The sequence below is a fragment of the Pelodiscus sinensis genome, chromosome 29 (genome assembly GCF_049634645.1).
Source record: "Pelodiscus sinensis isolate JC-2024 chromosome 29, ASM4963464v1, whole genome shotgun sequence".
Classification (NCBI taxonomy): domain Eukaryota; kingdom Metazoa; phylum Chordata; order Testudines; family Trionychidae; genus Pelodiscus; species Pelodiscus sinensis.
The window spans coordinates 9920910-10046538 of record NC_134739.1 but is presented as its reverse complement, the minus strand read 5'-3'; the positions used below and the strand labels follow the sequence as shown (position 1 = coordinate 10046538).

Genomic DNA, 125629 nt, shown 5'->3' with positions numbered 1-125629 from the left:
CTACTTCAGCAAGCAGCTCTCTAGTTGCTGTTCAAATTCTGGGCCTTGTGTGCCTTGTGCTAGGTCAAGCTAATTAAAGTCCAGGTGGTTTCCTTTGTTGCATCAGCTCCCATAGTACTTAACAGCCTTCCTGCCAGTTGTATGGGAGCTGATTCAACAAAGCAAACCACCAGGACTTTAGTTTGACTGGTGTAAGATACACATGGCCCGGCCCCAAATCTGAACAGGGAGCAACAGAGACTGATTCTGTGGGAGGGAGTGCTATGAGGTGGTATTGCCTGGCTTCTGGTCACCTTGTAGTAGTCCCAAGATGCTTTGTTGCAAAAACATTTAAGTGCAAAAGCTTTTCACCTGTAAAAGTTGGTTAGTCAGAAATTCTTGCCTGTTATGTCTTACTGGGCCTACCAAAACTGCAGCGAACAGTAAGGATCTTGCTCTATCAACCCTCAGGCAGGAAGTGGTGTTGCATGTGGTTTTGGAGGGAAAGACCTCCCCTGAAGCCCCCATTACAGGGAGCTGCAGTATATGAGCATTGCCTTCCTGTTGCTCTAGGAATGTTGATACACAAAAGTATTGATGCAGCACAAAGCCATAGTTTCCTCTTTGTCACCAGTAAGCTGGTAACAGTTAAGACCACTTCCTTATCAGAATAGCAAATAACCCACTGCTAAAAAATGGGGCAAAGAGATCTCACCCTGCACAAAGTGTCCTATAGGCAGGCATGGGGACTTCATCCCATTCTTGCTTTAATGAGCATTTTCAGGAATATGGCTACATTAGTCCCCCTGGAACCTCTTTCTAGATATGGATCTACCCTGATACCATTTGCTGAAGGGGTTTTGTTTTCCTAGCCTTCGCCCTGCTGTAGACACGGCTTCAGCCTATGCAGCCCTGAGTCCCAGTTTCATTACCTCACAATACTATAGCTGAAAGTTGTCACCTTCCTAGGTAAAAATGGCAGCTGTTTGTAGTGTTGGATGGGTAGCAGGTAAACAATACCTTGCTTTGTCATAGCCAGTGCTTGGTGGCTTGTGGATGTCTAAATACAGACTCGCTCAGGAATGCAGCTTAAAGCTTGGCTGGAGCATAGTGAGCTTCTAGGGTAATGCCCTTTGTTCAAGGAGCGAAGGGTTCTGGGGTTGGACATACACCAGAGTGCAAAAGCTACAAAGGATTTACCATACTGGATCAGAGCAAGGCTTCTGGCAGTTGCCTTGCCCTGCTAAAGAGGGGTGTAACCATAAAGGGTGTGTGAAAGTTGGAAGCTGTTTGAGGTGCAGGGTGGCAGCATCTGCTTCAAATGCATGGAATAGATCCTATCTAAGACACAGCAGGAGGTTCGGGGTGGAACTGTCTTTGCTTTTTTGCTGACGTTCTTGTTTGTTAAATTACACCCAGACCTGTTTTCTAGTGGCGTGTTTTCCAGTTTACAAGCCTCTCATTTACTCTCGAGAGATGGGACTACAATTACACAAAGCAGCAGAGAATCTTTTACAAATGCCATGAGAGAGAACAATGACTTTCTGTTCCTAGGAATGAATGTAACCACTGTGTGCTTGGGCCAATATGGAAACCTGCACAGGTGATAGGGCTCATCACTCATTTGGTTGAAGGCTTGGGAAAGTATTCACTCCTCCACTGTGCTTGTGCACAAAACCTGTGAGCTACCTTAGCCACCTCTGTGCCCGGTGCTTTAATTGATGGGACAGATGGAAAATCTCAGGCTAAAGTAAAGAGTCTGTAGGGGCTCTAGTACACCCCAAACTAGTATGCAAATCACCTTTCAGGGTGTAAATTACTTGTTTCTAGGGAAGTGGTCTCCAACCTTTTTGTGGCCAGTAGCACATTCATGTTTTCAGAAGTGTGTGGTGGGCGCCAACAATTTTTCAAGGCTTATTTTGTATTTGTAACACATTTAATATTACATAATATCTGAATCCATAAGATGAAAGTAATTTTACATGTAAAAGGTATTAATTAAATTATTCACCACCCCCCTCTTTGGGGGGGAAAAAATAGAAAAAAGTTGTTGAATGTGCAAACTGAAGGCTATTTTCATATTAAATGTGAATTGGGTAAATTTGATAGAAACTTAACTTAGTTGGATAATTTTTATTTCAACTATATTGTAATTAATTTTTAAACAACATTCTACATAATAAAAGAGGGAGCTGTCCAAATGTTGAGCCAAAAAAGCACTCTTCCCCCCCCAAAAAAAAAATCAAGACCCCTTTAAATCTCTCACTCCCCATCCCCACCGTGTCCTTACTATCTGCTGCCATATTTCCTTCCCTTGCTCCATCAGCTCCCCTGGTGCCTGCTGTCCCCCAACCTCTTAACCTCCTCTGCTGTCCTGACTCCTGTTCTTCTCTCCCCCCTGTGCCACCCCTCCAGTAGCCCCACTCTGATCATGGGAGCTACTTCCTCCTAACATGTCCCTCTACACACCTGCCCTGCCTCTCCTCTGGTGCTGGTCCCTCCCCTGCAGCTGTGTGCACCTTCCCTTACCCCTGCACCCTTCTGGTGCCTCGCCCCTGCCCCCTTTGCCCTCTTTTTCCCTGATGCCCACCCCCTCATGTTCCTGTGCCCTCACACATGATTTGCTCCATCCCCACCTTCCTCATGCCCACCCCTTCTTTCAAGCCTTCTCCCAGCACCTCCCCCTCTAGCCCCCAATGCCCTTACTCTCTCCTCTCCCAGCATTACCCTGTCCCCCCTCCCACTGACACCTCCCCTCCTGCCCGTTTCCTCATTGACTCCACTTAGCCCCCTGGTATTTGTCTCTCCTCCACATTGTCCCTTGGTGCCTTCCCCTTTCTTGTCCTGACCTGCCCCCCCTCCCCTCAGCACAAGCCCCTTCCTCTCCCACCCCTTCCCCCTATTTTTCCTGCACCCCCACCCCCACCTTGTGCCTTCCAGTTTGAATCTGTGATCGGGCCCGGCCCCAGCTGCTTCCGTGACCCCAGACCATGTGCCAGGCCTGGAGCTGGGCCATGCTGTTTTAAAATTTAAAGTCCCGGGCCATGATGTCACGACCCACAGGATGTCTCCCCTCTCAGCTGTTGCGTGGGCCTTTGAACACACCGTGCATGCGCTCCCTCGGATGTCTTGCGAACCTGGCACTTCTTCCCCTCAGCTGTTGGGCGGAGGGGGTGCACGAGATGATCGGAGGAAACGCATGCCGCCGCGCAACAGCTGAGAGGGGAGACGCTGGTTCGCAAGACATCAGAGGGAGTGCATGTGTGGTGAACATGCCGCACATGCGCTCCCTTGGATGTCTTGCAAACCAGCGTTTCCCCCCTCAGCTGTTGCGTGGCGGCATGCGCTCCCGCCGATAGTCTCGTGCACCCCCCTTTGGAGACCACTGTTTTAAAACACTGGTGTGGGCGCACATAAATGCCCTGCCGGGCACCATCAGCAGGCACGGCGTTGGGGACCCCTGTTCTAGAGCATCCCTAAATATGTGATTGAGAGCAGCGGCTGATGACGCCTTGCTGCTTTACTTGGCCTGCCTCATGAGCGCTCTGCAAGACAGAGCACGTAGTAGGCACTGAAGCCCTAGCAGCCTGCTTTGAGTCTGGAATAAAGACCCTTAGGCATGTGTAAGTAACATGTATGTATTGAAATAGGGCTGGTGCCATCACTAATGTTAAACAGCAGCTGGGAGTGTGGTGGGAAAATGAACCTAGCCCTGGTCCTCTGCCACTCTGAGCTCAGTCTGTCCCATGGAAGAGCTCAGTGTCAAGCTGGTTTGATAAATATGACCTTCCCCCATCTTGCTGCTCTCATCCTGGACTCATGTGGCTCCCACAGTGCCCAAGTTGTTCCTTAGCAATCCTGCCCGGGGCAGAAGGAGGATGAGAGACCGTCCCCGTGGGGCAGTATGGCACTATATGCACTGGGGCCCTGCTCAAATACAAACGGGGGAAGTGATTTTCCTGAGATTGGTAGTGAGATCCTGAGTGAGAAATCAGGTGTCTCAGGCTATGTCTACACTCGTGGCTTCTTGGCTAGAAATATGCAAATGAGGCTACGTGTGGAATATTGCCGAGCATCATGTGCATACCTAATGAGATGCCACTTTGTAGAAGAGGCTCTTGCACCAGAAGGAGCTGTCTACACTGTCCCTTCTTGCGCAAGAAAACCCCTCTTGCACAATGCCGTTACGCCAATTATTTTCAGGAATAATGGCCTTGCGCAAGAGGGGTTTTCTTGCGCAAGAAGGGGCAGTGTAGACAGCTCCTTCTGGCACAAGAGCCTCTTCTGCAAAAATGGGAGCTCATTAGGTATGCAAATGAGGCTTGGCGATATTCCATGCTTAGCCTCATTTGCATAATTCTAGCGCAAGAAGACGTGAGTGTAGACATAGCCTCAGAGACGCCCCAACCAGAATACAAGGTTTTCATTTGAGTGTAACATATGGCTGCCCTACATGATGACAGGTAAAGGAATTACTGAGTACCTCTTCAAAGGAAAATATCATTGGGTGAGACAGCCTTGTTAACACTGCTTCCTGAGCTGCAAAGCAAACATGGAAGGTCGTCCATAAGGTAGAGCGAAGTGATTTTGAGATGCAGTGTGTAAAACTCAGGCTCAGATCCTGGTCTAGTGTAAGTCAGCTGGCATTTTGCTGACAAAATAAACAGAACACAAGCGAGAGCTCTTCCAGGCCTTCTGCGGGTCATAAATATACCAAATGGGCATTGGCTCAATCTTAATTATTTAAAAACAAACACCTCTGCAGCACTGGCTGTGCTGGCCAAAACTGACTTTTTTCTCCAGAAGTCTCTCAGTGTTCCTAGATGTAGCTGTGCTGCCCCAGCCCGGATACATTCTGGCAATGTTGGTGGAACCTGCTACCTGAGTTTGCATCTGCCGACAGTGGCCAGCACCAGGTACCCCAGAGAGGGTGGACCGAAGATAATGCTCAAGCAATTTGTCTCCTGCCATCCCTCTCCAGCCTCTGACAAACAGAGGCCAGGGACACCATTTCTATCCCCTGGCTAATAGCCTTTTATGGACCTAACCTCCATGAAACCTCCATGAAATTATCTAGCTTCTCTGGCAGACGGGCTACAGGGCTAGATGGACCTTTGGTCTGACCCAGTATGGACGTTTTTATGTTCTTATGGTAGCATCCTGTCACCAGAGCAAAGCATTGTGGGGAAGCATCTGACAGGGCAGTGTTGTGAGAAGGCAGAGCTGATCCCTGCGCTTTTTGGGATTATCTCGTAGCTCTGTGAACTCTCCATGGTGAGGAATGTCAAAGCCACCCAGCCGTCTCTCTAACCCTCCCCCTGCAGCAGCAGTTGGCCTGCCCCTGTGTTCCTAGCAGGGCAGAACAGGAGCATTCCAATGATTTGTTCTTTGTTCTCCAATCAAAGCAGCTCACTCACCTGACAGATACTTCCGAGAACTTTGAAAGGGGAGGGGGCGCATGCCTGCAGGGCAGCAGAGATCACAAAACACTGAGCCCAGCCATCAGGGCAGGCATGGTGGGAAACTGGCAGAAGTCAATTCTCTCACAAAACAAACAGCAGAGTCCATACTGGCTCCTTGTGACAAACAAGGGAGGGGAAAAGACAAAAGTCTCTTGCAGGGGTTGGGGTTTTTTTGGTCACCAAAACTGGGTGTTTTTCCCGACAGAAGTCGCAATGCAGTGCAACCACTCTCACTGTTTTGTCACCAAAAGGCAGTTTTTGGCGACAAAACCTGCCAGTGTAGACAATAAGAGGAGCTTTTTTTTTAAGGGGGGTGAGTTTGAATCCCTGCCCAAGTGAGATTAACATTCTCAAGGCCTTCCTGGCCAGGCAGATCCTGTTTTCCAGGCTGCAGTACCACAGTTTGAACACAAGAGTGAGCCACTTGCATGAGAGAAGATTAACTGTGGGACTTGATTTTCATGTCCATTCTGACCCCAACCTCAGCCTGTGCTCTAGCAACCAGTCTGGGGGACCCAGCTGGCTGCTTCTGACACCCAGAGGCTCCGGGTACTCACCAAATGGGATTAGCGTAGATAGCAAATATTTACTTACCTCCTGACGAACAAAGGGGAAATACGCGGCAGACGAGCCACGGATGTATCCAGTTCCCCATGGACTTTCCAGCGACAATTGACAAAGTGGGTGACAGCAGCATTTGACACGGATCACCAGAAAGGCTTGTTTAGCCCCGACTGGTGGCATTAGGGGCCTGTAATTGCAGAACAATTTGTTTGTGTTGCCTGTAGGGAGTGCTCCTGCGAGGAAGCCATCGATCGGAGGGGGAGCGGTAGCATTTGAGAGCCTGTTTGTCTTGGTGGCCAAGCTGGAAGGAGTTTTGTGTAAAGAATGAGCTGTTCAGAGCCCAGCATGCAGCTAAGCGGTAGCCTTGTCCATTACCAGTGACCCCCGAGTTAGCTTAGCACATCGGAGGACCCGAGCTCTGGATCAGCTCGTGTCTTAAAGCCCAGACTTCGCGCATCGCCCCTGTAGCTTAGCCTGGCCGCTTTCCGCAGCACCTGGCTTTGGCTGGACCCAGCTCTGTTTCCAACCCAGCAGCCAGATCTGTCTCTAGGCTTTAGTTTAAATGAGTTCCAAAGGACGGCTGAAAAGGGTTCAGGGGATGCGAGCTAGCGTTTCATTTAATAAGTGTGTAACCGCACCAAATCGTAGCGGTTACACGATTATTCGCTGGTCCCCAGGGGCAGGGCCGGCAGGCAGTGCACTCCAGCCCCACTCCCAGGGAGCCCCCTGCCATCCTGTGCTGCTGCCTCTTTTAAGCCGGCTCCTCCCCCCAAGCACCTGCTCCCTCCTGCCCCTCAAAAGGCTCCACGCACTCTCCACCTTGCTGTATCACCGCCACCCACACACACAGCCCTCGCTGCTGCCTCTCTATTAGAGATAGCAGCGCAGAAGTGGAAGGGGGCAGGCGACTCCGCAGGATCGGGTGCTTGTGGGGAGCCTGCTTAATAGCTGGTTCTTCACAGGCGCTGGCTCCTGCCTCCCCACCCGCTTGCTGCCTCTGTACAGCAAGGTAGGACGTGTGTGTAGCCTTTTGGATTAACCGATAAACCCGGGCTTAGCCGTTAATTGTTTACATGACTGTACGCCAAGCCAGGGCGGCCCTAGACTAGCTGCCAGCAACTAGTGCCCTAGGCGAACCATGCAACCAGCACCCCACCTCCAAACCCCTCAATGATATTGTGCCACCATTTGGTTCCCCATTTAACTTGGCGCTCTAGGCGACCGCCTAGTTCGCCGAGACAGACGGGCCGCCCCTGAGTCGCCAACATCCCTAGTGAAAACCCTGCTGTTCCCTCCCGCACCAGCTTCAAAGAGGCATCTCCAGCCGTGGCCTCCCCGTCGCTGCTCTACCTTGGCGGGCTCCATGTCTCGTGCCACCCACCGTGCCCACTCCAAAGGAGCAGCAGGACCAGCTGATGGAGGGAATCTTTGCCTGGGCCTGGGCCTGGCCCAGGAAATCAGCGAGCATGTCATGCCAGGGTGGCCCCAAGGTCTGCACCATGGTGGATGTGGCCATGCCGGGAGCTAGCGATCAGCCGGCAAGAGGGGTTTTTCTTGCGCAAGAAGGGGCAGAGTAGATGCTCTGTCTTGCGCAAGAGCCTCTTCTGAAAAAAATGGCGGCTCATTAGTTATGCAAATGAGGCTCGCTGATATTCAACGCTTGGCCTCATTTGCATATTACTCGCGCAAGAAGACGCGCGTGTAGACATAGCCCTGGTGAGTGGCCAATGTGTAACATTGGGGACGCCATTCACCAGCCCCCGTGTTCCTGGCACCCTCAGCAGAGAGGCTGCGGCGTGATGCAGGCCTGGAGACAGTTCTCCCCACAGCAGTAGGGAGGCAGGGTGCTGGAGAAACTGTCAGCATCCTGTGCAGCTGCCTGCCGTCCAAACTCCCTGTATCTCCCCGCCCCTCCAAAAGCTGCTTCAGGGTGATTAAGTGCATGGGCGGCGGGGGACGCAGCGACCGGTGGGGGCTCCGTGCTTCGTGGGTTCCTAGCACCCACCTGAGAACAGCTCCACAGCTTTCCACATCGATTCTCTAAACCGTTTCACCCCATCGATTGCCAGAGTCAACAGGCGTCTGGTCCTGAAAAACTGCCTTTTGAAAAGGTCGCTTGGGAATTAAAAGCCCAGCTAGGGCCAAGCCCCCTTGCAGGAGAAGCAGCCCCCCCCTTCCCCAATCAATCCCCAAAGGATGCGCTGTTGCCCAGGGAGGTGCGACAGGGAGCCAAGCCCGGCTCGGCAGATCACCAGGGGCAGCTGGATTTGTCACGCTAGAATGCACTTTCCAATTGGCAAGGCCCAGTGCTGGTGGGGGGGGGGGTGAGGGGGTGCATGGCTCCCTACAGCACACGTGCTGTGCACGCCGGGGGGACCCATTGCTGGCACCCCCAGACAGCGAGCCTACAGGGGGGTGGCAGTAACGAGCCTGATTTGTGGCTTACGGGCAGCAAAATGGCCAGGCCCAGGCGGGGGAGGGGGCAGTTGAGTCCAGCTGCCGCCCACTTTCCCGTGCTCGAGGGTCCCTTCCTTGCCAGCCCAAAAAACGAGGCGACGAGCGAGTGTCAATGCCCCCCCAAAGTCCCCCCCTCCGTTTGTGAGCAGGGGGCACTTAGCGCAGCCCCTGGCTGGGGGGGTCTGGCAGGGAAAGTGCCCAGCCCCCACGGCCCGAAGTGCTCCTGATGCAGGGGCAAGCTTGCCCTCGCAACGGTAACGCCCCACCGACACAGCCTCCAGCCGCCGCTCGGCCTCCTGCGCCCAGCCCTGCGCCTCCGTGGGCCCGAGCCAGGCCGAGCAGCCCTGGCGCAGCCAAGAGGCGTTTGCCTTCAGGAACCCGCCCCGGTCCCCACCCGCTCAGGGCACGTTCTTCCAGCCTCGGCATTGCTCGCTGCAGGGCTGGGTCGGCTGGCCAAACAGGCCCGCTGGGGAGAGACGGGGGCTGCACAAGGGCTTGGTCGCGATGCCTCAGCCCCTCTCTGTGCAGGGCACCGACGCTCCCTTGGCGCCTTCCCCTCGGCTCCCCACAGGGCCAGGGGCATGGGTTGGAAGAGACCCATGTGGACAAGGATGGAGGGAAACACATGCAGGGAGGGCTCCAAGGAGCCGCTGTTTAGCCTTTAACCTGTGTCCGTGCTGCTGACACGCATGGGACGGGGGGGCTCACAGACACAGCCGTGGCACCCACTGACTGGTCTCCTGCCCAAGAGCCGCAGCCAGCAGCAGCAACCTGCATTATTTGGATGGGGGGGGGGCGGAGAACCCACCACACCAGCTTGGGCGCAACCTTTTGCCTTCGCTGTCCGAGCTCCGGCCACCGAGGGGCCCGTCTGGCTCCGTCCCTGGCGGCTCGGTGGCCTGTGACCACTCCCTGTGCCGCTTTTCCCAGGCGGGGACGGGCTGCTTTGCTTGCTGGTACTGCGGGGGGGGGGGGGCAGGCGCCAGCACAATGGCCCCTCCCCCATCACACAGCGCACACGGGGGACACTTCCCCCCCCCCCCCCCCCCGTCCTGGGCGACCCTTTTTACTACAACCATTCGCGCCCGTGGGAGCCTGGCCATGACGGCCACGTGGCGCTGAATGACTCCCCTGCCCGGCCTCACAGCACATGGCTGGCGGTGCACACAGCCAGCAGGGGCGGGGCTGGGAAGGGTGAGGGCGGGGCTTCTACCCCGGAGGGTGGAGCTTAGCCCTTGCACCACCTTTAAAAGGCAGGGTCTTGGCACCTGGCGAGACAGCTGACGATCTCCCCAGAGGTGACGCCTGATTGCTTCCCTGCACTGACACCACCGGACTCCAGCAGGTGAGACCAAGGGGGGGATGCTGGGGATGGGGGGAATCCCTGGGCGTCTTTGTGCTGTGCCCCAGCTCCAGGGTCTTCTTTAGCTACTGGCTCACAGGTGCGTCCCCTCCCCCTGCCTGCTAATTATGTCCCTGGCTCCACGTCCAGGGTCCCTGGGTCTTTGGCTGGTTCAAGGCAGGCTCAAACTCTTGCTGCTGGGGCAAAGGGGGGTGCTGAGCTCGCCCTCCCCCCCATGCCAGCCTGCCTGGGGCGGGCTGCGTACCTGGCAACGGGCCTGTGCCTTGCAAAGGGTGCCGACAGCACAGGCACGAGAGCCCAGGTGTGCCAGCTCATTCCCTGGGCACCAGGGCAGGCGTGGCCCCTGCAGGACCCTGGTGGCCACTGTGATGTGTCGGGCTCCCAGCTCCTCCCCAGGGCTGGTCACAGCCTGCTGGCCCGGCCTCCAAGTGCCACCTGCGCTCCCCTGGCTCAGCGTGAGCCGTTCAGCCTCGGGCACCAGCCTCCCCCACTGTGCACAGAGCCCCCAGCGCTGCCAACGGCGCCAGGCTCAGCTGGGCTTGGGCTGCCCTGCCTGCGCTGCGGATGGGCTCAGGTGCGATCCAGCCCCCCACGCCCCACTCCAATGGCTTTGTCCCAGCCCCTGGCCAGGATGCCTCCCTCCCCCTTGGGGGTCTGGCTCTGTGCATCACAGGCCCCTTGCTGGGTTGGGCGTGGGGAGGGCATAGGGCCCTGGGGCTGTACGTGTTCTGCCTGGCACTACGGCATTTGTTCTTGCTCAGAAAGTTCCTGGTTGGGGAGGGGGGAGGGTTGCCCTGACCCTGCCCGGCAGTGAGCAGTGGGGGGGGGCTTACACTCCAGACAAACCCTCCCCACTCTGCCTGTCCCCCTCCCGCACCCATCTGCAAGGCCTGCTGTTTGACCTATACGTTGCCTTAGGGTTGCCAGGTGTCCGGTATCCAACCGGCCCGTCCGGTTTTTGGGCCCTGTGTCCAGTAAAAACATTCAGAACATACCGGACATGTGCAATTCCGGTATTTTCTGGTTTTCCGGCTGGGCGCCCGAGGGAAGCCTGGCGGGGGTGGGGGAGTGGCTGGGAGGCAGCGCTGGGACCCTCTGGTTGGGCATGACGCCGTGGGGAGGGGAAGCCCTGTCCGTGCTCCTGAGCGCTGTTCCAGCGCCTTGTGGAGCCGCACCCGGACTCATTCGCGCTTCTCTGGGACCGTGCACGGGCCAGGCAGCGCCCTGGGATCTGCACGGGCCCAAGTCAGTCATGCTCCCCGCCGGCCGATTCGCTCCCCCCAACCCCCTCCTGGCCAGCCAGTTCGCCCCCACTTCTCCTCCCGATCTCCCCCGGCCAGCCCCGCTGCCCCGCCAGCCCCGCTTCCAGCAGCCAGTTCTCCCCTCTTCCTCCTGAGCTCCCCCGGCCAGCCCCACTGCCCCGCCAGCCCCGCTTCCAGCAGCCAGTTCTCCCCTCTTCCTCCCGATCTCCCCCGGCCAGCCCCACTGCCCCGCCAGCCCCGCTTCCAGCAGCCAGTTCTCCCCTCTTCCTCCTGAGCTCCCCCGGCCAGCCCCGCTGCACCCAACCCCCCTGCCTCCCGCCAGCCGGTTGCCCCACCCAATCTCCCCCAGCCAGCCCCACTGCACCCAACCCCCCTGCCTCCCGCCAGCCGGTTGCCCCACCCAATCTCCCCCAGCCAGCCCCACTGCACCCAACCCCCCTGCCTCCCGCCAGCCGGTTGCCCCACCCAATCTTCCCCAGCCAGCCCCGCTGCCCCCCAGACCCGCCAGCCCTGCTTCCCACCAGCTGCCCCCCCCTTCCTTCCAGCCAGCCCCTCCCGCCTCCTGGCCCGTCCCCCGTCCGGTATTTTTTTTTAACTCACCTGGTAACCCTAGTTGCTCTGAGGTGCAATGCACCGGCCCAGGGAGCCTTGTGCTGGGCCCAAAGCTTGGGCCACCTGCCCTGTGTCTTGAGACAAATGCTGAGCATCCCCGACCTGGCAGACTGCCCCCATCCCCCGGCTGGCTGCCTCAATCCAGACCCCCCCAGAGCCATTGGGCGTGGGGGGGAGCTGCTGCACAGCCACCCTGGGAGCAGGGTGCAGCGTCAGCCCCCAGTAACCCCCTCGCGTCCCTGGCAGCCATGCAGGGGGCTCTGTTTCTGTGCCTGCTGCTCGCCGTCCTGGCGCCCGCCTGCCACGCCAGGCCGAACGCCCGCCCACCAGGCAGCCCCGCGGTGATGCCACAGAGAAGCAGCAGGACCCCTGGCCTGGTCCGCAGGGACTTGCTGGGGGCCCTGTCTCAGGACCAGAAGCATCTCATGGCCAAATTCCTGCCCCACATCTATGCAGGTAAGCACCTGGAACCCTGCCGCCCTCTCCCGCCCCCTGCTGGCTCGCACCTGCCATCCCCAATCGGGTGCAGCCAGCTCTGGGGTGGGACGCGGCTGCTGTTCACATGGGATAGCCATGGGGGGAGTGTCACCCATGTGGCTTGGTGCTGGAGATGTGGGGGAGGATGGGTGCTACACCCCAATGCAGCCGGGCTGCAGGTCAGCCCAGAGGGGTCTTGCCCACGCTTGGCCATGCCCTCAATTAGGGCAGGGGGCTAAGCAGCTGACCAGGTGGCCTGTGAGGCTGTGCCCACCCCCTGGGACTGATTATTGTAGGTTGGGGGGAGGGGGTGTTGAAGCCAGGGAACCCGGGGGGCAGGGGATTTAACTGCTGTCTCTGCTCCCCCTCGTGGCAGAGCTGGCAAACCCGGAGGGCTACTGGCGTGAGGACGACGCCGTGCGCCCCCTGCACGACCGCGATTACCCCGGCTGGATGGACTTCGGGCGCAGGAGCCTGGCAGACTCAGACGAGGCCTTGTAGAGCGGCTCCGTCCTGCCGGGGGGGGGGGGGGGGCAGGAGCTGCAGGCTCTGCCCTCTGTGACCCATTTTTAAGCCTGTCACTCTTGACTTTGTCTTCAAAGCCCTTTGCTGTTGCACCCCAATAAAAACGTGCTCAGTGTCACTGCTGGGGTGTCCGGTGTCTCCATTCGCCGCGTCCCTGCACAGCGGGCAGGTCTGGCTCACCACAGGACACCTGGGTCCATGCCGCTGCCCCTCGTGGGGTCCCCCAGGTAACTGAATGGCTTTAGGCCAGAGCTGGCAGCTGCTCTTGCAACATTCTCCCAACGCGCAACCCCCACTGTAGGGTCCTGCCAGAGGCCCTCGGCCCTCAGGGAACGTGACTCCTGAGCCTTCAGCCCCCATGTGAGTACCACGGGGGTTTTGTGCTACCCCCCAGCCGAACACAGCTCACTGCGACCCGGGTGTCTGGAACTGACTCCCACGCCAGGACACCCAGTTTGCTCCCACGAGCGGGCAGAGGGGCTGGCGGTAGCATTCCCTGGGAGCTGCGCACTTGGGCGGCCGCCCAGGGGCGATTCAAGTGCTGCCCCGCTGGTTCACAATGCGCCCCCACCCTGTGATGCTACAGGTGGTGCACAGCCACACATGCCTTGGTGTGCACAACAAAATTTATTCCACACACACAGAACAAATTAGGGGGAACACTGGCTGTGGGGGGAAGCTTTGCTGAGCCCACAGGATCAGAGTGAAGAGAGCAGATAATGTGGGGGCAAGCAGCAGGCATTTGCTGGAGGGTCAGACAGCAACAGACCTTAAAATCCCAGGCAGGTCGGCAGGGGTCCCAGGCCACCTCCCCTCCCTGTGGAGTCCAGCATCCCAACGCCACTGCCCTGACCATGAGGGCATACCCAGTAATATATGCTAATTTATTCATTTGAAGCCAGAGCTCCCCACCGCTCAGCACTTTATTTTTAAAGAAGCTAAACAGAGAATCTCTCCCCCACCCCCAATTAAAATGCCAAGGCCTGTCTGGGGCTTCAGTCCCCTCCATGGCCACAGGGGGGCAGCAAGAGCCCTAGGCCATGCACTGTGCTATGGGGCTGGGTGGAGGGGGGTGAGAATAGGAGGGTCTTGACAAGCTGGGACCAGCCTGATGGGAGAATTGCTCCTTGCAGGGTGACTCCTCCCCTGCCCCACATCACTCCTTGCCCACTGGCCTGGCGTGTTCAGGACCCACTGGCCAAGCCCAGGGCAGGACGAAGCCTCGAGCCGCGCGAGTGGTTATTCCTCGGCCAGTGGGGAGACGGGGTCATTACCTGAAGCCCCCACCCTGCAGGAGCCAGGGCTGAAGGCAAACACGTGCCAGACTCGTAAAAGAACAGACAGCGCCCCCCGCGACCCCCTTGCTGTGGCGGACGGAGGATGCCCCGAGTTCCGGGCTAGGCCAGGCCAGCTCAGAACAGGGGCCAGCTCAGGCCTGGGCCGTTGCAGAGCAGCGGGAAGGGGAAGGCTCATGCTCCCAGGGGCATTGCACCCAATCCCCCAGCAAGCAGGCTCAGTTTTCAGCGTCAGTGACCCAAGGTCCTTGCTCCAGCCCGGAGGGGCCCAGCGAGTGAGGGAGCAGCCAAGGGGCTTAGCCCGGCCGTCGCCCCCACGCAGGCCCAGCCCCCCTCAGCCACTGGCATCAGTGGGAGCCAGCCCCCACCCCGGGAGCAGGCAGACGGGGAAGAGGGTTTTGTCATTGCCACGCCCGACCCGGCCGCCTCTCACCTGCGGAGTTGCTCTGCCCCCACCAGCCCCTGCCCCACACACACCAGGCTGGAGCCACGTCTGAATCAGTCCTTTATTTCACCACAAAGACAGAGCTACGGTGCGTCACTGGCGGGGTGGGGGGTGTAACAAGCTAGTGCAGACTTACCACAGGAGCAGGACTGGGGGAAAGGTGCATGCAACAGCTGCACAGACACACAGGGGTGCTGCAGAGCCACGCCCCCAGCAGCATGCAGGCCCCGCCCCTGCCACAAGGAGGCGGAGCCTCCACTCAGTGTAGTTTATTGATAAGGGACAAACACTTGCTTAAAAATCTCTCTGTTTTAAAAAGACAAGTCGGCCGCTGGCCTGAGCTGCGCCCTAGGGGGAGAAGGGAGAGTCAGACACAGGTTCAAGTACAGGCCGGGCCGGGCCAGCCCTGCCGCCCTGGACTCCAGCAGAGCCCGGGCCAGAATTGCTTTGGCAGGGCTGGGCCGTTTTGCTAGATACAGTCCAACAGCAAGGCCCAGTGGAGAGTCCAGACCATCTTGTGCGGGCCAGGCCCTCTGGCTGTAGTGAATTGCCCCCCACCCAGGGCTGGGGCAACAGCTCATGCCCAAGCCTCCTACTCTCCTTAACGAGGAGCCAGGCTTTACCCTGCCAGCGTTCAACTGAGCATGCAGTGATAGACGCCACCGCTGCCTTCTACATAAGCCACAGAGCTGAGTCCCCCTGCACCGGCCAGCTCCAGCTGAAGGCGAGTTCCGGGCTTGAAGAGGTGGCTGGTTACACTCAGCTTACCTCTGTCGAGCCGGTGCCCCTCAGTTCCTGAGCTTCCAGGCCTAGTTTTGTGGCTCTGCCCCCCCCGCCCTGCGGCTCCCCCCACAGCCCCAGAAGCCAAGGGGCTGCTGTCCAGCCTGGGGAGCAGGGAAAGAGACAGGAGCATGGCACAGATCTGCCTGCCACGCCCCAGGCCAGCAGGGAACCGGGGGCTCCAATGCTAGTGCTGGGCCACCCCCCAGCTTTGAGCACCTACTACCCAACCAAGAGCCAGCCTCTAAGAGCCCGAGTTCCCACTCAGCTGTGTGCCTGGCCTCACCCCTCAGCACGGGGGAGACCTGCTGCACCAGGGCGGGTTGCATCCCCCACTGGCGCCTATTAAATTCTGCAGCAGCTAATGCAGCAGCTGGCCCTGCCCCTCAGTGGCTACACGCTCACCTGGGGACCCGCCGACAGTGGCTGGAAATAAAGACCAAGAGCAGAGCAGCCCGATGAGTCCAGCTCCGGCTGGTGGCCAAGACCCCAGGCGGGCGAGGGGTCAGCCCTGATGCTGGAAAGGAGGGGGCGGCTGGGGAAGCCGCATTGCTCTGGGCGCCGTGCCCAACCCAGGCGGCTCCCGGGCTCCGCTCGCCGGCAGCCTGTGCCCGACTGTCCCAAAACCACTTCATGGCTGTGCAGGGGGAGCTGGCCTCCCGGCAGGGGGTGGGTCCTCCCCTGCACCCCGGAACGGGGCCTCTCCTCTGGCCACCACCGTGTCCAACCCGAGTCTCTTCAGCTTTGCCACCAGGTTCAGACTGAAGATGCTACTCGTGTCCCGGGATCCAGCGGCCCCGCCGTCCTGCAGCCCAGGGTCCCTCAGGAAGGGCCGGGCCGAGCCCCCCAGAGACCTGCCGCGCAGGCTGTCCCACTGCTCCCTCCAGGGGGGCAGCCAGGAGGGGGACTCTGGTGCTCGGAGGCTGCCCCCAGCCTGGCCCGAGGCAGAGATGCCGTGCTCCAGCAGCAGCGTGACGAGTCCGAGAGGCGCCCCGGGGCCTGCCTCCGGCGCCTGGCGAAGGGGGGGCGCGGCGCTCAGCCTCTCAAAGGGCCCACAAGAGGGCACGACTGTATTATAAAGACTGGGGGGAGAGGGAAAGGGGGATGCTGGTCAGTACGAGGTGGCCTAGCCTGGCCTAGGAGAGAAGAGCTCTCACTTGGGGAGGGGGAGGGAGAGGGAGGGAGCTTCCCCCAGTGCCCCCAGGGCAGGGAGCTCCTCTTTCCAGGCACCAGCCCCGTTTGCTTAACGAAGCTTTTCCCGTTGGCCTGCAGCAGCCAGCCCCCTCCCCCATGGCCGAGTCACACCAAGTGCCCAGGGCCCCCAGCGCGCCTGCCCCCCCCCCCTCCGCCGCCAGCTACCTTAGTCAAGCTGAGAGAACAGAGCAGGCTGTTAATGGCACATCCGTGTCCGAGGCAGCTACCTGGTTAGTGGGTTAGTGAGTGCTCCCCAGAGGCAGAGGCTGGACCCAGGCTGCTCCCCCCACAGGCAGAGGGGCACCCTACACACAGGGAGCCTGGCATGCTGGGAATCTCAGCCCAGGGGGGCCTGGCTCCTGATGGCCAGTTGCTCATTTCTGTCAGTCAGCACCAAGTCTCCAACTCCGAACGCAGCGTCCAGGCTGCAGAGAAACCCCTCGGCCTAACGGGAGGGGCCAGCTGCCCAGTCTGGCTCCAGCGCTGGGCCCAGCCGAGCTGGGCCCCTGACTCGTTAGGGAGCAGGGGTTCGTAGCGACGAACCCACACGACGGGGATGGCCGGGTTGGCCAGTGCCTAGCTGTGCTTTGAAACAAGCCAGGCATGAATCCCCATGCAGCCATTGGGGGGCAGCCTGGCCCAGCCTCTGCAGTCCAGTCTAGCGGTAACCCCCTTCCCACCACACCGCCTGCAGGGGGCAGACTTGGGGGGCAGCTTAGTCCTGACCCCCACAGTGGGGGCCAGCTGGCAATAGCCCCCTTTTGTCACCTTCCAGAGGCTGTCCCCCCTGCTCTGTAAGCCCGCTGCAATCCTGCCCTACAGGCAGCAGGGGGCGCTCCATAAGCCTGCTGCGATCCTGCCCTACAGGCAGCAGGGGGCGCTCCATAAGCCTGCTGCGATCCTGCCCTACGGGCAGCAGGGGGCGCTCCATAAGCCTGCTGCGATCCTGCCCTACGGGCAGCAGGGGGCGCTCCATAAGCCTGCTGCGATCCTGCCCTACGGGCAGCAGGGGGCGCTCCATAAGCCTGCTGGAGGGACCCTCCCTGCAGGCGTGTGGGTGTGGCTGCCACGCCGGGCTCTGCCAGCGCGATACAGGGTCTCTTACATTGGCACTGAGCGCTCAGAGCATCAGGGGCTGCAGGGCCCTGGAGTGTCGCTGCCTAGAACCAGGAGCCAGCAGAGCAGCCCAAGGGGGGGAGAAAAGGAGACAGGTTAGAGGGGCGGAGCGGCTGGCAGGGAGGCCGTGGGGATGGGCCCCGGGCGCCTTACCTGGGTGTCACCGTGGTGATCTCCTTGCTGGGGTGTGAGATGCGGCAGGTGGTGATGGTGAATGTGGATGGAGTCTGGGGGAGGTTGTTAATGGAGTGGAACACTGGAATGCACAGGAGACCGGGGTTAATGTGGGGGTGGGGGTGGACAGACACCTGGGCCCAAACGGGAGACAAGATGTGGGGGACCCAGAGCCCTGACCGCAGGTCAGCAGGGGCCCCCACGCCTGCTCCCGGGTCACCAAGGGGCTGGTGAATCGCTGGAGGGAACGGGGGGCGATGGTCTCTCGGGCGGGGCCAGACGCAGGGCGCACACATGACCGAGACAAGACGCATGTGCAGACAGATCCGGGAAGGGGAGGTAGCAGCGGGGGTGGGGGCAGGATGGAAACACCTAGGTGGACCGGCGCAAAGGACACCAGCCCGGTTGTTGCATCCCAGCAGGGCAGAGCATCACGCTAACCCGGCCTCCTGCCGGCTCCCGGTCCGGTCAGGGTGAGCTCCCCTCCCCCCGGGCCAGTCCATCAGCCCCCACTCACCACTGGAGCAGTCCTTGGCTTTGGAAGGCGTGGAGGTAACGAGGGCCCGGAAGGCGCCTGAGTCCACGTCGTCCTCCTCGAGGTCGTTGAGGTTGTAGACCTCCTCCAGGTCCACGTCCAGCTGCCGGAAGTCTTTGGTGAGCACACCGGGCCGGGGGACCAGGATCCCACCCAGGTTGGGCTTGGCCAGCTGCTGCCACTGGTGGAGAGTCACGGAGCCTGGGGACAGAGACGCCAGCCATGCAGAGCTCCGGCTCCGGCCCATGCTGCCGGGCACAGCGCACGGAGCTTCCACCGGAGACGGCACAACGGCAAGAGGCCTCCCCGCGCCGGGACGTCCCGGGTTTGCCACAGGAGACCCAGCACCTCCGAGGCGGCTCCTACCAACCTATGGAGCCAAGCAGTGACAGGGGAGGAGGGGACCCGAATTGGGAGCTCTGGGAAAAGAGGCGAGATTCAGAAAGTGCTGCAGTAACGGAGGGTGCCGGGGACAGCTCCAGAGGCCGACGGCAGACAGCTCCAGGCTGCGGCCAGCTGTGCTTGGCAAGAGGAGCAGCTGGGGGAACCGGAAATGAAGGAGCCAAAAGCAGGGTGCTGGGTATTAGGCCCAACCAGTGGACAAGTGATGGGATGGGCCAGTCCACTCCCCATGTGCTTAAAGACTTCGGGGGGGAGGGGAAGGAAAAACGGAGGGCTCAGAAGCCGGTTTCCCCAGCGGGCCCGGGGGTAGCAGCCCCGCCTCATTCTAATGCAGAGACCCGGAGCAAATAGGCCAAACCACGTCGCTGCCTCCACCACCCCCAACCGGCCGGAAGGACACGGGATTGGACTTCACAGCAGCCACAAGGGAGGTCCCAGCCAGTCTTGCGGACTCCCCCCCCCCCCCCCGCTCAGGGGCCGCCACCCGAGGGGCTTCCGGCTAGAGCCCCCAGCCGACAGGCACAGAAGCTGCTCCACCGCACCCCTGCCTGGCCTTTCCTGGGTTTGCCTGCCTGCCTGTCCGTCCCTTCGCCATGGGCTCCAGCGGCTGAGGTGTTTCCCGGCCCGACGCAGGCCGAGGCCTCCCGACGCCCACCCCAGGCCTTGTTCAAGGCTGGTTTACGCTGCCTGGCTTCCGCTGCACCACCGTCCCCGCTCATCCCACTGCGCGAACACAGCGCTGGCCTCTCCAGGTGGCTCCAGGCTTTCCCCTCAGCCTGGGCGCCCAAACCCGCTCTGCCCTGTCCCTCCCCACCCGCCCCAGGGCTCCTCAGGGCCCTCACTCACCTTCCAGGGGCTTGACGATCTGCAGCTTGTCAGGCAGGTAGAAGGAGCTGAGGGAGAAGCCGGAGCCTCCGGTGTGCTCCGAGCTGCCCGAGTAGTTGGTGCCCGTGGACAGGCTGCTCTCGTCGGGCGTGAGGAACCCGCTGGAGCTCTCCACGTCCCTGGCCAGCTGGCTGAGCTTCTGCTCGCGCTCGGTCTCGAAGAAGGAACGCTCCGAGGCGTGGCTCTCCTGGCGGGCGGACAGACGCTGCAGCGCCGCCTCCAGGTCGTGCCTGCCCGGGGTGCCCGGGGCGCCCCGCTGCTTCTCCTCGCTCCTGCCCCAAGGAAGCGGGAAAGAGTAAGGACCGGCCCCGGGCCCCCCAGCCCAGTGCCAGGGGCGTCGTGCCCCACAGAAGCTAGCACAGAGGACGAGTGCACTGTTGTCTATGGGACGGACCCTTCCTCTCTTCGCCCCTTGCTGGGTTGGGGCCTGGCACCCTGCAGGCCCACCCCAGTTCCCAGCACCCGTACTCCCAGGATCCCCAGCAGGGAGACCCTACGTAAACCTCTGCAAGAGCGAGTCTCTCCAGAGAGCCAGGCAGGGGCGGGGTGCAGGTCTGACCCTGGCAAGGGGAGGGCGGAAGCTCCGGCTAGCCCCATCCCGCCAGTGCCTGGCCCCCGCCCGCTGCAGAATGTGGGGGAGGGGGACTCACAGGGCACTCTCCAGGGTCTCCGGCACCAGGCTGGTGTTGTCGGAGCCGTAGCAGCTGGTGCGGGGGGTGCTGACCCGGCTGCACCCCACCGAGGGGACGCCCGAGGGTGGCTTGGAGCTGGGCAGGTTCTGGGGCGACTCCGCATGCGACTTGGCTTTGGCCACCTGGTTCGCGGCCTTCACCGTCTCGAAGACCCGCATGTAGCTCCTGGAAAGGGGATAGCGCCAGTCAGTGGGCACCCCATCCCGGAGCCAGCCTGCCCGCCCCTCCCCCTGCCAGGCAGTGCAGGGGAGCGGGCACCCCGTCCCGGGGCCAGCCTGCCCGCCCCTCCCCCCGCCAGGCAGTGCAGGGGAGCGGGCACCCCGTCCCGGGGCCAGCCTGCCTGCCCCTCCCCCTGCCAGGCAGTGCCATCCAGTGGGTTCTCCCATGCCAGCTCCCATCCACACCCAGGGGCTACCCCCTTCACCCACACCTCAGCCACATGGGCTCCCGTCCTGGACACTGTAGGTTCCCACGAGTCACAGCGAAGCCTGTGCCCCAGCAGCCGGCCGGTTCCCCTGCCCCACGGCCCAGCCCCACAGTGAGGGGGCACTCACTTGCACTCCGAGGACGTGCCGTCTGCTCCTTTCCTCGTGATCCCTTTGAGCTCCGCAGCCAGCGAGTCCTGAAGGCAAAGAGCACCGGGAGCTCCAGCGGGGCTGGCCAGGGGCCAGGCAGCCCGGAGCCATCAGTGGGCATGAGCGCCCGGTGTGCCACGTGCTCCCACGCCAGGGCAGTGCAACGGGGCCGGGCACCCCACGTGCATGGCACAATGCCCGGCTCGCCCTGAGGCAGCACTGCCGGAGCCACGCACTGGGACAGGGCCTCGCGGGTACTCACCAGGGGCACCAGGCTGGCCAGGCTGTAGCGGCTGACGGTGCTGTTGGGGAGGCTGCGGTTGCGCAGGCTTTTGATTTCCTCCTGGGCCTCGCGCAGCATCCCGCCGCACTCGGCGTATTTCTCCTGCAGGTCCCGCAGCTGCACGGGCACAAGAGAAGGGTCAGGGCGGGACCTGGGGGGTGGCGCCTGGCACCTCCTCTGCACAACAGCCAGGGTGCAGAGCATGGCCTGGGCTTCGGGCACCGGTGGCTGGAGCAGCAGCACGGTGCGGTGCCCGGGGGGGCTGCCCCACCTTCCCCCCCCAGCTCAGGGACTCACCTCAGTCCGTAGCTTGTGCTCAGTCTCCTTCGTGGCGGCCAGATGCTGCTGCAGCTCCTCCACCTCCGCACCTTGCTGGGGGAGACACGGCAGGTCAGGGCTGCGGTCGCTCCTTCCCACAGCATCCCCCTTCCCCGGCTGCTCCAGGCAGCCCCTCTCCAGTGAGGGCCCGGGCTGGCACCAGCAAGGCAGCCCCGGGCGGGGCACTTACCGTGCGGCACTTCTGCTGCAGGGCCACGATCTGGGCCAGGAGCTGGCTGATCTCCTCCTGCTGCCGGGCCGTGTCCTCCGCCTTGCGGGCCAGCTCCTCGGACAGACAGACCACCTGCCGGCTGGCTTCCGCTGGAGGAGGGGGGCAGGGGATTAGCGACCGTACAGGCAGCCAGGCCTGTGGGGGGCTCCCCATCCAGCCCAGCAGAGACCTGGGTTCCAGGACGGAGCCCAGTCTCCGGTGTCTGAGCTGGGGGCAGCATAGAAGGGAGCCCCCCACCCCACCCCCCCGAGCAGGCGAGGGCTGTGGGCAGGGCCCCGAGCCAACATACAGAATTGCTCCACACAGTCCAGCATCAGCTGCTGCTCCTGGTCTTCGTACTGGCAGGTTTCCGTGGCGATGCTGGAGGCCTGGAGGGAGGGAGGAGGAACGTTAACCAGGCAGACACACGGACGGCTCCCAGCTCCGCAGGGCTTCCCATTGGGAACAGCCCCCGGCTCGCCCACCGCACAGGGGCAGGAGCAAAGGGGGCCCCGCGCCCAGCCTGGGGCAGGCAGGAGAGCCGCTGAGACCGACAGCTCCATCTGAGCCAAGCATCACCCCCACCCGGCCCCCTGATGCCAGTTTCCCCAACCCAGAGCCACCCCCCCCAGTCCAACACAGAGCACCCCACCCCCACTGCCCCCCTGATGCCAGTTTCCCCAACCCAGAGCCACCCCCCCAGCCCAACACAGAGCACCCCACCCCCACTGCCCCCCTGATGCCAGTTTCCCCAACCCAGAGCCACCCCCCCAGTCCAACACAGAGCACCCCACCCCCACCGCCCCCCTGATGCCAGTTTCCCCAACCCAGAGCCACCCCCCCAGTCCAACACAGAGCGCCCCACCCCCACCGCCCCCCTGATGCCAGTTTCCCCAACCCAGAGCCACCCCCCCCAGTCCAACACAGAGCACCCCACCCCCACCGCCCGCCTGATGCCAGTTTCCCCAACCCAGAGCCACCCCCCCAGCCCAACACAGAGCGCCCCACCCCCACCTGGCCCCCACCTCCAAGCGCAGTTTCTGGTTCTCCTCCTCCAGCCCTTTGAGCTTCTGCTGCAGCGCGTCGTACTGGATGGATTGCTGCAGGGACAGCGAGGACTCGTTCCGCCGCAGCCTGGGGGCACAGGGGCCGTGAGCAGCCAGGCACCCGGGGTCCCTCCGCCACCGGGCAGGGAGCAGACCCCAGCCCAGCCCCTCCCGCAGCCTCCCCTGGCTGTGCCCATAACCCCAGCCCCCTGGGAGGGTGCGGCTTCCCCCGGGCATCTTCTAGAGCGGGGCCAAGGACCCCAGCACCAGCCAGGCCCCGTGCACCAGGCAGGTGGAAAAGGGAGGCACCAGCCTGCCATGGGGAAGGGGCAGAGCTGCCCCAGTGCAAGGAGCTGGCCCCTCAGAGCGCAGGGGCCCCACTGGGGGCAGCTCCCAGCACTTGGGAGCTCCAGGACAGAGGCCCGGGGAGACGGGCCGGGCGGCGCGAGCGACGCAGGAGCCTCCCGGCACAGGCGGGCCAGGCAGAGTCCACCCTCCCACGTTCCAGGCAGCGCGGTCACTCACGGTGTGGCCGTGGCCGTGGCCGGCTCGCTGTCCTCCACAGTGTTGGTGTAGAGATGCAGCAGGTCGTCCCGCATGGAGACTTCATGCCGCAGCTGAGCGATCTGAGGGAGGGGACAGGGGACACGACGGGGGGTGAGCCAGGGCAGGGTCCCTAGGGGGCTGCTGCTCACAGCAGGGTCACCAGCCTGGCCTGAGTCCAGGTGGTACCAATAAACGGGGGGGGGGGAGGGTTTAAGGGGCTACGTGCAGGCATTCCCCCATCACACACAGCTGTCCCCTCCCTGGGGCACTGCTGATGGGTCAGGCCCCAGGGCGGAGCCCCCCTCTTGCCCATAGCAGGGGCAGGGAGAATGGGAGGAGCTGGCTCAGCAGCCGATAGGGTCCTGAACCCCCTGGGTCGAGGGGTTTCCCACCCAAGCCCATGGGGGGGGGGCTTTACCTCCTCCTTGGCCAGCTCCAGCTGCTCCTCCAGGAGCTCGTTGTGCTCCGTCAGGCTCCGGTTCTGCTTCAGCAGGGTCTGCCCGATCCGTGCCGCCAGCTCCAGGTCCCGCTCCTTCTGCGGGGGGGACGACAGGCTGCTGTGAATGGAGGCAGCCCGGTAGGAACCCGCCCCACCCCCAGACTGGCCCCTCTCCACTTTACCCCCACCCTGCCCCATAGACTCCTCCCGTCCCACCCAGACCAGCCTCCTCCCCCATCCCCTGATCAGCTCCCTCCCATATCCAGAGCCCTCTTATCCCAGGCCAGGAGCCTCTCCTGGCTGTTGACACTGCAGGGGCACCGGGTGGGTTTGCCACCACCTCTGGGGAGGAGTGGAGACCCCAGGCAGGCAGGGGGTGACAGCTCTGCCTACCTCCTCCAGCAGGTTGGTCACCGCGTCAAGATCATGGTAGGTCTTGGTGACCCGGCCGACCCGCTCGGAGCACAGGACTGCGAAAGAGCAAGAAAGAAAGTTGGTTCCCCCCGTCGCATGAGCTCTGCCAGCCCTCTGCTTCCTCCTAGCCCCCCTGGAACGGGCTGAAAAATGCAGCCACCTTTGGGGAGAAGCCAACAGCTGCCCCATCACTACAAGCAACAGCTTTGGCACAGGACTGGCAAGGGCAGGAGAGTCCCGGGGGTGCAATCTAGAACTGGGGCAGGGGAGCCAGAACACTAGAAGCAGGGGATGGTCAGTGGTGCTGACGGTGCAGCAAGGAGGAAGGATGGTGCAGTGGTTATCGCACTAACCGGGGGACCCAGAGTCAAGTCCCAGCTCTGCCACAGAACTTTGTGCGACCTTGATCCAGACACTTAACATCTTCATGACTCGGCTCCCCATCTGTGCCCAGGGCCGTGCAATGAACTTTGTGCAGCGCTCACACCCTGCAGGGCCGGGGGCCAGCCAAGCACCTCACACAGAGCACATTTGTAACAGAAGGGAGGAAGCAGGACCTGGGGCTTGCCTGCGGGACCCACTGCGACAAGGCTGCGTGGAGGCCCAGAGTGGGCAGGGAACAGATGTTGGACAACGACGCTACAGAGGACAAGCCCGGCGGGGTTAGACACAGATCCCCCGCTCTGCTGACTGCCTGGGCCAGAGCAGCTGGGTCCCCGGTGAGCAGAGGAGTCCAGGCAGAAACCCCGCCAAGGTCTCCACGAAGCCCAAAGTTAAACAGAACCTCCCGGCCCCCTTGAATCTCCCCCAATCCTGATGCTACACTCAGCCAGGACTGGCCCTACCATGAGGCAAACTGAGGCAGCCACCTCAGGTGCCAGACTGTGGGGGGCACCACTAGGACCCGGAGTGTAGAAAATTGTGTCTGCTGCTGGTGCGTCTGTAGGTAGCAGAGCAGCGCCAGGAGAGAGCAGAACAGGAAGGAGGCAGAATCGAGACCTTGCAAAGTTTTGGCCCAAGCGAGGGGGCGTCATTTGAGCTCCCCACCTCAGGTGCCAAAATACTGTGGGCCGGTCCTGCACGCAGCCCCCTTCCCCACAGCCCCCCATGCTGGCATGTCAGGCCTCTCTGTGGGACATGGGTCTGCAGGGAATGGAAAAATCCAGGCAGCTGAGACAGAATTGGAAGGGACATCCCGGCACGGGGCCAGGCCGGAAGCTGCTTGGCACCACTAGCCTCTATTTATCCCCCCGGCCAGGCTCCCCAACCGTGTCACTTCCAATCAGCGTCCTGCCCCCGCTTCCCAAGCAGTCACCTCGCTCCTCCCCAGAGCTGCAGGCGAGGGCAGCCAGGAGGTTGCACTGGAATCCAGCCGGCTCAGCTCTAGTGCAACGAGCTTTGCCAGGTCTCAGCCCAGCCCCTCTCTGCTTGCAAGACTCCCACTGCCTCGCCTTCCCCAGGCTCAGAGGGGGTAGAGCAGAGACCAGCGGGTAACTGAGGCAGGGGAACGGACCTGTTCCCCTGCAAGCGTCACTGCCCATCTGCTGCAGCCCCCGCCATTGCGGGGTCCCCGAATCCCCGCACAGAATTTGGGCAGCTCCACTCCCGGGGTCAGGATTGCCCTGCTCTGTGAGTGGAGAAACTGAGGCATGGAGCAGGGAACTGGATGGACCCAAGGGAACACCGACAGCAGCCAAGACGTGAACCCACAGAACGGCCCATTCTCCCCGCCACGAGCCAGCCACGGCCAATCTGCCCCATGTCCGTGGCGCCTGCTGAGCCCCCAGCTCCCCCCGAGCCGCCACAGAGCAGGGAGCTGCCAGGCGAGCGCCAGCCCAGCGCAATGCCACGGCAGACGTGGGCAGGTTGCCTAAGCAACAGTCAGCTGCCAGCCATGCTGACGTTCAGCGGAGCTGGCATGTCCCCAGGCCCTTTCTCGGCAGCAGCCCCCACTTCCTCGTGAGAGCCGCGAGGTCGGGCCCAGCTGGGCGTAGGGAGAGCGACACCCCAGGGAGGCAGGGGAGCAGAAGCCCGTGCTAGGGCAGGGGAGGCAGGGGCGCTGAGCAGGCAGCTCTTGCTCTGCCGGCTGCACCAGGAAAGCCTGCCAGGGCGCACGTTGGGAGGTCCTAGAGCAATAGGAGACGCTCCACCAAGCGCTGTGGGGTCTAGTGGTTACAGCCCAGACCTCCTGGGTTCTATACATACTTCTGCGAGGGGTCTAGGGGTTGGAGCAGGGGCGCCAGGAGCCAGGACTCCCGGGTTCCATTTGCAATGTTATCACCAACTTGCCCAGCAGGCCGTGGGGGACAAAGTCATGTGCCTCAGTTTCCCCACCTGTTCAGCAGGGACCCTCTGCACAGGAAAAGTGAGGGGTCAGCAAGCTCTTCTCCCCCACCCCCACCCAGAGCACTAAGCCCGGCTGGCAGGACCCGAGACGCCCGTGAAGTGGGTTAGCAGGAGAAGCTCAGAGACCACAAATCCCATTACGGTGGCCCCGGCGGCGGTGACGTGGCAGCGGCGCGTTGCCATGGCGATGCCCCCACACACACCCCCATGCCCACCCCCGCTGGCCCTTGGAACAGTCTGTCCCGTTCCGCCCAGCTGCTGTCTTGTCAACAACCCGGCTAATCCCGCCACCCGTGGCCCCCGGCCCCGCCCGGCTCCCGACACCGGCCCTCGTGCGGGCTGGCACGTCCGCACGGCAGGCGGGGGCAGCATCCGAGAGGCCGGCCCCCTCCCCCAACAGAGCCTCAGTCTCCACAGGGGACACCTCCCCCCCCCCCCAATGCCTCGTCAGGCTGCGGAACCGTAATTGGAAATAATTAGAGCACGAGCTTCGTTAAGGCAGGAGTGAGCGGCGGGCCGTCGTGCCGCGGCTGGGGGGTGCAGCTTGTGCTGGGCGCGCAGAGACGGACCCCGGCCGGCCCCACCCACCCCTGTGGGTCAGGAATGGGCTAGGCACAGGGTGGGCGCCAGCCCCAACCCCGGGGGAGGGGGGTTGGCTTGGCCAATCGTTTGGCAACAGAAACCCGTCAGGTTGGGGATCCCTGCTGCTCCCCTAGCCCCAGCTCTGCCCCCACAGCGGTGTCAACATCAACTGCCCTTCCCACCCCCTGCTTCTCCCCCCGCCCCAGCAGGCACCGGCCCTGTGCTCTTGTGGGAAGGACGACCCTCCCCCTCAGGGTCACCAGGACACCAAGGGGCCCTACAGCCATGGCATGGTGGTGGGGGGGGGGTCCTGCTACCTGAGCAGCCTCCATAGCCCCCCAGCCTGGGGTGTAGGGCACCACACAGAGCTCTGTATTCACCATGCCACCCTGACAGCGCATTGAGCCTGGCCCCTTCCAGGGAGCCCCTCGGTGCCTATGGGTCCTCCAGCCCCTGCCCTGCCAGCCCACCAACCCTAACAGCCGCTCTGGGGCTGTGCCCCACACGATGCCACCCCCTCCACCTCGGAGTTGAGCGGGAACATAGGTGCCTCCCGCACTCCCCCTCTTCCCCCCAGCTCCATCTGAGCTGCCACTGCCCTGCAACACCTACCCCAGGATGAGGCCACCCAGCCCTGCCCCAGAGGAGCCCAGGAAAACCTGGCGCTCCTGGGGGGCCCCGGATGCTGCCACGCGCAGCTTCTCCCGCTGCCACGGCGCCCAACCCCACAGCCAGCAGCCCCAGACCACGAAGGGGCACCCACCGGGCACCACAGGGAAGCAGCAGCCGGGCAGACTCGTCCGGTGCCCAGCCCTAGCAGGGGAAGCAACCCAGCGGGGGACAAGGCTGCGACCGAACCAGGGGAGGGCCGACACCCTGACGGGTCAGGGGCTCTTAGACCCACGCCACACCCGCAGCACCTGCTCTACCCGAGACTCCTCCAGCCCAGGAACCTGCCCCGCGAGGGAGCGCAGCCCTCGGGGGGGGGAGACCGGTGCAAGCAGAGCCCTGGGGTACTTCCCCCCAGGCAGGGGCCTCATTTCCCCGGGGACCGAAAGCCAACAGCAGCAGGGCCAGCCACTCCAAATATACCCTGGCCATGGGGCCAGGCACCCCAGGCCCCCGCAAACGCAGCACAACCCACTGTTCGCCCCAGTGCCAAAATACGGCCAGACCCAGCCAGGGCAGAGGAGCAAGCGACAGATGCCCCAGTCCCAGCACAGCCCGGCAGCCAGAACCTGCCCCGCACTTGCCCGTAGCCAAGCAGGCATCCCACCCGGCAGGGCAGGGGCAGTGCAAAGCACCAGTGGGCTGCGACCCTGCAGGGTTAACGCCCCCCCATCCGCCCCGGCCCTCACCTTCCTCCAGCTCGCGCGTGATCAGATCCCGGGGGCCGTCCGGGGCGATGGTCCCGTTCGCCTCGTCGTAGGCTGCGGGGCTGCTCCAGAACTCCATGGCCAGGGGGCCACAGAGCCCGCCCCCCTCGCACAGCTCAGGGGGAAACATGCAGCCAACCCCCGGCACGGAGGGAAGATGCAGCTCTGGCAGCCTGCTACCGAGCAGCAGGTAGCATCTGTGCAAAGTGTGTGCGCTAGTGGGGGGGTCACAGCCAACCCAGCTCCCTCCCCTGCTCCGACTCCCTGGCAATGGGTGCCCACCACCAGCTACCCCTATTTATAGGGTCTCCCTTGCTTCTGCACCTGGCTGGGCACATCTCATTCCAGCACGCGGGGGGGGGGGGAGCACAGACTAGACCATCTCTTTGGAAAGCGAGGGTGTCCTGTTCAGAGAGGCACAGGCACTGCTGGGGATAAAGGGCTCGTGGGGTGGGGGGGGGGGCAACACTGGGCTTACCCTGCATCTATGGGATTGACTATGGGGGGGGTCAATGGGCGCTCCCCCCCCTCTTTCCCTGCAGAATGGATCGGCTCTAATAGAAGCCTGTGGCTCTGCAGCTGCATCCTTCTGCAGTGGCCCCTGGTGCAGAACAGCCCCTCTGCAGAGGGAGAGGCAGGGGCTGCATCAGGGGACCCGGCGCCCCCCCCCCGCGGGCTGGGCAAGGATCCCCTCTGGCAGAGCCAGCCCCTGGAGGCCAAGGCAGCGGCAGGTGCCCCCTGGGGGCTGGTCGGTGGGGAACGGGCTCCGTGCTGCTCTGCAAGCCCGGCTGGGGAGGCAAAGCCGGGGGCGAAAGGCTCCCTCCCCAGCTGGCTCTGCAGATTGAGGGATGAGCCCGGCGCTGTTTGAAAATCTGACCCTAACCTGGCCTACAGGAGGGACTGGGGGCTTGGTGTGGGGGGGGGGATGTTCCTTTCTGGATCCTTCCTCCCCGCCCTGGGATGTCTAATCAATAGTATCTGCTGAGCCCTGCCCCCCCCACACTCCCTCCCCAGAAGCCTGTGGTGAGAAAGGGGCCAAGCCAGGGCCAGACCCCACGGGCAGAGCCCTGCACAGGTGCGGGGCCGGCACCACACGCTCCGAATTCCACGGCTGGTGTCTGAAAGGGGCACGCGTGGCCATGTGGGATAGACAGTGCTGCTGCCCACCTTTCCCCCCTCCCCACTCCCCTGCTGCCTGGTGCTGCTCCGTGAACGCAGCTGATGAACAGGGGCCTTGGGGCTAGATTCACGGCCCCACCTACCGCGCCGGCTGCACGCGGGAAGCAGAGCATCCTGCCTGCTCAACCTGCAGCCTAGAGGGGGGACGGGGAAGCCTGTGAGGGTGGGAGGTCCTGGGGGGGTTTCTGGGGTCTATTGGATCCAGGGTGCACATGGAAAATGTGTCTCCTTGGGGAATGGGGTCTCCCCCACTCAGGGAGGTGGGGGGTGCTCTCTAGGGCGTAGTGGGGGAAGCTGGGGCACATGGGGAGGGCACCTGGCCTCTGGTTCCAGCCGCGAGGCGATGGGCGGAGCTCAGATCTTTCCCCCAAATGCAGGGTGTGCATGCCCTGGGAATCAGGGGGGTCTGTGACCAGCTCAGACAATTCCCAGACTTCCCACCACTCAGGGTGGTATCAGCCGCAACGGTTTGGATCCAGGCCCCTTGTCACGCGCCCCGGCCCCAGAGCGGCAATGCTACAAACGAGCCCTCGGCGCCCAGCCCTGGCTCAGGCAGATCCACGATTTTTGGGTGGGAATGTCCCTGGTTCTGAGCTGCCGTCCCCTGGGATGGGGAGCAGGTTGGGGCCGGGACCCCTGCACCACCTGGCCAGTCGCTGCCACGCTCATAGCTGGGGAGTTGTGGGCCTGCTAAGCAGGAGCCCATCTGCCCTCTGGCCCTGCCCACGGTGCCCTACCTCCCCCGGCTGCCTGGCAGCTGTAACCGGCCTGGCTCACTTGGCAGCCCGGCTGTAAACACAGTTGGACGCAGGCAGCCAGGAGCTCCAAGCCAGGGGAGACTTGAATAATTTATGCTGGTGCTTTAATAATGGACGAGCGTGTGCTGGTCCATGGGGGAACCTTTGTGGGCAGGGGCTGTTGGGCAGCGCCACGGGAGGGCCCCCACGGGGCAGATTTGACCGGCTGACGCAAGCCGGTCCCAGGGGGACAATGAACAATGGGCCGGTCCCCAGCACAGAGCCAGTCATGCAGACACCCCTCCCACCCCGAATCCCTCGGCATTCACGTAACAACCCCCCAGCAACAATGCTGGGCTGACGGCCGCCCGTCACGTCCTTCGGCAGAGCCCTGCCACCTGCAGAATGGATGTTCTGAACCCAGGCACCTGCGCAAGGTAACTCTGGCTTCTAGCCCACCCCTGCTGGTGCAACCACTAGTCCTCACTTCCCACCCCCAGCCAGGGCTAGACCCCAGGCATCTTGGCTCATAGCCCCTTTGCTCTAACCACTAGACCATCACAGGACCCTCCGTGCTGGGCACAGACTAAGCAGCCAGACCCTACTGCCTGCCCCCGGGGTGCAGGGACCCCCGCAGAGCAGATCCAGAGCCAGCCGCCCAGCGGGTTTGCACACATGGCCGGGGCAGCCGGGGCAGCTGGGCGGAGGCTCCTTGGAGAAGGGCAGGAGACGCAGCCTCCGCCTAATCCCCCGCCCAGGGATTTGCTCCCCAGTTTAGGTCCCACAATCAGATTACATGGGGCTAGTTCCGAGGGCGGATTAAAGGGCCGGGACACGGGTTCAAGGAGAGGAGCCAGCACCCACCTCCCTGCCCCGGGGTGGGGGTGTGGATCAGAGACACGCGGGCAGCCATGCCCTTGGTCTTGGCCATCCCAGTGGGGGGAGGCTGCTGCTACGGGGGCTGGCCAGTGGGACTGGGCAAACTCGGCTAAGTTCCCAGGGGTCTACAACCTCCCCGTCGTCCACTTGTATCCCCCCCCCAGGGTCTATACACCCTCCCCGTCGTCCACTTGTATCCCCCCCCCCAGGGTCTATACACCCTCCCCGTCATCCACTTGTATCTCCGCCTCTTCCCCAGCGACAATCCCCCCCCCAGGGGTCTATACACCCTCCCCGTCGTCCACTTGTATCTCTGCCCCTTCCCCAGTGACAATCCCCCCCCCCCCCAGGGATCTATACACCCTCCCCATTGTCCACTTGTATCTCTGCCCCTTCCCCAGTGACAATCCCCCCCCCCAGGGGTCTATACACCCTCCCCATTGTCCACTTGTATCTCCGCCCCTTCCCCAGCGACAATCCCCCCCCCCCCCAGGGTCTATACACCCTCCCCATTGTCCACTTGTATCTCTGCCCCTTCCCCAGCGACAATCCCCCCCCCCCCCAGGGTCTATACACCCTCCCCATTGTCCACTTGTATCTCTGCCCCTTCCCCAGTGACAATCCCTCCCCCCCCGTAATTCCTCTCCCCCCAGCACTAATCTGCCCCCTCCCCTTTTGCTCTCAAACATGTGGCCAGGAGTCACAAGCAACTCAGAGCTAATCCTGTCTGTGCCCCACACGGAGCCTTTGGCCTCAAAGCCGAGCCCCCTGGCCCCATGGCGCTTCTCTTCCTGCCCCCAGCTTCGCCAATCCCAAGGGTGCCCCCCCCCCACACTGGACGTGTGAGCTCTGTGTTGCCTTTCCAGCTGCTCTGCGCACCGGCCGCTCCAGGGACCCCAAGGGGAGGCTGCTGAGCTGTGGCTTGGGGACCCATTTGGGCGTCCCTTGAGGGCTCCAGGACAGGATGGCACAGAGCCCTTCAGACCAGGGGAAGTGACACCAGACTGAGCGGGAACCAGCCTCGAACCTTGGCCCCACGGACCCGCCCTGCGCCCAGAATGGAACTGGAGCAGGTGCACCAGCTAGCAGTGAGCTGGGAGCCCATAGGGAGGGCCTGATCCTGGAGAAACAAGCCCCTATCCCCTACCCAACAGGGGGAGAGGGGGGAGGCTGAGAGAGGCAGGTGCCCCAGAGGTCCTCCAAACTGTCCTCGAGTCACCCTGCCCAGAAACCCCTCACTGTAACCTCCCATCTAGGGCCCTTTCTCCCGGGGGGGGGGCAGGCTCAACAGTCCCCTGCTCCCAGCCCTCGGGGGGGGGGTCCCCGGGAGACAATGGAGGTGGCAGCTCTAAGATATTCTGGGCCTGGAAACCCCCCCATGCTACCCGGGCAACTTAATCCGCTGCAATTAGCTCCTGCATTGCTCTGGGGTCCTGGCCCTGGGGGGCTGGGGCTAGAGGGGGCACCCGCCAGCCCCCCAGCTCCACTCCCTGCCCTGGCTCAGTGCCCCTCTGCCCCCCCCCCGCAATCCAATGGGACCCCCAGAACCCAGCTCCCCACTCTGGCTGTGCCCCACGGCACTCACGGAAGTACTTGAGGGTCTCCTCGATCTGCTGGAACGTTAGGGGGGTGGGCGCCTCGGGGGGCACCAGGGGCGTGTGCAGCCAGTCGTCGTGCTCGTAGCCAAAGACCGTGTCGGCCCTCAGGGTGTAGCGGGGCAGCTGCTCCCCCAGCAGGCTGATGATCTCCACCTCGGGCACGCTGCCACAGCTGCACAGGTCTGGGGGGAGAGCAAGGGGTCAGCCGTGGGGCAGGGCTCGCAGGGAGACAGCCGTGGGGGTGGATTGAGAGTCCCGGGAGCCCAGGGCTGGGCTGACAGGGGCTGCAGGTTGGGAGAGAGGGGCACTGGCAGAGCTGGGGGGGGTCCAGGGCTGGGCTGGGCTGGCAGCGGCTGCAGGATGGAAGTGAGGGGGCCTGGCAGGGCGGGGGAGGCCCAAGGCTGGGCTGGCAGAGGCTGCGGGACAGGAGCGAGGGGCACTGGCAGGGCTGGGGGGACACCCTGGGCCGGGCTGTCAGGGGCCGCGCGGAGAGCTGAGGTGACGTCCCCAAGTCCCAGAGGGAGTCATCGTCCCTGCAGGGAGCAGAGCCGGTCACTGGGATGAGCCCTTTGTACCCCAGCAGGAACCAGACGCCTCAGGCAGGCCGCCGGCGAGGGCTCGCCCCAGAGAGCAGAGGGGTCTGGGTTCGGGCTCCACAGGCCCCTTCGGCCACCTCTCCTCCCTCGGGTCCCCCCACGAGGGCCGGTTCCCACCGCGCCAGCGTCACTGGGGGTTGACCGTTTCCTCTCGGCCGCCGGCTCGGTTCCCTGGGGCTGGGTTGGAGCCCGTCACCCCTTGAGGGGACAGGCCCCAGGGCCAACTCCTCGCCCCCCCTCAGCCAGCCAGTCCCCTGCCCCATTCCCTGACCCCTGCGCCAGCCAGCCCCCCATCCTCGGACCCGGTGCCCCCTCGACTGCCGCCCTGCTCCCACCTTTCTTTGGCCGTGGGCCCTCAGGACGGGCGGCCCTGGAGGCAGGGCACAGAGCTTGCCCACTGCCGCAGGGCGAGGACTTGCCAATCCCCCCCCCCCCCCAGGACTGAGCCCCAGCCCCGGGGCTTCCGGCGCCCGAGTCACAGCCCAGCTGCACTCCCTGGTGGCCACGGTGGGGTCCTGCTGCCACCTGCTGGCCACAGGGCCTGCAGACGAGCAAATCCCCAAGGAAAGCTGGGGGGGTGGCAGGCCACACTTCGGGGTCTCCTGCCCGTGGGGCCCATCTCCCTGAGCTGGGCCTGGGATGGCGGGGGGGGAGGGGGCTGGCAGGTGCCTCTCAGGTCCATCCCATGGGGTACGCTGGCAGGGGTCCCCCACAGGCAGGCATGCTAGGGCCCTGGAGGGTGGAACCCGAGCCCCCCATCCCCTGCTGGGTGAGCTCTGCTGCCCTTGGGCCTCCCGATGAGCCAGCGAGGAGACCCAGGCCTGTGGGGCTTCCTCAGGTCCCAGCTGTACCCACCGGTGATGGTGGCGGCATCGTGGAATCCGCCCATGTCCGATCCATTCGGGCCTTGGCCAGCCTGGGGCAGGGGGGCGGCAGGGGCGCCACGGGGGTGGGGGTGGCGGGCGGGCGGACTCTGGCCTAAGGGTGCCTCACGCACACCCGAGGCATCCAGCTTGACTGGTGTTAGGGGGGGCACCCAGCTGCCATGTGGGGAGCGTGGCCCCCACCCCCGGCTTCAGGAAGCAGCAACGGCGACCGGGTCCAAGGTCGAGTCTCCGCCCCACACCTAGGGAGAGAGAGCTGGACGTTAGGGTGATCGGGGGGGGGGGGGGCGAAGTGGAACCCTGGGGTCCTGGCCACGGGTCTCTGTGGGGCTCCTGGCATCCCCCCGTGCCCAGGCGGGCAGTGTCAGGCCAACCGGCCAGAAACCCCAAGCCAGGGTGCCCAGGAATACAGCCCCTGGCAACAGCCGCCTTTCCTGTCAGGGCACCCGGCCCGAGAGTCTCACTGGGACCCGGTAGAGGCCGAGGGTGGGGCTGGCCGGGGCCTGTCGGGGCAGCCACTGCCGCTTTCTGAGGGGAGATGGTGCTGAGGGCCATGTCCCGTCCCCCCCCCGCCGCCCCGTGGCACAGTGGTGATGCGATGGGTTGGCACCAGAGGGTTCCAGGAGTTGCTGGCTCAGGGGCAGGAGCAGGGGGGTAGAACAGGTTGCTTTGAAGACGAGGAGAGACAAGCCCCTGCCTGGTTTGATACTTGGTGCTGCCTGCGAGTGGCCTTTAAGCACCAGTCTGCGCCCCCTGCCAGCCCAGCCCTGGGCTCCCTCCAGTCTGCCAGGATCCGTCGCTCCCAACTCGCTGCCAGCCCAGCCCTGGGCTCCCCACACCTCCCCCCACACAAGCTCTGCAGAAACCTCTCATTTCTGATCCCCGTGTGTGGACGTTCCCGTCCTTGTTCGTTACACTAACCTCCGACTTTTTCTACCCCATCACTTCTTGGGCGGAGGATGTCTCCAGAGTGGAGCCAAAGGGGGGGCAACCAGTTTATGACCCAACCACTTTTGGGCCAAGCCACTCACATTCAGAGGGGCAGAGGTAGGGGCTCCTGAACCATGGGGGCCTCAGGCTGCTGGGGGGGGGGACTTCAAGGGGAAAAGGGGGGTCGGGGCCAAATCTATACCCCTGCTTACAACAATGCTCCATACCCCCTGCGCCTGCGTAAACACAGCAGCATTTTAATGCAGCCACCTCTGGGTTGGTGCAGCCAGGCAGGAAAACGCTGCCTGGGGAGCAGACAGACAGGCCAAGCCGCTGGGGGCAGAAGCCAAGTTGGGTCCAACATGCTGCGGGATCTTTTATGGCTTATATAGCACTGTCCCGCTACAAACTCAGCCCCTGGGGACAGACCCCTCTCCTTATCCCTGGGCACAGACAGGGAAACTGAGGCAGGGCCTGGGGCTTACACCACACCTAACATCTCTCTTACAAGCCTGTCTTCCTCCTCACTCCCCAGGATCTAAGGAGGCCATGTGCAGCTGCACCGCTGCCTGGGAGGCCCATGCGGGGTTAAATTAACTCCCAGTTATTCAAATCCTTAGACCCCCTCCTCAGCCAGATCCTAGCAACAGGGCCGGGAACGCAAGGCCCAGGGCTGGGCCGGACGTGCTTTGCCTGCTGCCCTGGGTTATTATCGAACTCTGGGAAGGGGAGGGGCGTAGTATCACGCTGCTGCCTAGAGCCAGCTGGGGCTGGCTTGCTAGGACTGAGAACATCTGACTCCGCACACAAACTTGGGGGCAGCCACCGGGGAGATGGGGGCGAATGTCAATTTGCATTAAAGCCTCATGAGCTCATCAGAAGCCGGGTAAAGCCCCGTCCGGGGTCCTGAGAGACGAGGCCTCAGCTCTGGACTGACCCCAGCGTCCAACTCGCCTGTGGGACAGACCCAGCGCCTAATATGGGGAGTTGGTAAAACACGCCTTGCAGCCAGCCCAGAGGGTGGCTGTTTCCTATGGCTGTGAGATCATGGCACTGTCCCATTAGCTCCCATGGTGCGGAAGGTCTCAGGTTCAAACCTGGCTGCTTCCTGTGTGGGGCAGGAGGCTGTTGCTAACCCACGGTTCCCAGCCCAGGCTGCCTGCAATTTCCCAGCCCAGAATGGAGGTGTCTTCCCGCCTCATCAAAGCACCAGACCTGAGACATTACCCATAGCCTGTGCACACCTGAGCCAGCCCCTCACAGGCATTAATGGGGCAGGAACCTCCTGGGTGCAACAGGGTGAGTGAGGAGCCCTGCTGGTCTCTGGGACCAAAGGGACAGTGGTGGGGGGGCTACCAGGCACCAAACCCCCTTCTTAGGATGCTGCATTTGTCTCACTGTAGGGGATTGGTTCTGCAGGGAGCAGAAGGAGCCTTTGGGATTTTCCTGTGTTTCTCAAGGGGTCCATTTGTCTGGGTCTAGTCTGCCCTACTCAGGCTCTCAAATGCCCTGCATGTTGCCCTCAGGTAACCCTCTCCCAGGAGAGCCTTGAGAGCTTTGATGTACCCAGACGGAAACTGAGGCACAGAGTGGGGCCATGCCCATCTCAGAGTCCCCCAGCCAGTCGGTGGCAGAACTAGAACCCAGGAGTCCTGACTCCCAGATGGCCCTTGCTCTAACCACTAGCTCCCGCTGCCTACAGCCCCTGGGCAGTTTGGCTGCGGCTGGTGCCTGTGAACAGCCAGGCCCTGCCCTGGTGGGAGCAAAGTCCAGCCAGCGAAACTTTTCCGGGTAGCTCAGCCTGGGCACCTGCCACGTCACACAGGGCCAAGCCAGGGCGGGTCCCATAAAGGTGCCATGGGATGAGCAATAAAACCTCTTAGCCTCAAGGCCACACTGCAGGGTGCTGCTGCCCGCCTTGGCACGGGGCAGTGGGCTGAGCCTGCCGCTTGTGCTGCCCCGGGACACCCCCAAACCGCACCCCCGCTCCACTCATAGGGGCCAAGGCCCTATAGCAGCTTCACCCACTTCTGGCCACCCAGGGGCAGGCGGGAAGGACCCATTGCCATGGCAGCATCACCCCCCCCCCCCCCCAGGGAATCAGGCCCTGTCCCACCAAGCCAGCCGCCTTCACAGCGCCTCCACCCTGAGCAGCGACTGACGGGGAATGAGGAGAGCGCAGGACCCCAAAGGGGGGGATGCTGATTTTGGGGATGGGACTATCCCCTCCCCCACTCCACCCCCCTTTCCAAAATCCTGCCCAGGTTCCCACAGACCCAAGGGAAGGGGGAGTTGCCAACTGTGCTGACAGCACGTAGGGTTGCCAGGTGTCCAGTTTTCACCCTGTCCGTTATTTGGGTCCCCCGTCCAGTAAAAAAAACCCAGAAAATTCCCACACATGGCAGGGGTAGGGGAGTAAGAGGAGCGCAGGGCTATTTAAAGCCCTTTTTTTTGCTCAACAACTTTGGTCTCTCTCCTTTTTTTTTGCTCAACAGAATTTTTTCCCATTTTTTGGGGTGGAGGGGCGGGGGGTGTTCGGTATTTTTTGTTAAACCATCTGACAACCCTAACAGCAAGGGTTCCTGGGTTAGGAACTCCTGGGTTCCTTCCCGGCTCCACCATGGGCCACTGTACAAGGTGCTACCTTTCTGGTGCCGTGGCCAGCTGGGAGTGGGGTCAGGAGAGCCCCCTGGGAAACTCCCAGCCACGCAGGAGGGCGGACGGGCCATGGAGCCAGTCCCCGTCTGGGAGCACCGGGGCTTGAGCGGCTTCAGGACCCCAGAGGGCTGGGGGGACAGGCAGGAGCTCTTCCTAAAGCCGGCAGCCCTGCACCCTGAATGCCCCGGGCGAAGTCTTTGTGATCAGTCCACGCCCCGAGCACCGTGGTTTCCAGGCAGGTTCCAGCCGGGGCGTGTCCCCTCCTGCGGCACGTCCACCCAGCCCAGCTGCTCTTGTGTCAGCCAAGCCCACGTTCACGGCATAATAAACCGCCCGCTATTTCCCCATTGCCTTGTGACAGCCATGGAAACCGGGCGGCGCTTCCTGGCAGAGGCTGCCCTGACATTAGCTCATTACAGATTAATCGTTAATTCCTAAGGCTCTAGGGCAGCCCCGGAGGGTAGGCATCCCGGCTGCTCTCTGACCGGCAGCTCTGGGCCTGCGAGCGCCCAGGATCCGGACACGCACCCATGGCTCCTGGGGTGCCTGAAACCCCGGCTGAGTACCCACAAATCCAGCTCAGCCCCTGAGGCGGTGGCCCAAGGCGCTGTCCCTGGTTTCAAATCTTGGGATGGCACCTGGCAGTGGATTCTGAGAGAGACACGGGGGGGGGGGGGGGGGGCCTCTCGGGACAGGCCAATTCCGCCGCCCTGACTTGGCTCCCTTCTTGGAGCCTGCAGATCCCAGACCACGTTTCCCCCTCGGGCCTGTTTCCAGGACCTGCCGGGCTCTGCTGGTGCGAGGAATCCAGCCCCAGAGGGGCGAGTGAGCAGTGGGACTGGGAAGCTGCGGAGGGGTGTGGGGGGGTCCCGGTTCCTGCCTGCTTCAGGCTGGGCTAGCTGGGTCCCCGAGGAAGAACTTCCCACCACGAGGGGCAGCGAGGGAAGGGACAGGAGCCCAGTGTGGGAGCTGGAGCATCACCCTGCTCAGGGCCAGGGCGGGACTAGACAGGCTCTGGGGCATGTCTGTCTCCATCACCGTGGTGCTGAGACAAGTGCCCTGGAGGGAGGACCTGCCCTGTCTCTGGGCCTGGCATCTGGACAAACTGCCTCCTCCAGGTGGGCTCCTCTTGGCCTCGCTGTCTCCGGGGCACCCCCTCCCCCCCATCGCAGCCTGGGACCCCAGCAGCTGGCAGGGATGATGCTCTGCACAAAGTGCCACCTGCAGCCAGGCAGGAGACTCCGCTGCATCAGCACCGGGTGGGTGCAGGCTCAGACAGTGCTGGGCTAGCACTCCGGGCTCCGGGCTGCCGGGAAAAGGGATGCTACAGGGACAAAGCATCTCCCAGCCCTTCTCCCTCCCCCTCCCCCAGGACTGAGCCAGAACCTGCCCTCCCCACCTCTGCTTTCCTGTGGAGACAGACCGCGCGGTTCCAGGATCCTGCTGCCGGCACCGTCCCGGCTCCCCGGCCAGCCAGGTCCGGGGCTCGTGAGTCAGCACTCTGCGAGCTGTCCTCGTTCCTTGGCCCGGCTCCTGCAGACAGAGTCACGCAGCTGCGAAGGGGACCCGGCTCTGACACATCGAGAGCGGCTCACATTGAGCCCCAAGCCCCCCTAGCACAGCGGGCGCAACCCACGGAGGGGTGTCAGGTGCCAAACAGGGCCCCTCTGCATCTCCCCTCCAGAGAGCAGCGGCCTCCCCAAGCCCAGCCTGGCACAAGCAGGTCTGCAAGGGGCATATGTGAACCCACCAAAATGCCCCCATGCTCCCCAGCCGACCCAGACCCTGCCCCCCAGACAACCCAGGCACAAGACCCCGGCCTCGGGGATTGAACCTGGGTCTCCCATCCTGTCTCCGTACCACGTTCCACGGCCAGCTCTGCTCTCTGCTGCCAGGTGACTGCCTGGCCCCTGCACGATCCCAGCCTGCAAGCAGCCCTCACATGGACATTGTCTTTGCCTGCCCGTGTGACTCGCCGGCTCGGAGCCAACCACGCCCAGAACGAACACACTTCAGAGCGCCCGGGCAGGAGGGGGAACGCCGGCAGAGCAGAGGTGTAGCGGGGGGGTCCCTTCACTGGGGTGCCTGCAGGGAGATGGTTTGGACAGAGATAATGGCAGTCGGCAGGGGACTCTGGAGTTCTACCCACGGGTGCGAGAGGGGAGTGGGATCCAATGGTTAGCGCGTGGGGGGAAGGAGGTGGGAACCCCGACTCTTGGGTTCTACTCCCAGCCAACACTGACTCACGGTAGGACCCTGGCCAATCCCAGCCCACTGATCCCCAAATGGAGCGACGGAGCAGCCCAGGACCCCACCGAAGCATCCAGCAGCTGGGGATGTCACAGGGAGGCCACAGCTCCTAGCTGCCGTTTCAGAATGTGGCGGCCGAACTATTTATTCCCCGCAGCTGCTGCTCGTGCGTGAGCCTCGCCCTGGGAGTGGGTGTGGGGGCAGCCAGCTACATGGGCCAGGGCCAGGAGGGGTCTGGGCAGGGTTCACGGGGAGCCGCCAGCTCTGGGAGGGAGGTGGGGAGAAGGTAGACTGGAAGGGGGCAGGCCCAGGGAGGCGGGCAGTGGACACGGCTTGGAGCCAGGACGGGAGCAGGGCGTGGTGAGGAGACCGCAGGCCCCGGCTCGCCTGGCCCCCATGCCAGACGCTGTCTCACTCCTGGTGCCGGCCCCGGTGGCTGGAGCTGCAAAGGGCAGGTCCTGGCAGGCTGCAGCCGGCTCCACGCGCCCAGGAGAAACGTCTTCTCCCAGGGGCCCAGCGCAGAGCTGATGGGGCCAGGCCGGCTGCAGCTCGGTGCCTCTCCCGGATACCGGAGGCAGGGCTTAGAGAGCCACCCAGGTGCCAGGCGTTTGAAACCAGGGCACGGGAATGGGAGCTGCTAGAGAAGCCCATCCAGAGCCGTGGCACAGATGCCAGCGCACCCAGCACCTGGGGCAACCTCAGGCCCAGAGCAAGCCACACGCTCAGCGCCCGGCATCTCCCCTGCCCCGTGGGGACCATCTGAGCGCAGAGGGGCCGAGGCCTCAATGGATTCACGCTGCGCCCTGCCCCAGGAGATCTGGCACCGGGGCAGAGAGGGGAGCAATAGACCCGAGGGTCCCTGATGGGCAGGTGGATGTGGGCCATCTAAGAGACCTATGAGGGGAAGTGGCCCCTGCAGCCTGGGCCATGAACCTGCCCTTCCCACTGCTCCTGTTCAAGCCCAGCCCGAGAGGCATGGCAGAGGGGTGCCCGTCCATGCTGGTGCCACACGCCAGCACCTCCGGGATGCTGCGCCATGTACGGAACCTCACACGGGCCCTGCGGTCACCTCCCATCTCCCCCCCCGGTTCAGCAGGGAGGCACCAGGCCAAAGGGGATGGGGACCCAGCTGGAGACATACTTCCTGCAGTGGCTCATGGGGCGGTACAGCAGGCAAAGCCGAAGCAGCCGGAGCAGGGGCATTTGCCAGGCATGGCAGGGGTGTGCCAAGCCCGCAATGGGCAGGGAAGCCTCGGAGCTGCATCCCCGCTGCATGTCTGTGCAGCACCACAGCAAAACTAATAACAGTTACCAGTAACCACAGCAGGGCTGTGCTGGGGGGAAGGGAAGCCCAGACGTGGCCCCCAAGCTTTTCTCAGCACTAGTTTGTCGCTGTATCTCTAAGTCCCCCGATGGACATCACATCCCCTCCCTCCTGCTCCTCTGACCCACCTAGCTGAGGGTCAGGCCCACACTTCCTCTCTGCCCCCCATGCTGCCCCTCTCCGTGGCACTTGAAGCCAGATGCCTGTGCAGAGCTAAATAGAACACCACCCGACTCCATGCCTAGAGCACCAGGGGAAGCCAAGTGCGGGATAAATCAGGAATGTCTCTTGCAAAAAAAACCAACTACTACTAATACCACTACTACTTCCTCTTCAAAATGTTTCAACTCAATTTTCTGGGCTTTGCCCCCCAAAACACGTGGAAACAAAACAAAACTTTTCATCTCACATGGCACTTTTTAAGTTGGCTCCGATTTCAGATTCCTAGGGCAGGAGAAGAACTCCTTCCTCACCTATTTTGACCTCTTCCCAAGAGGAAAAAAAGAGAGAGAAAGGGGGAAACCCCCAACTATCTTGAAAATCAGGGACAGAACCTTTGAGAGACTTAATAAAAACTTCCTGTTTCATTTCTGATTTTGCCCCCAAATCGAACAGATTTTGCAAAAACATTTTGATTTGCAACAAAATTATTTTTCATCAAGAACAAAAAAGGGGTAGACCTAAATCTCTCCCCCAGCTCTTCTAACGGCCTCGAGACAGGGGACTGTCAGCCTCTTTCTTCCTGGTTCCTCTTTGTCCTCTGCTCCGGAGTCTAACTGTATCCGGACGCAAGAGAGGCATGTAGGACACAGCAGGGACTGATCACAGCCAAGTGTGCTAAGATGCAATTGACAAGGGGACCGAATTATCTCAGCCCACTCAACTGGGTGGGCATGTCAGGTTTTCATAGATCCATAGGCCTTAAGGCCAGGAGGGGCCATTAACTCATCTAATCTGACCCGCACATCACAGGCCTGCAAACTCCTCCCAGTTCCCTATGCACTGAAGTTGAACCCAGTAACTGGGGTCTGGTTGATGCCCCCCTTCCAGAAAGGCACCCCACTGGATCTCCAGACCCCAGAAGAGGGGGCGCCCACCACTGGCCCTGGGGATCTTGTTCCCCGAGGTCAGTCACCCGGCCTGTTCAGAACGTGAGCCTGTGGGCCCTGGCTCTCAGCCAGTCCAGCTGGCCTCTAAAAGCATGAGCCTGGGTTCGAATTTGTAGGATTCACCGTCTAGGTGCCCGTTCTTGTTCCGCTTCCCCCTGGGTGTCTGATGTTTTCTCCCCAGGCAGGTAGCCCCACCGAGTCACCTGTCTGGTCGGTTCTGAGACACTAAGCAGCCGGGTGCCTGGCATTTCCTTCAGTCCTTGGGACTCCTGGCTCCACCCGCTCCCCTTCATTGGCAACCCAGGCACTGAGCGAGGGTCCAAGAGCTCTCTCACGGCGCTGTCGTCCCCACTGCCCAGCTCACGCCAGCCCCTTTGGCTGCAGCTTCCCCCGTTGGGTCTCTTGTCCAGAGGGCAGGGGGGCTGCCCTTCCCCCCACGCACCCCACTCTGCTCCCTCCATGCCGGGCCAGCCAGGAGCCCCCCATCAGCAGCCTCCAATCTCAGCCCCCCAGCGCTGGTCAGTTCCCTCCCGGCGCTAGTGAAGCAGGAAAACCCATCAAACGCGCCCCAGCTAATCCGGCCGGGAAGGGGCCGGACTTTCGCGAGCCGGGGACCCCCCAGGCAGACCTCCCCGAGTCCCGAGCCCACAGCCGGAGGGAGCAGATCCAAGAACCGGGCACTTTGGGGTCCAGCCGCCAGCACCGCAGTTCGCGTCTCGCAGCGCGCCCGGGCTGCAGCCGCCGCTCTGGGAACAGGGGCTCCCGGCGCGGGGCAGGCGGGGGGGCGCCCGGGACGGGGGCGGGCAGGGGGCTGGGTCGCACTCACTGTGTCTCCCGCCGCTGGCCGGCCGGCAGATCCGAGCTGCCCTTAACTAGGAAGCAAATGAAACTTACACATTCCCCCCCCCCCCCATTGATCTGTTCCCGAGCCGCTCCTCCAGCCGGCGGGGGGAGGGCCCCGCGGGCCCTGCTGGGAGCTGTAGTCCCGGGGCCCCCCCCAAAGTGGCAGCTGCAGGAGCCACTTTGGCACGGGCGCGGGACTACATTTCCCAGGGAGCCGCTGCGCGCAGCCCCCGCGCCTCCGAATATGGCCTGGGAGGCTTTGCCGAAAAGCCACGAGGGCTGGGAGCTGGCAGGGCTGAGATGGGGCCCTGCCCCAGCCGCAGCCGGACTTGGATCCCCTTTGCACTGGGGCAAAACAGCCCCCTTGGTGCAGAGCTGCCCCGGCCCCCGCCTGTGGGTACATCTGGGCAAGGGGGCATCAAGGCCGGGTTCAGGGTAGCCTGCACTCCAGGCCCAGTTATCCGGGGACCTGCTGTTTAGGTGCCTACGGGCAGGTCGCACACGGCCGCCCCCAGCGGGACACCGCCACTTTTCCCCAAGAGTCGCCCCCCGCCCTGCTGAACGGGGCCCTGACGGGGCATCGAGAGCCCTTTGGAAAAACCCTGGACCACGCACCACCAGACATGAGAATGCCACACACACACACACACCCGTCCAAGCCACGAGCACGCGGCCCTCCCCCGGCACCGCACCGGGGGCAGCCCGCCGGTGAGAGAGGCCTGGGCAGACGGAGATCAGACTCCATCCTCGGCAGCGCTCCGGCGTGTCCCGTCCCTGCGTGGCATTCTGAACCGCGGTGCTTTGCACTCCTAAGGTGTCCTGTCGAGGAACCATCATCAAATGTCCCCAGTGCTCTTCATGAGCGGCTGTCCCCATAGGGATAAGGAATTCTGGAGCCCCAGATAGACGGGGAAACGGCTCGTGAGTTGCTGGAAAGCGGCGTCTCTGGGGAGGGTGCGGCAGCTCACAGGAACGTGGCAGGACAGGGAGCAGCGTAATGTTAGACGCCATGTAAACGGCAGAGGTGGAAAGCACCAGGGAGAGCCCCTCCTCTCTCAGAATCAGACCCTGGGATCACCATGTTCCTATAAGCTCACAAACATTTACCTCCCCCCCTCATCCCCCTTCTGTTCTGAAATTTGATTTGTCCTTTTCATATGTGTTCATTTTTTTGATTGTATCCTTTGGTATATATGGTCATGCCAATTTTCTTCCACTATTTGATCTGAGGAAGTGGGTCTGGCCCACAAAAGCTCATCATCTAATAAACCATCTTGTTAGTCTTTAAAGTGCTGCATAGTCCTGTTTTTTGTTTCAGCTACACCAGACTAACACGGCTACATTTCTATCAGCTCCTTCCATAGTCACCCCATAGAGGTCCTAGGCCTGAGGCTGCTTAGCACACCAGCAAGGGTGGGAGTCTGGCCACAGGGGCAGCGTGGGAGGTGGGGGGAGGGAGATACATAGAGATGCCTCAGTTCAGCGGTTCTCAAAGGCTACGTCTAGACTGCAAGCCTCTTTCGAAAGAGGCTTTTTCGAAAGTATCTTTCGAAAAAGCCTCTTTCCAAAAAGAGCATCTAGACTGCAAGCAGTACTTTCGAAAAAGCGAGCTGCTTTTTCGAAAGAGAGGACCCAGGCAGTCTGGACGCTCTCTTTCGAAAAAGCCCAGTTTGCATTCAGGAACGCCTTTTTTCAAAAAACGGGATTCTTCCTCGTGAAATTAGGTTTTCCGCCGTTGAAAGAAAAGCCACGTTCTTTCAATTTAATTTTGAAAGAACGCAGCTGTAGTCTAGATGCAGGAGAAGTTTTTTTGAAAAAAGGCTACTTTTTTCAAAAAAAACCTTGAGTCTGGACACAGCCAAAGTGTGGTCCGTGGACCACTAGTGGTCCATGACTGTGTTGCAGGTGGGCCACGGGCTCAGGGCTTAGCTCCCTTCCCCCCAGCAGTGGGGAGTCTGCACGGGCCTCATGTGTCCAGCCCCACACGTCCCCCCTTGAGAGAGTGGCTTCCTGCTGTGGGGAGGGGAGAGCTCTGATGGTCACAGTCCAGATCCAGCTGTGGGGGAGAGGGGGAGGAAGAGACTCCACATGCTGCAGCTCTCCTTTTCCCTAGCTGGGGAAATGGCAGCACAGGAAACTCACCGGGAGGCTTTCCCTGCTGCTCCCATTGGCCAGAAACCTGGTCAGATCCCCCCCTCCCCCCAGCCCACTCCTGCACCCTACCTCCCACCCGGTCCTGCACCCATTTGCCATTATGGGTGGTTGGCTGGTGGGCCGTGGAAAGGTTTGCGTTGAGCAGGGTTGTCCGCAGGCCACAACATTTGAGACCCACTGGTTTATGTGCAAATCATGCTCAACTCTCAGCAAGGGCGCCATTTATGCAGAGCTGGCGGGGGTGGGTCTGTAGCCTCCCCTAACATTTGAGCCCCTGGATGTCATAGCTGAGTCTGCTTAAAGCGCATGCCCTGGCTCCAAAGGCGGCTCTTACCTGCAGCAGGGCTAGTGCTCCTCCCAGCTTTGCCTTTGGGGCAGGGAGCTTGTTTATAAACAGAGGAAGGCAGCTCAAGATAACAAAGGGCTTGTCATTCAAGGAACTGAAGGATCGTTAGGTGATTATGGAAATATTGCCAGGTGCTCCACTTAAAGATAGGGGGGGAAGAGTAGGAACAAAGAGTGTTGTTCTTCAGAGGTCTGCATTTGAACCACTGCTGCTCCATTTATTCATAAATGTTCCTGCGAAAAGGGGAAACAATGAAGCAGCAAAATCTGCAGAGGATACAAAATGACTCAGAATAGTTAAGTCCAAAGCTGACTGCAAAGAGTTACAAAGGGATCTCACAAAACTGGGGGACTGGGCCATACAAGGGCAGATGGAATTCAGTGCTGATACATGCAAAGTAATGCACATGGAAAAATATAATCCCCGCTATAGATACAAAAATGGTGGGGTCTAAAATAGCTGTTACCACTCAAGAAAAGAGATCTTGTGGATAGTTCCCTGAAAATATCTGCTCAATGTGCAGTGGCAGTCTAAAAAGCTAACAGAATATTGGGAGTCATTAGGAAAGGAACAGACAATAAGACAGGAAATAGCATATTGCCTCTGTATAAAGTCATAGTACGCCCACATCTTGGAATACTGCATGCAGATCTGGTCACTCCATCTAAAAAAAGATACACTGGATCTGGAAAAGGTACAGAAAGGGCAACAGAAATAGTCAGGGGGGAAGAACAGCTTTACTATGAGACGAGATTAACATGACTGGGACGTTTTAGCTTGGAAAAGAAATGACTAATGAGTGGGAGGATATGTTAGAAGTCTAGAAAATCATGAATGGTGTTGAAAAATAGCATAAGGAAATGTTATTTACTCCTTCACGAACGTAACATGAGAACGTCACCCGATGAAATTTCTAGGCAGCAGATTGAAAACAAACAACATAAATTATTTCTTCATGGTCAACCTGTGGAACTCTTTGCCAGAGGATGGTGGAACGGTCCAAACCATAACAAGGTTCCAATAAGAACAAAATAAGTTCGAAGAGGATCAGTCCATCACTGGCTACTAGCCATGATGGGCAGGGATAGCGTCCCTAGCCTGTTTGCCAGAAGTTGGGAATAGGCAACAGGTATTGGATCATTTGATGACTGCCTCTTCTGTGCATGCCTACTAAAGCATCTGTCACTAGCCACTGTTGGAAGCCAGGATACTGGGCTAGTTGGACCATTAGTCTGACCTAGTCTGGCTATTCTGATGTTCTTATTAGAGCCCAATTATATCTGCACCCAGTTGTAACCCACTATACCCCCACTTCTCTTCCAGAACTGAGAAAAAGTCCAGGATTCCTGACAGTGTCTCTCTCCACAGAGTTAGTAACCAAGTAAGAATATATATTAAAATGTAAGACTAGCCAGTGTCCCTTCAGTGACTTGACACAAGATGGCAGACTATGTGAGCATTGGAGCTGAGTAGGTCTAATATTTATTTAATTTTCTTTCTTTTATATAGGCATTAGATACCTACATAACTAATCGCTAAGTTATCTGCCAAAAAACTAGAGTTTTCCGGTGCCTTAGTAATCTCTGGAAAGAAGTGATGTGTGAGGGGGAGGGTGGATGTGGTTTGCCCCCCCTCCCCCAAATTTCTCCTTAACTGGTACTGAGCATGCTCAGTAACACTGCTGAAACTGCTGTCCTCAGTCTACCCCCCATGCTCTCACCCTTCCCCCACCAGGGCATGCACAGGTACTCCCCACCCCCCGTCTGAAATGGTGCCCCTGACTCTCAGACCAGCCCCACTCGGCCAGGGGGGATCTAGGCCTGGGGACTTCTGGAATTTAATTGTAAGCAGCTGCCATCCACAGCAGTCCCTGCAAAGACAAGTGACAAAGGTGCTCAGCCAGCAAGTGCGCGCACACACACACGCATGCACGCACGCACACAGAGGGACTAGCCATGAGGGCTCACATACATGGACTGGAGACCCAGCTGCTTCCTTCTGCTGGAAAGTTAGTTTGGAAAAAAGAAGATTAAGGGGGGACATGATAGCGGTTTTCAAATATCTAAAAGGGTGTCACAAGGAGGAAGGAGAAAATTTGTTCCTCTTGGTTTCTGAGGACAGGACAAGGAGTAATGGGCTTAAAGTGCAGCAGGGGAGGTTTAGATTGGACATTAGGAAAAAATTCCTAACTGTCAGGGTGGTCAAATATTGGAATAAATTGCCAAGGGAGGTGGTGGAATCTCCCTCTCTGGAGATATTTAAGAACAGGTTAGATAGACATCTGTCAGGGATGGTGTAGACGGAGCTTGGTCCTGCCTTGAGGGCGGGGGGCTGGACTCGATGACCTCTCGAGGTCCCTTCCAGTCCTATGATTCTATGGAGCATCCTGCCCCCTCACTGAATCGCAGCACCAGGGGCTGGCTCTGGGGAAACCCTTCCTGGGGATCCACGCACCCCAAAACCCTCCTAGCACCGAGGAGAGGGGATGACAGCAGTGGTCAGCAGGGATGGCACCGCAGCTGGCACATGGAGAGGCGCTGCGGAGGAGAAGGGTCTCTCACCAGGTCGGTGGGAAGGGATGGAGACCAGCTGGGCCGGCAGAGGAAGCAGACACAGTCTAGGCCTGGGGAATGGGGCTGAAGACACTACTGAGCTGGATCCTGGCAGGAGCTGGGAGCCGGGAGCCAGGAGCCAGGTGTGGGAACCTGTCCATCTGTCTGTCCCTCCCCAGGCTGAACCCTGGAGAGCAGAGATGGGAGTCCCCCCCCCAGCCAGTAAAGGAAGCGGGAAAGCCCAGCCAGAGCGAGCTGGAGGTGCTCTAAAGAGAGAACATCACACGGGGCGACAGGCCACGGTGCCCACGTGGGAGATGCTCCTACTGGTGCCCGGGGATGGGCTGGCAGGTCACTTGCTCAGACAGACTCCCCATTGCTGGGAGGGGTGCCAAACTCTGTCCAGGGAGCGCAGCGAGCTTTGGGCTCCTATGGCTGCAGCCATGCAAGCTCGTGTTACTGACAAACCTCAGGAATGCCCCCCCCCCCCACTGCTTTTCCCCCCTCCGAGCCCTGCAGAGGGGCAGAGCAGCAATCGAGCAGCAGAAAGGAGGTTTTGGGGGTTCACAGCCCCGCCTTGGTCCTTGCTGGGAAGGGGCCGGGGGCCTGGCTCTGCAAGGAAACAGGCTGTGAGACACAGGGGCTGCTGGAGCTGCCTACCCCTGGCCTGTGGGGGAGGAGGCCGACCCAGTTCCAGGCCTGAATGGGGCTGGGAAGGTGGAGGGAGCGGGCCTGTGGAGGAAGGCCGGCCTGCCTGGGTTTTACACAGGCTCTGGGTACAGGGAAATGCAGGGAAGGAGCCTCGCTGGAGCAGAAGGCGAGGTGGGGAGAAGAGCCGGGAAAAGGCTGGGTGTGCTAACAACCACCCCGGCTCTGCGCTTCCGGGGGATGGAGCCGCCCACAGACCAGGGGCAAAGGTTTACCTGGCACCACAGGTGCCAAGCCCGCTTGGGTATCACCAGGGTAGCTGCCGCCAAAGGCCCAGCCTGAGCCCGCACCGGGGAGATGACGGGCAGGACGACGGGGCATGGGGCTGCCAAAGAGCATCCAGCCTCCCCTGAAAGAAGGGGCCATGGCTGAGCATCACTATGGTTACGGGGAGCCATGCACACAGCACTGCCACCGTGCGGCTGGCATGCCCCACAGCCGGGGGGGCGGCTGTCACGACACCGCGGGTCAGAGAGAGGTACGATGAGGAGGTGCTCGGTGGTGCCAAGCCGGCTTGGGCCCCTTCCTCTCCTGAGCCTGGGCAAGGGGGCTAGGGCTTTGCCATCGCGGAGACTCGGGCCCAGCGCCTCATTCGGCAGCACAAACAGGGCCTGGTGTGTGGCAGAAGCTCCTGCCGGGCTCCCGTCCAGCTGCGTCCGGACTGCGCTGCCATCCCCGGGCATGAGTGTGGTGGGAAAAGCCCCCTCGCCGAGGGGCTCAGCTCCTAGGCCGGGGCCAGGCTCAGAGGGAAGGGGGCTGGTGCTTGTGAGGAATCGCGACTGGCGCGGCCCCACCGCATCCACTCTCCAGGGCTGTCAATGTGGCACCTGCCGCCTCCAGCCCTGGCCATTATGGGCCCCCCTCTGGCAGGGCTGTTATCCCCACTGTGACAGCGCACAGGGGGCCCTCCGATCCTGCAACCAGAACAGACTCCGCCAGCCCGTAGAACAGAGGGGTTTATTGTTTCTCCAGGGTACAGCACCGCATAGACGTGGTGTGGTTACAGGAGTCAGGGCCAGGATGCCTCAGCCCCCTTGGCTTAGGGGGTCCATCCCCCCCTCAACCCTCAGCTTAGTCTGTTCCCTTTACATTTCCCAGTCAGAAACTGCCCAGCTCCCAGACCCTGCCCCCCAGCCAGGTGGTGGTCTCCACCTCCCTTTCTTTGTCTCCCCCCCTGGGAAGAGCTTTGCTAACGGCTCAGGCTGGGCCAATCCACATGTGGGTGAGTCAGTGGGATGGGAGCAGACAGCACCCTCACTACATCACACCCACTCAACAGCTGGGAAACTGAGGCACTGGGTTAAGGGACTCACCCGTGGTTACACGGGGCATCAGTGGCACAGAGGGAAACTGAACCCTAAAGTCCTGTCACACCAGAGCACCAGAGCTAGCCTATTGGGGCCCCCCCCCCAAGCAGGAATATCCCCCCACAACACAATAAAAACCAAATGTGGGGGCCCCATGAGCTGCTCAGGGCCCTGCACGATTGCTGAGCCGGCTCATGCCGCCTCCCCAGCCAGCTTAGGGACAGAACAGGCTGGCACCTGCCAGGCCAGAATCCACCCAAGGCTGGTTGGTTTCAGCTACTGCAGGCAGGGCTGAATTCCTGCAGCGCCTTTGCTCAGGCAGGCCCGGCTGCCCGACCAGCCTGCGATGCTCAAACCTCCACGTGGGGGCAGCCACGGGCCAGAGATGTGCAAAGATCAGGCAGGCGGGAGGGCGGATAAATCCACTGGGAAGTTGCCAAGTTTCCAGAGGTCAGCTGAGGGGGGAAGCTGGCTAAGGCTCCCGCGTGGCACCCTGTGGCCAGCCCTGGCAACTCCTCCTTCCCGAACAAAGCCATCGGCGCGCTTCCTGGCACCATTTCAGTGCCAACTCCAGCTGCCCTCGGGCTAGCGCCTCCCGCCCCTGCCCTCTCGCGGCGGCAAGCGCAGCATCAGGGGAGGGCAGGATGGTGCCAGCCCCACACCAGGCACCAGCCTGCCCCAGAATTATCCACCAAGGGGGAGAGAGCGTAGGCACCAGCTGGGGAGACCAGCAAAGGACCCTGCCTCTTCTTCACTGTTCCCTCCTGTCCGGCTGCCTCCCCTCCCCTCTCATGCTGAGCGCGCCAGCCCGGCCTGGCGATCTGCTGCCCATAGAGGGGCCCAGCTTGTCAGGATTTCACAAGCTGGCAGCCTCCGGGCATCCTCAGCTCCCAGGCGCTCCGCTTCCCAACCCGGCCCAGCGGAGACTGGAGCTGCAGCGCACCGACTGCACCAGGAACAAACCCCGCACTGGGTTTAGACTAAGGGCTGGGCCTTCGGCGTTTGGGGTCCCGTCCCAGCTGGGAAGAGGGGCCTGGGACTGAGGACCGTGGGGTTAGCCCAGGGCAGGGAGGGCAGGTCGGCTAGTGGCTGGGAAAGGGAACAAAGGGGTGGGACGCTCGAGTCCTGGCTGCACCCTGGCCCACGTGGGATCCAGGCACCCCTTGGCCTGGCCCTGCCTGAGCCACGATTCGGCGGCAGGCTTCCACCTCGGGCTGGGGGTGCACAGCCAGCAGGGCCTGACCTGCTGCACCACCCGAGCTTTGCTTTCCAGCTGCCCCACAGAAACGCACAGCTCGGAGGGGGGGGGGGGGGCGGCGCCTGGTTTCCCTGCCCCTCAGCTGCCTCTAGCAAGCCAGCCAGAGTTGGGTCCTTTGCTGGTCCCGGGAAACGACGCGGCCTGATCCCTGTGGTGCAGCCGAGCTGGGCTGCCCTCCAGTGCCACGTTCACACCCCAATACACACCGGCACAAGGCCGGGCTGCTGGCCTGGCTCCACTCCACCCAGTCAGGCAGGTTCCCATCGCAGCTGGCCCATGCTAGTCCAGCTGCCAGAGCAGGGGAAGCAGTGGTAGGCCCTTTCCTGTACCCAGGCCCCCCCTGTGCCCAGCAGGGCTGCCACCTTTAGGCCAGCAGGATGCTCTGGACGCTGCCAGGACATAGAACAGGGGTTTCCCCTCCCAGCCCTCTTCAATGGGACCCTCCCCGTAAGCACCACTCAACAGGATCGATTCTCAGAACAGCTACCCCCTCCCCGCCTGCTGAGCCCTGAGCCAGACCCCTCCTGTAGCCCCCTTCCTGCCTCTCCCCCCGTGGTCCCAGGCAGAAACAGCATCACTCCACCAGAGCGGACCCCCAGATCAGAGAACTTTAACAGCCCCCCCCACCCTAAAGAGCAGCTCTGCCTCCCTTCTCCAGCCCCACAACCCAGGGCCGTGCTAGGTTGCCATGGGGAGTTCGGTAAGAGATGACGCCGGGCTCTCGGAAGGGGCAGCACCATGGGGGCTGGGCCCCTCTTCCGTCCCATCACCCCCCGGCGCAGCGCCAGGCTCTGCCCAGTGGCCCCACGATGGAGACCCAGGGCTCTTCCCTCACGGCAGCTGCCACAGGGACGTGGAAAGCAATGTGGCGTGAGGGGGCTGTGGGAGATAAGGCAGCCCCCCCCCCCATCTTCTGGGCTATTATCAAAACGCTGCCCCACCCAAGTGCTGCACGAGATTGCAGCCAGGGGCTGGAGGAGGGCAGGGAAATCCACCCTCCGTCCCACACGGGCTGCAGGGAAATCCCCCATCATAGCAGAGCCTGTGAAGGCCTCTATGACCCCCCCCCACCGGGGCCATGCCAGGCAAAGGGCCAGGCTGGAGCCAGCCCCCGCCCATCCTGCCAGAACAGACGGGCATTCTCGTCTCAGCAAAGCTGCTTCCCTTTGTAATTAATAGCAGCAAAGGCCCTTTGATGCTGGGAGCTGGCGGAGCCTGGGTAGAGTCCAGAACAAGGGGGTGGGGGTGGGGAGGAGGAGAGAGATACCCAAGCACTGGTGCCTGCTGGGATAGCCTCTCTCAGCCTGCGAACGGCGCCCACAGGGCTGGGAGCAAGCTGGGGGGAGGATGGGAGGGAAGAGAAGATGAGGGGGAGCTGTGAAATGAGCCCCTTTAGCTGCCTATTCCCCCCACCTCCTGGGCCCGGTCTTGGGCTGCAGCGCAGCAGACACACGTGCAGAAGCTGGTGCCAGGACCGGCTTGGGCCCCCGCCCCCCAACCTGGGGCCAGCAGTTGTGCTGAACACCCCTCCCCCACTCATCTCCACGTAGCAGCTGGGTGGGGCTGCTACAGCCTCCCTACCCCCCACAGCAGGGCCAGGGTAGCAGGGGGGCTGCGGGCTGGTGGGGCACAGCCGGTCTTCACCAAGGACTAAGAACAGGTGCAGCTGGGAAGCACATTGCTCATCGACGCTCCTGGGGGAGGCTGGGCAGGACGCCCCCCGGGAGACAGGCTGCGGGGTGCAGGCCGGGATTCGCCGTGCCATATTACACACTGTTTCAAGGCTGCCACTGGGGGGCGGCCGAGGGACAGCTGTCCCTCAGCCTGGTGATTTAAAAGGCCCCAGGGCAATAAACCATTAGCGCAGCAGCCAGCGTACTGGGCCTTTAAATCACCGCTGGAGTCCCATGCAGCATTGAGAGCTGGCTGACCCTAGCTCCGCCCCTTCCACCTGAGGACCCGCCCTTCCAGCAGGCCCAGTGCTGAGACTCTCCCTCCCCAAATTGCACAGGACCCAATGATGTCTGTCACCAGCCCTGCTCAGTTTACCAAACACAGGAGGGCACAAGGGCCTGGCAGACACCCCCCCGCCAGCCTGGGCCTGGCTCAGGTGCAGCCCTGCACCGTGAAAGCCCAACCCAACAGTGCCCTCTTCCCCCGTGGACTACCCTGCCTTGACAATAAATGGCGATTTCTGCCTTGTCCAAAGTACGGATCTCTAAAAAGCAAAACCCCGGCCTGGCTCAAGCCTGGTGCACATAAGCACGCAGGCAAGGTTGAGGGAGAGACAGAGAGGCAGGAATGTTTTGCATAACACTGCAGATTAAGTGTGGTCCACAAGACCATGTCAAGAACACACGACAAGCAGCCTTGTACAGCTACTTCTGCTTCTGATCAGCAAAAACTACGGATGCAGCCGTACAACCGGGAACCACGCCTACAGCAGCAACATCCTAAGTAGGATAGACTTTCATGGAGGTTAGGTCCATAAAAGGCTACTAGCCAGGGGATAAAATGGTGTCCTTGGCCTCTGTTTGTCAGAGGCTGGAGAGGGATGGCAGGAGACAAATCGCTTGATCATTGTCTTTGGTCCACCCTCTCTGGGGCACCTGGTGCTGGCCACTGTTGGCAGACGGGATACTGAGCTAGAGGGACCTTTGGTCTGACCCAGTACGGCCGGTCTTATGTAAATAGGGCATTGGGCATTTTACGTATCCTACACAATCCATGATCAATTGGTAACTTTGTAGAATGACCACATCTCGCTTTGCTATAAAATGGGCTTAGTAAGAACCACCGATTAATGCACAGGTCCTGCTCGCTGGAACTAGAAGTAAATCGGTTCTTCGCACAGTGACCCAGGGCGTGGCAGCCCGAAGCGTAGGAAAGGAACCACAACGTCCTTCCTGGCACCATACAGACAAAGTGTAAATGAACCAGGCTCCATTCTAGTAGATCTTCTATTAATTGCTTTTGCATTGCTTGGCGCTGTATTAATTGCTTTAGAATAGATCGTATTTAAGGTAAAATTGTAGAGTCATTTTTTTAAGGCTTGTAAAACTTAAACAACTGTATTAACTGCTTAAAGTTTGCAATCACTATGAAAGTGGTGAAGTAGCTCTGCAGTGTCCTGGTTTCCCTTGGATCTAAAATAAATCGAACCACACGACACCCCGCCAGAGCACAACAGCTGGGGACAGGTCTGCCCTGGGGTGGCTTATGCCAACCTGGCAAGAGATTTCACCCAGACAACGGGCAGGGGCAGAGCCTGGCAGCCCTCGCCCACAGCCGTGCAGCAGGAGGAGTGAGGCAGGGATCACGAGCTGTGCTCGCTGCTCAAATACACCCTGACCGCCACCTCTTCTCACCCCGCCAGCCCCCTGGATCAGGGCAGGGTGGAGGGGGAAGCTGCCCAGGGCCACTCCCACCCTCCCCCACCCCATAGAGGCAGGGAACTCCCCGTGGAGAGAGAGCCCCAGCTCAGCAACAGGAGGGGAGTTTAAAATGTGCAGCCAGCAGATGCTGGGCAGGGGGGGGGGGCACGGCCCGCTGCTTTTCAAGGATTCCAGACCCCAGGTCCTCTGGGCAGTGGGGTTGATACTGGGCAAGACGGGGGGGGGGGGGGCGCGCCGGGTGGTGGTGCTTCCATGCCTCTGGAAAGGCTGGGGATGGGGCTACCCTCCCCCAGCCAGGGCCCCACACCAGCCCCTCCTCCGGCTGGCCCCACACTGCCATGAGTGCACCATGCGAGACTCCAGCTGTCCCCACGGTCACAGTAGCAGTGAATGGGAGCCCCAGGCCCTTTTGAATCACTGGGCCTTGCTGCTCCCCCCCCCCCGTGGCAGGCCTGTCTCTGGACTGGGCAGCCCCCTGTCTCTCCAGCTTCTCCGCTGGCTTGGGAGGCAATGGCGAAGTGCCCCGGAAGAGGGCATGGATCCCAGCCGTGCCTAGAGCCATGGCCCACTCCCTGCCCTTGGGCCCGGATGGGTTTTTCCCATGGCCAGAGGGGGGAGACTCGCGCAGGAGCCGTGGGATGGAGAGTCCACGACAGCATCGCAAGAGGAAACGTGGCTGTGAAACCTCCACCATGAGCAGGGCGGGAGGGGCCAAGCATAGAATCCCAGGGTGGGAAGAGACCTCTGGAGTCATCGGGTCCAGCCCCCTGCCAACCGACCCAACTATAGCAACCAATGCTTGGACTTGCTGGACGTCCAGCTGCCCACGTCCCTGAGGATCACTCCCAAACGGGGAGCTGGAAAGGGAACCCCCCCTCCTGCATCTGGGCACTTGGCTCTCTCGCGCCTAATCCCAGCACCAGCTGGTGCCAACTCCCTGCCATCCAGCTAACGACGTTCACAGTCGGCGAGCGGCCAGGGCGCTGCTCCATTTGTCACTCTGCCTGTTGCTCATTTCAGTCCCCCGGCACGGTTCTGCCGAGCCCCCGAGCAGCACCTTCGCCCTGGCAGCGTGTCAGCTGGGAGCGTTTCCTCTCGCCGCCTGCCCCCCGGACCACGGCCGCGCGCTTCTCAACGCCGGTTCCTGCAGCTCCGGCCCGCTTCCCTCCTATCGATCGAGGAAGCAGGCGCTGGAAACAAGCACGTTATCCACTCCCAGCACTGGTCACACGGGCCGCGAGGCCACGGGGATGAGATGCCGCCAATGCTGCCTAATGAACAAGCATCTTAATTAAGGGACTTCTATCTCCTCACTTCCTAATAAGCGGAAGAGGCGCGTGTGACAGTCAGCGGGCTAATGATGGAGCAGAGAATTACAGGGAGAGAGGCAGCACGGGCCAAGCAACTATGCAGCATTGCAGCCTGGAAACATTTTGGCTTTGGAAAGGGTTCAGAAAAGGGCAACTAAAATGATTAGGGGTTTGGAACGAGTCCCATATGAAGAGAGGCTGAAGCGACTGGGACTTTTCAGTTTAGAGAAGAGGAGACTGGGGGGGGGGGGGGGGAGATATGATAGAGGTCTATAAAATCAGCAGTGGTGTGGAGAGGGTGCATAAAGAAAAGTTATTTATTAGTTCCCATAATAGAAGAACTAGGACACCAAATGAAATTAGTGGGTAGCAGGTTTAAAACTAATACAAAAGTTCTTCACACAACGTGTAGTCAACCTGCGGAACTCCTTGCCAGAGGAGGCTGTGAAGGCTAGGACTAGAACAGAGTTTAAAGAGAAGCTAGATAATTTCATGGAGGTTAGGTCCATAAAAGGCTATAAGCCAGGGGATAGAAATGGTGTCCCTGGCCTCTGTTTGTCAGAGGCTGGAGATGGATGGCACGAGGCAAATCGCTTGATCGTTGTCTTCGGTCCACCCCTCTGGGGCACCTGGTGCTGGCCACTGTCGGCAGACAGGCTACTGGGCTAGATGGACCTTTGGTCTGACCCAGTACGGCCGTTCTTATGTTCTTATGCCACACGCACCACCAAGGGTACAGACTCTTCTCCGCTCCCCGTGTGAAGCTTTAGTTCAAACCTCCCCCAGCACCCTCCTTTCCAAACCAATACCCAAGGCGCCAACGCAACAGAACCAGCTCACTGCAGCACAGGGTTAGGGGTGTTTTATTCTTTGCTTTGGTCTATACAAAAAAAAAAAAAAAAAAACCCTCACAGAAATAATAAAATCTTCAGTTCCTGAACCACATTCCAAGAAGATCCATACCTTCCCGACGGAAGCAGTAAGCCATCGGCTCTAGAGCCGCTTTAAAAATGCATGAAGAGAAGGGGGGAGGGAAGCACGCCACTCACCAGAAAGGAGACCGGATAAATTGTGCAACAGTCGGATCAATACAAGGACAGTTCCTAGTGGTTAGAGTCACTCCTCTATCGGAAGGACAGTTCACTGAAATTCTGCTCACCCGTTTGATGGGAAAGAATAAAGCTATTGTCACGGCCTTTGGGTTAGGACAAAGATCCAAGGAGAAACACAGCACCCTTTGTTTTCTGCAAACTCACTGGATTCGCTAGTTTTAATTTAAAAGTCCGGAGAAAGCAAAAAAGCTCATTGGAAAGTGTGAAGAGTATTATTCTTTTCGGAACACTAAACACAGAACAGGAAGTGGGAAGTTAAAAAGCTTGAACGTAAGATCAGACAGCAAAAGCCATTTGCACCGTATTAAAAAATAAAAGAAATATATATTTATAGAAAAGGCGGTTACTGGTACGCCAACCGAGTTGGAGAATGACGCGAGGGGGTGGGGGTCTGCGTGTTTTAAAGCTTCGGAAACAGGATTTTGGCTTGGCTGGAGGGCGTTTGAAGCAATCTCGGGAAGAAAGGGCCTTTCTCGCAGACCCCCAGCAAGAGAGAAATAAAAATAAAACATCTAAAAATAAAGCCTCTGGTGGGAATGGAAAAGTTTGTCGTCTCAGGCACTTCTGTCTCCCAAGTCCCTCTCGCCCGCGTTCAGCCTTGGAGCCATCCTCTGCTGGCTGGAGAACACACCTGCGGAAGGGAGGACGGCGTCAGACCGCGGCGTACCACGGGGCCCCTTGGTGACAAGGTCGATCAGGGTGGGGCTTGTTTCGAGGGCTTGGGAAACGCCAGGTTCTTTGGGGCTAGCTCGGCGGAGGCAGAAGGTGCATTGAAGGGACAGTCCTGGGCTAGTCTAGTTCAGCCACCGACCTGCTCCCCACTGCCCCCACCCCTCGTCTTGCGGCAGAGCAGGCTGCTGTCTCATGGCTCCCACGCCGCTGTTCCCTTGTGACCACAGAGGAGAGGAAGCGAACTCACGGGGCTATGCCCCCACCTTGGGGAGCGCACAGCTCTTGGTTTAGGTCCTTGGTACCATGCGAGTGCCTGGGGCGGATTGTCCCCAGGCAGCCAGGAATGCTGGTGGGCAGGACGGCCACAGTCACGCACCCCAGTGGGGCCTTCCACCCGGCCAGCCACTGGCGAGTGCACTGCGGCTCAGCCAAGCTGCCCCGTCATTGGATCCTGCGGCTGCCCCATGTCCGGGGGGCGTCCCATCCCTGGCTCAGCTACCTCCTCGGCCTTGCGCTCTCCACTTGGCATCTGCTGACCCGCCCAGCCCCCTTCCTGACCCACCTAGTTCCTGGCCTCGTGCCTAGGGCCCTAGACCGATGCCCAGAGGTGGAGGGAGGGGGAGGATGCGCTCACGGACAGCGTGGCAGGCCCAAAGCTGTCCACCGCCCTGCCCCACAGCACTCAGGCAGGAGCAGGCCGAGGCAGCCACGTCCCCCTACCTCGTGCAGTGCCTGGGGGGCGGGTTAGGCCAGCATGTGGTCGCCGTAGGTCGCTCGGACACCGTCACTGTAGGCATCCATGGGGTAGTCTCCGTCCATGTCCATGTCCATATGGTCCAGGGGAACGTCGCCCGAATACATACGATAGCCAGCATCCAGATCTAGCCACCAGGGGAGAGAGCAGCCGTCAGCCCGCACCCCAGCCACGGAGCTCGCTGGGAGTGAGGGGAGGGGGGGGGGCTTCCTGCTCCCAGGCAAGCATCGTAGCCACCCTCCCGGGCACCGAATGCATCAGGGCTGGGGTCCAGCCAGCCAGCCCCACACCCTGCAGAGACCCCACAAGGGGCAGAAAGTTTCTCTGACACTGGCTCATGCCCCGAGGCAGGAGGAACAAAAGTCACAGCCAGGCTCCCGGCCACACGTGGTCCCAAGGGGGCAGAGAAATCCGGCTCAACGCAGGGCGCATGGCAAGGCCACCCTGCCGGTGCTGGGGCCCGGCGTTCAGTTCCCTGGGCCCGGCGTTAGGAGCCGGCCAGGCAGACGCTCAGAGCCCTCGCAATTCCGCTGCCCGCCCACGCGAGGTGATGCTGAGGAGCGGGGGCAGGTGGCTACAGCCACCTGAGGGGGGCTTCTGGCAAAGGGCCCGCCGGGGCCCCAGGACACCGGCCCTGCCGGGCTGGGCGCTTTCAGCACTTACCCTCCGGGTAGGGCTCGTTGATGGGGATCATGCTCTGCGCCTAGGGAGAAGGAAAAGCGCACGGGTCACTCGAGGGCGCACAGGAGCAGGACCCCTGCACAGGACCCCTGGCAGCAATGGCTTCTGGGAGGGGGGTCACACGGCCAGGGCAGCCAATTCCCTCCCCCACCTGCCCCATGTCCGGCCCAGAGCCGGCTCCTGAGGTGGTGACAGGGCTGAGCCATTTGATGGGCTGGGCCACAGCTCCTGGGGGCCCCACGGTGCTGGGAAATGCTGCACGGGCTGATGGCAGCCCCAGCAGGTCCCTTGGGCCCAGGCTTAAGACGCCTCCAGTGACATGGAGCCACTGTGCCCTCCTTATCCACCGGCCCCCGGGCACGTCGGACCAGCTTCTCAATGGAGCTCGGACCTCTCAACTAACCCCTTCCCTCCAGCCCCCACCGAGGGCCACGCACTCAAGGCTCAAGTTCTTCCCCCTCCAGATGCCTTTCACCCCGGGGCCTCCAGAACCCCCTGAGGTGGTGCACAGCCCCGTGGCCTCCCAGACGCCCTGGGTGCAAACCCCCCTGGCGGGCAGGCGGCGGGAGAACCATCTCAGCTCCGGGGGAGCTCCTGTGTCCCTAGGAAGAGCCATGCGCTGACCCTAACCGGGGTCCCCCCTTCCCCCCCGACAGGCACTTACGGCTTCCCAGGCGGCGGGGTCATGCTTGAAGAGCGAGTTGGTGAGCTCCACAGAGACGCGTTTCCGGTAGTCGGGGTTCTTGTCCTCGGAGATGCGGAAGAGCACGGCTGCCGCGTAGGTGGCTGGAGACGTGGGAAGAGGAAAGCTCTACACGCCAGCGCGGGGCAGAGGGAGCCGCGCTGCGCGGGGCAGACGGCCAGCGATTCCCGCTCCCCCACTCCGCAGGGTTGTCACGGTGCCTTCCCGAGAGCTGCCAAGCCCCGGCTTCCTTGGTGCCCGGGCATCGTTTCACACAGGCAGGCCTGTGGGCCGTCGCCCTCCCGCTGCGCGCCCCCCGCCCCTCGAACGCTGGAGCCAAGTGCGAGAGGCAGTGGAGGGGAGGCACTTTCTGAAGAGTTTTACTGGCCTAGCAGCCCTGTGCATGGCAAAGGGGGCAGAGAGGGGCAGCACAGACAGACCCCACCAGCCGGCAAGGGCGTCCTGACGGTGGCACCAGAGGGGCAGCTCAGACGGACCCCACCAGCCGGCGAGGGCGTCCTGACGGTGGCACCAGAGGGGCAGCTCAGACGGACCCCACCAGCCGGCGAGGGCGTCCTGACGGTGGCACCAGAGGGGCAGCACAGACAGACCCCACCAGCCGGCGAGGGCGTCCTGACGGTGGCACCAGAGGGGCAGCACAGACAGACCCCACCAGCCGGCGAGGGCGTCCTGACGGTGGCACCAGAGGGGCAGCTCAGACGGACCCCACCAGCCGGCGAGGGCGTCCTGACGGTGGCACCAGAGGGGCAGCACAGACGGACCCCACCAGCCGGCGAGGGCGTCCTGACGGTGGCACCAGAGGGGCAGCACAGACGGACCCCACCAGCCGGCGAGGGCGTCCTGACGGTGGCACCAGAGGGGCAGCTCAGACGGACCCCACCAGCCGGCGAGGGCGTCCTGACGGTGGCACCAGAGGGGCAGCACAGACAGACCCCACCAGCCGGCAAGGGCGTCCTGACGGTGGCACCAGAGGGGCAGCACAGACAGACCCCACCAGCCGGCAAGGGCGTCCTGACGGTGGCACCAGAGGGGCAGCACAGACAGACCCCATCAGCCGGCGAGGGCGTCCTGACGGTGGCACCGGAGGGGCAGCACAGACGGACCCCACCAGCCAGCGAGGGCATCCTGGCCGTGCACGCTGGCTCCGAAGATGGCCTGCACCAGCACCCTCTCTCCAGCCGGAGCCGCCCCGGGGGTGTCAGTGCCGCAGGACCGGGGAGGCCGAACGAGCGCGGCCTAGAAGCCGGCACGGCCAAGGCACCGAGCGGCTCACCTGTGCCTTCGTTGCGGGAATGCAGCAGCTCCATCAGCGGCGCAGAGGCCCCCTCGGCATCGATGGCGTCAGCCGCTTCCTTGTCCTGCGCCAGTTCGCACAGCACCCCGGCAGCCACCCGCTGGATGTTCTCCACCGGGGAGTAGAGGAGCTGTCGGGGGCGGGGGGGAGGAGGGGGGAACAGCAGCGTGAGGTGGCGGCGGGAGCTTCAGCTTCTCTGGCTGCTGCCCCAGGAGCGGCCGACAATCCCCGCAGGGCCTATCAGGCGCCCAGGGCCACCTGCCCGTGGCCGGCTCCCCCGGGCCAGCCACCCCGGAGTCCCTCTCCCCCCCCCCCCGCACTGCAGCCCAACCCCACCTGCACGAAGAGAGGAATGGTGTTGAGTCGGAAGATCTCCATGCGGTTCATGGGGTCCCGGGCCAGGATGTGCAGGGCTCCCGTGCAGCCCTCCACGATCTCCTCCATCTTCACACCATCCTGCAAAGGCAGCCGCCATCAGCATCGGGCGCGGCACGCGCAGCGCCCTGGGACGGGCGCCATGCATCCGGGGGGGGGGAGACACGTGCACCCAGATCCCCATCCCCACCCTGCCGGGCTAATAGGGCTGGCCACAGCTGACAGGTCCTCAGGGGATCACCCAGCAGGGGGCGATATGCACACAGAGGGGTGGGGGAGGGAGGGAGAGAGATCAGGTCTCAGGAGCAGGGAGGGGCAGGGACGGGTTCTGGAGTCGCCCTCGGGACCGTCCAGGACCACAGCCCGGCAGGCGTCCGGACCCTGGGAAAGCTTCATTTTCCAGAAGCCAACTGGCCCCACCCGGCCGGCGCTCCCCATGGGCCCTCCGGCCTCGTACCCACCGTGTACGGCTGCTGCGTGCCGGCTGCCACGTGGCGCTGGGCGTCCTGGTGAGCCTTCACCAGTAGCTGGACCAGGCGTGGGATCACGGCAGCCTCCTGCAGCGGGGCGTGGTTGGCCGGGCACAGGGCCAGGTTGCGGATCAGACCTATGGTGGCCTAGAAGAGAGGAGGGGGAAGAGGCCGTGGCAGCGGGCACTGGCGGAGGAGGCAGCTCAGAACCCGCCCGCAGGGGGAGGAATTTAATGTGCCGGGGTGGGGGAGGAGGTGTTCACATTCGACCTCCTGTGTCTGGCTGCAGGGCCGGCTGGGCTCCGTGCCTTTCAGAACCAGCCACCCCAGCGTGCTCCTCACCAGCACCAGCTGCTCCCTGCTGGCATCTCCGGCCAGCAGCCCCCTTCCTCCAGGCCGCCCCCTCACAGCAGGTGGTGGCTTTGCAGCCTGCAGCATTTCCAGAAAGGAATCCACCTACCTACCTGGGAGCAGGGCCAATGGAGACCAGCCCCAGCGGCGCCGCAGGGAGCTCAAACCAGCCTGCTCTCCCCCCCCTCCCCGTACCAGGAACGCATGGGGCTTTCTGGGCACGTGCCCCCCACTCCTGCGGGCACCCCACAGCCCCGCCTGCCATTTTACCTTGACCAGCGGCCACTGGTTGGGCTGGTTGAGGAGTTTGACGATGGCCGGGATGCCGTAGTTGAGCCGCACCGAGTTCTGGGCCATCTCGGCCTCTGGGTGCCGGCTGGTGAGGTGCCGCAGGGCGCAGACGGCCGGCTCGGTGATGTCCTCCTTGTCGCCCGCCCGCAGGATGGTGTGGATCAGGGCTTCCACCCCGTTGGACTGCGTGACCAGGGTCTTGTTTTTGCTGTTGTTGCAGGTCAGGTTGGAGAGGGTGCCGGTGGCGCAGGTCAGCACGTTGACGTCATCCGAACTCAGCTGGTTGACCAGGATCTTGAGGACGCCGTCCAGGCCCTCCTGGACACGAGCACAGAAGGGACAAGACGTCACCCCCCATCCTCTGCCCCTGGGGACCTCTCACTGCGGCACAGACCGGCCCGTCTCTTCCGAGTGGGGGGCACAGCTCTGCGGCAGCCCCATACCCTGTCCCCAAACTCTGCCCCCTCCTGCCAGAGCGGCCGGGCGGGTCAGAGAGGAGCCATCGCACAGCAATGGAGGCTCAACTGCATCCTGTGCCAACACCTCCAAAACCACCTCCCTGCCCTAGAGGGCCCCAGGTCCCCGGGGAGCTGGGAGGGGCCCCCTGCTGGGACTGGCGGTGGGGCTACGGGAGTCCCTGTGCCCCCAGGTTCACCACACCTGCTGCACAGGAGCTCGCGAGCCAACTCCCGGCCCACGCCCCGGGGAGACGCCAGCCCGGCGCGCTGGAGATCCCATCGCTACGCGTCATGAGAACGCTTAGCTAGGCCGGAGCCAGGAGAACCGGTTTCAGGGAGGTGGCAGTGCTGGCGGCAGGGCTCCTGGCCAGACTGGGAGAGGGGCTGTAAGGAAAGCTGCAAAGCCACGTGAAGCTAGCGAGTGCCAACACGCAGCCGATTCGCCAGCGGGCCGGCGGGGCTCAGCCTGGGAGGAGCTGATCCCAGCTGGCCAGATTCGCAGGAGACGACCAAAGGGTCCTACGAGCTCCAGCGTCTGCCCCCACACAGGTCAGACTAAAGTGCACTCTAATTTTTTCCACCCACGTGCGGAATTAATTTTGTTTGGTGCACCAAGGCATGTGTGGATGTGCACCACCAACAGACACTTGCTGCCAGCGCTCTGCCGATCAGCTGGACAGCATTTGAGTATCTCCTGGGTGGCTGCCCAAGTGCTCAGCTTACAGGGAACGCTGATTCAGCCCCCCAATTGCGCACCCCCAGAGACCACTTCGAAGGAGAAGGTAACTGCTCTGGTAAAGACAACGCAGCGCGTTGTGCCGACGAAGCGATTGTGAACGCTCCCTCTGGGCGCCACTCGCACTAACCCAGCATGTTCACCCCACCCTCCCACCAGGGAGATGAGATCTATGCAGGGCACAGCACCCCTGGAACCCAGGCCAAGGTCGGCTGGAACGTCAGGCAGCCAGCGGCACCTTGGCAGGTGGGAATGTTTCTTGGAGGGCCCTTACTTGGGCGAACCAGGGGGCCGCAAAGCTAACCCTTCCTTCTCTGCTTTCCCTCATCCCCTGGGGTTTTATCTGGTGCCGCTGCAGGGTTGACTATTTAATGCCTTAGAGCAGGACTGAGGAAACTTTTTGAGGCCGGGGGGCCACAGAAAAATCAGTTGGGGGGAGAAAAAAACGAACCGAGATGCAGAAAAACCCTCTGCACATTCCCCTCACACACCAGAGTTGGGGGGGGGGGGGGCGTAAAAACGAGGTGTTCCATGTGTGGGAGGGGGCTGCTGGGAAGCAGCCGGAGGGGGTGCAGAAGTGGTTTGGGGGTGGCAGGGCTGGGGAGGAAGTAGGGTGCAAGAGCAGAATAGAGGTGAGGAGTCTGGGTGGGCGGGGGCCACAGGACTGGAGTACTATCTCAGCTCCCCAATGCTGAGTAGGGCATCCTGAGCCTTAGGGGCCAGGTCCCGACAAGCCTGGGGCCGAATCCAGCCCCTGGGCCGTAGGTTCCCCACCCCCGCCTTAGAGTCAGGATTACAAGGGACCGCCCAGGCGCTGTCCTTTCCCAGACCCCCAGGACTGCGGCTTGCCTGCGCCTCGGCAGACTCCCGCAGGCCTGAGGAGACGCAGCAGCCCCGCCCTGTGCCAAAGGCCCAGCGCGGTTCTGCCGTCTCCAGCAGGGCGCCCCAAAGCCGCACGAGTCCCGCTCACCACGAGGTGCTCCGAGAACAAGCGCCCCAGGCCTCCAGGCGGGCGTGACCACAGCTCGCTCCCGGCACTGTCCAGCCAGCGGGAGCGACGGATGCACCAGACACATGCAGCTCTACTGCGGGGCTCAGGGTCTTCGCCAGGTTTCCCTGCCGGAAGCACGGCAAGTGATCCGATCCCCAGCTGTCCGGAGCAGCGTGGGAAGCCAGCAGGCGCACGGCGGGGGGGGGGCCCCCGAACGGCAGGACCGAGGGATTTAAGAATAGCCACAAGGCCAGTGGGGGACGGGGGGTTGTCCGTGGGCTGGGCTAGACCGAGGCCGTGAAGGAGTTAAGTCAGAAGACAAAGCCGCATTCCCCTGCTTTGCGCTGACCAAGCGCTGCATCTGTTAATCTCACTGGAGACGGAGCCACGTGCCTCCCCAAACGCTCCCAAATACTTTCCGTGCTGCATCAGATCTTAATTCACGCGGTGGGGCGGCCCAGGGGCGAGGCGCGGGATGCACCGGGAAGCAGTGGGAAGGCGGGAGAAAGGGGGGCACGTCCCTGTCAGTGGAACCCCAGACGTCAAAGCAAGCGGCCTGGGGAGCCGCCAGGGGTGTCCGCCGCTTCTGTTCCCTTCCTAGCCCAGACTCAGCCCCGTCCAGCGGCTTCCTTGCTGGCAGGCCCGTTCTGACAGCCCCCGTCCAGGGTTCTGCAGCAGAGGGACCCCGGAGACGCCGTCCCATGGGTGCTGACACAGAGCTGCCTCGCCCAGGCTCCTAGCCCCACCCCTGTGGGCGCAGCGCCCGGGCTGGCTGCGCACAGGCGCACGTCCTCACAGGCTTGCAGGAGGGAGAAGGGTTCGCCATGAACGGCTCCTTCTCCCCGCTGGGTCCTGGAGATGGAGTGCGAGTCAGGCAAACACGCAGGGAGAGCACGAAACCTGCCATCCCCACGCGAACAGCACCCGGACACCGTGCAATAGGGAAGCCAGGGTAAGTGGCCCAGTGGGGGGGGGGGGGGGAAGCAGTCGACACAATGGACCTTGACTTTCACAAGGCTTTTGACAGTCCCACATGAGGTTCCCATAAGCAAACTAAGGACCTGAGGAGCCCGGCTGTTGGACAGATCGGACTCGGTGGGGTCTGCAGAGGACACCAAGCTGGGAGGAGCTGCAAGTGCCTCGGAGGAGATTAACATTCAGAACAAACTAGAGAATTGGTCTGAAACCAGGAAGATAAAATTCAGCGCAGACAAATGCAAAGTACGTCAGTTGGCAAGGAAACCATTCAAATGCCCAGCTGGGGAAATAACCCGCTTGGCGTTATTATGGACCTACCCCACCTCCCTGCCTTCAGCTGAGGAAGCTGGTGTTGATATCACTGCTGAAAAGGACCTGGGGGTTCTAGCGAATCACACACTGCATCCGAGTCAACAATGCGATGCAGCTGCAGGCACGGCTGAACCCGTTCCAGGGTGTATGAAGAGGCGTGTCACACGTAAGACACAGGAGGCAAGTGTCTCGCTTTACCCTGCCTGGCTAGGGGCTCAGCTGTGTCTAGCTCCAGGCACCGCACTTTAGGCAAGATGCGGACAAGCTGGAGAGAGCCAGAAAAGAACAGAACTGAGCGAAGGGCTAGAAAACCTGGCCTGCGAGGAAAAGGTAAGAAACCCGGGCAAAAGCCGGGGAGGGGGGTGCGATGGGGGGTGGAACCAGCCTTCGAACACGTGAAGGGCTGGTACAAAGCAGGCGTGTTAAATATCGGCTAATTGAATAGTCGATTAACCTCATGAATTCTTATCAGTTACTCGACTATTCAATAGTCCCCCAGGGTGGGGCCGGCTGACGGCGCACTCTGGCCCACCCCAAGGAGCACCCTGCCACTCTGTGCTGCTGCCTCTGTATCAGAGGCAGCAACGCGGGGTGCCAGGCAGGAGCTGGTCCGTGAGGGGAGACAGTTTAAAAGCCAGCTCCCTGTCACCCTGTGCTGCTGCCTCTGATACACAGGTAGCAGCAGCCCCTGTCCAGGGTAGGTCTGAGCTCCTGGACCCGGTGAGAGCCGGAACTGAGCCGGGCTGCCTGCCCGCTTGGCTCCTAATACACTTTAAGTACAGAGCCGCAGCAGGGGTAGGTCCCAGACCTGACACAAGCCAGGACTGAGCTGGGCTGCTGGCCAGCCTGCTAAAAAATGTACTGGCAAGGGAAGGGGAAAGGGAATGCGTGTCGTCTGTAGCATTAACCCGTAAGCTTCTGCTTATCAGCTAATCGATTAATCGACGACACTGACATCCCTCGTACAACGAGGTCCGGGATCAGCCCTCGATCTCCACTGAAGGCAGGACAAGTCACAGGCTCGCCCGGCACGGCTGGCGATATGGGTTAGACGTTCGGAAGAGCTGGCAGGGGAGCTCAGCTCCGGGCCACGGCTCCCTGGGAGGTGCCCTGTCCCTGGAGGTGTCGAAGAGCAGGTTGGACAAACCCGTCAGGGAGGGTCTAAGGTGACTTGGTCCTGCCCCCGCACGGGGGACTAGACTTGGAAATCAGAGACACCATGGAGAGGCCACCATGGGCCACGGCAACCCACTCGTGCAGGGCCCTCTGGCCTGCTGCTGCTGGGCTTGGTGCAGAACAGGCCACGGGCAGGTAGCTCCGCAGAGCGGCAGGCGGGGGATTTGTGCTCTACACTCCCGGAGGGAGCAGCTCAGCGGAGACATTTGGTGCTAGATACGTTGGCTACGACGGCTGGATTCCGGCGCCCACTCACTTGCTTGGTGGCCACGTCAGAGAGGTTCCTCAAGGTCCACAGGCAGTTCTGGACGAGCCGTGGGCTGGAGCTGGTCAGATGTTTCCCCAGCGCCTGCATCCCGCCTGACGGAGGAAACACAAAGCCCGGCTGTGATTAGCACCGTCCCCGCAGGATCAGCTCTCCGGCTTTGGGCTCTCGGCAAGCGTTGTACCGCAGAGGCAGACTCCATCCAGCACAGCCGGCCGCCAGGGTCGGGAGCAAGTCTGCCCACTGGCCCTCCCTCAGAGGCCCGGCCCAAGTCACGGCCCAGCTGCGAGGGGACTCGTCGGCGATGAACCTATTCCGGTGGCTTCCCTACTGCACTGGCTGCTTCCATGAAGGGCCCCCGGCTCAAGTTAAGGCGCTATCAGGCCCGGCTCCCGTCAGAAGCGTCTCCGCTCCCTGGGGAACCAGTCACTACGGCCTCCCGCCAACGCCCCTCTGCCAGACCAGCTCCCTGCAAACCGGCGAAGGGCCGTGGGAGCCGCCGACGTGGAACGGCAAGCGGCACGACGGGCCGTTTGACCTGGCGACAAGCGGGGCCGCAGCCTGGCTGGGGTAGAGGAGAGACTCTCTGGGTGGTGTTAGACCACAAAGGCCTAGATGCTCCTCTGGAAACCCTGAGGGACACTGCCAGGATGGGGTGAGGGGGAGGAGCCGACGGGGAGCCGAGTGGCGGGGGACAGGCTGTGGCGGAGGTGAGGCGCCGGTTGGGGAGAGCTGGGGAAGGTGCTTTTTAAGCTCACGGCAACGGAAGGGGATAGGAGAGCTGGGAACCTCCACGCGGGGGCCTACTGGGCCCTCTGGAAGAGAGCAAGTGTCCCCGCGGTGCCTGGAAAGGGCCACAGCCCCACTCCCTCCAGCAGCTGAGTCCCAACCCACCCCCCATCTCCGCATGGCTCACTCACCGGCCTCCACGATGGCAGGCTTGTTGCTGGGACACACGGACAGGACCTTGAGCACCCGGCTGGTGGTCCAGAGCAGCTTCTCGTAGGTGTAGCTGCGCATGATCTGCACCAGGGCCTGGGGTCCCCCATTGGCCAGAATGATCAGCTGCAGGGGAAAGCGGCGTTAGGGTGGCCAGGAGGGGGGGCTCCGCGGACGCTAGGTGCTGCCAGAGAACACCGATTAGCCCCTACCAGGCGCACGTAAGCCACCGCGCGGGTCACGACTGCACTGGCAGGAATATCTGCTCGGCTCTCAACACGAGCCCGCGGGGGGGGGGGCACACCAGGTGGCCACGAGCCTCACAGCCTGTTTCTACGAAGGGGGTCGCCCAGACAGGCCTGCCGGGCCTCACCCCACCACCAAGGTTACATGCCGCCTGCCCAGAGCAGAACCCCCCCGGGCTTCCGTTTTCCTCCCCGCCGACGCACGCGGGACAGCGGGGCTCAGTGGTTTGAGCTTTGCTCCCCATTCTGGGCTCATGTAGCAATTTTTGCTGCCAGAAGGGGGCCAGGGTGCAACGCAGTGGGGTGAGTATGAGGGAGGAGTTTCTAACCCGCCAGACAAGCTTCCACGGAGGCCGTGGAATCGCCATCACTGGAGGCTTTAAAAACAGGCCGGACAAACACCTGCCAGAGACAGTCTAGGTCCACTAGGTCCAGCCATAGGGGCTCCATAGTCCCTTCCAGCCCCATATTTCTACGCTTCTCTACCAGTGTAACCACCACAGGGCAGATTTGAACCTGGGACCTCTGGAGCGGAGTATAGGAGCCTCTACCCTCGGAGCTAAAAGCCCAGTGGCAGTTATACCAGGACACTCAGAGACTCTGCAGGTCCACTGGGCAACTTCAACCTGACTCAGACTCACAGGGCATGAGACTAGACACCCACTGTGTGCGCAGCAAACTCAGTGCAGCTTCCCCACCCAAACGCCAACAGCCACCCGGCCCTCAGGGGACTGAGGCTTGGGCCTGGGTCTAGATCCAGGGTTGGAGGCTTGAGACCCACCCTCTGCTCCACACACCCATAGACTCAGCTACAGCGCTCAGGGGTAAGAGGAATCCCACCCCGAGTGCTGTAGTTTGTCCTAACACCCCCCCCCCCTCACTCCGGTGTAGCCACGGCTACGCTGCCGCAGTGCGTGTAGTGTAGACACGGCCGGACGAGCTGCCCCGTGGGTTTGCTGCTAGTCCGCGCAAGCAGAACTTCTCTGGCGTCTGTAGCCAGTCTCCGCCACACACGCTGGCACCGAAGTCTGTGTTTCTGTGCTATTCCGGGCAGCTAGAAGTGTTTACACACAGCGGCTGTTGTGGAGGAGTAGGGGAAAGAGGCTCTTGCTTGAAGGCTATAAATACAGGCCTAGGCGGGACGGACAGCTCAGAGGAGCCCAGGAGAGCTGAGCTCGGAGCGGTTCGGGCTCGTTCTGACCAAGCAGCTGCTGAGCCGAGCCGCCGCGGCATTTAGTGTTGCCGGCCCAAGTATCCAAGCTAACGGGCACGCGGCTTGTTTCAACCTTCCATTCTCCCCCTCAGCCCACGGGCTTTCCAGGTTCTAACAGACAGGCAAGCTGGCCACACACAGCAGGTCGTCCACGGACCCCAACCCCCACCCCAGGCCCTGGCAGCCCTGGGACGGACGTGACGCGAGGCAGAAGGCGCCGGAGCAGCCAGCCGCCCCACCTTGCTCTCCTGGTTCCCGTAGGCGAGGAGCTGCAGGCAGTCTGTGGTGATGGCCAGGAATTTCGGGTTGTTCTTGTTCAGCAGGGGAACCATTTTCTGGAGGCCGTCGGCCAGGCGCACGGCCATCTTGGCGCCCTCCTGGTACAGCAGCAGGTTGTGCAGGGTGGTGATGGCGTAGAACAAGACTGACTCCACCGGCGAGCTACGGAGGAGAATGTGTGAGGGGAAGGAGGCCACAGCAGGGGGAGAGGGGAGGCCTGAAGGCAGCTATGGGGAGCGGGGGGCACCTTTATGCCAGTGCCAGGGAGGGCAGGCTGCAGAGCGCTACCGGGACGGGTGGTTCCAGCAGACGGCACCTGCAGGGAAGGGCTGCTGCCGGCCGTGCCATTTTATGCTGGTTGGGTGCGGCCGGCAGGGAGGTGGCCCCCGTAGCGCAGTGCCTGGCCAAGCTCAGCTACCCCCAGACCAGCGTGGAAGAGACGCGAGCCCGGGCCTGGCCCTAGGAACGAGCAACCTGACGTCTCCCTAGCCCAGCGGACGCTTCTCTAGCCCGGCCTCGCCCTGAGGGGTGAACGCAGCCTCTGGGAGGCCCGGATTGGACATCCCACCACGGCCGGAGGGAGGAGACCCAGGGTCTGGCCAAGCCCAGGAGGCACCAGCCAGCTCAGAGAGCGGATTCCAGGCTGCAAGCGAGCACACCCAGGTTCCTCTGGCAAAGGAACGGGCTCCATTAAGCCTGCCCGGCCCTGCTCCCCTCCCACGCCCTGTCCAGCAAGCCTGGCAGCTCACGGGTACCTGAGCATCCGCACGAGAGCCGGGATGCCCCCGGATTTGAAGATGGCCAGCAGCCCCTCGCGGTGGTGCGAGAGGTTGTGCAGGATGCTGGTGGTGCAGCGGGCCGTGTCCAGGTCGCTGGTGTTCTGCATGGCGCGCACCACGGCCGCCACCACCTGCGGGGACTGCATCAGGGCGCGGCGCGAGGCCTCCTTCTTGGACAGCTGGTTGACGATCATGGCCGCTTTGCTGACCACGACCTGGGGGAGAGAAGGCCGCAGATGGGAGAGGGGCCCCGGCCGACGCTAGGAACCAGGAGCTTCAGTGGGGGTGAAGCTACCAGGGTGCAACGCATCAGCCTTTCTGACAGCGTCGCGCTAGGAATTATGGGGGGGCAGGCGTTGGCCGGTGCCTACACGAGGGGATCAAACGGTGCCTTCCAGTCCATGGGGCACTAGGGTGCAGGCTGCCCTGTCCTGCCCTCTGGCCAGAGCCAGCGTCAGCCCCAGGAGTGCTGAGTTCGCAGGTGGTACTAGAAGAGCCAGAGGGGCAGGGGTGGAACAGGGGACAGACAAAGGGACACAGCTGCCCTGGGCTGTCCCCCTCGCTGCAGCACGGCCGGTGGGCCAGGTGACCGCCGTGCTATGCGCAGAGGACGGGCGGCCGCAGCAGGATGGCCTCAGAGGTCCCGGCACCTCGCAGCAGCATCCCCCGGCCAGAGCGACGCGGAGAGGAGACTCCCCGTGAGGCCTCCCGGAGCACCTTGGGCGGTGGGTGTGGGAGGTGTTGCCTTTCCAAACTGCCAGCTCGGCCTCGCCCACGCTCCGCCCCCTGCCCCGACCCTCCCCGTTCTGTGCGTCTAACCCCAAGGCTAGGGCCGGGCTCCAGCTGGGGCCAGGCGCCACCTACCCCCTTCCGTGTGCCAGATGGGGCCAGGGAAGGCTGGTGCTGCGCACCACCCCCCAGCCTCCATGCTGCAGCTGGGACCAGGAAGGCTGGGGCCGTGCACCACCTGGCCTTCTCCCCATACTCCAGCCACGGCCAGGTGCTCCGGCTGGCACCGTGTGCTGCCTGCCCTCACCCCCCTGCTCCAGGGCCAGGAGGAGGAGGGGCTGGGGCAATGCATTGCCTGCTCAGGAAAGGGTGGTCTGCCCCTACAGCAGGGGAGCCCTTAGCTCCCATGGGGCCCTGGGTTGCAGGGGCGGGGCCTCAGGCAGAAGGGGGCGGGGCTGAGGGCTTGCCTCCCCCAGCCCTAGGCGGACTCCTTGCCCAAGAGCGGGCACGGAGCAGTTTGCTCCCTTACCGGGTCCTCGTCATTCAGCAGCTTGGTGAGCTCCGGAATGGCCCGGGTGGCCAGCTCAGCATCGTCCTGGTAGTTGATCAGGTGCACGATGGCGGATTTCAGCATCTGGGAGGGCTCGGCCAGCCTCTGCACGTTGGTCTGCTGGCCCTCGATGTGCGTGGTCATGAGCAGGGAGCGGTCCTCCACCGTCTCCGGGTACATGGCAGCCCGGACCCGCTGGGCCCGCGTCATGGCCAGCTGAGACTCCATCTCGGCTGCAGCTGGGAAGAGAGGGAGGGCTCGTTAAGTTCCCAGGCCCGGCAGAGTCCACACTGCCGGGCCTCCCGATTTCAATTAGCCGAGCAGGGCGCTTAGCACGACCCCAGCCACGTCAGCAGTCCCAGCACGGCGCTGGCGCTTCACGCTGTAAACAGATACAGCGGCCCCGACACGAGGGAACACTTAATTAGGCAGCATAATTAGGGAATTGTCACACGAGGCCCGTTAATTAACAAAAATTAAAGGCATTTGCAAGTCGGGACCAGCTGGCTCAGGGGATTGGAACGACACGGGGAGGTCTTTCGCCATGTGGTTTGCTGGGACAGACCCAGCTCAGAGGCTGCTATCGGTAACCTCTGGGCACTTCGGGCCGGTTCCTAGCAGATTCAATACCCCCAAATCACAGAAGTGCCTAGGACCAGGCTCTGAGGATCAGGGAACAGAAGAACAGCCAGACTGGGTCAGACCAAAGATCCATCTAGCCCAGGGTCCTGTGTGCCAACAGTGGCCAGTGCCAGGTGCCCCAAGAGGGAATCATCAAGTGATCCACCCTCCTGTCACCCATTCCCAGCATCTGACAAACAGAAGCTAGGGACACCATTCCTACCCATCTTGGCTAATAAGCATTGATGGACCTATGCTCCGTGAATTTATTAGTTCTTTTTCTAGCCCTGTTAGGCTACGTTTACACTGCACAGTGATTTCAGAATAAGCGATTCCAGAATAGTTATTCTGAAATAGCACATCTATACTGCAGAGAAGCCTCAAAAGTAGTCCGAGGCGGGCTTCCCTAATGTAAACATGCTCTCTCGATTTAGAGCCCCAGGAGAAAGAGCTTAGAATGGCCCTGGTGAGGGTCTATTTCAAAATAAGCCGTCCATTACTTGGAAATTATTTCGAAATAACCAACTGGCTGTGTGGACGCTCTCATAGTTACTTCAGAATAACAGCCATTATACCGAAATAACTTTGCTGTGTAAACACACCCTTAAAGTCTTGGTTTCACAACATCCTCTGGCAAGGAGTTCCACAGGTTGACTGCGCGCTGAGCAAAGAAAAATTTCCTTGTTTGTTTTAAGCCTGCCACCTATTAATTTCCTTTGGTGACGCCTAGTTCTCATGTTATGGGAACAAGTAAATAAACTTTTCCTTATTCACTTTCTCCACACCTGTCACGATTGTATAGCTCTGTATCATATCTCCCCTTTTCAAGCTGAAGAGTCCCAGTCTTTTTAATCTCTCTTCATATGGCACCTGTTCCAAACCCCTCATCATTTCTGTTGTCCTTTTCTGAACCTTTTCCAGTGCCCAGATTTTTTTTTTTTTTAAAATGAGGCGACCATATCTGTACGCAGTACTCAAGATGTGGACATGCCATGGATTACAAGAGGCAATAAGATTTTCTCGGTTTTATTCTCTATCCCTGAGCTAACTCCGCTGTAAGGCCTGGTCCACCTAGCTGCTTGGCTTAGGGCTGCCAAGAGGATTCTTGCACGAGCCTAGCTACAGGCTCGGAGAGGCGGGTTGCCCACGCGGATGGACGCTCCCTTCTGACAACACAGAAGTGCCCAGGTAGAGCAGCACAGCTGCAGCTCCGCTGCTGTAGCGATGGAGTTGTCTTCCACTTCCCCCCCTCTGCGGGGAGGGGGATTTACCCCCAGGGTCAGTCACCTGACCCTTCTCCTCAAAGATGAAGGCCCGAAAGAGTTCAGCGGCTCGCTCTAGTTAGAGAGGAATAGAGGCAGAGTCCCTCCCCACCTCAGCCCAGCGGGGCTCTGGAGCTGCCAAGAGAGCCGTCACCCTGGCGACGGCCGGCTCCGTGCCCGTTTCATGGAGGTGTTTGGGGTGCAGGGAGAACGTCTGTCTGGCCCCTCCCTTTTCAGACGTGCCCGAGCTGCGGCTACTTTGCTTGACGCCTCGGAGCAGCGCTACACCCAGTCCCTGAGCAGCCAGGGCACGGAGAGGCACAGATGGCCGATCACCAGGCTGGGACCAGACGGCTGCGATCACGAGCACAGCTTAAAGCACCGTGGAAACCGAGCTCAGAACGAGAGCGGCGGGTCTGCCGCACAACGCCCTCCCTGCACTTGGACCAGCTGTCAAACAGTTCACCGGGGCGGTGGGGGAGGGGGAGGGAATGCATTTTAAGCTGCAGCGACAGCCCAAGCCTGGAGAAAAAAAAGTCATGCACCCACGGAGAGGGGCAGATCAAGTACAGGCCACGGGAGACACCGTGGGGGAGATGGAGAAAGGCTGGGACGGAGCAGCTGAATTTCTGCCCCGCCCCCACCGGAGTGTCTACTTTGCTCACGGCCAACTTGACATCTTGACCACCTGTCCCCCTTACCTGCTCCCGCGCCCAGGCCCAGGCCCTGGCCCTGGCCGCCTCCCTCTCTGTAGGTGGTGGTCTTGATGGTGTACTGCTTGCCGTAGAGGTCCTCGTCGTCCCCAATGCACCTGCTGCTGACCGATGGCACCTGGGTGTTCATCCCAGAGTGTATGCCTGAGTCGTAGGTGTAGGTCTGCTGCCACTCCGTCACCTTGATCGGCTGCTCCATCATGTTCATCACCTCCATGGCTGCTCTGCAGGGCGAAGGGGATGGACGTTACAGCCTCCCTCCAAGCACATGGGGGAACGGAGCCCGATTCGGATTCCCAGTATCCTCCCCGGCCCCCACAACCCAGGCTAACACACCAGCTGTAGCCAAGCACCGCTTGCCCGTCTCCTTCCCACGCAGGCAGATCGCTATCTGCCATGTTCTTCTGAGCCAGATGACAAATCCCACAGCTCAGCACTTTGCCTCTCGTGTTGGGACATGAAAGGAGGCTGTGGCTGGTACAAGCTCCCCCGGCCCTTAGTCACTACAGAAGGGCTGGGTTAGTCTCGGTGCGGGGCATCCCCCACCGAGGGACGGATCCCCTGCTTTTCCGGGCAGTGCCCAGGCCTTTTTTCAAGAGCTGTTTCCCGACAGACGAGCCGGCAGGATGCGGGATCCTGTCTCAAAAGGCCGGCACTTGGAAGAAAAACCCAGGTTCGAGGTGTTTCTCGGACCGCCTCCGAGTACCTAAAAAAAATCAGGCAAGCCGCACTATAACCGAGCAAAACAGCCTGGCGGTGGGTGCGGATTCCGGACTCGCACAAGCTGCTGCATCCAAGCCCCAAGGGAGAACAGGCAGCCACGTCTCGGGGTGGGTACTTACCCCGGACGCAATAAGCCGAGTAGCGGCACCTCTGGGCGGGATCAGTTACCCCGTGACGGAATGAGAATGGAAGCAGCTTCTGCGGACTCCGCTCTAAGCTGCCATGCCAGCGCCGATCTCCTTCCCGGGCTGGCAGCTGGCTCAGCCCCTGGGGGAGGAGACACCACGCTCCCCCTCCCGCGCAGCCCCCGCCCATGCTGCTGGAAGGAGTGGCTCTCCAAGGCATGCCCCATTCCCGCTGCCATACCATGCTCAGCCTCTAAGGTGGGGGCAGAGCCCGGATCAGCAGGGTGGGAATCTCTTGTACCTCCCCACGCCGGCCACTCCGGGGCTGGCTGCTACGCCGTGCACCCCTGCCTCCCACCTCGGCCTGGCCTTGGAAGACACAACCCCACCAGGGCTCAAGGGCAGGCTGCTCAGAGTCACTCCAGATCTGCCTGGCCCAGGGCCCATTTCCAGGAGAGGAGGCAGCGGCGCTTAGAGAAACAGAGCGAGCAAGGAAAGAGGCCCTGGGCATTGGCAGGCCGGGACACAGCTGCACGGCCTGGGAACTACATTTGCAGCTGGGGCTATGCGAGGCGGCTCCGTGGCTCTAAAACAGGGCGACTCAACTTTGGAAGCCCCGGGGGCCACAATGATACTCACAGCACATGCTGAGGGCCGCAACTCAAGTGTGGCTGCATATATATGCAAATATATGCAAATAGCTTTTCACACAATGCTCTGGTTGCTCCAGCACCTCCCCTCTGGGAGCTAGAAGTGCAGATACCCTGTCTTGTCTGTCCCAGCCAGCCCCTCCGCTTGCGTCTTTCAGTGCTCACCCCGCCTAGGAGACACCTTGCCGTCGTGAAGCGTGTTCCCAGTGGAGGCCATGTACAAAGGATTCCACCCGCAGGCCGCCGGTTGAGCCCCACGTAAACTCAAACCGCCCCGCGGGCCGCAAACGAACGGGCTGCGTGTTGAGTAGCCCTGCACTAAAAGGCTGAGCGAGAAGAGCAGCAGCAGACCCCCCGGGATAGGAATGCCAGCAACAGCTCTCTGGGAAGGGGGGGGGGGGTCTCTCCAGATTGGGGGGAGGGTGGACAGGAAGGATGCATGGCTGAGAACCTGGTGAAATGATACTTAAAGGAAACAGACGGGGGTCGGACTGATCTTTGGTCACCTGAACAGGAGCTTTCAGGGAGACTTGGGAAGAGGATCTGGGGTTTGCACCTGGCACATGCTGCTAGCAGCTGGGTTAGTCTGGTACCTGCTTGCCCTGCTCCCTCCCCCTCCCGGAGAGTGGGGGAGGGGGGATCCTCTGGCCAGTCCTAGAGGTGAGGCTTGTTTGCACCACAAAAGAAGGTGGCAGACTCAGAACGTGGCCATTCAGCGCCCCACCGAAGATGGAGCCCCTGCTTCCTCTCAGAGGGCCCCAGGAGGTTAACACAGCCAAGGCCGGCGCTTGGGCCAACCAAGCCGACAGCTGCCGCACACACAGAGGCTGCGCACGCTCAGCCCAGTCCATAAGGGAGCGTTTACCCCGCTGGGCTTGCTTTCCTGGCCCCCCCCAGGCGGGGGGGGGGGGGAAGGGACTGGGGACTCGACAGGCACCTCGGACAACAGGGGAAGCCGGCCAGCCCCGTTATCGCAGGTGAGGCGTTGGCTGCATGGAAGGGGGAGGTAACTGCAGGTGGTGAAGCAGGTTTTTCCTTCAACCCCACCCCACCCCAGCCCGGCCTGGCCGCTAGGAGGGCCTATCGCAGAGTCACTTGCCTCCTTCCCACTGGCACAAGCCTGGCTCTGGGGCGGGGCTCCAAGCCAGGAAGGAGCAGCAAGCCACAGACCCCAGGCCGGGCTGTCGGCGTCCTGCTCACCTGAAACTACCTAGCACCCCTCCGGGGGCCAGCTCACAAGTGCCCCAGGACCACTCCTCGTTTTTACGAGTAGCCGAGTAAAGCGGAGCCCGGAGGCCCGGCAAGCAGCGCTCTGGAAGCCCCCCCGTAGCCAGCGTGCTGTGGGAGCAGGCAACGCAGGATCCCTAGCAGGAAGCCAGGCTAGGGGAGAACCAGATGAGTGCGGCTTACTGCCTGGATGGCACGCTGGTTTACACAGCCACGGCTTCCCCAAAGCAAGCAGAATACACCATGGCCGGGGCTGGGGGGCGGGGGGAGGGAGGGGATGGATTGTAATGGGGCCCCAGAACCTCTGCAATGGGGGGGAGAATGGGAGGAGGGCGCCACTGACCCCAGCGTACCTGGGACACACATTTATCATGCCGGCCTTTGTACAGGGCAGGGCTCACGCCGCAGCGCCCCCCCCAGCTGGGCCAGCAGCCAGGGCAGCTCTAGCCCAGCCTGCTCTTGGCTTGTGCGAGTGGAGGGCAGGTTCTGCACCCCGCTTTCACCGTCTGCACAGCTCCACTACGGGGCTCAGCGCTCGGCTGCTCAGCCCCAGCACCAACTACCTTCCTGCACCCTGGGGCTCAGTGGAGAAAAGCCAACGTTAGGCCAGCCCCCCCCCCCCCCCATACCAGGCTGGGGTACACAGAGCAGACGCTTCCCAGGAAAACGCCTGAGGTGTGGTTTGCACTAAGGCATGGGTTCCCGAACTGGGGGGGGGGGGGGGGGAGAGGTGCGTGAAGAAATTCCAGGGGGGTGTGAGGTGACCCAGCCCCCCCACAAGTTTTGCGGTTATTTTTGTTGTTCGTGCCCGGTCATGATTTTTTTTCTTTTTTTTTTGCTCAACTTTTGCTGCTTTTTTTTGGGGGGGGGGGGGGGGGCGCGAGGGTTTCTCAAAAATCAAAAAGGGAGTCCTGATGCCAAAAAGTTTGGGAACCACTGCACTAAGGCAACGGAGGCCAGAGCCTGCCCCTTCCCCCGCTTCTCGGCATTCCCTGAGCCCCACCCGTGCCCAGGGTCCAGGCGGGCTCCTAGCAGTAGCGGAGGGAAGAGAATTCTTCCTGCCCACCTCCCCTGCCATCTCCCCCATCCTGGGCGCCTCACAGGAGTCGCTCTCCTCTCCGGGCTGAGGCAGACCCAAGAGGCCGGTCATCACAGGGACTTGGCTCCCCCTCTGCTACAGGGCCCTTGCTCCAGGGTGACACAGAGCAGGAGTCAGACAGTCAGGGAAGGGAGGCATGAGTCACGGTTTCAGACTGGATAGGGAGACAAGCCAGCAGCTGCTCTGTTGGCCCCACGGGGGCAGGGATTTCGACCAGAAGAGGCAGCCACACACCTTTCCAAAGGAGAGGGGAAGTAACCACCTTGCACCGATACTCTGAGTCACGTGGGCCAGGAGAGCCCTGCTGCCTGCTCCCCCTCAGCCAGGGACAGACCCATGGGCAAGCCTGCGCCGGCAGGAAGCTGGCCCATCTCTCACCCGGCTGACGCCTTGCGTCCGAGTCAGGGCAGCGGCACCAGATTTCGGGGGCGACAGCACCTTGCTGCAGACGGACACGGTCTGCTCGAGATCTTGCTGTTCCTGCAAGGGCTTGGCAAAAACCCGTCTGAACCCCGTTCGTCCTCCCCAGGAACGACACCACAGTCGAGGGAGAGGAGTCCGACCCAGGGCCTGGCCGTGCATTCGGACACACCAATGCAGGGACAGAATTCAAAGGAGCCCAAACCAAGCTAGAAGTGTTGCCTCGTAGAGTTAGAACAGGGGGACGCAGGAAACCTGGTGTCTTCTGTTCCCAGCTCTCCCACTGAATTTGGACAAGTCACTCCACTTATGTACCTCAGTTTCCCCACCTATAAAGCTGTCTGACCACCCATCATTTAACTGCACCAGTTTAGGGCTATGCAAGTCTACTAGATGCCTGAAATCTGCATGAAGCTAGCCCACAGACATGCCTGCTCTTCGTTCGCTATCTAGTCCCCCGTGACCATCCCAGGTCCCTTGTAAGGGCGTTGTTCTCTTGGCCATCTGTCATTTTAAAGCTATAAAGTTGTATTTACTGGTTAGGTTACCATGTTAATGGCTTGTGCATAATGCATGCTTATGTGGTAGTTAAAAAAAAAAAAAAAAGAGACAAAGCTAGAACCACTAATGGAAGCTACACAAGGCTATTGACTCCCCCCCCTCCGGATTTCAAGGCAGGAAGCACAGGAGTCAGCCCTCCCCTTCGGTTGCCAGTGAGCCATTAACAAAAGCAAGCACAGATCAAAGTTCCTAGAAAAAGCCCCCTCCCCCCAAGTCCATAGCTGACTCAGATGCTGAAAATATACGGCTCTAACGTTCAGCATTTCCACCCACATGTCTCATCGTTCTGATGGGTTTCGGATACGTCTGCCCCACCCCCGGCATCTGTAAATAAATCGTTGGGTATCGCCCCGACTGATGACCGGGTCCAGCTTGGCGAACAATTCTCTTCACTGTCAGCCTGGAACTCGCATCCCGCCCACTTGACCCCGCAGTCAGTCATGGGGACGGGAACAAAGCAGGCGGGAGACACGAGGCACCGAGCAGCAGCCAGAGACAAAGGGCATTGTCCCAAAGTGGTCACTTGTTAGCGAAGGGCACGGCAGACTCACCCCGGGCGAGGCTGGCTAGCAATTCCATGTCAGCGCACGCAAGGCCCCTAAGCGGACCGGAGTCACCCCCGACAGCCCCAGGCTGGCCCTTAAGCCACAACAGAAGCAAAGGCGTTAGCACATCCTGGGGCAGGTGGAGAAGTCCCAACCGGCTTCTTTCCCAGCTTGGGCAGTCTGGCGAGCTACAAAGGGAGCAGCTTTCCTTACTGTTGGCAATTTGGACAGAGAAGGGGGGGGGCAGGAAGGAGGAAGTCTAAATTTAAGCATCTAAGTGGGCAAGGAGATAAACATTTAGCACTGCTCAAAGCTCCCCCCATCGGAACGATAGGGAAACTGGCAGGAAGATGAAGCGAGTTGCACGGAGCCGCAGAGAGCACCTGGCCCATAAGAAGGAACAGAATTTACAGGGGCGTGGCTTGGACATATGGCCACTGAACGGGAGGAGATGGGGATGAACGAATGGATCCCAAACCCACAGAAATCAGTGTTCCTAAGCCAGCTGGGTATGCACACAGGCATAGAGGGACAGTGGGTCACAGAACACTCGAGTCAAGAGCCATGTTCCCTCCAATTTTTTCCATCCACATGCAGAATAAATTTTGTTCTGTGCACCACCACATGGGTAGATGTGCACCACCCATAGAAGCACATGCAGCCAGCTGTGGGCGCTCTGCCAATCAGCAATTTAAATCTCTCACCCAAGTGCTCAGTTTACAGGGAACACTGGTCAGCAGGAGAGATTTTTCACAGCAGTCTGGGAGATTTAAACACCTTTCAGTGGGATTAACAGAAGAGGCGTTTTAATCCCTTCGCCTACTTTCAAAATCTCAACCAAGGCCCTTACAGCCAGGAGGAGGAAGCAAAATGCAAGGGGCGGGTATTTGAGAAGTGGCGTTGGAAGCTGAAGAAGCCTATGGAAGGACTACAAATGTCACACACGACCAGGAGGGGCCGGTTCCACAGAGACTGTGCGTGCATGTGGACAGTAACTGCTGCTCTGAGATCTGAAGGAGTTTGACAGCCACTTATTGTGCAAGCATCCCTGGGTTCGGCGGGAACGCTGACGGCACTGCATAATGCATGAGCCACCGTTGCCTCTCTGGCATGGATGGCAAGCATTTAAGCTTGCAAATCAAAAGCTAGTCCAAGACTGTTCTACATGAAGAAGTGGAGCAGGCCGGAGACCGGGGCTGCAAACAGGATAGCTATTTCCTAAGCACTGCATACAGCTATCTGCTCGGCAAGGCTTTGTAGAAATAGTGTCCAAGCCAATGCACCTGTGTGATGGATAGGTGCAGCACTGGCCAGCACACAGCGACTAAAGGGTTAAACTCAGGTGTGGGGGGGGGGGGGAGAAAGAGGGAGATTGGCAGAAAGCCAGGGAAGCCAATGGGAAAGACTGTTGAAATTTACATGGTAGATAGATAAAGGAAGAGCAGCCAGTTGTGAGAGTTCTAAGTTAAGGGTTGGAGGGAATTCGGGGCATGGAAGTGGACTGGACTGTGAAGGGATTGAGAGTCACTAAGGGGAAAACGTATATTTAGCTGGGATCAGGGTATGTGTTTGGGTTGTTGGGTTAAATCTCTCACTGTGAAGTCCACGTGCCTTCGCTTCCCCACTCACCGTATTTAAGCTACTGACTGCCCAAAGAGAGAGCTTGTGTTTTGATCTGTTCTTTTCTGAGTTGCTCTGTCACACCTAGCAATCACATATGCTTCACCAAGTAGATCTTTTTGTTTTGTTAATAAAAACCACCCTTTTTAAAGGAGATGATTTGATTCTTGTGCCCTGGAAGGTAACAGGAGGCCTGTGGTGTGTGTCTGCCTCACCTGGGAGGTCACCCTATCAAAGACAGTTTGTTTTCGGTGTTTTCTTTTTTCAAACTCTCTTGTGGCAGAAGAGCTTGGGGTACCCCATGGGAAGGAATTCAAGGGTTCCCTCCCGGTTTTTTCCAGGGTTCTTTTTTAAAAAAATCCCGTGATGCTGGCAGCCTATCTTCCGGAGTAAGCACACCTGTGACTTTGGGGAGTTTTTTTTGGAAGCAGAGCCTACAGAGGCAAGCTATTTAAGCTCTTTTGCGAGCCTCCACCTTCTTCACTCCGAGTGCCAGAGTAGGGACCAACCCTGACAGCCTGCGACACAGCATCTACTCACGTAAGACAGTGAGCCGTTCAGAAGTGCGGGCAAATTACAGCAACCTCCGTGGTCCAGCGTGATTTCAGTGAGCCGGATGCCTGCTTATGGGCGTGGCCATGTTCCCACGGTCCCAAAAAGTTTGTTTACAGCCACGAGTCCTGGTTTTCAGTGTTCAGTGCTGTGATTTAGTTCTGATTTAACCCTACACATCTTCTAAGAGCCCAGTAAAGAGTGGGAGTGTGGGTAATGCCGCTAGACAATATTGACCTCCCATGGTCAGATCCCAAGGGTGCCAGATTAGAAAGGTTCTACCTGTATGTTGACCAAGGCACCAATCTCTCAGACTCGCCAGTTTCCCAGATTAGGACTTCAGGCCAGATGGTGGCACCAGCTTTCTTCCCTACCTTCACACCACTAGGATTCAGAACGTGCTGATTTACGGACCACTGGCACAGAGGGGCCAGAAGATCACAACAGGGCCCAAGGTAGATTCTCCTTCCCTTCACTGGCGAGGCTACTCAACCACAGCAGGTGAGCGGCAGGGAGCACAGCTGGGAAAACTGAGCACTGCGCGATGCTACTCGTTTATAGTACGGCCTTCCCGGAATTCCTTATTCTCACTGAGTACCGCCAGAGCCGTAACAAGGGTGGGGCACTCGCCCCGAGCGCAGTTACATTTAGGGGCGCAAAATTAAAAATGAGAGTTAAAATAGGGTTTCATTTATATCTTTACTATCATCTCTTTGCAATCTCAATATATGTGCAATTAACACCATGTGCAACGAATAAAGTTAATACAAACAATTAAGAACTTTATCTTTTTGAGGGGTGGGGAGGCGCAGTTCAGCAGCTTCCCCCAGAGGCAGAAAACCTTACTTTCGGCTTCGAGTGCCTCTCCTTTGGGGAGCAGAACGGACATGTCCCCCTCCCACTCGCCTCTCAGGTGGGGGGGGCCAGGTAGCAGGCGCTGCTCCATTCAGAGCTGCACTGGAAACATGAAAGGAGATTTTAGCCTTTTGATTGTAGGCGCGCGCGCCAAATGAGGTCTATTAATGCAACCAAGAGCCTCACAAGCAGAGATTGGCGAAAACTAGGTCACATTACAAACGCAGAGTCTCATCCACGCTATAGAATGGAAAAGAGCGCGCGCGCAAACCCCACATTTCAACACATCTGGCAGCCTTCGGTCAGCAGCACGGAGCTGGCAAGTAATAAGCCTGACCACTGGCATCGCGGGAAGTGTCTTTGTAGACGGGCCAAGCAACGAGCGAGCCTGCAGCCCGCACGCCTCTAGGCAACCGAGCGAGCCGAAACGGAATGCTGCTGTTTGACTAAGAACTTGGGAAATGTCAACAGCTCCCGGGAACAAGCCGGCCGGTGCGTTTGTGCTGGGCCCTCCACGGGCATTGAGAGATGGAGGAGTCCCTGCCCCATCCCCTTGTCAAATTAGGGGCGAGCACAAGGCGGAAAAGCCCTTAATTCATCCTGAAAACCGCAAGAGACAAGGCTACCCCGGCCCCCCGGCCGTGGGCGACATGGCACGGGGGTGGCGGACAGTGCCCACCGCTGCAGAGACGGCCCCGTGGGCGGTTTGGGCCAGTAATTCAGAGGGATGGGAAGAAAGGACGCCTTTGTCTTCAGCCTGCTCGGGGCAGACACACGAACACGGGAAGGTACGTCCGGGCAGCTGCAGTCAGAACAGAGAACAAGGTAGCAACAAAACAAGGCATTTGCCCTGGCTTGAGAATCTTTTGGTGCCAAGCGGCTCCCCACACCAGCCCTGAAGAGATCTTGGACACGAAGGCAGGGGGGTAGCCAATCGTTTTTGAAGGGGGGGGCACTTCATACGTTTCTGAAGTGGCCCTGGACCGTCCAGGAAGGGGGCGGGGCCTTAGGCAGAAGGGGCGGGGCCAGGACACTTCCTGTGCTCCCCCGCCCACAAACCCTGAGGGGAGCACGTGAAGTCTTTGCCCCCCCCCACCCTACAAGGGGTGCTTAGAGTGAACCGCCAGCTGTTTTGAACAGCTGGCAGTTCCCTCTGGTCTCACATGCCCCTGGAGTGGGAGGGAGGCTTCACTCGCTTCCCGGTCCTCAGGTCTCGATTGGCCTGGGGGCAGGGCGGCTGCGAGCTGGATCAACCTGCTTGGCAGGCCAGATACAGCCCATGGAGGCCCTTTTGCCCACCCCTGCCCTTGGGAGTCACTAGTAGGGATGTAAAAACCTCCTAAAAAAATTAACCGTGTAACCGATTTAAATAGAATTGTGGTTATGTGGTTAAATGAGCTCTGCCGGTTTCACAGGCTCATGGCACTCCCGGCTCCGGAGTTTAACTTAACCAGAACCAATATGCAGCAGCTTACCGGTTAACCGCCTCCACCCCTAGTCACTAGCACGCCGAAAGCAGGCCTACCGCGGGCAGGCACGTACGCAGAGCTTAGGTTAACGGGTCTGTACGTAAAAGGGGTTCCCATACCACAAGTGCCGCGCTGGGATTTGGAAAGAGCAAGGCGAGCATTAGCGGGAAGACCGGAGGCAGACCCAGGAGGGCAGGCAGCCCATGAAGCCCCCCTGCAGTGACCAGCAATGCCAGCACTCAGTCTGGTATCTACCTGAAAGTCATGGGAACGCGCTCCGATCTCCTCCACTCCTGGAGAGTTTAGCCCTGGGACTGGGGAGGAAAGTTTTGAAACTGTGGCCCCGAAAGCAAACGTAGAAGAATTTGGAGTTTAAGTCTCATGATTTGTTGGGGGGGGGGGGGGGGGCCAGAATCGGACTCATGAGTTTTGAGCTCGGAGTTGGCAGCACTGAAGGGACCGTCAGGAAGTGGACCACAGGCAGGCCACCACCAGCGTTCCCTATAAGCTGAGCGCTTGGGTGGCTGGCTGCCCAAGAGAGATTAAAATGCCACCCAGCTGATTAGTAGAGCACCCACAGCCGGTAGCATTTGTTTCTCCTGGCGGTGCACACCCACACATGCCTCAGTGCACAGAACAAAATTTATTCTGCACCTGGGTGGAAAAATATTGAGGGAACATGGACCACCACGTAAGAGGCAGAGTCCTCCTTCCTGTTAACAGGAACCAATTCTGCCCCCAGAAAACTTCGTTCAGGGATGAGCTAGGCAGGTCATTACACCAGGACTCATCTGTTTAAAAAAAACATGATCCAGGCCCATGCTTGTGGGGTGTCATAGCAAGGAGAGGCCCACAGGAAATTCTTCTTATGAAGGGAGGCGGGGTAGATTTCCCATTCTATTAGCAGCTACAGCAGTGACACCAAATCTCTCCCAGGAGACCACATGAAGGTCAAGCGCTGTTCCTTTAATGGCGCACTGGACAGGAACAGGCAGAGCATTCCCACCCATCTCAGCACCGATTTGATGGACACGCAGCACTAAGGCAGCTCCCCACCCTCGGCTGGGCCAGCACAGCAGCTGGAGATAACCAGACAGGAGGAGAGATGGAGCTCTATCTTCTAGGCAGCTGTCTGAAGCAGCCATTAAACATAGTACAGACAGGTGGTCCACTGGGAGGCACAGACCAGATCACGCTTCCTGCCAATGGGCAGTTTACAGCCGGAACAGGATGGTTCCATAGCAGGCAGTTGGTAAAAAACAAGGGAACAATGGCTGGGGAGAGCCGCCCATCCACCAACACTTAGGGGTCATCACAAGAGACTTTCCCTTTAAAGTTCTGCCTCTGACCACCAGCTGCGCTCACCCAACTCCTCTGTCAAGGGCGGGGTCCAAGCCTGGGAATACAGAAGGCAAACCTGGCTAGATTTAGAAGGACACGCCCTGAATCAGGGAGAGAAAGTCGCTATCACAACTAGTGCTCTTATCTACCATTGGTCCCAGGTTCCAGAAGGGCAGCACAGCGGATGCGGAGCCCCGCTGGACGATGCTCACGGCGCTGCAGCTCACGGCCAGGTCCGAGGGGGAGGACCGCACACTTCCACGCCAGCAGTCCTGGCACGCGCCTGTGGTGCATAGGCAGCGGGAAGCCCGCGCTGCCACCCTTGTGACTCTGGAACCCATTCAGAGGCTGGGAGATCTACTGGCCTCTCCTGCCACCTCCTGAAGGGGACAGAGGCAGCCCCACCACCCAGAGCGGGCTTCCTTCTAGAGTCAGAATGTTAAATTGGTAAATGCAACTTGTGTCAACGACACGATTAGTTGACAGGGCCGCTCTGCAGAGCCGCAGAGGGGGTAGCTCCAGGAGCCGGCTCGAGCCAGTGTAGGAATCTCTCATGAGTTGGTGGTAACACTCCATTGCCTGCTCTTCCATATTGGTGTTCTCCTTAACTCTGCCCTCTGTCTCCAGAATAGGGATGTCACGGTGGCTGATGACAGAGCAATCCTGGCTCACGCTGGCCCGGGACATTGCGTCTCCGCATTATAAAAGTAGTAAGAGCCTACTGGCTCTTACTACATTTAAAATGCAGAACTGTAGCATGGGTGGCTCCCGGAGCCAGCATGAGCTGGAACTGCTCAGTCATCAGCCACTGTTACGTCCCTATTCTGGAGACAGAGGGCAGAGTTAAGGAGAACACTAATGTGGAGGAGCAGGCGATGGATGGAGTGTCGCCATCAACTCGTGAAAGATTCCCACGCTGGCCAGCCACTAAAGCGATTGCCCTGCTGAAGCTAAAGGACCCTTGTTCTGGATAATTACTGTACAGAAGCTGGGCCTAATTTGTGCCTTTTCAACTGCAAATGCTTGGCTTGCAGTCACAAGGACTACAGCTATGCTGTTAGTACAGAGGCTGGCCACGATCAATTTTTAGCCACAGTGAAAAATCAACCCGCCCCATTTCAACCAAGCCTTCTGCAGGTGCTGTTTCCCAGCTTCTGGCACCTGGGGGAGGATGGGGGGGGGGGGGGAGAGTGCACATGGGGAGGGGCACATGAAGCTCACTCATGCACAAGCCTGCTCCCTCTGAGACACGGGAAAATACCCTTTGGATAGATTCAGGAATTCAAACAAAGTCATGGCCCGGCATCTGACCAGCTCAACTCTAGGAAGCAGCCAGAGCTGCCCAGGCAAGCAGGGAATTTACAAACCAACAGCACCACTGACTGAACAGGGGTGACCGTTTCTAGCCCTGAAAGTTTGCATGCAACTTGCTGTCGCAAACACTTTGGGGAGAAGCAAACTCGAGTGAACTGCGTTCCGCTTCCAGAGCCAGGCCTCTACCGTCCGCTGAAACCCATGGAGGTGCCAGACTGGCCAATTGCGTGTGCACGTTGGGAGAAACATGACACGAGATGGGCAACATTTATTTAAGGGCTCAAAAGTGGGAGAACAGAAACAAGTATTAGGTCAGACGAGACGGTTTGGCCACCTCCTCCCGCAGAGCAAGGACTTAAACTGTAATTCTTTCCCACCAGAAGCCTGGAGCGAAGGAGTTAAGAATCCTGACATGGAGCAGAGGAAGCTACCACTGGAAAGAGACTAGAAGTCTCACGTCTACCAAGTTATTTGATCTGCATCCAGACAGCTTCATCTCCGCACAGATAACGTCTACCAATAAATATGCATCTATTTGCAGCTCGACTGCCCGCGTCTTGGCACTCCGTGGTCAACCCGTCTTCCTCGTGCCAGGCAGGCAGCAGAGTTCCAGCTTTACACTGATTTATCGTTGAGCAATCCCCCCCCCCCCCAAAAAAAAAGCAGCAGGGAAGCCATAAATATTGTTGCATTAAAAAAACACCCCATCCCCAGACATGTTCCACTTCCGATACTTCCTGTTGTCAGGCTCAAATCACTCATTGCCAGTTATACGATGGAAGGCATGCAGGGTAGGAGCTCTGGATATCAAGGCACAACCAGAGGATGCTACACTAGGGTGCATGACTGCATCCTGCTGCCTCCCCCCCTTTGAAATCACCAGCCAAGGATGAAAGCCAGAACTGCCAGCTCCAATTAAAAGGATTTGAGACTAAGAACACAGGGCTCTACCAGAGCACGATCCAACCACTCAAATAGGTTAAATGAAGCTCAAAGAAATCGCGTTAACCCCTTGGACAGACAATCCTGCTAAGCACCCGCTTGGCTTGGAGACTCCTCGTGTCTAAGGGTTACGGGGCCGTGGCCAGACAGTCCAGTCACACATGACAAATCTTACCTTGTGCTTCGAATTTTCAGGAGATTTCACACTACTAATGTCACTGCCCAGGGTCCTAAAGCACCACCCTTCGGAGGCAAGCCAGTAACTTGAAACCCCTTTGGGTAGGACGGTGCTGAGGGGGGTGCCCCCCAGTCGCCCCACACTGAGTTTTCAGGGTTTCGTGTGCTGTCGAGAATGAACCCAAACCAGCTGCCTGCCCGGACAGAAGGAGCGAGGGAGGAGCAGGCCAAGGAGCAGGCTGGGCTACCTATCCACACAGGAAACAGCCCCTCCGCTTTCCAGAGAGAACAAAAGGTCAGAAGGGCTCTAGCGCGCCCCAGTCAGGAATCCCAATGTTCACAGCTATGCGGGAGTGGGATGAGCCTGAGCGAATGTAATTAGCGACTTAAGGCCTTTTGCAAAGACAGCTGGAGAGGCATCTCAGGCAGCCTGCGGAATGCGCTACAGGAAGAGGTGCGGATTCTTGGCACCTCGAATCCTCCCACCAGCAAATTAGGTAACATGTACAGTAGAGAAAGCCGAGGGGAGACAAGTGCTCTCCGGAGCAGCCTGGAGAAGTGCCACAGTCGGAGGAGAAGCGTGTCCCTTTTAACTCCGTGTTCTCCAAGTCCCAATTCAGGCAGCACTCCAGGGAGCTGATGGGTAGGCCTCAGAGCTCAGAAGAGTTTAAAGCAAGGCCAATTATCTCCTCCCCTCACACAGTGAAAGTATAGACAGAAGCCAATTCCTTTAGTGACAAGCCTTAATCCCAGCCTGGCTGTGACCTTACACACACACAGCACCGAATCCACTCACATTCCCCCTCTGCCCATCAAGGTGCCATGGACTGACTCCAGGCGGCTCCGAAGCCACAAGCCCCAGTCCCTGCAAAGACTGGGATCACCAGTGGGGAGGAGGGGTGTCCTCCAGGAAGGCTCCCTTAGCGTGGAAGGCAGCAAAACACACACACACACACACACAGAGCAATCAAAACCACGACAACAGGATGTTAAGCAGGACTCATTTTGTCCTGCAATAAACATGGCTCCTTATTGACTTTGTGGCTAATAACCAGATGCTTTCCTAGTGTGGGAAATGTGTTGGCTGTTTGGCTTGTCTCAGAGTGGGTTGGAGTGGGGGGCTGGACTTGAACCCACCATCCTGTGGTCCCCAGGCAAATACCCTATCCCCTAGGCCACTCCAGAACCTGCCCCATCTATGTACCTTCCGGACGTCCCTTATCCTGCCTTCTGAGTGCTAGTGCTAGTTCCTGGTCAGCCTAAAAGGTGTCCCAAAAAGGGCATAAAACCACCACACAAGAGCACCAGTTAAGTATGTTTTGTGAGGTACAGACACCAAGAAACATTTGGGATCTCATGACAGCCTCAGGACCTGGAATAGCAACTTCCTTCCCTCCACAGGGTGAGGAGACTGAGTAGTAAGGGCCACATGTAGGTGCCTAAAGATGCAAACAGGTGCCATGGGGGGATTTCAAAAGCACCTATGTGCCCAACTCCCATGGGTATTATACCACCATGTGCCCAATTCCCATGGGCTCCGGGGGAACTTTCAGAAGAGCCCAGAGGGGTAAGTATGGTTACAACTCTGGCCCTGCATCATCGCCTATGTGCTAAGGCAATCTGCAAGGTCCGAATGGAGTCCTTATTGCTTCGTAGGGGGAGTAGGGAGCACACCCACGCCCTTTCCCCACCAGGTAACCCATTACCCGGTTAAGCGGTAAACATCACCTTAAGTAATGCTTACCAGCTCTGGTTAACCTGTAACCGGGGAGGGGGAGGGGCTGAAACAGCTCCCCGCCTGCCGTGGGCGGGGGGGCGTTCCTGCCCCCCAAGGGACTGGTAGGGGCTGCGCCGGTGTCCAGAGCAGCCCTCTGTCCACAGAGAGCCCGATAGGGGCTTGGAGCAGTCAGGGGCTGGAAGTCAGGAGTCGGCAGCAGCCAGCCTGGAGCAGTTCCCAGCCTGGATCCTGTTTGGTCGGTTAACCGGTTAAACATTAGGCTGCACTAGTGTTTAATCGATTAACTGATGAACCGGTGGGAAAGGTGATGCTTATTAGGGATGTAAAATCCTGGTTAATCTGTTAACCGGTGCCTAGGAGGGCCACTCCATCCAGGCTGGAGCGGCCTCCCACCCCGGGATCGCGCTTAATTAATTAACCGGTTAAGCCTAACCACCCGTTAACTGCCTCAAGGGGATTGTCCATCCCTGATCCCCACCTTCCTCCGCCAAGATCAGGTTAAATTCCGGCGCAGGGCACAGCTGCTCCTCTGCTGCAGTATTTACAGCCAGCGAAGCGCTGCTGGGAGCCACACGTGCCCTGTCCAAGGCGCGCTGCTGAGGTTAAGAACGAGCTTCCTGCCCAGAAGGAGAACCAAGGATGAAAGAGCGAGCAGCACTGAGATTCCACCCGCAGCCAGGAGAAACAGAAGCAGGAAATATAATCAAGAGTCAGATTTTTCAGCAGCTTAACCCATTTCAGTGGAGGCTTTGCAGGGAAGGAAGGTGGAGCAATTCAGGGGGAATGGAGGGTTCTTTCACGAGGAGAGGCGGGTCACAGAAGTGATCTTTGTGAAGACAGCTGAAATAGCATCATGTGATTCTGCTCTCTCCCCCCCCCACACACACACACACTCCGCTAGCTCTGTCCTCATCAGCCAACAAACAAAGGAACTGAATTCCTTTGTTCTCCTGGCATGTTCACACGGGACTGGAACTATTCCCCCAGCTTCCCAAGGGAGGCAGACGAAGGATGCAACAGACTCTTGGATAACGTCATTCCGAGAGGATCAGGAAGGGAGACGGGCCAGCAGATAGGGGTTGTAAATGCCATCGCCGGAGGGCACGATGCCTTTCCAAAGCGGTCGATACATGGCTGCGACCAAACATGCGCCCGCGTGCACGTTTCTCGTGCGTTCCTTCCTACGGCTCCTTCCCTCCAACTGCGCCTTTCCAACAGCGGCGCTTGCACGAATAGACGCAAGAGGTGGGCACATCCTGCAAACCCGGGAAGTGCCGTGACTTCACCCCACTGAAGGCTGGCCACCTCACAACACTCAAGTCCAGGCGGTAATATCCCAGCACCCCCTGTCAGACGACGTCCAGGTGCTCCGTGTTAATAGCTTCCACTTGTCTCCCTTTGTGATGCTATGCTGGTCAATACAATTAGCTGTCCCTGGCAAGTAAGTGGAGCGTACAAACCCCCTGAAAGCAGCCGGAGATAGGGATGTAAGCCATAAGTCGACTATCCGATAAGCATAAACTTATTGGATAGTCGTGTAGTGGCTTGACTAGTCGCTTCCCCCCCTTTCTGCCTCTATCAGAGGCAGCAAAGGGGGGGGAGCGCAGACACCGGTGCCGGGGGGAGCCAGTTTAAAAGCCAGTTCCTCCCAGCACCATCGCCGCAGGAGGGCAGGGGAGGCAGAGGTGTAGTGGGGGGGCGGCCATGAGCCAGGAATTAGCTGTCCCAGCTTGTGCCAAATTCCCCCCCCCCACACCCCACTTCAGCCTTTTAAAATGTATTAAGAGCCTGGCGGTTCTTAATACTTTCAAAAGGCAGAGCCACAGTGGGGTTACGCAGCCGGGAGCCACTGCGGCGCTGCAGTGTCCCCTCTTATCGACCAGACGACGGAAATTCCATCGATTCGTTGATTCAACGCAACTTAACATCCTTAGCTGGAGACGCACCTGGCTCCCTTTTTGCTGAAGTCTGGTTATTGCGGGCAAACAGCCAGAGTCAACAGCACGTGGAAATGGCCCTTCGGGGGGCCCCACACGGCGCTGGCTGTTTGTATTTGTTCCTTCCCGACAGCAAGTTGTGCTGCTTTCTGCCACACCGAAGCAACGCCCCACACGAGGGAAGGCCGGGAGCTGGCGGCTGCGAGGCTCCGGGGGGATCACAGGCATTATCTCACCGCCATATGCACACGCGGGTAATGCTGAACACAAGCAGCGGAGCGGCCTGCTCCATTGTGTCTCCTGCTGATATTTTCCGTTGGATTAAGCCTGCGAAGGAGCGAGGAACTCAGCCATGAAGAGACATTTCAGAGATGCCAAAGCCAGACGGACAATTACATGATCCAAGTTGGCTTGTGAAAAACGACCCCTCCCCATTTCCTCCGGTCACCGAGCACAAGCAGAGCTCATTTGCATTCGGCTAACGCGGGGGTGGGGAACGTATGGCCCGTGGGCCGAAGCTGGCCCACCAATTGCCTTGGTCTGGCCCACGAGGTCCAGGACTCGCCCCCTCCCCTCTGCAGTGGGGCGAGCCAGCCCTGGCATTCCAGCCAGTGGCGAGGAAGCACTCCCTGCAGGCACCGCCCCCCACTGCTCCCACTGGCAGGCACGTAGAGCCACGCAGACATCTGTGGTCCCCATCCCCTTACCGCCTCCATCCCAGACCACCCCACCCTATCCCCCATCCAGACCCTGCACCTGTACCCCCAGTCCTTTCCCCAGCAGCTCCTCCCACACACTGAACCCCTCAATTTTGGTCCCTATCGCAGCACCTGGGGGGGTTCCTCACAAAATCTACTAGCCCCCAGAAGAGTTAACCCAACTCTGGGGGTAAGCTCTGAGCCTCCCCTCTGCTTCCCATGTGGGGCTGCAGCTTGAGGGAAGTATGTCTTCCCCCCCCCCCCCCCCCACACCCACACTCACACACTCAGGAACCTGTGGGGGTTAGGTTTTTGTGCGTCTTTTTGTTTCTCATTTGTGCGTAGTCAGTGGCCCCAGATCCAGAATAGGTTCCCCCCCACCCTGGACATGCAGCTGGGCTGGATTTGAAAACACCGATGCCCTCGGCAGTTTGTTCCAATGCTGATCCCCTGCCACTGAAAAATTTGTGCCCAATTTCTGATTTCAACTCCCGGCCACGAGTTCTTGTTCTGCCTTTCTTCGCAGGACTGGAGGCCCCACAACCACCACTCCAGGCAGGTATTTTATCGCGAGGCAATCCCCTCCACAGGCTGAGCAGAAAGGTCTCACTGGAAGGCATTTTCTCTAGACCTCGAAACCTGTGTGTGCCCCTTTTCAGCAGCCCACAAAACGCAGACACCTGGATGTTGTATTCCAGTAGTGGTCTCACCACAGAGAGTCACAGGCAAAAATCATTTCCCTGCCTCCCCATGCTGCTCTCCCCCCTGCGCCCACCTAGTACTACGGTGTGATGCCCTGGCATGCGCACAAAGCACTCATGACCATCCTGAAGGGGCTTGAACGCACCTTCTCCACCCAACTGGCGGAGGGTGGAGCGCTAGGCAAGTTGGTTCCTGCCCCCACTAGCTGGAGGGAAGGGATGCCTGGCCACAGTAGGGGTGGGGCAGTATTGCTAAGACGGCCGATCTGCACACACACAGCATCCGGGAAGCAACTCCGGCAATCCCCGTCAAACGTGGGCTCTTGGCTTGCAAGCGACTTGGGCACCGTACCGCCGACCTAAGAACAGCCATATTGGGTCAAACCAAGACCCATCTAGCTCAGCGTCCTGTCTTCTAGGAGTGACCAATGCCAGATGCCCCAAAGGGAGTGAACAGAACAGGGATTTATCAAGTGATCCCTCCCCTTCCATCCATGCCCAGCTTCTGACAAACAGAGGCTAGGGAATCCATTCCTACCCTCCTGGCTAATAAGAAGGGCTCGACAAACTGCGGCGAGAGCTACTCGCCAGCCCCGCACCGTGCATGCACCAGATCGGCACTGCACGTGCGCACAGCACCGGTGAATGAGGCACACGGAGCGACCGGCTGAAATCTATTCCCCATGGGCAAGTAGAAACAGCAGTTTGTCAAGCCCTGCTAATAAGTATTGATGGACCTAACTCCCATGAATTTATCTAGTTCTTTTTTTGATCTCTGCTAAAGCCCTGGTCTTCACAACATCCTCTAGCAGGGAGTTCCACAGGTTGACTATGTGCTGCATAAAGAAAACCTTCCTTTTGTTTGCTTTAAACCTGCTACGTATTAATTTCCTTTGGTGACTCCTAGTTCTAATGTTATGGGGCAATGGACAATCATAATTCATGCCAATTCCTAGGTGTGCTTATGCTGCATTCATCCTCAATGCAGTCTCAGGCCAATCTTTAGACAAATCAGCAGGCTTTTCACCACAGAAAGCTGGCTAGAGCCCAATCAGATAACCCGATTCCACTTAAGAACACAAGAATGGCCATCCTGAGTCAGACCAAAGGTCCATCTAGCCCAGTAGCCTGTCTGCCGACAGTGGCCAATGCCAGATGCCCCAGAGGGATCACAACAGGTGATCCTCACATGATCCCTCCCATCTCTCACTTCCAGAGAAACAGAGGCTAGGAACACCATTCCTACCCATCCTGACTAATAGTTTCATGGAGGTTAGGTGCATCAATGGCTATCTAGCTCTTTTTTGAACCCTGTTAAAGTTCTGTTCTTCATAACCTCCTCTGGCAAGGAGTTCCACAGGTTGACTGTGCACTGAGTCATGAAAAACTTCCTTTTGTTTGTTTTAAACCTGCTGCCTATTGTTTTAAACCTGTCTGCCATGTGAGCAGAAATGCAAGTCCTCGTCCCAGTGGGCAGGTCCGAGGCCTTGGTAGCGATTTTACAGGGCACCGAAGTGAGTGAGGCAAGTGTTCTGAGCCCACCACCTTCCCATGTCCTTCGGTGAGCTGCTTCCGAACATACGCTGGGCTGAGAGGGGCCACTGCAGACACTTCAATGTTTTAATTGCAACTCGACCATCGCCCTGGTCCATCACATGGGCCCTCACACGCCTGCTAGTGTATTCTGGCTGTTAGACAGGTAAAAGAAAAGGAAGCCACACCCCTTCTTCGGTTTCCCCTCCCAGATTCAGAAGCCACCCCCCTTATCGCATCTGAATTCAGCAGCAGCATCTCCCTCCCCAACGTTAAGAGTCGACTGGGGCTACTTCATTGGCTGTATTTGTGCCACCATATCCCATCAGTAAGAGCAAAATCCGAAGGCTCTGGTAATTGCTGCATCAGAATAACTACAGGCCAAGTGACACTACACCAGCCTGCTTCTGCGTTAAGCTCTTTTCCCCACCCCTTGACCTGCTTTGCCATTAACAAGATGTTTGGAAAATAAATTGGTTAATATTAACCAAGCTGGAGCAAATCCCTGGACACCAACCAGCTCTTCCAAGCCAGTCGGCTGTGCTCGGGGACTTCCCAACATCCCAGAACAGATACAGGGCCCACCCATCAGCACTGAAGTGGAGAGACAGGTTTGGCATAAAGGAGCAGCACAGCCGAATCCCCGGGGGCAGATATGACACTCTGAAGGAAACGCACAAAACCCTCATTACACCGCGGCATGATGTTCGAGGCGGCCCCCGCTTCAGCCGTCCACGTAACACACTTGCAACACCCCTCTGCCCCAGTTACAAGGTGTTCTGGTGATGCACACCGCCACTTCTGTTGCACAAGAATGGATGAAACATGTTTTTGTGCCCACACCTACTATGCTGCTTCAAGTGCTGCACCAGTGCATTCTGGGAAAGCATGGCTGGCCAACAGTACCTAGTACATGTCCAACGGCCAGCAGGACACAGAGCTGTCCCGGGTATTGCTGGCATCATTCCCTGTCCTGCCTGGGATGTGAAATATCGGTTAATTGAACAATCAAGTAACCTCATGAATTCTTATCTGATAGTCGACTGTTCTATAGTCCCCGGGGGCGGGGCCAGCAGCCTCACTCCTGAGGAGCCCCCGCCACCTCGTGCTGCTGCCTTTGTATCAGGGTACCAGGTGGGAGCTGGTCCGTGAGGGGAGCCAGTTTAAAAACCAGCTCCCCTCGCAGATTGACTGCCTGTCACTCTGTGCTGCTGCCTCTGATACAGAGGCAGCAGTGCAGAGTGGCAGCAGCCCCTGACTAGGGTGGGTCTGAGCTCCCGGACCTGGCGTGAAATGGAACTGAGCCGGGCTGCCTGTCCAGCTCCGAATACACTTTAATTGCAGAACTGCAGTGGGGGAAGGTCCTGGACCCGGCGTGAGCTGGGCTGCTGGCCAGGCTGCTAAAATGTCCTGGCAGGGGTGGTGGAATGCACGCAGTCTGTAGCATTAACTGCTAAGCTTTTGGTTATCGGTTAATCGACTACACTGTGACAGCCCAAGTCCTGCCACCAAGGCCAGGCGGGGAAAATCAGACAAAGCGATTACGCAAGCACAAGCAGGGAGGGGCTGTCCACTTAACACTAGGGTGGAAAGCAGCACACGAGACCAGCAGCAGAAAGACAACCACGTGCTAGCTTCAGCCACTGACCCCCAGGGTGGGCAGGGACGCAGCCAGACTGAACAGCAAGCCCAGCAGAAAGCTGTAGCAGGGACAGGGTCTAAGTATCCAGCACGTTGCCTCTGCTGCTAGAGCCCCCGCACAAACAAGTTCTAGGTACAGCGAAGTCCAGGGACTTGTCCTACGGCAACACCGGCATTCCCCAACCCAGATCAGCGACCCCTCGTGCGAGGTGCTGCACAGACGCAGGAGAGAGCCTCCACCCCAAACAGAAATGGTCAAAGGAAAGACCTGCCCCATTGCACAGTGAGGGACCGGAGGCAGATTCACCCTAAGCTCGCAGAGGCAGGAAATGAAATCAAGGCTCGAGTCTAAGGATGTCAACTCCCGTTTAATTGGGAAAAACGTCAACGACGAATAGCCCTGCAGCACCTTAGAGACTAACCAAACACGTCGATGGTGCCATGAGCGTCCGTGGGCCCAGCCCACTTCATTGAACTGGTTAACTAGTTCAACGGTAAGTTTTCATGGTTAAATGGGGGGAGTGCTGGAGCGGCTCCCCCGCCTGCAGTGGGGGCCCACAGAGGTGAAGCAGCCCCCTGCCCGTGGCAGATGGGGGGGGTCTGCTCCAAGCCCCCACTGGTTAACTGCTTGCCAGTTCACCATCAACATCCCTACTGAAGCCTGAGCACCAGGCGCCTGCTGTATCCCACGAGCAGTGTGGAAAGGCGAGAGGTTAGCTACTTCACAGCAAACGCCTGGGTTGAAACTGACGAGGATCGGGGGGTGAGTGGCAGAGAACCAGAACGTGGCTAAGACCCATTCCAAACCGTATCGAAGGGGCAAGTGCTAGGCCGGGGTTTAAAACAAAGGCCATTCAAAACTAAGATGCCACTACCCCGCAAGGCATCCGCTCTGTCTGTCCCCAAGATGGGGGGCATCTAAGCTCTTGGGGGGGGGGGGTCATCTCTTCCGCCATTTGTGCAGAGCCCCACACGGCTGCATTCCCAGCCCCACGGCAGCCTTTGGGGAGAATCCCTAGATGCCTAACAGACCCAGCATTTCACAGCCTCTTGGAAGCCACGCTCAGGGCTGCGCCGTGTGTGGGAGCCGAACGAGCCATCTGGGCTCCGAGGCAGGAAAGGAATCTCATTTGAAAGTTTCACAGCAACCCTGCATGTGCATGAGACCATTCTTTTGCTGGCAGGAGAAGCTGGGGGTGCAGCTTCTGGGGCAGGAAATCGCCACTGGCGCTGCACCGGGGGCTCTGCTTCCTTCCCACCCCTCATGTTTCCTGGAACAGCAGCCGTAGCCACACTCAGCTGTCACCGGTGACTTTTATCAGACGGAAACAAGCGAGCGCGCTTGGCTCAGTGTTCGATACCATGCGGACAGACCCTCGCTCCAAACCGGAGACGGGCGCCTCGGAGCGGAGATTTCTCTAGGTCATTAAGGTCACAAGGATCCATCTTTGCGTGTCTCAGCTGGCATTAGCAGAGGTGTGGTTTAAGGATGTTCAAATGCATTTACTGAGATCGGGGTGGGGAACCTAAGGCCCAGGAGCCAGATGCAGCCCCCAGCTTGCCTGAATCCGGCCCCCCCAAGCTTGGGGCTCCCCCCTAGCATTGAGGAGCCTGCATTGGTGCTCCAGCACGCGCGCACACACACACACACCCCTGCAGGGCTCAAGCACACAAAATCTACTAGCCTGGATCCCCCTAGGATCTGGTGTGTAAGGAGGGATGTGGGGCTAGTCTGGGGCCATGTCAGTGAGGCCTTTGGGGGTTTTTTTTGCTTCTCACTTGTGTGCAGCCCCCCAACTGATTTTTGTGGGTCAGCGGCCCCTGACTCATAAAAGGTTCCCCACCCCTAATTTCGGCAAAGGTGCTGAAAGTTTCAGTGGTTACCAGTTTACACATGGGGGGGGGCAGCTACCAAGGAGCCCCCCCTCACCCCCCCCCACACAGATGCCTCTCGCAGGAGGCAGTACACACGGGGAGCCAGCAGCCAGGGGGGGCAGCGTGTAACCACATACACAGGCACACTTCCCTAGTGCAGTTGCCCTTAACTGCAACAAAACACCCTCCCACCGCAATCCAGAAAGGGCAGCCAGCCAGGGGCAGAAACATGCATCTCACTGCTGATGGTGGATTTTTCCCGGCTGCACTGTTTGCTGCCTTCTCCACCCCCCCAGCTGCCAGACTCTGTGTTATCCCCAGCAAGCCGCACCGCTTAGGCAAGCTTGCTTAGGAAAAGTCGCGCGCTCGCTGGGTATCGGAAAGGGGAAACGCGAGAGCGCAAGGCACACCAAGCCAACGCAAGAGCCTACAGACGTGCCCCACGGTCACCCCGCAACACTGCAGGGGCTCTGCAAGAGAACAGCGCTTCATGCCCCATCAAGGGCTCGTCTGGGGATACCCGTGCATAATGGCTTTAGCGCACCATGCATGGTGTTTCCGCGACACAGCCTGGGCCTTTGAGCCTCAGACGCCAGACACAGGTAATCCGCAAGCCAGCGGTTTAATAATGGACATTTTTAGTAAGAGTCCTGGACAGGTCATGGGACAAAACAAAGTCATGACCTGCCCAGGACTCCCACCAGAAACACCCCAATTGCATCTCAGGGTGGGGGGCATTGCACCAGCAGCTGGGGGGGAGGGAGCCCTGAGTATCCCTGCTTCAGGAGCAGTCAAGCACCAATGGCTCCCAAGGATCAGCTGCCCCGGCAGCCGTGATTCCAGCTAGCCCCCGTGGCGGGGCCACTCCAGCAGCACCAGCGCGGTGTAACTGGCCTCAGAGCTGCCTCCCCACAGCCAGCTGCTTGGGCAGCCATAGAGGAAACCCAGAGGCTGCAGGAATTCCCGGAACCCCGGACTTCAATGACCAACATGGAGCTCTAGTGACCAGACACCGGTCCCAGGCTTTGGGCTTATGCATAACAGGGGCGAGGGAGAAGAGATTTCCCAGGAAACCCCATTTCCCATCCATTGTCCCCCCCCAAAAAAAACCACACCATCCTTGTTGGCCACACTGTTCCATCCAGTCCCTTAGGCAGCCAGGCCCACAGTAAGACGGACCCTTTTACAATCGACAGCTGTTCGAGGCTAGGGCAGCCCATTGCCACGCCTGCCACGCTTTCATTGAAGGCAGCGGCTTTCAAACCACGGGTTTACGTTGGGCCACGGGCACTGACTATTTTCTTCGACTGGGTAACAAGGAAAAAAAAAAAGTGTGAAAGTTCCTGTTCTAAGGAAACCAGCATCCAGCGTCAGGCACAGAAATGCCGCATGCTCCGATTCGCTCGTTCATGCCAGGTTTGTTCTTGTTGGACCCATCCGTGGGACAGATGAGGGAAACTTGCCGTTTGCCAACGAATAGGAGGTTTTGGCACGATGGCTTGAGCCGCCCATGACTCCCAAACAATACAATTAATCACTGTAACTCCATCTGGAGGAGAGAGATTTTATTACTTTTAAAAAGCTACGAACAAATAGCTCCCCAAGAACACAGTAATTGCAGGCTTTAAATTTAGCCACCGAGGCACTCACGTGCTATTTCCAGCCTGGATAATGGCGAGAAAAATATAGTATTTCTGCAGCGCTGGCCCTACGTGATAGCCAAGAACGGCATTCAAGAGGGGAAAACAAAAGGATTCAGGGGCTGTTGGGTCCCAACTTAATTCTACATTCAACCGCATTACATCAGCTGTTTCATAAGAAATTATAACCAGCACCAGTCAGCGCCCAGCCTGTCGGAGCAAGTTAATGGTTTGCCACTATGGCCCCGCCTGTGTGTCGGAGTGATTACCAGGAGGCTGTTTAAAGTGGCCAAAGGTCTTTTCGCCACCAGTTAAGCAAACGAACTTCATGCAGTGATATGCCTGAGTAAGTCAATGCCACAAAGCAACCCACTCCAGAAGCAGCATGGTTCCATATTCCTGACGTAGAAGCTGCAGACAGATGCGACACCCGCAGAAAACAGAACAGCTGCCCCTTTCCGTGCCCCCATCTCTGCTCTGCCAGCTAGGCACCCCCAGAAGTAGGGCAGGGGAACGCTTCTTACGCAAGCTTGCTAGCAAACTGATGTGCAACTGACACATGTGGATCCTAATTAAGAATTGTAGGTTTTTCCCAAACACGAATGAGCCTGCAAAGAATTCAGAAGAGCTACACTCATCTGTAAAGTCTCATCTGTCTTCAGTGCACTGGAAAAAACTTGAGCTGAGTTCACCCTTTCCAATGTCACTGCAGAGCTGGAGAGAGAATTATCTTTTTGGAGCTAGAAACAAACCTCCCCCCCCCCGCATCTGCTGAAGAAAAGCGGCAATATTTTTCAGCCAGAAACCTCGAGGCACTTCATAAGCAGAAGGCAAAGGCGGGAAACTGAGGCAGAGTTGAAGCAACTTGCCCATGGCAGCTAGACCAGTAACCTTCCCACAGGGCCACACTGATTCAACCGCTCAGGCCCAGTTTGAAGTAGTCATTTGTATTTTTACAGCTTTTCGTGGGTAGCGGCAGCTTTGGTCAGCAAGGTGTGGAATATGAAAACAAAAAATGAGCAACCGAGATCCTTTCATCCGGCTGTCCATTCTCCCTCAGGAGTGGGCAGAAAACAAAGCCGCCCGCTCAACATCCTGAAAAGAACCTTGAGACGCACTTGGCTTAAGTAACAAGACGCCAAAACTCGCCACGCACTGGGACTAATGATGCAAACACATCTGTAGACAATCGCCTCTGTCTTCGAGAGTTTCGGATTGGAATGCCCCTCCCCGTGCCCTTTTTGTAGAAATGATTTCGGAACAAAATGACTGAAGCATTATGAAATGCCTAAAGGCCTGACAGACTCCGCAGAAAAACTAATCAGGGATGGCAGATTTAGAAAGATATTTCAAACCTCCATCTAATTAGAAACATCTTTGTGTCTGACGTCTGTTTCCCCAGCAGAGCGGTTTATGAAATATACATTATTCCTACACAAGGGAAGGGGGAGGTCTGTTTGTCAAAGCGACTGCAGACAAGAGCACGGCGATCTTCCTAGGCTGCGTATTAAACTTCAAAGCTAGAACGGCAGTTGTCACTTACGTGCGCGTTTCAAAACAAGTACGAGCCCTGAAAAGAAAATTCCTGCTCTGCAGACACAAGAGGGTTTTATTCTGTAAACAGCTGTGGCACCCATATGGTTCAGTGGGGAGCGGGATATTATTCCAGGACAAAGTCGTGAGTTCAGTTTCAACCCCAGCTATTTATGCAACACCATGGATGCTTTGCAGACTGGCCATATGTGATCCCTGCCTCAGATATCAAAGTGACTGGCATGAGGCAAAAACCTAGACACTACAAAGAGAACTCAGATTTCTGGCCTCTCTCAAACAGCCCTGCAGGATAATGCATTATAAGCAGTTTCTAAGAAGAGACACAGATAATCCACATCACCCATGTCTACTAAGAAGCACTTGCTGCCTATGCTTCCCATCCACAGGTCCCAAAGCACTTAGGGAAGGCGATCAGCATCTCCACAAAGCCACATAAGCATACGAAAGCACTAGTGTTCCCTGGAGAGATTCAAGTGCCGCACAGCTGATTAGCAGAGAGAGAGCCCACAGGTGGCAGCATGAGTTTCTACTGGTGGTGCACATCCACACATGCCTTGGTGCACGTAACAAAATTTATTCTCCATGGGGGGTAGAAAAAATGAGAGGGAATATTGCCAGTGACTTTCAATTTCATCTCATAATCAGCAGTCATATCTGCACTCTTCATTACCGCTGATTATTTCTTACCGACAAGCACTTTCAGGGACTCCGAGAATGGGAAGGATCATACAAAACCTTATTCTAGTCCAACTACCAGCTTACAGGCCTCACCTGAAATGTTTCCCCGGCACTTTCAGATTCCAAAATTAATGCGACATTCAGCTGAAATCTGCCGAACTAACAAGACCAGACAAGTTCATGCCTGAAAAGGTTTCCATCTTCAGACGAGAGCAGTAAAACACTCAGAGCCAGGACTTGCAGCCACCTGCGATGTACTTTTTGGTTACACACTACACCAGGGTCAGGAAGCCGAAGTCACTACAGGCAGTCCCCGGGTGACGTACAAGATAGGGACTGGACTGTAGGTTTGTTCTTAAGTTGAATTTGTATGCAAGTCGGAACTGGTACATATTGTAGGGGAAACTCTAGCCAAACATTTCTCCAGAGCTCAGTTTTATTCTCCCACACCTCACTTCCCTCAGTCCTTTATTCTCAAGCCGAGGTGTCTGCTGAGAAAAGCCGCTCCGCGTCTCCCTGGTCTGCTGGGGGAGGGGCGCTAGCTCCGCGTCTCTCTGGTCTGCTGGGGGAGGGGGGCGCTAGCTTCGTGTCTCCCTGGTCTGCTGGGGGGAAGCAGCTAGTGCAGGGTTGCCTCACCCCGTTTGTAAGTAGGGATCCGATGTAAGTCGGATCCATGTAACCCGGGGACTGCCTGTACAGGAAAGCAGGGCAGACTTTTTTTTTTTTTAAAGGAGGAGCTGTCAGTGAAGAAAGCCCCCCCCCCCCCCTTTACAACAACACAAGCAGTGTCTCTAGAATACCTCTCGGCCATTACAATAAAGAACTGGTTAAAAAAATAATAATAATCTGCCCAGGTCTCCTCCACGTGCCAGGGAACTCCCTGCTAGGGCTCACTACCACCAGCTAACACCTGTTAAACGGAGACTCGGCGTGTCCACACTAGACTACCTGTGCGGCAGCATTCAAACACTCGCCCTTTTCCTAGCGTGGACATTGCTTCAGAGTGTAACAAGCAACTTGTGCCTCTTCGCTGCGGCCCTGCCCCGCCTGTTTTACTCCAGGGTCCCGAGACCCTGACAGAATCACAGAGCTGGAAGAGGATTCCGTCGCCAATTTTTCCTACATGCAGATACCATTATCCTGCTGCACCGCATAAGCATCTCCCTTTGCTCCCCCACACCACCTGCTCCGTGTGTCATGCTGGATGGGAGAAGCGGCAGCTAGGAACTTGAGGAAGAGCTGCAGGTTCCATGCAGATGGGTTGTCGGCGTTGTCAGACAGCCACAATTCTTCTCGGACGCGAAAGGAAGAGTCAAAGACCTCTCACCAGATAGTAAAGAGCAGCAGTCCTGTGGCTCAGAAGGCAAATTCTATTTCCAGGCCTGCCTCCTTTGTCTACGTAACCTCGAGCATCTCCCACCACATTGCTTTTGGGTTTGTCTGGGGGAACAAGCTGCACCAGATGAATTTAAAGGGGGAGGGTTAAGTTGATTTTGTTACACCACCAAAAACCGCTGGCTGGGCATGTTGGGTTTAAGAGAGACAGCTTTTGCCTTAGCTTACATCAAAGTAGGAATTGACAGACGTGAAACAGAAATCAGCTGATGCAAGCAGTTGCATGGACACTTAAAAAAAAAAAAAAGAAGTGACAAAGACTTAAGTGTAAAAAAGATGTCAGTTTCCCCCATATCTACCATAGGGGGATGTTGGTACTCGTCTTCCTTTGTGGACAGCTTTAAGAGCTATGGTAGAAGTGCTCTGGAAGACCACGTTTTCTGAAACTGAGCCAGAGCTGAAGTGTTCGAAAGCCAAATTCAACAATGCACAAAAAACACTGGCTTTCAGACAAACTACAGAAGCGTTGGAGGAGCCTCAGGAACATGAAAACCAGCTGATCCCAGCTCTGGAACCTCGTCTTGGATTTGTGGGGGGGAAGCCATCTCATGCCATTAAGATTATCCTCAGTATTTTCAAGGACAAACATTGCCTGGGATGAGAGGGTTGCAACTTTCACCAAAGAAATCCAGCTTCCGAGGTGGGAGACACAACTGATCTTCCCAACTGGGAAGCACAAGGGAAAGCTGAAATGCAGGACACCGTTGCAACCGATTGACAGTGTAACATGGCCCTTCCTCCAAGCGTTCCCCAAAACGACGCTTGGGCATAGTGCCCTGCGCAGATACAAGATCTGCAACAGAGAGCTGAGGACACCCACGGATACAAAGCTGATCTCTGCCAATTTGCAGGGTTTATTTCCGCACCTGCAAAGAAGAGGCACAGATAGCCATCCCTGCAGATGCAGACACCCGCGGGTTTACAAGGCTGGAAATGCAGCTCTGTCCCAGCAGGGCTGGTCATGGCCAAGTCCTGAATTAAGCAGAAGCACAGCCATGCTGTGAACTGCGTTTCCGCTCCTCCCCCCCTTCTGAAGGAAGTGTCCTTTTTCCCTCAGCTGTGCAGGGTGGCTCCTTGGAGGCGGTATTGCTCTACCGGGCTTGTGGCACAAGATACTCTGGAGAGATGACCCCAGTTTAAGTCGGTCTCGTTTTTAAATCCTTTTCCCCGCCACCCAGCTTGAGCGCTCTTCAGAACGCCCGCTGCAACACTTCTTGCCTCTTCACACTGGCATGGCCCAGGGCTGCAGTGACACAGGGGGCTTTCAATACCCTCGGATGGACAGACAGAGGTCACTTGTTCTTCCGGATACCATACCCAGAGCTGTCGGGTTGGGCGCCCCAGACCCGCATTTCAGACAGCTGCTTCGGTCATTCTATGGATGGGGCCCGGGGCAGCCCGGAGGTTACCTGGGGGCCTGGCACAGAGCATCACCAGGGGTGTCCCCCCCCCACCATGGCTGCAGGAGCTGGAACAACCCATCAGCACCCCCTCCCCCCCCACACATGGCCTCACCGCAGCCCCAGAGAGCTCTGCTTTCCACCGCCACGGTCCAGCATGTAGTGGACTGCAATGGCAGGGTGCCGGGTCGCTCTGGCTCCCATGGGGAGTCCAAACCCCTGCTGCCGCCCCTCACAAGGCCTCCTGCCCCCTCCCGCGGCTCATGCTGGTCAGGGGAGGGGCCTTCAGGCAAGGGCGAGGAGCAGGGGTGGGGTTAGGGAAGGGATGGAGCAGGGGCGTGCAGAATGAGGGCGGAGCCTGTGGTGTGGGGGGTCGATTTAGACCCCACACCTGGGGGGGGGTGCACCCTAGGGACAGCCCCGACCGTATCCATGCACTAACCCCTCCTCCCCCCTCCCCGCAAGCTGCCCAGTGACATTTTCAATAGCCACACAGTCCCGCTTTCGTCAACCCCGACTGCTCATTCGGGGGACAGCTCCGCAGCCGGCGGAAGCGAGCCACCCGGCCTGGGTCGGGAGACCTGGGCTAGCAGGGAGCACCTCAGACCCTGAAAAACTTGGCTCAGTCTGGAGCCAACCTGCTAGCCCCACTCCAACTGCGGGGCTCGCTGCCCAAGGCCGTGCAGCCAAATTCCCAGGGTTAGTTTATTTGGATAGCCCTGTTCGAAAGAAGCAGACAGGGAGAGGATACGCCCATCACTCACGGGGTTAGTGAGACAATGGAGGATAAACATCTATTGTAGTGTGGTTGCTGTACACACAGCAGCTGTTTTGACACAGACTCCGGAAAATCTGAAGGGGGGGCCCCCCGCTACTGGGAGCCACTTTCCTACATGCCATAATTCAAGTTGCATTTTTTTAATTAGCTTCCCCCGAAACGGCCCCCACAATTTGTTCGCATTAACCCAGCCACCTGAAACAGCCATAAAAAGACAATTCTGAAGTTGCAAAGCACAAAAAAGCCATTGTAAACCACAAGCTTTTGCATTCCTATAGCTTAATGGCCAAACCCACTTATGCCAAATTTGCAGTAAAATAGGTATTGCCATGACATTTTATGGACGCCTTCCAAGCGGATGAATGGTTACAGATTGAGGACGGAACAAAAAGACACTTTAATTGGGCACGCTGTCCTTTTATAGCCTACTTCAATAAACATTAATGAAGGACACGGACATGGACCTTTAAACCTCTCCAGATCCATTATCGGAGAATGAATGCGTCTACTTGAGTGTTGTGCCTCTATTGCAAACAACAAGGACCTAGCCAAGTAACAGGGACCCCCCCACACACACACGTGCCAAGCCAGGGGACAAAGCTGGAAAACAGAAGCTCCCGTCCCATTACCAAAAAGAAAGATCGTTGCTTTTAAATCCCCCCCCCCCCTCGGAAATTCCTCTCTCTCTTAGCACCCCTAGGAAGAGAGCTAGAAACATAGGTGTTGGCACGTCACCCCAGCATTTTGTCCATATTCAGAGGGCAGAGGTGAAGAAATTGTTAAAATAGCCAAACAGCCCTGTGGCTGGGTTCTCAACTTCACCTCCAGGCTGGGATATTGGGCTTTCGCGAGCAGGAAGAAGGACCCTGCGGGCTTCACAGCTCTAGGTGAACAACTAGAACCCATCCCAGAGAATCAAGGTGCCAGCCGCTCTGAGGGGCCAGGATGGGTTTGCTGGAGCTACAACATGGGTTCCCAAACTGGGGGTTGTGTGAAGAAATTTCAGGGAAGGTGTGAGGCAATCCAGCCTCCTCCCCCTTCAATTCCCTCCCCCACCCTCAAGTTGTGCTGTTATTTTTGTTTTTTGTCCCTGATCTGTTCCTTTTTTGCTGCTATTTGGGGGAGGGCGCATGAGAGTTTCTCAAAAATCAAAAAGGGGGTCATGATGCCAAAAAGTTTGGGAACCACTGAGCTACAACCTGCTTAGGAATTAGCCACAACCAGTACAGGAATTAACTACAGGCAGTCCCCGGGTTACGTACAAGATAGAGACTGTAGGTTTGTTCTTAAGTTGAATCTGTATGTAAGTCGGAACTGGCATCCAGATTCAGCCGCTGCTGAAACTGATCAGTTTCAACAGCGGCTGAATCTGGACGCCAGTTCCGACTTACATACAGATTCAACTTAAGAACCCCAGACGTCCCCAAGTCAGCTGCTGCTGAAACTGATCAGCAGCTGATTCCAGGAAGCCCGGGGCAGAGCAACTCTGCCTCGGGCTTCCTGTAGTCAGCCGCTGGTCAGTTTCAGCAGCGGCTGACTTGGGGACGCCTGGGGCAGAGCAGCTTGGGTGCTGCTGGGTTGGTCCAGTAGCGCGGCCGCACCTCGGCGCTACTGGACCAACCCAGCAGCACCCAAGCTGCTCTGCCCCAGGCGTCCCCAAGTCAGCCGCTGCTGAAACTGATCACCAGCGGCTGAATCAGGACTCCTGGGGCAGAGCAGCTGGGGCACTGCCGGGTTGGTCCAGTAGCACCAAGGAGCGGTGCTGCGGGACCAACCGGCAACGCCCCACCTGCTCTACCACAGGCCCCGGACTTTGCTCCACGTCTCCCTGGTCTGCTGGGGGGAGGGAGGGCACTAGCTGCGTCCCCCCCCAGCAGACCAGGGAGACGCGGAGCAAAGCGGCGGAGGACCCGGGCCGGACCCACGGCGCTTCCAGATCAGCTGGAAGCGCCGCGGGTCCTGCCCGGGTCCTCCATGGCTTTGCTCAGCGTCTCCCTGGTCTGCTGGCTCCCCCAGCAGACCAGGGAGATGGGGATCAACTTTTCTCGCCCCGGAGGAGGCAGGCGGCGGGACCAGGCGTCCCGCCGCTCCAGTCCTCCGGGGCGAGAAAACCCCCGTTTGTAACTGCGGATCCGACATAAGTCGGATCCGCGTAACTCGAGGACTGCCTGTATGTGTAGCAGCACTATGGAGCAAAGGTTGTGTTTCCAGATGGGCTTACGCCAGGTGCATTCGGATAACACTGGAGAGGCAGGGCCCATGGGAAGAGACGGATTTCAAAGGAAGAGGATGCTGAGAAACACTAGCAGAAAACATCTGAATAGCTTCATTCAGCTGAAGGCGGATCCCGTGCTGACAGGCGATGGAAACATGGCACAAAGCTCATCTAAGGTGCAGAAATCCACCACGTTCCAGTAGTTGGCAGGGAAGAACCTTTATTTTGCAGTTAGCAAGGCAAGAGAAACGAGGGGCAGATTTGACTGGCTACGTGCAATGTGTCTGAATAGGAAAGGGTCTTACATTGCCTGGGGAGGGCTACTACGTCTAGGGGCACCCACTATAGGAGTCTGCCAGCCTCTGTGGCTACTACAGAGTGCCGGGGAGAAAGAGCAAGCACTTGCTTGCAAACAGGAGTTTCCAGGGGATCCCAGGGCAAAACACTGCGAGTACACACTTCCTTATTGGCTTGATAAAGCTCTCAGTGCTCCAGACAAGGCAGCGGAGGGGGAACAGAGCCAGGGGAAGGAGTGACTCACCCAAGGTCACGCAGGGAGTCGGTGTAAGAGCTGAGAAAAACTCCTGCTTCTCATTCCATTGCCCTCCCCTCCGGCACTCACTAGTTCCCTGCAAGAACATGTCTGCTTTAATCAGTCGCCCAAGCAGGTGCAGCGTGGGTGAGACCCAGCGGACCTGCCACTTCACTCCCACAACTGATCTGTCATGCGTCGCTTTGCTTTTCTACTGGGACTGGCACCGCCAGAGTGGCTAAAGGCCGGGTTTGAAAGTCCCCCGGAGCGCACCAACACCTGACCCACGAGCTCAGAGCCCACGCTGACATCACCCCCAGCATGTTAGTAGAGAAGCTCAAAGTGGGCCCTGCCCTTCAGGCACAGAGCAGCATGACTCATTGCAGAAGGTTCCCAAGACACACCCCAAGCTACTGAACACACCTAAATGCCTCCTCTTTCAAATGCTCAGTCCTGCCATCCAGTCGGATGGGAATACACCCGCAAGGAACACCCTCCCTGAGAATTCAGAACGTGGACACAGATCCTGGGAATAAATAGCACATTTTCAGGACGGGAAGTTTCTGTTCTGAGACTATTTTTTGGCCTGGAAGAAAAGGGCATCTTTAAATACTCTGCAGAACGCCAGGCAATTTCAGAGCGTTTGGTATTATGGCCAAAGGTGTTTGTGTGTGTCTTTTGCCGTTCCCAAACTTTTCATTTCTACCCGAGAAAGCCACAAGCACAATTTGTCTCATCTTGCACGCACCACTCGTATCTTCTGCAGGTCAGATCTAAGCAGGCTTTGCTACAATATTCACTCTTAAGTGAGAATAGAGGGTTTAAATCGAAGATACAGCATCACACCGACTTCAAAATTCCCACCAGCCACCTTTATCCACACCACGTGCTAGGTTCAATTTTCCACACTGGGGCAGATATCGGTCCAGGATAGAAAGCCCAAAGACCAGCTGCTTTGTGTTTAGCTACTTCACACCAACAGAAGCATCCGAGACCAGGTCTGCCTGCAAAAGTGAAGTCAGCTCAGCTCGCTCTCTCGGATTCTCAAATCCACCCCCCTAAGAAATGCAGGTAAACCAGGCCGTCTCCTCACATAGAGGGTTCTAGTCCTGGGAAGAACCCTTCCAACTTCGGGGGAGGTAAATAAACTGTCTGTATCGGAGAACCCCTCCTGTCGCTGTAATGAATCAGCACGCAGAGGAGCCACAAAATGCAATTGCAGCATTTCAAGAGTGGAGAAGCCCTCCAACTTCGAAAACGCATGTTCAGGTGCCTTTTGTGCAGTTACGGCAGCACCAAGCACACTGCCTGGACTCCCTTGCACCCAGCTCTCATTGCATTCGCCATATAATTAAACATGCACCCTCCCTAATGAGTACAAAGAACATCAGGGCGTTCACGCATACATGTTCGTACTGATTTTATGGCATCCATTTTTTTAACTCCGATTCTCTTTTCAGGTTCCTTATACAAGAGCATTTTTTCCCAGGCAACTCCCAGCAACATTTTGGCATTGTCCTTTCATCTTTGTTGTAAACCTAATTAATTAAGCGAATACCAGCCAGACAACCTCTCCTCTACAAGTTCCCTAAAGCACGGCAGCATGGCAGACTGAACAGGCTTCTAATTTCACTGCACAGATTCCTTCCTTTCGCAGACTCTTTTTAGTTTTTAGCTACAAGATTTGAATAGATTCCTTCCCTCCTTACCCTCACTCTCAGGTTGTCTACATTGCCTTTTTCCCCCCCTGCAGAAGATATGCAAACCATGCTCATTTGCATATCTTCTTTGGATCCTTTTTGCAGAAGAGATTTTGCCACTAAAAAGCCCCATGTAGACAGGATCATTTCTCAGAATAAACCCCTTTTTCCTCAAGATCCTGTAAACCTCATTTTTTGAGGAATAAGGGATCTTGCGAAAAAGGGGTTTTTTTCCCCCGACAAATGGCTCCATCTACACAGCGCTTTTTGGTGGAAAAACCTCTCCCACAAAAAGGAGCGGCAGAGGATATGCAAAGGAGAGCTGCGATTTGCATATCTTCTGCCAAAAAATCAGCAGTATAGACATAGCCTCGGAGTCCTCCCTACTTCCACACACTGAAATACTAACTCCCCCTCACTTACAGACCGTTCCTGATAGCAAGATGAGAACACAAGATTTTCGGCTCTAAATTGACTTTACTCCAACACACGGCAGAGCATAACAAACAGGCTCAAGCTCTTATAAACAGGGCCCTACCAAATTCACGGCTGTGAAAAAAGTGTTCCATCCAGACCATGATCTCCCCTGCAAAGTGTGGCTGTTGTAGAGAGGGCACTGTATTGCAATCCTTACTTCTGTGATAATACTGCAGTGGCACTGCCTTCAAAACTGGGTTTTCAGCCAGAAGCTGCCATGGTCTGACCACCTGGCTCTACAGATAAGAGCAGAAATAAGGGTGACAATATGCAATCCTCTCCCATCATAGCTTTGTGACCTCCTTTTGGATTGGGACCCCCCCGTTTGAGAAATGCTGTCTGAAGGGCTTTACATGTTTATGCTTTGTGACAACCCGATGAAATCTAAAAATTTAAGTATCTGATGCTGTGGATTTCACAAATGCTATGACTGCGAAACTGACCAAAATAGACAGTCTCTGTTCATCTGAGGAAGCGGGTTTTGCCCACGAAAGCAAGCTCATGCTTTTTATTTTGTTAGTCTAAGGTGCTACAGGACTACTTGTTTTCAAAATGGACAGTGAATTTGGTAGGAGACATCACCTGCTTGCTGTATTTTTTTCTTCCAGTGAAGAAACACCACCTCCCAGAACTATTTCATCAACATGGCTACATCTCTGCTGGGGCGTGGTTTTTTCCAAGTCCCATCCCACATCCATATGCCAATATAGTTTTCAAGTAGAGGCCAAGCTTACATTGCAAATCACAACTGTTTGTCAGGCAATTGGCAATCTAGATACAAGGCAAGTCTCTAGGGCTACTGCTGGGGACTCCTATCAGGCAATTTCCCTACAAAGAGTCTACACTTAGCTTGTAACAGCATCTTCCTTCCAACCAGGGCCAGATTAAGACCCTTAGAGGCCCTAAACACTGAAAAGATTATGATGCCCTCCCCATATGTAATTCAAAATAAAAAGTATCAGAGGGGGAGCTGTGTTAGTCTGAATCTGCAAAAGCGGCCACAGGACTCCTCGCCACTTTTTCAAAATAAAAACAATACTATACCGTAAAAATCTCTTTTTTTTGGTGCCCCTAAGCACGGGCTTAGTCTGCCTACTGGGTAATCCAGCCCTGCTTCCAACCATTGCAAAGTGCTGGGAGCCCGATGTGTGATCGTGCTTTGCAAGAACATACACTTCAGTCAGTCACCGCATGCAAGCTAAGAAAGCAGGTCGGGAGCATTTTATAATACATGGACAGGAGACCTCAGAAAACTAATATGTCAAACGCGCAAATACACCCTGAAAGCTGATTGTATGTTGATTCACTGCACAATCAATTACACAGAGGAAGGATTTCTTAAATGCCTGTGGCTCATGCCTCAGTAAGAGATTGCCATCTTAAGCTCGCATGGCGAGAGCCGAGCCAGAATGACACCCTTCCTATCACAACAGTTACAGAAACAGCAATGGCACTCTCCTGGAAAACCCAGTCAAGGAGACAATTTGCAAACTTGCTCCCCAGGAATCCAGCAAGAGAACAGGAAACGCCCATTGTGAGCTTTAAAAAAGGAACCATTTCAAGGACCAGCTGAAATAGATTTGCAGCACGCACCCCTCAGCAGTTTTTGTAATTTGTCATCCAGGAGTCCATCAAGTTGCACTGCCTGAATGAAAAGACAGCTAATTAGGTTTGAAAACGCAAGACGCCTCCAGTTTACACCACTTCCCTTTCGGTTTTAATGCACAGTCCAGCTTTCTGGAGCAGTTGCAGGATGCAAACAACAGGCTCCTGTCTCATTCTCCAGATTCCAGCAGGATCCAATTTCTCTTGCGCGAAACAGCGTCTCACGAGAGAGGTTCAGCAGCCACCCCGCAAGCCTTCTGCTCCAACAGAGACTCCAGGCACTTGCAAATTAGACGGCTAATTTAATACCGATCTCTGGAACTATGTAACAGGCTGCCTACAAGTGGTTTGCCGTCAGCCATTAACTGCTTTGATTAATAGCGACCTCAGCGTGTGTTCAGTGCAGGGTGATGAGGTTACTGGTGACACTCCTGTTTTGGCAAGGCAGGGTTCCCTAGAAGGGCCACACGGAGGGGGGGGGGGAGGGACACGACACAGCACCTGGCTGGCGCGGACAACGCGGGACACAAACATGTGCGAGTCTGAACCGCCCCCAATTTCCCACCGGCACGAACTTTACCGGGCGCCTGGACGCGTCCTGGCTTCGCTTGCGCCAGATTCCCCCAAACCAGCACAGCCCCCCAGCAGCACTTCGCTAATCCCACCGCAAGCGGCCGGGCTTTCCAAGCTCGCCGAGACCGCCCCCTCCCCAAGTTCGCCCGGACCCCCCCCTCCCCGAAGTTCGCCGGGACGCCGCCTGCCCCCAAGCTCGCCAGAACCCCGCTGCGCCCCAGCCCGGAGCCCCTCAAGCTCGCCAACACCCCGCTGAGCCCCGCCCCAGCCCGGAGCTCCCGAGGAGCCAGAGAAGGCCCCACCCGGCCCGGACAGCTCGGTTCCCAGGGCCAGGGCGTTGGCTCGGAGCAGCCGGCGGCCCGCGGAGCGGACACGCACCAGCTCCTAGCCGGGCAGACGCGAGCCCGGGTGAAGCGCCGCCTCAGTGCCCCCCCTTAACACACGCACACGTTCAGCCCTCCCTTTGCACACGCGCGCACACTCAGCCGCCCCGCTTTGCACACTCACCCACCCCCTTTGCACACGAGAGCACAGCTCTCCCCCTTTGCACACGAGAGCACTCAGCTCTCCCCCTTTGCACACGAGAGCACTCAGCTCTCCCCCTTTGCACACGCACACGCGCACACTCAGCTCTCCCCTTTGCACACGCGCACACTCAGCTCTCCCCCTTTGCACACGCGAGCAGACTCAGCCGCCCCCATTGCACACGCACACGCGCACACAGCTCTCCCCCTTTGCACACGCACACGCGCACACTCAGCTCTCCCCCTTGCACACGCGCACACTCAGCTCTCCCCCTTGCACACGCGAGCAGACTCAGCCGCCCCGATTGCACACTCAGGCCCCCCCTTTGCACACGCACGCACACTCAGCTCTCCCCCTTTGCGCGCGCACGCACTCTCGGGGGAGCCCGCGGGCCGACCCTCACCTGCGCTGCGCCGCACCGCTCTGCCCCGACACTGGCGGCTGCCCGGCTCGCACCCACCAAACAAAAGGCGAGCGCAGCCCGCAACCCAGCCCCGCCCCCGCGGTCCCCAAGGACACAGGCCCCGCCCGCTCGTGGCCGCCCATTCATTGGCCCGCTCGCCCTTCAGTCACGCCGTCGCGGGCGGGGGCTGCGCCGCCACCTGGCGCGATGGAGCGCCTCCCGATTGGCCGCCCACAAAGCGCAGGGCGGACGGGCCCGCGGGCCGGAAGCGGATTGGCGCTTGGTCGGGGAGCTGGGACGCGATTGGACGACGGGGGTGGCGGTCACGGCGGGGAAGGGCCAGTGGGCGGGGGAGGGCGTGTCCCTAGGCCAGGTGGGACGGGAGACGCTCACCTGGATGAGGTCATGCAGGTGGGGGCGGGGCTTCGGGCTAGGAGGGAGGAGCCTGCGAAAGGACAGGGAGCTGGGGGAGGGGAAAGGGCGAGCCTGGGCGAGAGCTGCGGGGCAAGGGGAGTCTGGGGGGTAGGGGCAAACCTGGGGGGTGAGTTTGGGGCAGGGGAAAGTCTGGGGGAATAGGGGGGCAGAGGGAGAATTGGGGACAGATGGGGGTGGGGGTGAGGGAGCCTGGCAGGGGAAAATCAGGGCTGGAAGCTGATCAGCCCTCTAAGAGCTCTTTGCCGCACATTCCTGTGCACCTTCATGCAGCTCCCCCCCCCCCCCCAAAGCAGTCCTATTCCCCACTAAATAAATTTAATGGAGATTGCCTATCTCTTAGAACTGGAAGGGACCTTGAAAGGCCATCAAGTCCAGTCCCCTGCCTTCACAGCAGGACCAAAGACCATCTATGACAATTTTTACCCCAAAGTCCTAAATGGGCTTTTTGAGGATTGAACTCACAATCCTGGATTTAGCAGGGCAATGCTCAAACCACTGAGCTACCACCTTGTCCCCCATTACCCCTGTTCCTGTCCCTCCTCCCCCAAAGATACTCCCCCGACACATCCAACAGCCCCATTTACCTTCACCTAACAGCAGTGCCACTCTCAGCAAAGGGCCCCTCCCATAGCACCCCACTCTCCAGTGAGGCCCTGTTCTTAGGAGCCATGTTGGTCACGTGCCTCTGAGCACTGCGGGATGGTGATGGAGAGACACAGGCTGTGCCTAAGTTCGGACCTGGAGAAGGCGCTTGCCGTGGACAGCAGCAATGGCTACCTCTGGGGTGGCTGTGCATGGTTAAACTGTTTGAGCGCAGGGGGCCATACCATGTTCAGCAACCTCATGCTCAAACCCCTCCTTTGGAGCCAGTTCAGTGCAGCCTTCTTTATTCAGCAACAACTTGGTGCGCTAGCTCCAGCCACGCTGCACAGTTTTCTGGGTTCTCTTCTCTTCATCTAGCACTGGCTTCCCTTCTGGACCAACACAATTCCCCAATGGTATGCAAGAGCCTTCTCCTTTGCCTCTCTCGCTGTCAGCCGCACGCTCCTGGTGTCATTCCATTTCTCGCCTAACTTCCTGCAAAAATATTTGTTTCTCCCTTGTGTTCCCTGTAGCGCAGCACAAACCCAGACAGGAACAACTGTGCAACCAGTCCGGAGGAGGCGAAATTGAAACAGTCACTTTTCTACTCCAGAGTCCCAGGGACGGCAAAAACGCTGATCAGAAATGATAAAAGACTTCCCATTAAAAAGCAATGAGGAGAGCATGTGCCTGGCCTACAGGGAAAGGAGCGAGCTGGTAGGAAGAGTATCTCACAGTTTAACACCCTGCCACCAGCTCACAGGTGACGCTGACAAATGGCCAGAAAAATAAACCCCAGCAGCCTCATACGCCTTTACTACGAACAGATGCTTGCTACAGCTGCCAAGGACTTGTACCTGAGGCATCTGCCTCAATTGCTCTCCGATAACCCTGCGTCTGGCTTGAAACATTCATAAAGAATCTTGAATTTGAAATATTTTGGGACTTGGGTTCTTTGTCTCTCGGAAAGGTTTGCAGAGATACAGTGTGTCTTGAAAGCCTCTGTAGCCAAAATAGTGGTGACAGGTGTCATATTAAGCACTGCCGAGAGGGAAGAAGGTGGCATAATGACACATTTTTTTATTATTACAACAAAATAGCAGCACATTAATCAGATATCTCTGGCTGGGGGTTAAGAATAGAAGGTAGAGTTCTTTGAAGGGGTCAACAAATGTGGAAAAGGGGGTTCCAGTAGATATAGTGTGCTTAGATTTCCAGAAAGCCTTTGACAAGGTCCCTCACCAAAGGCTCTTACGTAAATTATGTTGTCATTGGAATAACAGGGAAGATCCTTTCAAGGACTGAGAACTGGTTAAAAGACAGGAAACAAAGGGTAGGAATAAATGGTACATTTTCAGAATGGAAAGGGGTAACTAGTGGTGTTCCCCAAGGGTCAGTCCTAGGACCAATCCTATCCAACTTATTCATAAATGATCTGGAGAAAGGGGTAAACAGTGAGGTGGCAAAGTTTGCAGACGATACTAAACTGCTCAAGGTAATTAAGACCAAAGCAGACTGTGAAGAGCTTCAAAAAGATCTCACCAAACTAAGTGATTGGGCAACAAAATGGCAAATTAAATTTAATGTGGCTAAATGTAAAGTAATGCACTTTGGAAAAAATAACCCCAACTATACATATAATACGATGGGAGCTAATTTAGCTACAACTAATCAGGAAAGAGATCTTGGCGTCATCGTGCATAGGTCTCTGAAGATGTCCATGCAGCGTGCAGTGGCAGTCAAAAAAGCAAACAGGATGTTAGGAATCATTAAAAAAGGGATAGAGAATAAGACGGATAATATCTTATTGCCCTTATATACATCCATGGTATGCCCACATCTTGAATACTGCATACATATGTGGTCTCCTCATCTCAAAAAAGATATACTGGCATTAGAAAAGGTTCAGAGAAGGGCAACTAAAATGAGTAGGGGTTTGGAATGGGTCCCATATGAGAAGAGATTAAAGAGATTAGGACTTTTCAGCTTGGAAAAGAGGAGACTAAGGGGGATATGATCGAGGTCTATAAAATCATGAGTGGTGTGGAGAAAGTGAATAAGGAAAAGTTATTTACTTGTTCTCGTAATACAAGAACTAGGGTCCACCAAATGAAACTAATAGGCAGCAGGTTTAAAACAAATAAAAGGAAGTTCTTCTTCACACAGTGCATAGTCCATCTGTGGAACTCCTTGCCTGAGGAGGCTGTGAAGGCTAGGACTCTAACAGGGTTTAAAAGAGAACTAGATAAATTCATGGAGGTTAAGTCCATTAATGGCTATTAGCCAGTATGGGTAAGGAATGGTGTCCCTAGCTGCTGTTTGTCACAGGGTGAAGATGGATGGCAGGAGAGAGATGGCTTGATCAGTACCTGTTCAGTTCACTCCCTCTGGGGCACCTGGCATTGGCCACTGTTGGCAGACCGGACACTGGGATGGATGTACCTTTGGTCTGGCCCAGTCTGACCATTCTTATGTTCTAAGTCTAGTTTTACTCCTTACTATGCCTTTGACTGGTTCAGGAGTCTCTTTAGCCTCTGATTTTGGAGTCTTCAGTTCTCAGGTGCTCTGATTTTCGGAAGAGCACAGCTCCAATGAACTTCACTAGAGTCACGATCGCTTGGCACCTTGGAAAAGCAGGCGCAGTTGTCACTAACTGGACACCCGAGATCACTAGTCACTTTGGACCTGCTCACCAGGACAGCTTCTTCTTCAGGCGAGAGTGCCCACCTGACACACCCCTCCCAGGGGAAAGGGCAGGATTTGTTCATTTACGGCCGGAATGTGCTTGGAGAGCCTCAGCATTGTTAGAAACACAAAGTATTTTTGTCATGTCTTGATTATTATTGGCACTTAGGCCAATGTCCCAATTAATCCATCTTTTGAGAGCTTCAGGTGAAAGATGCCAGAATAGAGAAAACGCGATTACAGAGTTACTCATTGCTTGCCAGTCCTGGAAATGAATATACACACATTATATATAACTAGTTAGAGATTTGGCTAATGGGACCGGCATGCCACTCTGAAGAACCCCTGGACAGGCAGGGCAGCCCTGGCTAAACACCTGCAGAGGGCTGCATGCCGATGGTTGCAAGACAGCAAATTCATGTCCTCACATACCCAAGAGCTTGTTCCTGGAAGCCAGGAGTGTGACAGCCAAATCGCATCGACTATTCGATTAGCCAAATAATTGAAATTTTACATCCCTAGTTAACAGCAGTTCCCACAAGCAGAGACCAACATTAACCCATCACCCGGCGGGATGCCCAGCAGGACTGTCCTTAGGATTTATGGGGCCCTCTCCAGTGCTATTAAACTAGAGCCCCTAAGCCCCTAAGGGGAATGCTTTTTAGAGCTGTGATTTTATCATCTTCAGCACTACACAAATGACATATTTTTAAGGCAAATTATAAACTAAGGTCCAATTGACTCACACACGAAGTGCAGAAACTGTCAGTATTCTGTTACCTAGGGATGTACAATTTTGATTATTTGGCTAATCAAATAGTCGATGCAAATTTGCATCGACTATTTGGTTAGTCGTTAAGGGTGATTTTTCCTTTGAGGCATAGCAACAGCCCCAGGGCTGTTGCTGCACTTCAAAGGCGAAAGCGCTGCAGGGAGCATGGGGCTAGTGACGGACTCAGGCAGTCCCCCACTAGCCCCATGCTCCCCACGGCGTTTCAAAGCGGCAGTGCCACATGGAGCCCGGGGTCAGCTGGGGACTCTGAGCACCCTCACCTCTTCCCCCCTCCCCCTTGCTGCCTCTTTCTGATAGAGGCAGCAAGGCGGGGAGGCGACTAGTCATTCACCTCCCTACTGTTAACGCCACTCAATCTGTTAACAGTTAGCCAATCCCTCCGGGAGGCAGGCTGCCCTCCCTGCACAGCAGTAGCCTCCCCAGGAATTGAAATTAAGGGGGGGGGGTGTTCGAATTTACAAGGGGGGGTGTCAGGGCTGATGAGGGATGAGACCGTGAGGGTGAAGGTGGGCTGTATGGCACCATAGTTCACAAAACTGGGAGGGGGGTGTTGGGGAAATTCAGGGGGGGGTATACACCCCCTGAAACCTGGTGTAGTTGCTGCTCCGGAAGCTAGACGCCACGTGTAACCTGGACAAATAGAGCTTTGCCGGTCTGCGCACTGGGCTAGCACCGGTGCGTCTGTGCACAAGACCAGGTTCTTCTGGGGCAAAACGTGGGCCAATGAAATTAAGCAGAGCGCAAAAGCCAAAACTTGAGAAGCCTTTTCTGCACCTCAGAAAGGCGTCTGGGAATGGGGAGGAAAGAAACAAGGGAGCCTATCTCCTTTCAACACCCAGAAAGAACTCACCCGCCCGGGGCCCAGTTGTGGGAACACCCTTGCTGCCGCCAATAGGAATGGACTCGAAAGTAGAGCCCTGCACGGATCCAGAATGTTCTGGCCCCATCCGTAGCCACACAAATGAGCCGTGGCTGGAAAGCGGATCTCTGCGGAGTTGCAGGGTCTACTCGGAAGGCCAGCTGTGAAGTTCTCCTGCCCCTGCTTTGGAAAGAGGCTGCGGGAGGGGCGGAGGGGGGCCTGGAAACTGACAAGTGACCAACACATCAAAACGGATCCTTCGCTGCGCCTGGCCGTCAGCATGGCTGCCTCCTTGCTCCCGCCACATGGGATTCTGGGACACGTCAGTTATTCGGGGGCTGCTCTTCCTGGCCGGGTGACTTACACCGTCACCCTTTCGTTGCGGCCTATCAGCGCTGTAGGGTCTCACCTCCCCAGCCCCTGTTGCCGATTAACGAACTGACAAGCATAAGGGGCCTGTCCAGCTGCCGATGTGCGTCTCCTGCCCAGGGGTTAGGGTGTTCCACACAACTTGAATAACACAATTAGCTGCCACTGCCCTTTGTAGCCGGTCCCTCGGTAGCCCGTGGTCGGGCCCAGGAGAAGGGTTATTATTAGAACTCCATTTCCTGACTGCTTCCGGGCGCGGTTCGTACCCCCATTAAAAAATATCAATGAGCCGCGCGTCTGAAAGCTATTTGCATGACACAGGCCCGGCTGCGCTTCCCCTCGGCAGAGCTCAATTGACACCGCTAATGCACTGCAGCCATGGGGCACAGTTGTCCTACGTCTGCGGCCTGTCGGAACAGCAATCGGCTCCGAGAGCCCCTGGGCTCTTGGCAAGGCCAGGAGACAGGCTGCACGGCAGAGGCCTTTCCTGACCCTCCTGCACCGTCCCCCATCCCAAAAGCCCGTCATTAGCTAGGGGGGACGGTGCAGGAGGGTCAGGAAAGGCCTCTGCCGTGCAGCCTGTCTCCACAATTGAGTTACAGCAGACACCTGCCGGCCCCCAGCCCCCACCCAGCTCTTGCCCTCCGCGAGCAAGACACCCAGATCCAGTGGCGGAGGATTCGTTCCCCCTGCCCTGAGCCAGGACTGCTCCATCTGCCTCTAGCCAGTGAGCTGGGGGGGAAACCCAGGGAAGTAGGCACCCTTGGGTTCCGGGGAAGGAGCCGGGCTGCATCATCAAGCTGGCTCCAGAGCCCTTCCTGCCGCAGCCTCCATCTCTGTGCTGGCCCAAACGCCTCCCCTTCGCCATCTCCCATAAGGAGCCGGGCCCCCATTCCATCCTGGGCATCCTGAGCATGGATGGGGGGGGAGACCTCATCTCACTTAATTACAGAGGCGGCTCTGCAAACGCCCAGCTAATGGGGCCGCGGGCAGCCATGGGAGGCTGGACACACACAGAGACTGAGAGGAACCGGGCACCAGGCCCCTGGGGACCAGGCCTGGCCCCGGCTCCACTTCTGCCCTGCGGCTGCTTGCAGAGGCTCCTCCAGTCCTGTGGAGCCATGGTCTGGGCGGGTGCTGAGGCCATTTTCCTCCCTTGCGCATGGGCAAGGGCACACGGGGGAAGGGCTGCTCACCCGGGCTGGCTGGGGCCCTCCAGTTTGTTATTGTAGGGTTGCACAGTGTTATTAGTGGCAGGTCCCAGCCAGGTGCAGGACAGAGGTTCCACCAGCCCGGCTAGGCTGAAAGCTTCCTGCCTTGGAAATGTCCCTGAGGGTGAGGCGGGGTCACCTCACCGCCACGCCCAGGTAGCACCCGCTGAGAGTCACCTGAGCCGGTGCCCAGGATAGAGTGCTGGAAAAGCACCATGCTGCTAGAGGGCAGGGGGGTTAAATACCACCTGGGCGGGGGTGGTGGTCTGTAGATGCTGGGATCACGGTCCAGTGGCAACCCTACCATAACAAACAGGGAGGCACCGGGTGCACTAGGAGCCAGACGGGCTCGGCGTCTGACTCACTGGCTGAGTCAGTTCGTTCACGCCTGGCCTCCATTCCCCATCTGTGAAATGGGGGCAACGCGTCCCTGCGCGTTGGGCGGGTGATGAAAGCCGGGAGAGGGACCAGACAGAGCAGGGGATGAGCCATGCGGCTTCTCCCTCCGCCCAGGGTGAGCTCCCCAGCCCGGGAGCAGAGGAACCTCCAGGAAGGCCCCTTGCCCCTGCAGCAAGGGGGTCCAGAGATGCCCATGAGCCCCTGCTGGTTCCAGGAGCCAGACCCCCAGGGTCACTGTGCCAGGAGTATCCACTGCGGGCCCTTTGCTCGTCTCTCCACAGGCGAGGCCGGCAAATTTCATCCCCGGTCTCATGCCGGTCGCATTCCTGGCTTCCCCGGTTGCTCATGAACGCCAACCGGGTGCAGCAGTGCCGAGCGGGGAGCATGTACGCCCAGCCCCCTGGAGCCCCACAGCTGGAGGCCAGAGCCCCCCTGCAAGCTTCCAGCACCTGGCAACCATGCTGCCTCCTCCAGCTGCTGGATCTGGGCCTAACCACTCCTCCCACGTATGCCACCGTCAATCGGGCGTAACGCCACCGCTGGCACTGCAGTGGCACAGGGGTAGGAGCAACCCGCAGCTGGCCCCAGAGCTGGTGCATGTGTTGGCTGCGCAGAGCGGGAGGAGAATGCCAGTAGTTTAACGCAGGGGTGGGTAACCTCAGGCCTGGGGGCTGAATTCGGCCCTCGGCTTGCCTGGCTCTGGCCCCTAAGGCTCAGTCCTCCCACCCCCAGCATTGGGGAGCCCGTGCTGGAGCTACAGCCCCCCTGCGGCTTCGTGGGGGGCTGGAGCACAAAATCTGCCAGGGGAATGCGGCGAGTGTCTTTCTCCCTCTCAGTCGGGGGCCACAGTGCGGGTTTTTCCCCACTTCTCACTTGCTGACTGATTTTTTCACGGGTCAGTGGCCCCCGAGCCAAAAAAGTTCCCCCCCACCCCTGATTTAATCCCTCTTGCAGCAAGGCACACACAATGGTTGCCGGCTGGCTGTGCTCAGGCTGATGCCCGGAGCCTGAGGCTGGCCACGTCCTTGCAGAAGGGCGGGCTCCCCTGGGCGTGGGGCTGCACCCACATCTCTCCTGCCTGCATGGGAGGGGCCCGCAGGGCACGTGACACGACATCATGCTTCCTCCCCACGCGGCGGCCTGCCTCCCCAGGCGGAGCGGCTTGCGAAAGCCATGAGCTGGAGACGGTGCTCCAAGGCCGGCTGGGAATGCAGGCGCGCCAGGCACCAGCGCTCGGCCCGGCCCCGGCATAGGGATCAGCCGGGAAATTAAAGGAGATCGTCTCGCCGGACAGGGGATCCGGGGAGGTGTCAGAGGTGGGGGACTGTGGCCCCTGCTTCTCTGGGACACAAGAGTCACTCGTGGCACTGGGGAGGGCCGGGAAGGAGTGGGCTGAATGATGCAGGAACACCCTGGCTTGGAACCAGACGCCATTTTCGTGGTTGTCTCTGCGGTGGCCTCGTGACTCTCATCTGTCTCCGGGGGCGGAAATGGAGGGGGAGCGATCCCAAGAGCAGCTCAGACACCCCACGAGGGGCACGGTCTGCGGCCCCAGGCTAGACAGGCCGCGATGTCACAGCTGGGCCTGGAATGAGGCGTTTCTCGCCCAGCGGGCACCCTCCTGGCAGCTCCCACTCCGAGAGACTCGGAGCCGTCCCTCCCGGCTCAGCGACACGGGCGCCGTAATCCCGAAGGGAGAGACACCGGCGAATGCGCGCGCAGGGCGAGCAGAGCTCACCAAAGACAGGCCTCCATCGCGCTGCCCAGCCCCCAGGCAGGACAACCATTCCTCCCCACCCCCCCGCACACTCAGGCTCCCCAGCAGCACAGAGAGCGAGGTGCGGCACAGCAGGGCGCCCGCTCCGTGCGGCCCGAGCCAAGAGCGCCACGTCCCCAGTGCCGGAGCAGACGGTGATACAGTCAATCGTCGTCAATATTTCATCAGTGCATTAGGTGCAGGGAGTTTCAGTGAAGTGTGCGGCCGATTCATCTATAATTCACCCTCTCTGCCCTGCCGTCCGCGTTATTGTTTATTAATAAAGTGCATTGGAAAGGCACAGGGAAGGAGAGGCGGCAGTCTGGCTAGTAGGGCTTCTCCCCCACTCTGCCCCCAGCTCTGGCCAGAGACCGGAGGCAGGGGCTGGCCCAGAGCCGACCCGGGGGCAGCACCAAAGGGATTCCAGTCTGGTAGCCACAGGCACAAATATTGCTCAGAAGATCAGGCCCCTGCCTCGTCCTGCGTCCACCCTCTGGGAGGAATCCTGACATGTCCCCTCCCCCACGTGCCTGAGGAGATTAAATATGGAGTGTGACCTCGCGGGCCGGGAGAGCCCCAGGCCGGGGACCCATTGCCAGCACAAACGGGCGCAAGGGAGGCTGCGGCGTTCGAGCCGGGGAGCCAGGACTCCTGGTTCTGTACCTTGTGCCGTGGCAGAGCGCCGGGCCGTGGCTTGATGCCTCACACGCCATGTCTGCAGCTTGGGGGGGGGCTGACCCTGCTCCCGGAGGGGCAGGGGTGGGAGAATTCATTGCTCTTTGTTGCAGACTAAAATGAAAAATTAAGGAATATTAATTACAGCTCTTCCAGGCCCCCTCTCTCCCAATCCACAACCCCTGATGGCCCTGCCCTGGGCGCCCCCCCCCCCCATGAACTCCACCAGGCCCCTCACTCCTGACCTGCAGCCCCTCCTAGCCCAGCCCTGGGCTCCCCCCAACCCCAACTCTGCCAGGGCCCTTCACTCCTGACTCCCAGCCCCTGCTAGCCCAGCACCCTGGGGTGCCCCCCAGCCCTGCCGCTGGCCCTCAATCTGTCCCAGCTATCAGAGGCAGAAAGGCACTTTGCATGCATCTGGGAGGCTGGATACAACCCAGCTCCACATTTGCACAGATCTGCCAGGCCCTGAGTGGAGGGCACCTCGTGCGTGGTGCTATGGGATGAACAGAGCTCGCAGGACCACTTGTGCTGCATGTGGCGTTGCGGGGGGACGGGGCCTAGGGGCTAAAACCCGCCACTTTCCTAGTAATCTCCCTCAAACTGCCTCTAAATCGACGAAGCAGCATTCAAGCTCCAATCGCAGCCCTGCTATCTTCAGTCACTCTGAGCTCTGGCATCTGCCTCCTGCATTATTTACGCCGTTTGCATCGATTGGCTTCCAGGCAGGCAGGGCAGGGCTGGCAGCTCCCACGCAGCCACGGCAGGAGACGCTGGGACACAGTGTCTCCACTCCCGGGCTGGAGGAGGCAGAAGACAACCCCTCCCATCCTGCGAGGCCCAGGCACCCACAGGAGTGCGAGCATTGTCCCGTTGCACCCGAGGCCTGGTGATGCCTCGCCTGTAAGCGAAGCGCTTGGGTGGCCACCCAGCAGCGGTTCAAATGCTGCCCAGTGGATTAGCCGAGTGCCCAAAGCCAGCAGCGTGTGCTTCTACCGGTGGTGCACATCTGCACAGGTCTTAGTGCACCGAACAAAATTTATTCCACACGTTCTTATTTGAGGGAAGAGTAGCGGGGACGTCTCTTTAGCCCGCATCACAGGGCAAAGGGAGGAAGCTGGCACCGCTGCATCTAGGCTGTGCCCACTCTGGGAGGCGACAGACTGCAGGGTTCATTGTGCTGCTCCGTTCCGCAGAGCCACGGCCCCACGTGGCACCTGCTGGGCTCTGCGTGGCACCCTGCTGCACCACGCACATTTCAGCCAGCAGCTTAGCTCCCTACACACTGTCCTACCCCTCCCAGCTCCTTGATCCTTCTGCAGCCGC

At 59.0% G+C, this 125629-nt stretch overlaps 2 protein-coding genes across 9 annotated transcripts; both read right to left on the bottom strand.

The window, feature by feature from the left end:
* Nucleotides 1-14488: 14488 nt before the first annotated feature.
* On the bottom strand, nt 14489-43474 carry HAP1 (huntingtin associated protein 1). Of its 6 annotated transcripts, XM_075911272.1 has the most exons (20): nt 43326-43469; nt 39677-39901; nt 39216-39349; nt 34200-34470; nt 32736-32930; nt 24031-24107; nt 23617-23733; nt 23178-23278; nt 22632-22740; nt 21917-21995; nt 21586-21716; nt 21375-21449; nt 21057-21194; nt 20774-20841; nt 20178-20384; nt 19489-19799; nt 18223-18441; nt 17685-17787; nt 17521-17575; nt 16174-16303 (listed from the first exon to the last, which is right to left on the bottom strand). In XM_075911272.1, exons 4-19 carry the CDS (start codon nt 34231-34233, stop codon nt 17536-17538), a joined length of 2004 nt encoding a protein of 667 aa, XP_075767387.1. In that variant the 5' UTR covers nt 34234-34470; nt 39216-39349; nt 39677-39901; nt 43326-43469; the 3' UTR covers nt 16174-16303; nt 17521-17535. The 6 variants fall into 6 exon arrangements, with proteins under 6 accessions (XP_075767383.1, XP_075767385.1, XP_075767386.1 ...); XM_075911268.1 differs by lacking the exon at nt 17521-17575 and having other exon boundaries at nt 14489-16303; XM_075911270.1 differs by lacking the exons at nt 17521-17575; nt 39677-39901 and having other exon boundaries at nt 14489-16303; nt 43326-43467.
* A 13745-nt stretch (nt 43475-57219) lies between these two features.
* On the bottom strand, nt 57220-114695 carry JUP (junction plakoglobin). 3 transcript variants are annotated; one of them, XM_075911529.1, is made up of 15 exons: nt 114540-114695; nt 75310-75545; nt 72705-72964; nt 71423-71661; nt 70628-70829; nt 68912-69056; nt 67983-68086; nt 63055-63393; nt 62425-62580; nt 61925-62044; nt 61568-61718; nt 60256-60377; nt 59574-59613; nt 58877-59037; nt 57220-58115 (listed from the first exon to the last, which is right to left on the bottom strand). In XM_075911529.1, the coding sequence occupies exons 1-14, from the start codon at nt 114680-114682 to the stop codon at nt 58901-58903; spliced, it is 2394 nt and encodes a 797-aa protein (XP_075767644.1). In that variant the 5' UTR covers nt 114683-114695; the 3' UTR covers nt 57220-58115; nt 58877-58900. The 3 variants fall into 3 exon arrangements, with proteins under 3 accessions (XP_075767644.1, XP_075767646.1, XP_075767645.1); XM_075911531.1 differs by lacking the exon at nt 114540-114695 and adding an exon at nt 109266-109339; XM_075911530.1 differs by lacking the exon at nt 114540-114695 and adding an exon at nt 76164-76312.
* Between the last annotated feature and the right edge of the window lie 10934 nt (nt 114696-125629).

Coding starts and splice junctions, on each gene's coding strand:
- HAP1 (XM_075911271.1), bottom strand. CDS start 34,233: ATGGGCGGATTCCACGATGCCGCCACCATCACCG. Junction 23,734..24,030: donor TGACCAACCTGCTGGAGGAG/GTAGGCAGAGCT, acceptor TCCCCCCCGCAG/AAGGAGCGGGACCTGGAGCT. Junction 16,304..17,684: donor ATCACCACGGTGACACCCAG/GTAAGGCGCCCG, acceptor CTCTCCCCCCAG/TCTTTATAATACAGTCGTGC.
- JUP (XM_075911529.1), bottom strand. CDS start 114,682: ATGGGCGGCCACGAGCGGGCGGGGCCTGTGTCCTTGGGGACCGCGGGG. Junction 63,394..67,982: donor CTGACGTGGCCACCAAGCAA/GTGAGTGGGCGC, acceptor GCTCGTGTCCAG/GAGGGCCTGGACGGCGTCCT. Junction 62,581..63,054: donor ACCAGTGGCCGCTGGTCAAG/GTAAAATGGCAG, acceptor CCTCTCTTCTAG/GCCACCATAGGTCTGATCCG.